Below are 105142 nucleotides of genomic sequence, written 5' to 3' on the forward strand. Positions count from 1 at the left end.
CGGACGGTCAGGGCCGGAAGAATGTCCCAGAAGGTGTGGAAAGGGCAATGAGGGGAAGGGAGCGACGCCCCCGGCTCCGGAGAGCCGTTGCAGGGGGGCTGGGGCGGGGGGAACGAGGGGCCGGCGGGCGCCAGCCGGGAGCAGCCCCTGGAGGCGGGCGCCGGCCGGGGACCTGGGGGAGCAGGTCCCCCCTCCGCGGGCGCCAGCTAAGCCGGGAGCTGCCTCCTCGGCACCTGCGCAGGCACCGCGCCGCCCTGCGCCGAGCTGCCATTGGCTCGCTAAAAATGCCTCTCTAATCTGCGCCCATCTGTGCACGCCTCCTCCTTCCTCCCCCCGCCTCCTCGGCTCTGACCTTCCTCCTTCCCGCAGCCCCGGCGCGGTCCGGAGAGACGCGGTGGCGGCGGCGGCGGCGGCGCAGCCTCCTCTTCCCCCGGGAAGTCGTCCGGGCTTGAGGCCGGCCCCAGACGCCCCGCTCTGCCCCGTGGCGCCGCCGATGGTGCCGGGCCCTCCTGCCCCCAGGTAGGGGGTCTGGCCCTGGGTGAGAGGGTGCGGAGGGAGGAGGCCAGTTAGGGATGCGGGTCTGCGGTGGGCGCAGAGGCTGATACCTCGGGGATTGGGCACTGGAGAGAGGTGGGCGCGCGCCGGGGCTGCCTTGCAGGCACCGGGGCTCGCGGGCATCACCCAGGCAATGCCAGGATGCCCCTGCGCCCGGCCCCTTGGGAAAGGCAGCTAGCAGCGGAGGCCTTTACCCTGGGGAAAACGCAGGAAATAGGTTCCTGGGGAAGCTGGGACCCAGGCCCGGGGGTTCCGAGTCTCTGGCCTGGGGCGGTGTGGTCCCAACAGGGCGGGTGGGCTTGTGCCAGCTTGGTGCGTAAGCTATTTATGGATCAGAGTGGGCTGGGAGAAACACAGCAGTTGATGCGCCCTATGCCATGTCTGGTTTACAATTAAAGACATTTTCTTCTGTCTGTCTACCCCTTCCCTCATAGCTGGGATGGAAGTGGGGAGGAGAGAAGGAGGTGATGCTAAGTAGCCTGCAAATAAGCAGAAGCCATGGTCTTTCTGACACTGCTCTCCTCCCTATCCCCCAGGCCACTTGCTGCCGGTTGGAACCCTCTTCCTCTTATTTTTTGCCTTAGGAGGGCAGGAAAAGATTAAAGAGTCATCAGGGTGTGAGGGGCACAGTGGCAAACCCCAGAGCTTGGCCAGACCCAGCTTCAAGCCCCGGCTGCCCCCTACCCCCACAGCCCAGCTCTGCACCCCACGTGCAGTGACACATGTGGCCGCTTTTCTCTGGGCACAACCATAAATAACCTACATTGCCCTGGCTCTGGCACAGCCGGGGTGCAAACAGAACCGTCAATGATTTTGGAAGTTCTATGCCTTCCAAAGGCCCACCTGACCTTCCCATCACATGCAAATCACTACTCACAAACCACCCCCTCCAGGAAGCTTCGTGATACCCCAGGTGAGATCCTTGCCTCCTGCCCTGCATTCTTCAACCTAGTCTGCCTTGTGGTTTAGTTATTTATGTCTTGTCTGTCGCCCTCTGGACCAGAGGTGCCTTCAGGGTAGGAATCTGTTCCATTCACTTCTGCCATTGACCCTGAACCTGACCAGAGCCTGGCACCAAGTAAACGTTTGTAGAATGAGTGAATGAATGAATGTGGACTATGGGAAATAGCTGGCAACCTGAAGCTGGGGAGTGAGCCTCCTCTGGGGCTTTCCTTCCATCCCCCAGGACTAAGAGCCACCAAAATCAGACAGTCCCATTTAGGCCCTTTCTGGTCCTGCGGCTGATGGATAGTGATGACATTTGGAGATAAACGTCACAGTCCCGATGGCTTCAGAGGGTCTTTTTGGGCCCCTGGTTTGAGTGCCCTGGTCTAATCTAGGCTTGGTAGAAGGCCTGGTGGAAGTCTGGCTTCCCTCAGGCCCCTGGGTTGGCATTTTCTTCCTGGGATGCTCAGCTCAGACCAGGGGTCTCTGTCTCTGTCTCTGTCTCAGCCTTTGGGAAAGTTCTGGTCAGCTTGGTCAGCTTCAGGGAGTTTGGGAAGTCCCAAGCCAGGCCATCTTCAGCTTCTGGGGTCCTCGTGGCGAGCTCAGAGAAAATCTCCTGATTCCATCATGTGGAGGAGGAAACCCAGGCCAGAAGAAGAGGCCAGGGGTTCTGAGGTCTATGACGGATATGGACATGTGCAGAGTTTCTGTCTGGCCCTTGTTGCTCCTTTGACAGCCAAGACATCTGCAAGATGTTCTTGTCCTGGCCTTACAGAGGGGGAGACTGAGGCCCAGAGAAGGTCAGCAGCAGAGCCAGGGATGGCACTCAGTTCCTGGCTCCAAGTCCAGTGCTCTCTCCACTGGGCTCCAGGGAGCTGGGGTGAGGGCCCAGACGCAGGTCAGAGAGTGATTGTTCTAGAACCCCAAGGCTCCCCCTCCCTGGCTGTCTTGGCTCCTAGTAATGGAGAGGGTAAGGAAGCATGGAGGGGTGCTTCAGGGGTAGGGAGAGGCGAGGGGGGGATGTGTTAGTGCCTGGAAGGGGTTGGCCCTGGGGGGGGGGGGGGTCTCGAGAAGAGGGTGCAGTAATAACAGTAGAAACTACCAGCACACAGCATTCGTCATGTGCCAGGTCCTATTCCAACTATTAACTCATTCAATCCTCACAAAAGCCCAATGCAGTAGGGACGCTGTTATCCCCATTTTACAAAAGGGGAGACTGAGGCACAGAGAAGTGATCTGTCCAAGGTCACACAGTCTGAAAGTGGAGGAGCTCGGATTTGAACTTTGGCTCCAGAGTCCATGCTCTTAACCTGTGTTCTCTACTGCAAGAGCAAGAGGGCTGTGAAGCTGGCTGCTGGGGGCTTGCTGTCTCCATGGAGATGCAGGTTTCAGGTCCTCAGTGGCTAAAGTTCAGGCGCTGTGGGTGGGAGGTGCAAGGTTAAGTGTGACTGAGGGTTGGCGGCTGCTGAGAATACTAACCAATCTCAAGCAGCAGGAGGGTCACCTTTGTAGGATGCACAGCTGACCCTGCTCTGCGTCCTTCAATGGCTCTCCATTGTCCTGAGGACAAAGGGCGATCTCCTAAAACTGGCACTGTTGCCCTCCCCAAGCCTGTTTCCTCTTTCTTTTCACCCTCCCTCTGCCCTCCAGCTGCTCTGAACTGCTCTCAGTTCCTCAAATAAGTCATGCTTCTCTCACCTGCAGGCCTGTGCACAGGCTGTTCCCCCCCCCCCCCCCTCCCCCCACTAGAACACTCTCCCTCCTCTTCCCTACACATTTCTTCTCACCCTGGGGTGGCTGAGACTTCTGTTCCTCCCGGAAGTTTCTCTACCTGGGCCTGCTGCTCAGCGCCCCCCTCCCCCATAGCACCCTCTGGGGCATTTGGTTGTTGCCCCGCCTTCTCCCACCCCAAAGGCCGTGAAGTCCAAGGGCAGGGTCTGTGTCCTGTTCCCAGTGTCCCCAGTGCCTGGCACCAGATAGCCCTAGCTCCCTTAGGGAATGAGTGAATGTGGCCCCTCATGTCACCAACCTCGGGACACATACAGCATTTTTCTTCCCCACAGGAGTTGAGGAAACCACTCATAAATTTGCATATAGCCCCACAGCAGGGATAAGCTGGTGGTAGAAAGCCTTCACTGGAGAGGTGAAAGGGCCTGTGGACCTGGTGGGACAGGGGAGAGCACTTGGGGTGGAGGAGTTCACCCATTTGGGGGAAGCCTCCCCCCGGGAAACAGGATGAGGGGGCAGGTTGGGGGGTGGTGGGGAAGGAGTGGGTGTGCCAGGTGGAGGAGGGGTGCTTGGTTTGGTTTTACATTTTTCTTAAATTAAAAAAAAAAAAGCTTTTATTTTCTTATTCCCAAAATAATATGTGTTTATTGTGGAAAATGTAGAATGTACTGGAAAGCCAAGCAAACTCCATTAGCCAGCATCAGACCCACCTGATGTAGGCACTTTGTGGTTGGTTTCCAGCCAGGGGGGCAGCAGACTGGGGCAGGGGTGGGGGGAGATGGGGACTGAGGACAGGCCGGGTAGAAAGTGAGGGGAATCAGTGTGTAGGTGGCGGGGGGGGGGGGGGGGGGGGTGGGTTGAGCCTTGCCCATAGACACCAGGGAAGGAAGCAGGCAGGATGGGGTGGAGGGAGAAGTGGAGCTCCGATGCAGGCGGCCACAGACAACCTCAGGGACCCACCATGAACTCTGGAGCTAGAGCAGCCCTTTCGAGCAGAACTTGACCATCAGGCAGCTAGACCTCAGCACCCATCAGGCTCTGGGTGGGGCCCTGGGCTTGCCCTTAGGCAGGTGGTTCTGCAGCAGCAGCAGCAGCAGCAGCAAAGAGGGGCTGCTAGCCAAGGGTCACGTGCTGGCATCACCGCCCCCCCCCCCTCCCCGGCAGCTGGGACCAGAGACAGAGTTTACCACCAGAAAGGATGGGGGGGGGAAGGAATCTACAAGGGGAGAAGACCAGCAGGAACCTGGCTCTGAGGGGGTGGGACTCCAACGCCAAGGAGGTTGGTGGGGCCATCTGGCTGGGGGGGGAGGGAGAGGTGGGGAGTATGCCTGTGGGCGTGGTGGAGGGGTGCCTCCCTAGACCTCTTGGGTGACAGGGCCAGTGGGCTGCCTGATGGCTGGGAGGGCAGAGGAGGCCTCAGGTACTCTTTAAAAGTCACTTGATATTGGGGCGCTTGGGTGGCTCAGTCAGTTTGCTGCAACTCTTGATTTCAGCTGAGGTCATGATCTCACAGTTCATGAGATCGAGCCCCCTGCCGGGCTCTGCGCTGACAGGGTCCTGCTTGGGATTCCCTCTCTCTCTGCCTCTCCCCTGCTGTCCCCAAGTAAATAAATAAACATTAAAAAAATAAAATAAATAAAGTTTAAAAATCACTTCATGTTAAAATGCTGGGGCAGGGGGTGCTGCAGTAGGCTTACTGGATAAAGTAAATCCAGGATGCCCAGTTACATTTGACCTTCAGAGAAACCACAAATTTGTTTAGTACAAGCGTGCCCTAAATATTGCGTGGAATGCACTTGCACTAGGAATTTTATTTGTTGTTTATCTGGAAGTCAAATTTAAGTAGGTGTCCTGCATTTTTAGTTGCTACATCTGACTACCCTACACAGGGAATGGAGAGGGGTAAAGAGAAAGAGAGGTGAAGTGTGGGGGGGGTCCTAATTTTCTCTTCTTTTGTACTGTGGAAGGGCTCAATCGCTACTTGTTTGAAGCTGACAGTTAAAAGGAAATTAAAGTATCCCTCTTTTCGAAATCAACGAGACGGTTTCGAATTTTGTGTCCGTAAACTGTTTACTGCCGAGAGAATAACTCCTCATTTGTGGAGTTTGGTTCTCTGGTGCCGCTCAGAAACACGGGCCGTGCTCTCATTTATTCAGGAGGCACAAAAGGAGATTCGATGGTCAAGGGTGGCGTCACTATAATAATGTTAATGCATTCGAGAAATCAAAGTCCTCATCATAATAAAGCTCTTAGGTGGCAGAGAGTGTGGGAAACCAGAAGTCTCACCTCAGCCGGGGAGAATAGGTGGGCCATAGTAATCAAAGCTTTGATCTGGCAGTTTCTCCCCCAGGTGCCCTCCTAGTGGGGTGCAAAGACAGCTGGGTGGAGACGGTCAGTGTGGCAGAGCCACATCAGGAGGGCCGGTGGTGTAGTTAGGACCTCTCCGGCCCGTGTGATTTTAGGCAGCTGTTCAGTTCCTCCATTTGGTCAGTGAGTCTCCACTGAGTGTCTCCTGTGTGCCAGCCACTGTTTTAGAGGCTTGGAGATGCGGACCAGAAAGAACAGATGGTCAGCAGGTATGGCAGGTTGAGGCAAGTGACTTTGTAGAATAGCATATTTAGTATGAGTCCGTTAAAAAAATATATACATGTGTACCTCTGTGTCCACACTGCACAGAAATGTCTGGAAGGCTGTGTACCCCGTCGTTATCGGAGCTTACCTCTGGGGGCAGGTATTAGGAGGCTCAGTGCCAAGCAAGATGGGGAATGTTTCCTTTTCGTTTCAGCCATGCCGTGCTGTTTGCCTTTTCTGACAGCAAATGTCATTACTCATAAAAACATAATTAAAATTATACTTGATGATATCTGGGGTTTTTCTTAGAAATCTTAAAAAATGAGCGTTTAAATTGCTTTCCCCTTAGTTTGACGGCGTTTGAGTCGGATGCTGCCACTTGGGTTTAAATTTTTGTTTGTGGCTGGTTTTGAACTGGGCCCCTCATGGGACCAGTTTCTCCTGGCCTCCTGGGACCCCTCTTTCTCCTTTCCTTCCTTGCCTTCCTGGGGTGGATGCAACCTGGTGGGATGGGCAAGGGGCTAAGGGAAGTCTGGGTGTCAGGAAGGCAGAAGCATTACAGAAGCCAAGTCTCCATGAAAGTGGTGTTGGGCACCCACCGTGTGCGTGGTACTGAGGTCTCCTGTGAGGGAGACGAAGGAGGGAGGCAGGCCCTGGACAGCAGTGCCAGGGGGCCCAAGGGGGCCTGAGGTCCACTGACATGTGCCAGGCACTATTTTCTTAATCGTATTTTTTAACTCATTTAGTTTCCTTACAAGGTTATACCCATTTTACAGATGTGGAAACTGAAGTTAAGTGACTTGCCTGAGGTCACACTGCGAGTAAGCGGCTGAGGCAGGATTCACACCCATGCGGTCTGGATCTAGAGGCTCTGCTCTTGACCTCTACGCCATGACACCTGTCATTAGGGAGTGAAGAAGAGGCATGCTCCCGAAGACCATGGAAGGTCTTCTGCGGGAGGTAGATCCGGAAGGAAAACGATGGTAGAGGTGGAAGGTGCCTTCCAGGCAAAGTGACAGCAGGGACAAAGGCGCATAGGCTGCAGAGGTGGGTTGTAGGGGGCTCTGGGGAGGAAATCAGTGTAGGAACCTGAGGGAGGAAGTGGGAAATGAGGCTGCTGGGGAATATGCCAAATATTTGAAGCCATTGGCCTCACTGGACTTTCTGGGACAGGTGGCCCAGAGCCCCTCAGCTCCCTTCTGTCCCACCCGGGCCCTCCCAGGGCCACCCACCCTGCCCTTGGCCTGCCTCAGTCCAACCTTGACCAACCACTGGAGAAGAGAGACAGCTGAGGGAGGGCAGGAGCATGGGCTGGGGGCAGGGGCGGGGGGGGGGGGTGGGCGACAGGGTGAGGTCCTGGCCCTTATACTAACTCATGCAGGGGCCTTGGGCCATTCAACACCTTGCCTTGGGACTCAGTTTCCTCTTCTGTTCTTTACATTTTGAACTTTTTATTATGGGAAAATATAAGCATTTACAAAAGTAGAGAGAATAGTATCCCGAACCACCATGTACCCGTTGCTCAGCTACGACTCCTATCAATTCATGGCCAGTCTTGTTTCATTTCTGCCCCCTATTCTCCTTTTCCCCTAGTAATTCAAACTGGGTGGGATCACTCCAAGGCATCAGTTCATTACAAATATACCAAGATGTATCTCTATGTGATAAAGACTTTTCTCAACATAAGCACAGTACCATTATTATACCTAAGAAGAAACTTTCCTTTCCTTTATATTGTCACATATCCATTGAGTATTCATGTTCCCAGTTATTGCAGACCTTTCTTTCTTTCTTCCTCCCTTCCTTTCTTTCTTTCTTTCCTCCTTTCTTTTTCTTTCTTTCTTTCTTTCCCTTTCTTTCTTTCTTTCTTTCTTTCTTTCTTTCTTCTTTCTCTTTCTTTCTTTATTTCTTTCTTTCTTCCTTTCTTTCTTTCTTTTTTCCCTTTCTTTCTTTCTTTCTTTCTTTCTTTCTTCTTTCTCTTTCTTTCTTTCTTTCTTTCTTTCCCTTCCTTCCTTCCTTTCTTTCTTTCTTTCTTTCTTTCCTTCTTCCTCTTTCTTTCTTTCTTTCTTTTCCTTCCTTCCTTTCTTTCTTTTCTTTCTTTCTTTCTTTCTTTCTTTCTTTCTTTCTTTCTTTCTTTCTTTCTTTTTCTTTTTATGGCTTATTTGACTCAAGATCCAAATAAGATTTACATATTGTTATTGGTTGATGTGTTAGTCTCTTTTTTTCCCTTTTAAAAAATGTTTATTTATTGTTTAGAGAGAGAGTCGGGGAGGGGCAGAGAGAGAACGAGAGAGAGAGAATCTCAAGCAGGTTCTGCACTGTGAGCACAGAGCCCAATGTAGGGCTCAAACTCATGAACCGTGAGATCATGACCTGAGCCGAAATCAAGAGTCAGATGCTTGGCTGGCTGGGCCATCCAGGCACCCCTGTCTCAGTCTCTTTTAGTCCATAGGTTCCCTCTCCATCTTTTCCTCCATCCTTGGCAATTTATCTGTAGGAGAAACCAGGTTATTTGTCCCCTGGAATTTCCCGCAGCCGGATTTTGTTGGTTGTATCTCCGTGGTGTGGATTAACATGTTCCTCTGTCCCCTCTGTAAATTGGGTAGTTGGATTTATCTGTCTTCTGACTCCCCTTCATGCTCTGTTCAGTAAGCCCTCCTGACTCTACCTTCATGACGCCCAGAGTCTGACCACTTCTCACCATGTTGTCCATTGCCGCCCTCCCTTCTGAACCACCACTGTGGCTTTCCCGGATTATTGCAGCAGCCTCTGCCTGGTCTCCCTTGCCTCTCTCCTTGCCCTAGCAGCCAAAGAGACCCTTTCAAAACCTCAGTCAGATCATGTCCCTCCTCTGCTCAAAACTTCAATGACTCCCTCTTATTTGGAATAAAACCCAAAGTCCTATAAAAAGTCCTATAACAGTCTACAAGGCCCTGCATGGCTTGCTGCTCAGTACTGCTGACCTCATCTCATGCCACTCACTCCTACCTCACTGGGCTCCCTGCCGGTTTTGGATGTATCAGATATCCTCCTGCCTCAGGGCCTTTGCACTGCTGTTCCCTGTGCCTGGCTGCAGAGGTCAGCATGGCTTCTGATGTTTCACATCTCTGCCCTCATCACCTCCTCAGAGAGGCCTTCCCAGAGCATCTAACCTAAAGTAGCTGCCATTGTTCTCCACCCTCTGCCCCCTGCTTTAGTTTCCTTCATAGCACTTACCCATCCCTGATGTTACAATGTTGTTGGTTTCCTGTCTGTCTCCCCTGCCTCCCTGGGAGCTCATGAGGGCAGGGCAGCATGACTGCCCGCAGAGCAGACCTCTTCTTCCCCTTACATGATTCTTGGTCAGCTCCTCTCTTTTCAGCATTTCCTGGAAAATAAAAGAATGCTTCAGAGTTTACAAAATACTTCCTGTCCTAGGTCAGATGCGGGAAGCATAGGGAAGCATAATCGGAGACAGGGATTCCTGGGCAAGTGATTTATTGCAGGCAGCTCACAGAAGGGCGGGAGGGAGCCTGCAGAGTGCTCGAGAGGGGTGCAGCAAGTGCCAGGGGTGGGGTCGTCCTGCCTTGAGGCAAGCAAGGAGCCAGGCCACTGTGTACCCCCTACCGGGCAGTCATTGGCTGGTCTCCGGGGGAGGGCATGACCTCTTGGGCATCTCGGGTGAGGAGGCGGCTCACCCAGAAGCCCCGGCAACTCCCCGAAGGGGGACAGCGGTCTAGGGCATCGTGCACACCTCCTCCGTTTTCATACCCATTTGCTGCTCCCAGTCCAGCCATCAGCTGTGAGGGAGGGATCTATTAGTGACCATTATTCCTGTTTGATAGATGAGGAAGTCGAGGTCCTGGGGTGGGATCGTGGAATGACTTGCCTGGGGTGGCACAGCCAAGAAGGGACAGACCTGGGATTGGAGCTCAGATTGTTCCAGGGGACCCTCTGACTGGCTGGTTAACGTCTTAGTGGCTGCTGGTTCCTAGTTGTCCTCTTACACTTTCGTTCAGCGAGCAGGTATCCAGTGCCGTGTGCCCTACTGAACCGGCTGCTGGCCATTCAGTGACAAGCGAACCCCCTCTCCTGTTGTCCGCACCCTGCTGACCCCCGAGGAGCCCTGAGCCCCAGCCTCTGCAATGACAACATGGACAACACGCGGTGCCCGTTGAGCACTTCCTGTGTGCTGGGCACTGTGCTAGGCTCTTCGTGTGCATTCACACACTACAGGGTCACAGCACCCATTTCAGATGGGCAAGCTGAGGCTGCAGAGGGGCCTCAGGCTTCGGGCCAGGGTCCCTAGTGAATGCGTGATAGAGCTGGGACTCCAACAGGGTCTGAACGCGACTCTCACTCCCACCTCCCCTCCCCCAGCTCCACCCACAGCGGGATATCTGGTGTCACCTCTATCAGGAGCTCCATCGGACACCAGGCTGTTCCCCTTGCCTGCTCCCCAAGTGTTGGGTGACCAGCTGCCATCTCACCTGCCCCACTTGGCCGGGCCCCAGACGGGCACTTCTGATGGGAGGTCTCCCTGACCCTACAGGGCCTAGGGTTCCTGCATCTGCCCTGCATTGCCTCCCAGCCCCTTTGTCACCGTCCCGACTGGCCGGGTGGGCCCTTGGGCCAGTCCCAGCTGGCCTGGGCATTGGGGGCCCCTCCCCCTCATACCAGCTGGCCTGGTAAGCTGCAAAGCTGGCTTGGCCTGGGTGCCCCTGGACAGGACTGGGGGTGGGGCGACAAATCACAGCAGGCTTCTTTACGCCTTACCACCGCCCCACACAGGGTCAAGGCGAGCCCAATAGGGAGAAACTGAGTCAATGCCTGAGGGATGTTAAGGGTGGAGAGCCCCCCACGCTGCCTTGGTGATGCGGGTCTGTGAGGCAGTAAGATGGGGCTGGGTGCCCCAACCTGCCTCAGCTCCAGATCCTTGAGACCCCTGCTCCCCCTAGGACCCTTTTTCTACCCCATCCCCAAGCCGCTCTGCAACATTGTTCAGCTGAGCTGGGCACTAGAGGCCAGGCTCTGTCCCAAGCCTCAGGCCTAGAGGCTCCCTCCCAGGGCTGCGCCAAGGAGGGGCCTGTGGCCCCCTTGGCAGAGCTCCAGGCATATTTGTGCAAATTCTGGACATGAAATAGCCTGCAAAGCACATGCAAATTAGCCTGTCACCCAGTTGGTGTAGCCAGTGGAGCCGTTTCTCTGCTCCCAGCATGGCCTGCATGGCTGGAGAGCTATGGTCTGCAGGCAGGTGAGGTGCCCCCCACAGCAGCTGGAGGGGTGCAGGGGAGGTGAGAGCCCCCAGAGCCGTGGCCACCCCACCTTTACTGCAAGTTAACGTCTGATTTCTGTCACATTTTCCTCCTCACCAGATGGTGATTTTCTAATTTGATCATTTTGTTTGCATAAGCTAGACTTCTGTAAAGAACTTTGCCTCTTCGTTTATTTCGTTCTTCTGAAATATAGTGTGTTTAGCAGGATAAAGGCTTGATTCTTTCCCTTTGTTGATCAGTTATAAAGTCAACGAGTTCGTGTTCTGGCAACCTCCAAAGGAGACCAGTGAGTATTTTTCCCATTTTAAAATATAAAAGTGTATAAAATAGGTTATACATTTTAACAGATCAATACAAAGCCGGGGCGCCTGGGTGGCTCAGTTGGTTGAGTGTTTGACTTCGGCTCAGGTCATGATCTCACGGTTCGTGGGTTCAAGCCCCGCGTCGGACTCTGTGCTGACAGCTCAGAACCTGGAGCCTGCTTCAGATTCTGTGTCTCCCTCTCTCTCTGCTCCTCCCCTACTCACACGCCGTCTCTCTCTCTCAAAAATAAATAAAGATTAAAAAAATTTTAATACAAAGCCAACATCCTTGTCACTACCATGTAGGTCAAAAAAAATTGCTATATTTCTAAGAGACCCCCCTCGCACCCTTGTCCCCCACTGGGCCCCTCTCCCAGAAGGACCACCGTTCTAAATAGTTAGTGTTACTAGCTGCTTGGTTTTTGTTTTTACCATGTAAGTATGCATCCAAAACCAAATAGTGATGTCTCTTTTTGAATTTTAATTAACGGAGGGGCATCTGGATGGCTTAGTTGGTTAAGTGTTCAACTCTTGATTTTCGCTCAGGTCATGGTCTCACGGTTCGTGAGTTCAAGCCCTGCATCGGGTTATCTGCTGTCAGCGGGAAGCGCACTTTGGATCTTCTGTCTCCCTCTCTCTCTGCCCCTCCCCCACTTGTAGTCTCTCTCAAAAATAAATAAACGTTAAAAAATTAAAAATAACAAAAGTGAATTTTAATTAACGGAACTATTATCCTTTCATGGCTGTTTTTTTTCAATTAGCATTTTCTTTTTACCATGCATCTAGAGTGTTCTTTGTAGTAGTAATTATTTCATTTTTCTTTGTTGTATAGTGTTCCAATATGTGAACAGACCGTGATTTAATTCTCCAGGCTAGTGTTTACACGCATCCGGGTTGTTTCCGATATGTGGCTATGGTGAAAAATGCCACTCGGAGCATTCTTCTTTTTTTTTTTTTTTTCTTTTTTTAATGTTTGTTCACTCTTGAAAAAGAGAGAGAGAGAGAGTGCAAGCAGGGAAGGGGCAGAAAGAGAGGAAGACACAGAAAGAGAGGAAGACACAGTCTCAGCATAATGCCTAAGTTGTCCCATCTTTGGCCTGTGGGATGCCTCTGGCATCCTTTTCACACAAAACACACTGTGTTTACAAGTGTCCTTGCTTTCTGCAATGAAGATGTTCTAGTCTCCGCAGAGCTGCAATCAGCCATTTCTTTGAAGAGCTGTGGGGTATAGATATATATTTTTTAAATTGAGATATAATTCTATATCTATACAATTTTATCCCTTTTAAAATGTATAATCCCGTGGCTTTTAGCACATTCACAAAGTTGTGCCACGTCACCACTATCTAATTCCAGAACATTTTCCATCACTCCAGAAAGGAACCCCATACCCTCGAGCCAATTCCCTCAGTTCCCCTCCCTCAAGCTCCTGGCAGCCACCAGTCTCCTCCCTGTCCCTATAAACTTAATTTTCTTGGATATCCAGTAAGTGGACTCCTTTGTTTTTTTTTTTTTTTTTATATTTTTATTTATGTTTTGAGAGAGCAGAGTATAAGCAGGGGAGGGGCAGAGAGAGAGGGACAGAGGATCCAAAGCAGGCTCTGTGCTGACAGGTTGACAGAGCCCCCAGAGCTCACGAACTGTGAGATCATGACCTGTGCCAAAGTCAGACGCTCAACCAACTGAGCCACCCAGGCGCCCCTGGTAAGTGGACCGCTACAAGACTTTTCTGATTGGCTGCTTTCATGTAGCGTAATGTGGTTCAGGGTCACCCGCGTCATAGTACAGAGCTGCTTCATTCCTTCTTATGACTGAGTAATATTCCATCGCGTGGATACACACGTTTTATTGATAAATTAACGGACTTTAATCCATCAATCCGTTGGTGCGTTAATGGACATTTGAGTTGTAATGGCTTTTGGTTGTAATGGACTTTTGGTTGTAATGAGTAATGCTTCTGTGAGCATTTACGTATAAGTTTTTGTGTGGACATATGCTTTCGTTTTTCTTGGATATGTACCCGGGGTCACACGATAAATCGACCTTTAAGTTTCTGAGGAAACTACCAGGCTGTTTCTCAGACTGTGCCGGTTTACGTTTCCACCAGCAGTGTGTGAAAGTTCCAGTTCCTCCTCATCCTCACCAGCGCTTTTTATCATCCGTCTTTTTGGTCATGGCCACCCTAGCGGGTGTGAAGTGGCATCTTATTGAGGTCTCGATGGGCATTTTCCTAATGATTATTGATATTGAGCATCTTTTCATGTGCTCATTGGCCTTTTGTATATCTTCTTTGGGGAGAGGTCTTCTCATATCCTTTCCCATTTTGCCATTGGGTACTTTGTTTTTTCATTGATGAGTTTTAGAGTTCTTGATATATTCTAGATACTAGACACATAGCAGATATATGATTTGCCAACATGTTTTTCCCATTTCTGTGAGTTGTCTTTTCTCTGCCGGTCCATTTAATGAGGAATGGCCATTAGAGTCTCAGTCTGGGTGTTAGAGGCTTTATGCTTTATGAATTCTAGAAACCCACCAAAGAACCCACCCATAGCCTCAGAAGCTTTGGGCAGTAGGGCCTTGGGCTATAAGGACCAGCCTTGCCCGATCCCTTCATTTCTCAGGGATACTGAGAGGCAGAGAGGGGAGGTGGCTGCCTGGGGGCCCCCAGCTGCTGTGCGGCTGTGGGGCACCAGAGTCAGGTCCCCAGTTTAGTTCCTATTACTGCTCTTGGAGTCCCTGCCCGGCCACATCCCCCAAACCTCCCAGCCTCAAGCATTCCCTTTACTTCAGTGCCCCCCAGCTCTGCTTTATTGCTCTCAGCCTCTCTTCCTTCCAGGAGAAGCTCCTCCTCCTGGGATGAGTTCCTGTGGCCCCAGGGGGTGGATGGTTGCATTGTACAATGCATTGGATGCATTGTCAATGGTCAAATTTGGGAAAAACCAGGTACACCCGAGGTAAAGAGTCTCCTTTACGCAGGACTCATCCGTGCCTTTAACCTACTATTTTTTTTTTTAATGTTTGTTTATTTTTGAAGGAGAGAGAGACAGAGTGTGGATGGGGGAAGGGCAGAGACAGAGGGAGACACAGAATCCGAAACAGGCTCCAGGCTCTGAGCTGTCAGCACAGAGCCTAACACAGGGCTGGAACCCACGAACCATGAAATCATGACCTGAGCCAAAGTCAGATGCTTAACTGGCTGAGCCACCCAGCCGCCCCAACCTATTGTTTATTTTGAATGACACTTGTCAAAACTTAGAAGTAACCAAGATGTCCTATAAGAGGTGAATGTGGAAATAAGCTGATATGCCCAGACAATGGAATACTAATCAGGACTGAAAAGAAGTGAGCTATCAAGCCCATGAAAGACATGGAGGAACCTGAAAGACATTAATAAGTGAGAGAAGCCAGTCAGAAAAGGCTACATACTTTAGGACTCCAATTATATGACATTCTGGAAAAGACAGAGCTCACAGAGACCATTAAAAGACCATGATTGGTTGCCAAGGCTTTGGGGAAAGGGAGGGAGGGTGAGAGGGGTGGATGGGTGAATGAATAGGTGACTTTCAGGGCAATGAAACGATTCTGTAGTGGTGGGCACACGTCATTATACGTTTGTCAACATCTCTAGAATGTACAATGCCAAGCGTGAATGCTCGTGTAATCTATGGACCATGCTTGGTATTGATGTGTCAGTGTTGGTCCATTGATTTAACAAATGTGGCACATTGATGGGATGTTGATGGCAGGGGAAACTGGAGGCAGGGGTAAGTGGGGTATGTGGGAATCCTCTGTATTTTCTACTCAGTTTTGCTGTGAACCTAAAACTGTTCTAAAAAGAAAGTCTGTTAATTAAGAAAGTAACATCGGGGAGTGATGAGTGTTACAAAGGAAAAATAACACGGAAGTAAGGGACCAGGGAGTGACAGGGCTGGGCTGGCTGTTTTAGATGGGTTGGAGGTCAGAGACATGAATTAGAGGCCTGCCAAGGCAGGGAACTGGGCCTGTGGACACACCAGGGGAAGAGCATCCCAGCACGGGGGAGTGGCACATTCAAAGGCCCTGGGGCAGGAAAGAGCCTGATGTGTGTGAGGGACACAGAAAAGACAAAGTGCCTGGAGGGGAGAAGGGGCCGGGGGAGTGGCCGGGGGTGAGGGTCAGCAAACAGGTTGGGGTCCTGCATGTTCCACCTGCAGGCGGGGCAAGCCCTGGGATCTTTCTCAGGGAGACGGCGAGTCACTGGAGGGCTTCAGCAGGGGTGTGACATGTCAAAGTTATATTTGTGATTTAAAAGGAGAAGCATCTGGCAAACAGATGGTAGGGAGCAGAGGTGGAAGGGGGACCTGTGAGGGGGCCACACGGTCCTGCAGGCAAGAGGTGATGGTGCTGACACACCGTCTGTGGCAGAGGGGGCTCTGAGTAGCTGGGTTCTACATATGTTTTGAAGGGAGAGGCAGTGGGATGTGGGGGTGAGAGGAGGAGAGGAATCTACATCGTTGGTTTGAGCATTTGGGCGAACAGTGGTGTCATTTTCTGGGATGGAGATGGCCAGGCTTGGAGCTGGTCCCAGAGCAATCAATAGTTCCATTGGGGTGGTGCCTGTGGCTCAGGCCGCTGAGTGTCTGACTCTTGATTTTGGCTCAGGTCATGGTCGTAGAGTCCTGGGATCAAGCCCTGCATTGGGCTCCACGCCGAGCATGGAGCCTGCTTGGGATTCTCTCTCTCTCTCTCTCTCTCTCTCTCTCTCTCTCTCTCTCTCTCTCTCTGTCTCTCTCTCTCTCTCTGTCTCTCCCCCTCTGCTGCCTTCCCTGCTTGTGCATGCTCTCTCTCTAAAAAAAATTAAAAAAAAAAAAAGAGTTTCATTGGGGACAGGTCAACCTGTTAGATATCCAAATAGGATGTTGAGGAGGTGGCTGGATATATGAGACTGGAGTTCAGTGCCAGAGTTGGGGCTAGAAATATAAGAGGGGGACATTTAAAGCCACGGGCCTGGAGGAGATCACTTGGAGAATGGGTGCACCCAAGGAAGAGAAGAGGCCGCAGGGCTGAGTCCTGGGTGTGAGGGCACATAGAAGTCGGAGAGCCAAGGAAAGATTGAAGTAGGAGTGTGATGTCAGAAGCAGGACGGCCACAGATGTGAGGGCTCATGGGGTGGCAGTCATGTGGCTGTGGGAGGGGGTTTGGGGGGGGGGGCTGGGGCTCTGGCACTGTGGGAGCCAGTGATGGCCAGTGAAGGCCAGAGCCTGACTGGAGGGTTGGGGAAGGAGTGGCAAAGGGGCGTCCAGACGGCCTTCCCAGGAGCGTCCTCCGTGACCCAAAGGAGCAGGCTCACAGGGCAGACATTGAGGATGGTGTGCAGCTCTGGGGGGAACTTTTTTTGTTTTATTGTTTTATTTTTTGTAATTTTTTTTGATGTTGTATTTCTTTTTGAGAGAGAGAGACAGAGCACAAGTGGGGGAGGGATAAAGAGAGAGGGAGACACAGAATCCGAAGCAGGTTCCAGGCTCTGAGCTGTCAGCACAGAGCCCGACGCGGGGCTCGAACCCATGAACCATTGAGATCATGACCTGAGCCGAAGTCGGACGCTCAACTGACTGAGCCACCCAGGTGCCTCCCCCCTTTTTTTTTAAATGAGAGAAACAGCACCTTGTTCCCCCCTTTATGGGAGAGATTCTGTATGGAGGGAAACCCTGAGCCCACGGTAGAGGGGGATCATTGCAGCTGGAGAGCCAGGAGGGCAGGGGCTGGGGCCCGGTGCGAGGGAGGCAGAGCCTGGGCTGGGTGGGGTGGGGGCCGAGCGAGTGCGGGGGTGCTGCCTGCAGACTGCTCGCTCCCATTACCTCCCGACGACAGCACAGGCATCAGCTGGGAGTGAGGAAGCGGTAGGTGTTATGAAACATTGGTCTCCGTGGCGGTTCTCACAGCCGCTGTGTGAAGTAGGTGCCACCATCCGCGCTTTTGCAGAAAATGAGAAATGAGAACGCGGGCCCAAGGGTGACTTGAGATTTGAGCGGGGCCTGGTGGACTCCAAGGGCCTTCCTCCAGGGGTGGACACCGGGATGTGAGTCTACACCCTGCTCTTCCAGCCTCGTGGCCTGTACGGCCCTTCACCTGCAGCGTGGACAGCAGGGCCCAGACGGGGGAGGTGACCGCCCCAAGGTCATACGGAGTGACACTGGGTGGGAATGCATTTGTCATCCGGCCTCCATATGTTCCCCCTGAACAGGGGGCCATGATGACTGTTTGGGTCCCTGGGACCTATATCTATCTGGACCCTGTATCTAACAGTCCTTGAAAGGCCTGGGTGTTCCTCCTTCTCTACGGCTGCTTAGCCGAATAAATGACTGCGTAAGTCCCTCTGGGGAGGGATTGGTAAAATTAGCACCACATACATTTGGTCTGGGGTTACCGGGCCCGTCCTCCTGGGGACCTGGTCTCTGCTTCCGTCACTTGGATCCGAAACTTTGCTCGGGTCTGGAAATTGGGCAGAGGATCACGACTTCTGTTGATCTTCAGGCCTTGGTTTCTTTTGATTGTATAGAAGGGGCAGCGTCCTTGTTGGCTGCCCGGGCGGCCTGGCCCTGGGGCCACCATGAGCCACTTCCAAAGCTCTCCGGGCCAGACTGTCCCCGCTGCCGCTCCGACCTTGCTGGCGGTTGTGGTGACCGCACCCGCCTCACTGTTGACGACCCCGCACTGCCCCCTGGCCTTTTATCTGGGGATCCTATCATCTCATCGCTGTCGGGGCGCCTAGTCCCGTAACAACAGCTGTAGTCGGGTCTCCAGAGGACACTCAGCCCTGAGCTTGTCAGGCTGCCGGGACCCCTCCCAGCACCGCTTTCCTTATGGCCTTGGCAAAGCGAGGGTCCGTCAGTCCTGCAGGAGGTAGACACCTGGTGGTTTTCTGGCCTGACTGGCGTGTCCACCGAACGTGCCCACTTGCCTCAGGCTTTGGCCCCCTCTTCCGCCCTCTGACACGGCTGCCCCGGCCTTTCTGATTCTCAACACCGTGGCCGTTGCCTTCTCCCCGTAACCCTTATATGTGGGATTCGCTCTCCCTTATCCAGCCCCGTGGCCCACCTCACCCCTTGATCCAGCCCTCAGATGGCACCCCGCGTGCTCTCCTGGCTTCCTCCCGGGCGTGGTGGCTCCATCCTGCAGCCGGGCTGAGGTGTGCCTTCTCCAGTCACCGGTCTGGTGGCCGGGGCGTTTGGGGGCAGATCTGAGGGGGGATCCGCAGCGTGGTCCTCAGCGTGAAGGCCCTGAGGGCTCACGTCCAAGTCCTGCTGTTTCCCAAGCCAGGCCTGACCTTGGTGCCACAGACTCATCGTGGGCTGAGAATTCAACCTTCTCTGACATTCTGCTCCCCTTATAATTAAGCTGTATCTCTATTCCTCAGCTAGTCCCTCCCCTCCAGCTGCGGGGGAGAATTTATATGCAGCTAAGGAGGCCCTCGGCTTTCACCCTGGGCCTTGAATTAGTGATTACTCGCTCTCAGCTCTTCACTGTCTTTCTCCAGGGCACGAGAGCCCCCAGGAACAGCCGCCCCGTTCCGTGGGCTTTATAATGAATTACTGCTCCCCCAGCCTCTCACACTCCAGAGGTATTGCCCCGGCAGCGTGCTCCCTTCCACTGCCAGCCCGGGAAACTGTGAGCAGCTTCATTGCTGCCAGCTCTCTGCCTGCCCAGCCCTGGTCCTCACTGCCAGCCACCGGTGGGGACCCAGCTCCCCACCCCCGCGTTCAGGGGCTGCTTCCTAGAACCACTGTTGGCACCCACTGGCCAGGTTGGGGTTCTGGGGAAACAGACTAAAATGATCTGTGGACGGTCACTGGGAAGTGTTCTCAGGAACACCCCCTGGTAAGAGGGACTGGGCAGAGAGGGAGAGGCTGAACTCAGGCCTCCCTTGATCCCCGGGGGGGGGGGGGGGCGGGGGCGGGGGGGAGGGCTCTGAGGCTGTGGTGGCATGTCACAGGTGTCCTGCATTCAGGCGAGGGATCCAGGCCTGGTGGCAACCAGTTCGTTATTGGCTGTGAGTGCCCGCCGGGAAGGGTCTGTAGGTGGAGGGCAGTTCTTGGGGAGGGACTGAGAGTTCAGCAATAAATACTCCCCGCAGCAGGGGAGGGGACCTTTGTCCTGAAGCAGGGCTCTGGGCAGGGTAGCACAATTTATTTAGTCTTTCCGCTGTTGATGGACATGGGGTGGTTTGGGGCTAATGTGAGTACCACCCCCATGGGTATTCACGCACGTGTCTTTGGTGGCCGCGTGCGCTCATCACTGTTGCCTGGGTACCCAAAAGCGGAAGCGTTGGTCTGAGGCACGCGATGTGGTGAACTGCGGAGGGCACTGGCAAACAGTTTCCCAAAGTGGCCATTTTCGACCCCCACCAGCTGCATTTGCCAGTTCTGGTTGCTCTGCGTCCTTGCCAACACTTGATATCGTCTGTCCTTTAATTTTAGCCATTGTGGTGGTCCAGACAGCACGGATTCTTTTTTCTTTTCTAAAGATTGTTTTTTTCATTTTTATTTACTTATTTATTTATTTATTTATTTATGTTATTTTTTAAATAGAGACTAATAGTTTTTTTTTTTCATGTTTATTTATTTTTGAGACAGAGCACAAGCAGGGGAGGGGGCAGAGAGAGGGAGACACAGAATCCGAAGTAGGCTCCAGGCTCTGAGCTGTCAGTACAGAGCCCGATGTGGGGCTCGAACTCATGAAACGCGAGATCATGACCTGAGGCGAAGTCGGACGCTCAACCGACTGAGCCACCCAGGTGCCCCTTTATTTATTTTTTTAATTTACATGCAAGTTAGTTAGCATATAGTGCAACAATGATTTCAGGAGTAGATTCCTTAGTGCCCCTTACCCATTTAGCCCATCCCCCCCTCCCACAACCCCTCTAATAACCCTGTTTGTTCTCCATATTTAAGAGTCTCTTATGTTTTTGTCCCCCTCCCTGTTTTTATATTATTTTTTCTTCCTTTCCCTTATGTTCACCTGTTTTGTACCTTAAATTCCTCATATCAGTGAAGTCATGATATTTGTCTTTCCCTGACTGACTAATTTCACTTAGCATAATACCCTCCAGTTCCATCCACGTAGTTGCAAATGGCAAGATTTCATTCTTTTTGATTGCCGAGTAATACTCCAATATGTATGTGTATATATATATATATATATATATATATATATACTTTTAAAAAAAAATTTTTTTTTTTTTTTTTTTTTTAAATTTTTTTTTTTAACGTTTATTTATTTTTGGGACAGAGAGAGACAGAGCATGAATGGGGGAGGGGCAGAGAGAGAGGGAGACACAGAATCGGAAGCAGGCTCCAGGCTCTGAGCCATCAGCCCAGAGCCTGACGCGGGGCTCGAACTCACGGACCGCGAGATCGTGACCTGAGCTGAAGTCGGACGCTTAACCGACGGAGCCACCCAGGCGCCCCAAAAAAAAAAATTTTTTTTAACGTTTATTTATTTTTGAGACAGAGAGAGACAGAGCATGAATGGGGGAGGGTCAGAGGGAGGGAGACACAGAATCTGAAACAGGCTCCAGGCTCTGAGCTGTCAGCACAGAGCCCGATGCGGGGCTCGAACTCACGGACCGCGAGATCATGACCTGAGCCGAAGTCGGCCGCTTAACCGACTGAGCCACGCAGGCGCCCCAAATATATATATACTTATATACACACCATATCTTCTTTATCCATTCATCCGTCGATGGACATTTGGGCTCTTTCCATACTTTGCCTATTGTTGAAAGTGCTGCTGTAAACATGGGGGTGCATGTGTCCCTTCCAAACAGCACACCTGTATCCCGTGGATAAATGCCTAGTGGTGAAATTGCTGGGTCATAGGGTAGTTCTATTTTTAGTTTTTTGAGGAACCTCCATACTGTTTTCCAGAGTGGCTGCATCAGTTTGCATTCCCATCTAAAGATTATTTTTAAATGTTTGTTTATTTTTGAGAGAGAGAGACAGAGCACAAGCAAGGGAGGGGCAGAGAGAGAGAGATACAGAATCTGAAGCAGGCTCCAGGCTCTGCCCTGTCAGCACTGAGCCCGTCGCGGGGCTCGAACTCACAAACGGTGAGATCATGACCTGAGCCGAAGTCAGACACGTAACTGACTGAGCCACCCAGGTGCCCCCGGACAGCACTGATTCTTATGTGCAGTCAGGGTGGGAGGCCGCTGCTCCCTGGCAGGTAGGTGGATGTGAGATTTGGGGAGCCTTGGACCACCCCCACCTGACTGTACCTGGTATCCATTCCCTTCTTCAAATCCTGGCAGATGCATTAAAACATTATCAGAAAATAAATGACATCCTCATGAGACTTTGGTTTGTCCAATTTCTTGTAGCCTGAGATCAGCTTTCACCATTTTGGGTGATGGAAAGGAAACAGGTAAGCCAGGCTTTTGTGGGGTCTCCTGAGGACACCAGGACGCAGCGACGGTGACTCACTCTGTTTAGCGTTTCACAGTTTCCAAAATGCCTTTTCATCTGAGCTCCTTTGGGACTCACCACAGCCCTCCAGTTAGTGGCAAAGTGAGCCATGACCTCAGTGATGGATCCCAAGTCAAGGACCCCAACTTAACTTCTGCATCTTATTGGCCTATGCCCACCCCCCTTCCTTTAGACAGCAGCTCAGAGCCAGCTCATTAGTGGAGTTTAACTCCTTCTGCCCAGTTCTGCATTCCCCCTGCTTGTTTTATGAGGTCCTCCTGCCTATTGCCCATTAATGTTCTCTTAGAAGCAGGTAATTCCCAAGGGTCTCCGGGGCTAAGTGCTAATTGGACCAGAGCTTCTCCAACCTTGATGTGCTCTGGAGTCTCCTGGGAACTTTGTTAAAAGATTCAGGGTCAGGAGGTCTGATGGGCCCAAGATTCTGCATTTCTCACAAACTCTCAGGTGATGCCAATGCTTCTGGCCCGTGGACCACACTTTGAGCTGTGAGAAGTTAGACCCCGCCCCAGCTGTGGGCTGTATAGAACGGTCTTTATGATGTGCCTGGCGTCCCCCATGGAGCTCAGGCAGACACTGGTTAGTTACTGCCTGGAATCTTGCCTGAGCGTCAGTTACTACAAGTTCAAGCCTCTCTCTGGTTTTCCCGTTGTGAGACACACTCATCAAGCCATTTGGCTCATTTCAAAGCCTGTTACTCTTGATATGTCTCTGGGGAACATCTCTGTCTCCTCCCTCTTCCTGCTGTCTTCTCTTTCCTCAACACTCCTAATTCCCATCCTCCTCTTGCCCCAAACAGGCAGAGTCTCAGCTAGACATTCGGCAGAAAGCTGGCTGAGTAAACTTATTTATACTAAAGTGTGAATGACTCACATCTCTTCCCTTAACTCTTCCAGGGGTTAGTTAGACGTGAAAGAGAAGGAGCTGTTGGTTGTTAGAAAAGTTGACGGTGAGGGAAAGAACAGAAGATACTCAGGAATTCTTTCCTGCACCCCCTAACATTTCCCAAGCTTGGGATTATTATTGAAATCATACGAGAGAACTTTAAAAAATAAAACAAGCCAGGAACACTTGGGTTTTACCGCAGATTAATAGACTCCAGAATCTCCAGAGTGGAAACCAGTAATGTGCATTTTCTTTGAAAGAGATCTCATTACCCATCCAGGTTTAGAAACGACTTCCCTAAATTATACCATGGGTGCAACTCGTGATTCCATTTCTCCTCTGTTTCTAGAGGAGAACTGCTCAGAGGGTCCTTCTGTCTCACCCAGGAAACTGTTGAGTGGGGGAAGAAAATGGGGGTCCAGATGGCATGTTCAGGGCTAGCTCCCGCCAGAACTCAGCTGCTTACGGGCCACTCGTCCTCAGTGAGGATGAGCCTCTGTCTCCTCATCTCTGCAATGGGGATGGAGCCAGCCATCTGCAGCCCACCCCTGTGATTGCAGCTGGGGAGTGGAGATGCGGCAGATTATGCCACGGGGACAAAAGGCAGCCTGGGAGAGGGGGAGGCAGGAGCCAGGGCATGTTGGGGGGCCCAGCACCTGCGCTGAAGCCTGGTCACAATGGCTCAGTGGGAATAATTGCTGTGGTAATTATGAAGATTGCACAGGCAAATGGAGTCCACGTTACGTTCTGCTCCTTTGCAAAGGTCATCTATAATTGCCTGACTTCCTCCCCAGGGCGGGTGGGTAGGTGGCTGCGTGGGGGGCCTGTTAGGGGGTCTCTGGGATGCAGGCCCAAGCTGAGGGGGAGGGGGCCTGGGAGCCTCCGGGGTGACCTCTGCCAGCCTGGGGTGGGAGGCAGGCGGGTGAGCTCCCAGTGCAGAGCTGTTCTGGCCCCACTTTCAGGAAGACGCCCTGGCTCCCTACTGCTCTGCCCCCTCCTCCAGGAAGACGCCCTGGCTCCCTAACTGCTCTGCCCCCTCCTCCAGGAAGATGCCCTGGCTCCCTAACTGCTCTGTCCCCACCTTCAGGAAGACGTCCTGGCTCCCTACTGCTCTGCCCCCTCTTCCAGGAAGATGCCCTGGCTCTCTAACTGCTCTGCCCCCTCCTCCAGGAAGATGCCCTGGCTCCCTAACTGCTCTCTCTGCCCCCTCCTCCAGGAAGACGCCCTGGCTCCTTACTGCACTCTTAGTTGAGCTGGCTGCAGTTTGGGGCACTCGGTGCTTACTGACTCACAGGGAGACTGAGGCCAACGTGGTGATCTGTCCTGTCCATCTGGAAGGCTCAGCCCCAGATGCCCCTCAGCCTGACGCGCTATGGGGCTTACGCACTGTCACCAACCTTCTCTGGCTGTCTTTCTCTACAAAGTGAAGGAGACACAATGGTTTTGGAAGGCCCTTTCCAGGTCTGGGTTGTAGGGATCCAGCATTTGCCCCCAGGTTCTGTGGAAGATTCGTGCACGGCTTTGGAGTCGGACAGAATAGAGTTTCAATCCTGGCTCCTTCCTGCTGTGTGCTGTTGGGCCGCTGACTTTACCTCTCTGTGCCCCAGTTTCCTCTTTGAAAAAATAGAGATAATAGTGTACATCTCTTAGGGTTGCTGTTGAGATCAAAGGAGATAGTATTGATGACATATCTAGTTGGCGTTATTGACCACTGCTGCTGTGTCAAGCATGGTTCCGGGGGCTTTGTCTGTCCCAAGTCACGTGATCCTCCCAGCTGCCCAGTGAGCCAAGTGCTGCTGCTATCCCCAGGTTAAAGATGAGGAAACGTAGCAATGGAAAGCACGGGCAGACGGGGCCCCCAGCAGATGTCAGCTGCTCGTACAATTACTTCTGTCCTTCTTGGGAAGCTTCTCCAGCAAGCCTTCCCCATTCGCTCCAGGTGTGCTCGCCTATATGCCTCTGCTGGAGCTCCCCCTCCTATGAACTCCTCTTCTTCCCTGGCCCTCCAGACTGTACCCCAGCCCTGCCCCCAGGCAGCCCTCCCCAGCAGCCAGACTTCTGGTTCTGTGGTGTGGACATCCTGGCCCACACTGCCTGGTGCCTTGTTACCATCTAGCTCTGTGGTCTCTCCTGAGTCTACCCACGTTTCCCTGGAGCTGACCCATGGCCGGTTCTCGCTTATCTCCTTAGATGCTCCTGGCATAGCGTGGAAGGTGCCGGAGAACCATGTGTTTGAAAAGTTCCAGGGCCAGAATCTCCCGCGGTCCCCTGAGGCCCGGCGTGAACCCCATTGAATACCTCCGTGGGCCACACCTGTGCTAGAAACTGGGCCGAGAGCGATACAAGATGGCCTGGGACTGAGATTTCAGGGCAGTAAGACAGCGGTTCTCAGCCCAGGATGTGTTTGGGAACCACCTGAGAGGCTTTGTTCTCACTGATGCTTGCCCCCCCACCCATGGAGAGTGGTGCATAGAGAGGGGTGCAGCCTGGCCTTGAGGAGTTTTTTAAGTGTCCTAGGTAAGAAAATTGGATATCCACATGCAAAAGAATGAAGTTCAACCCTTGCCTCATATCATATACAAAAACTCACTCAAACAGATCAATGACCTAAGTGTTAAGAGCTAAAACTCTTAGAAGCAAGCATGAGGCAGGGGGAGTCTTCATGTCAGCGAATTTGGCAATGATTTCTCGGAAATGTACCAAAAGCACAGGCAACAACAACAAAAAATTTAAGTAAATTGTACTTCATCAGAATTTAAGACTTTTGTGCATCAAAGGATACTATCAAGAAAGTGAAAAGAAAACATACAGAATGGGAGAAAATACTTGCAAATTATGTATCTGATATGGGATTAATATTCGAAATATATAAAGAGCTCCTACAACTAGGGGTGCCTGGGTGGCTCAGTCAGTTAAGTGTCCGACTCTTGATTTCAGCTCCGGTCATGATCTCATGGTTCATGAGATTGAGCCCAGAATTGGGTTCTATGCTGACAGTGTGGAGCCTGCTTGGGATTCTCAGTCTCCCTCTCTGCCCCTCCTCCACTTGTGCTCTCTCTCTTTCTCTGAAAATAAATATTGTTTTATAAGTTAAAAAAAGGGGCACCTGGGTGGCTTGGTCGGTTAAGCATCCGACTTCGGCTCAGGTCATGATCTCGCGGTCCGTGAGTTTGAGCCCCGTGTCGGGCTCTGTGCTGACCGCTCAGAGCCTGAAGCCTGTTTCAGATTCTGTGTCTCCCTCTCTCTCTGCCCCTCCCTTGTTCATGCTGTCTCTCTCTGTCTCAAAAATAAATAAACGTTAATAAATAAATAAATAAATAAAAGTTAAAAAAAAAAACCAACCACCTCCAACTCAAAACAAAGAACCAAGAACCTGGTCAAAAAATAAGCAAAGTGGGGGTGCTTGGGTGGCTCAGTTAAGCTTCAGACTCTGGATCTCAGCTCAGGTTTTGATGTCAGGGTTGTGAGTTCAAGCCCAGAGTTGGGCTCCACTGTGAGCGTGGAGCCTACGGAATAAAATTTAAAATAAAAATAAAAATAAAAATAAAAAAAACAAGCAAAGGGCTCGATATTTCTTCAAAGATGAAATGCAGGTGGCTAATAGGTACTTGAAAAGATGTTCAACCTCATTAATCATTAGGGAAATGCAAATGAAAACTACAATGAGATACCATTAGGATGGCTATTATTGAAAAAAAAACAAAAACAAAAACCCAGAAAGTAGCAAGTGAGGATGTAGAGAAATTGCAACCCTTCTGCATTGCTGATGGGAATGTAAAATGGTACAGCTGCTGTAGAAAACTGTTTGGCATTTCTTCAAAAAAGTTAAACATAGAATATGATAATTCTACTTCTAAGTATCTACCCAAAAGAAGTGAAAGCGGGAACTCGAACGGATACTGAAACACAACGTTCATAGCTGCGTTGCTCTCAATGGCCCAAAGGTGAAAACGACCCAATGTCCCGTGGTGGGTGACTGCATCAGGAAAATGTGGCATATGCATGACAGTTGAATATTATTCGGCTTTAAAAAAGGAAGGAAATTCTGACACATGCTTCAACATGGATGAGCCTTGAAAACATGCTGAGTGACAGAAACCAGACACAAAAGAACGCATACTGGGGCGCCTGGGTGGCTCAGTTGGTTAAGCGTCTGAGTTCGGTTCAGGTCATGATCTCACGGTTCGTGGGCTTGAGCCCCACATCGGGCTCTGTGCTGTCAGTGCCGAGCCCGCTTCAGATTCTCTGTCTTCCCCCTCTCTGTCCCTCCCCTGCTCTCTCTCTCTCTTTCTCTCTCCCAAACATAAACATAAAAAATATATATATTGTGTGACTACACTTAAAATGAGATTCCTAGATTAGGCAAATTCAGAGGTACCGAAAGTAGAATGCTAATTACCAGGGGCTGGTCGAAGAGGGGGCACGGAGAGTTTATGAATGGGGACGCAGTTTCAGTTTGGGATGATGAAAAAGTTCTAGAGGTAGATTGTATGTAGTGATGGTTGCCCAGCAATGCAAATATACTTAATTGCATACTTACAAATGGGTGCAATGGTAAACTTTATGTTATGTGTATTTCACCACGATTAAAAAAAAAAAAAAGTGTTCCAGGCAATTCTTCTGTGCATCTGGATTGAAAAACACTCTAACGGGGCCAGCAAATTGGCATGAAAGTGATAGTTACAGTTAAATCTTACAGATGCTTTGATCGACATGAGTGTGTATGTGGAAAGAATGGGGACGTCTGTGTAGAAAGGTCATGGGGTCAGGGAAGATTTGTTTCCCGTGAGGCAGGCTGCTGTAAGGATTAGGAGGTCAGTTCTAGGGCCGGACTAGTTGGTTTCAAATCCCCCCTAGCTCGGTGAGTTTTGTGGGGTAACTTGGGCAAGTTACTGCTGTGTATCTCAGTTTCCTCATCTGTAAAATGGGGATAATAATAATGCCTGCCTTAGAGGAAAGCTCTGAGTTTAAACAAGGGAATTCATGTAAAGCATTTAAGGCAATATCTGTCCAATAAATGTTAGCTAATGTCATGGTAATATGATTATACCATAATTTATCAATTTCCCGGACTATGGACATTTAGGTTTTCTTCCTTTTCTGATGTAACAATGGCCAAGGACATTTTTGTGTTTCTTTTCTTGAGCATATGTAAGTTTTTTTCAAGAGCCTATGCCACTAAGTGGAATATCTAAGTTGTAGGTACAGGCGTGGTCAACTTACGAGACATGGCCAGTGTTCCGTAGTGTTGGGAAGACTGTTAGGGTCTCTCTTGAAAGAATGATTTCACTGTGATTTAAATATGTGGATCCTGTCTTCAGGCGTGTTAGCCCTGTAGATGGTAACAGTTGGGATGCCAATAACAGAAAAACCAACTTGGGGCGCCTGGGCGGCTCAGCTGGTTAAGCGTCCGACTCTTGATTTGGGCTCAGGTCATGATCTTGCGGTTCATGGGTTTGAGCCCCACGTCGGGTTCTGCACGGACAGTGCAGAGCCTGCTTGGGATTCTCTCTCTGGCCCTCTCTCTTCCCCTCCTCCACCCACGCTTGCCCACTCTCTCTCTCAAAATAAAGAAGTAAACTTTAAAAAAGAAAGAAAAGAAAAACCAACTCAAAATGGCTTAAACAGTTGCTTCTGAAGAGTGTGCCGTGGGACCCGAGAGTCTCCATTTCTGACAGGCTCTCAGGTAATGCTGATGTTGATGGTTTGTAAACCACACTTGCAGTAGCAAGGGTTCGAAAACTTGACTACACATTGAAACACCTGGGGAAACTTTTAAAAAATACCGATTCTTGGATCATACATTTAGAGGTTCTGACTTAATTGATGTGGGGTGAATTTTAAAGCTTCCCACGTATTCTAATTGGCAGTAAAGTCTGGGAACTACTGGGGTGCCTGGGTGGCTCAGTTGGTTAGGCGTCTGACTTTGGTTTGGATCATGATCTCATGGTTTGTGAGTTCGAGCCCCGCATTGGGCTCTCTACTGTCAGCACGGAGCCCACTTCAGACCCTCTGTCTCTCTCTCTCTGCCCCTCCCCTGTGCAAGGGCTTGTGGGCACACTCTCGCGCTCTCTCTCAAAAATAAAATAAACATTGGGGCGCCTGGGTGGCGCAGTCGGTTGGGCGTCCCACTTCAGCCAGGTCACGATCTCGCGGTCCATGAGTTCAAGCCCCGCGTCAGGCTCTGGGCTGAAGGCTCAGAGCCTGGAGCCTGTTTCCGATTCTGTGTCTCCCTCTCTCTCTGCCCCTCCCCCGTTCATGCTCTGTCTCTCTCTGTCCCCAAAATAAATAAATGTTGAAAAAAAAAATTAAAAAAAAAAATAAAAAAAAAAATAAAATAAAATAAAATAAACATTAAAAGAAAAGTTCAGGAACTAGTTGCTTAAATTAAAAGAAAAACTTGCTATTTTGCTCACCAGGATCCCCTGAAGACAGCTCCAGCATTAGTTCTGTGACACAACCACCTCCAGGAACAAGCTTTCCATCCTTAGGGGGTAGGTTTGGCCCTCAAACTAGCTCCTCCCGGGAGCACAGAATGGCTGCCACAGCTCCAGACACCTCATGCAGATCCCACAATGTCCAAGAAGACAAGCGACTGTTTCTTCCCAAGTGCCTCTTATCATCGACAAAGAATACTTTCCTGGAAGCTCTTTCTCTCTGGGCTGATTGGCTGGGGGAACAGGAGTGCCACAAATGACTTAAACCAGTGGTTCTCAAAGTAGGGTCCCTGGACCGGGAGGATAAGCATCACCTGGACACTCGATGGAAATACAAGAGACCCAGCAATCTGTGTTTTATCATATCAAGTCCTTTAGGTGATCCTGATACATGTTCAAGTTTGAGAACCACTGGATTAGAGTTTGTGCGTTAGTCCTGTAGTTCTCATCCTGGGATGATTTTTGCGCCCCCCCCCCCCAGGAGGCATTTGACAATGTCTGCAGAGTTTTGGGTTATTATAACTAGGAGTGGGGGTGCTACTGGCATCTAGTGGGTAGAAGCCAGGGATGCTGTCGAACCTCATATAATGCACAGGACAGCCCTGCAGAGAATTACCAGCCCCAAATGTCAGTAATGCTGAAGTTGAGAAACCCTGCCTTAGCCCATTCAGCCTCTCTTTTGAGTCCTTTGTAATCCAGTGGGGACCCTTGTCAGCAAGGGCGAAGGAGGACTGGCTACCGGCTATCGGTTGGACAACCAACAGTGTCTGCTCCTAAAAATTACTTTCACAATAAATCAGACGGCCCACCACCTTTCCCACTGTCCCCTTGCAGAGCAGGCCTTTAGAAATAGCCCCATGGGGCTTGCAGCGTCAAGGAGGTTTCTATTTGTCAGGATGAGCGAAGGCCCCTGGCTCTCTCCTCTCTGAGGGTGGGGGGAGTCCTAGGGGATGGGTTACGCGTAGGGCTCACACTTGGTGGCTTACTCCAGATATTATTGGTCATGCAGTTTTACCAGGACCTTAATTATCCTTCTTTAAACAGTACGTGATTTTTTTTAATGTTTATTTTTTTGAAAGAGGGAGACAGAGTATGAGTGGGGGAGGGGCAGAGAGAGGGAGACCCAGAATCCGAAGCAGGCTCGGGATTTAAAATCTTTTAGAAAATGGTTGGATGCATCCCTGAGCGTGATTTTTGCACTGTTTTGGAGCCATTTTTTTTTTTAATTTTTTTTAACGTTTTATTTATTTTTGAGACAGAGAGAGACAGAGCATGAACGGGGGAGGGGCAGAGAGAGGGAGACACAGAATCTGAAACAGCCTCCAGGCTCTGAGCCGTCAGCCCAGAGCCTGACACGGGGCTCGAACTCACGGACCGCGAGATCGTGACCTGAGCTGAAGTCGGATGCTTAACCCACTGAGCCACCCAGGCGCCCCGGAGCCCTTTTTTAATTAACTAATTTTGTCCAAGAAGTGTGGCTCCATCATTTACATGAGCAGTGGAACGGCCAGAATTTGATGTGTGAAAGCTCTCCTTTGGGGCCCCATCAAATGTGTAATGTTGGACATGTCTGCATTTGTGTGTGTGTGTGTGTGTGTGTGTGTGTGTGTGTGTGTGTGTGTTTTAGATTTTACTTTCAAGTAATCTCTCCACCCAGTGTGGGGATTGAACTCACAACCCCGAGATCAAGAGTGTCCTGCTGCACCGACTGAGCCAGCCAGGCGCCCCTGCGTCTGTATCTTTGTTGACACCTTCCGACCCTGTCGGGCTTGGATTTTCTGCAATGATGGGAATGTTCTGTATCTGCACTGTCTCGTATGGCAGCCACGGGTGGCTGTGGAGCGCATGAAATAGGGCTAGTGCAACTGAGGAGTTGATTTTTTTTAATTTTTTTCAGGAATTGTATTTCCAGCTTTATTTAATGCTATTGAACTTAAATTTAATCAAATGGCACTAATGGCTTCTATAATGGACATCCTTAGACACCCTGCATTTTTCCCAGGGTGCTTGGCAGGGTGCTGGCTTGCGCTGGACCTCGAGAGGCGCTCAGCACCCAGACTGCTTAGAACGAGATGGGCTCTGGCTTAGAGGATGCCCTGTGCAGTCCATTTCAGCTGGAGGCCTCCGAGATTCCAGAGAGGAGCTCGGCTCTTTTGAATATTACCAAAACTGTACCCACAATGGGCATTTCCCAAACTGAGGCAGTCCAGTCCATCCGGGACCTCTGAGTGCTTTGCTTTTGGTGGGGATTTTATCAGTTCAGCGTAGAAATGTTGGTAATGCCATGCCGATCAGAAACTCAGGTAATTAATTGAGTAACAAGTGATTTGTTGTCTAGTTTAAAAAAACAAACAAAACTTCTGGGGCACCTGGGTGGCACAGTCAGTTGAGTTGAGTCCGTTGACTCTTGATTTCAGCTCGGGTCGTGACCCCAGGGTTATGGGATCGAGCCCTGCGCTGGGGTCCACGCTGACTGTGGAGCCTGCTTAAGATTCTCGCTATCCCTCTGCCTCTCCCCTGCGTGTGCTCTCTCTCAAAAATGAGATAAAATATTTCTTAGCTCATGCAGTTTGTTTGGTAGACAAAAATCTTTCCAAACGTGGAATTGGGTGAAGAAATATGTAAATGGCCCCCCAGTGGCACTTAGGTTAGAGATAGTTAATCTGGTCCACCCCCCTCACTTTGAGAAAGGCAAATCAACACCCAGAGAGGGAGTGACCTGTGTAGGGCCACCTGGCTGGAATGGGGCTGAGTCAGGACTAAAAGCCAGGGTCCCACGCTTTTTGGAGAAGCTGATGTCTGAACAGGGTTCTTGTGACCCAGTGTGTGTGTGTGTGTGTGTGTGTGTGTGTCTGCCCTGGGCTGTCTGCACCCCCGAGACAGTGAATGTGTCTGTGACATTCCCTTTGATCAGTGATTGGAAGACATGGAGGTTTAAAAACCTCTTTGATCTTGGAGTTCTAGAATAGGGGTAGGCATAGGATTGGACCAGTTCTTGCAAAGCAGTCACTGGAATGCCTGTGCCCCCATCACAGCGGGGAGCTACCTGGAAAGAAGGTCACGAAAAATGCAAATTTGGGGGCCCCACTGCTGACCTTGCTGTGGCGGTCTGGCACACTGGTGCTCCCTGCCGTCACCGTGAACCCCACCTCCTGCTGTGCACATCCTGGTGTAGCACTCTCCCCCGCCATTGACCATTGACTCTGCACTTGCTATGTGACCTGCTCTGGGCAATGAGACATTGGCCAGCATGAGGGAAGCAGAGGCTTGATAGATAAGATAACTTGAAAGACAAGTTACACGTTGGAATTTGTCCTTTTGGAATGTTTGCTCTTGGAGCCCTGAGCCCTGAGTCCATGTAAGTAGGTCTAAGGTACCCTGCCGGAGAGACCACAGCCTGGGGGGAAAGAGAGGGAGAGGGACCGGGAGTGGCAGGCCAGCTAGCCCAGCCGACTCAGCCGAGGGCCAGTCATGTGAATGGAGAAGCTGTCTCGGAACCCAGCCACCCCCCAGAATGGCCAAATATAATAAATCATAGTGGCTTTACGTCACTGAATTCTGGGGAGCTTTGTTGTGCAGCCACAGACAACTGAAACCCCCTGCTGGATCAGAATCTCTGTGGGCCATGGCCAGACTCTCCATTTTATCCAAAACTCCAGATGGTTCTTGGGCTTCCTAAAGCCCGAGAACCCCTGGAAGGGGAAAGGGCCTGATTCAAATCACCATGAGCTGTGTGACTTCATACAAATCCCTTCGCTCCTCTCCTTCTCCTTTTCCTTGTGGTGCCCCTTGTGGTACAGACTCCATAGATTCTTGGGGAGGAGGGGTGTTTCTTTAGCCATTTCTCTGAACACTTTTCAGCCCCACATCCTTTCTCCTCTCCTCTTGGGACTCGAACAATATGAATGTTGGCTCTTCTGTTGGGGACCCAGAGGGCCCTGAGGCTCTGTTCTTTTTTTTTTTTTTTTTTTTTTTATTTATTTTGGGAGGGGTTGGAGAGAGCAAGTGTGAGTGGAGCAGGTGCAGAGAGAGAGGGAGAGAGAGAATCCCACGTCGGCTCCATGCTTAATGTGGAGCCCAATGCAGGGCTTGAACCCACGAACTGTGAGATCATGACCTGAGCTGAAACCAAGAGTTGGATGCTTAACCAACTGAGCCACCCAGATGTCCTCATTTATTTTTTTATTTTTATTTTTTTTAAGTTTATGTATTTATTTTGAGAAAGAGAGAGAGCATGAGTGGGGTAGGGGCAGAGAGAGAAGGAGAAAGAATTCCAAGCAGGCTCTGCGCTGATGTGGGGCTTGAACCCACAAATTGTGAGATCATGACCTAAGCCGAAATCAAGAGTCTGATGCTCAACCGACTGAGCCACCCAGGTGCCCTGCCCATTTTTTAAAAAATACATCCTTTCTCTGTTATGCAGATTGGGTAATTTCTATTGTTTTATCTTCAAGTTCACAGATTCTTTCCTCTCTGTCTCCACTCTGCTGTTGAGTCCATCCAATGACCTTTTGGTCCTAAATTTTCAGTTTGACTCTTCTTTGTATGTTCTATTTCTTTGCCAAGGCTTTCTATTCCTCATTTGTTTCCAGGGTGTTCCTAATTGCTTGTTGACGCACTTTTGAGACTGCAGCTTTAATTTCCTTGTCAGATAATTCCAGTGTCTGTGCCATCTTGCTGTTGGCCTATGTTGGTTGCCTCTTCTCCCGCTGATTGAGATTTTTCTGGCTCTTGGTACGACAAATGATTTTTCTATTGTATTCTGGACTTTGGAGTATTGTTATGAGACACTGGCTCTTATTCAAATCTTCTGCCTTAGCAGGTCTCCTCTGGGACTGCTCCTGCGGATGCCAGGTCAGGGTAGAAGCTCAGCTTCCCTGGAGTGCCTGGCTAGCTCAGTCGGTTACGCGTCCGACTTTGGCCCAGGTCATGAGCTCACTGTTCGTGAGTTCGAGCCCTGCGTCAGGCTCTGTGCTGACAGCTCATCGGAGAAGGCTGCTTCCTCACTTCCGAGCAGGGATGGGAGTTCTGGCTTCCCACCAGACAGACCTCAACTGATACCTCCCTGCCTGGGAAGGCAAAGGTAGCTCATTACTTCTCCCCATGTTGTCTCTATTGACCTGTTACTTCTAGGGATGGTGACAGTCCTCCTGGGCCTCCTAGGTCCCCACCCAGTGTGGAGAGGGTGGGGTACCTTGATACCACTGGGTGGGGATGGAAGTTCCAGCTCCCCACCTGTTCTCTGTAACCACCTGGTGGAGGGGGAATGGGCCCCTGGTTACACCCAGGCACAGCTCCCCACTTGGTCTCTGCCCATGCAGAGGGGATGGGGCTGCAGTTTTTTTTCCATGGTGTTTGGCTAGAGCAGGGCATTTATTGTTTTAAAGGTTTTGATTTGCCAGACTGTACCTTTCCTAGTCCTTCCAATAGGGAGGAGAGGCTTTTCTTGGGGATGTTTTTGTCCACAGTCATTGGTATTTCTGGGTTGCTGATTTCTCCAGCTCCAAATCTGAGATATTTTGGGCAAAAAGAAAACCCAGAGAACTCACTGCTGTGTTGTTCCTTGAGCCCTGAGATCCCTAGTCAGTCCGCCTTCTTCTCTCCCTTTTTAGAGTCTTTGTAGGTTTGTTTTATATATAATGTCCAGGACATTAGCTGTTCTTTCCAAGAGGAACAGGGAGAAGTATATCTACTCCATCTTGCCCAGGAATCAGAAGTCAAGATTTACCTGTTTTCTTTCTTTCTTTCTCTTTCTTTCTTTCTTTCTTTCTTTCTTTCTTTCTTTCTTTCCTTTTCTTTCTCTCTTTCTTTCTTTCTTTCTTTCTTTCTTTCTTTCTTTCTTCTTTCTTTCAGAGAGAGCAAGCACGAGCACGGGAGGGGCAGGGAGAGAGAGGGGGTGGGAATATTGAGCAGGCTCCACACTCAGCATGGAGCCTGATCCAGGGCTTGATCTCATGACCGTGCAATCATGACCCGAGCCAAAATCAAGAGTCGGACACTTAACTGACTGAGCCACCCAGGTGCCCCAACATTTACCTGCTCTTGAACTTCATATAAACAGAATCCACTACCTAAATCTTTTTAAGGTTGGCTTCTCTTGCTCAACATGGTGTCTTGAGGTTATCCATGTGGTTGTGGATAGTCAGCTAGTTTTCATTGTTGTATAGGGTTTGGCTGTGTGAACAAGCCCCAGTGTGGAATTTGCTGCAGGGAATCCTGTATAGCCACGAAAAAGCAGACCTACCTCTCCTGTATGCAGTAAACCACACAGTTGGCTTACCAATCCTTCTGTAGATGGTATTCGCATTGCTTCCAGTTTGGAGCTATTATGAACAAAGGTGCTTTGAAGACAATTTGCTGTGATGAACAGATATTCTTGGACATATGTTTTAGCGACCACAGCACTCACTTCTGTTGGGAATAAATATTTCAAAAGCCTCTTAACTGGTCTGCTTCTTCAGCCCTTGCCTCCTTCTACTTTTCCATATACAAGTCACAGCGATCTTTTGAAAACATAAATTGGATCCCTTCTCCCCCTCGCTCAAAAATACCAATGGCTTCGGGGCGTCTGGCTGGCTCAGTTGGTGGAGCGTGTGTGTGACTCTTGACCTTGGGGTTGTGGGTTTGAGCCTCATGTTGGGTGTAGAGATTACTTAAAAATAAAATCTTAAAACCAATGGCTTCTCTTCATCTTTAGAATAAGATAGTAGAATCCTTCCCATGTCCTACAAGGCCCTGTAGGATCTAGCCCCTGCCTGCTTCTTCTTTGTTCCGACCTTATTTACTGCCTCTCTCTACCTGCCATTCCTCTGTCTACCCACCCGTTCATCCATCAAAACATCATTCAGTTTGGGGGTGCCTTCAGCGTGCCTAGGTGACTCCCGCTTTTGCCCTTGCTCTTCCCTCTGCCCAAAAGCACTGTTCCTGCAAATCATCACCTCCCCTTCCCCCTTTATTTAAGTGTCTGTTCAAATGCCATCTCTTCAAAGAGGGATTCTAAAATGTCCCCCCATTGATCCTCTGTCTTTACCCCACATTATTTTTCTTCTCTTAAAAAAAAATTTTTTTTTTACCATTTATTTATTTTTGAGAGAGACAGAGTGTGAGCAGGGGAGAGGCAGAGAGAGAGGGAGACACAGAATCTGAAGCAGGCTCCAGGCTCTGAGCTGTCAGCACCGAGCCCGACGCGGGGCTCGAACTCATGAACCGTGAGATCACGACCTGAGCCGAAGTCGGACGCTTGACCGACTGAGCCACCCAGGTGCCCCCACATTATTTTTCTTGACAGCACTGATCACCACTTGAACTGCTGTTGTTTCTTTGTTGCGTGTCTCCCGCTTTGGCGTGAAATGTCCAGGAGGTTAGGGATGTTGTCCGGTTACCTCCTGGGTCCCGCTCCCTAGAGCAGTGCTGGGCATAGTAGGTACTCGGGAACTATTTTGGGATTTGTTCAGACACGCCTCAGCTCAGATGGGAGAGCAAGTCCCTTAACTCGTCCTTCCCCCACTCTAGTCTCCTGGGATCTCGTGACAATGCAGATCCTGATTCAGGAGGTCTGGGGTGGGACCTGAGATTCTGCATTTTCCTCCCAGCTCCCAGGTGATGCCCAAGCTGCTGGTCCTGGGATTCAGGTGTCGAATAGCCAGGGCTTCATAGCTCTGAGCCTCCGTTTCCACATCTGTAAAATGGCTCATTGTGAAAAACAAGTGAAGCACTGTGCATGGTGCCTGGACTTAGGAGGTGCTCGGTACATATCTCCTGCTTTTCCTCTCGATGCCTTTCTGCGTCTGAGACTTGAAGTTGCCTCCGTTTGCTCTTTCCCCATCCCTACAGTTTAAGCCCCTACACAGACCCTCGGTGGAATTTTCTGAGCTGGCCAGCCCTGCCTGTCATGGGCAGGGGTTTGGGGAGGATTCTGGCATTTGGACAGTCGTGAGAACATTATGCAAATGAGATGCAAAGCAGCAGCTAATGAACCCTGATTGCATTGGCCCTGGCACTGGGGAACTGTAGGATAACTGTGCTGGGCTGGGAAGGGGGGGTAGTGAATGTTTTCTGGGTTGGACGAGGAGGTAGTGACAGAAGGGGTCAGCTTCTCCTGGGTTGCCCGAGGCCCCTATATTGACTGGTCTGCCTGTGGGACTGGAACCTGGTTAAGGTCCAGGAATAGGGCTGAGGACAGGCATGGTGTGTGTGTGTGTGTGTGTTGTGTGGTGCGGGCGTGTCCCTGAGCCCGCCTGAGACCTGCAGGTGGGAGACTACAGGGCTGCACACTGGTGGCTTGGGGGCCCTCTCAGTAGCAGAGGAGACTGGATCAGGCTGACAGTGGGAGTGGGTGCTCTGTAGGCTGGGCACAGAGGGGGCGACAGGGGTCAGCTCCTCCCATAGAGCCTGTATGAACATGGGAGGGCAGAACTCGGAGTCTGCCAGGCAGTAGGTGGGCTGGATCAGGCTCAGGAGGGGTGGAGGTGGGGGCCAGCTATCTTTGGAAACCTGGGATGGAGCTGGCTCTTTAGGAGAAAGATGATCCGGGGCTGGGGGACTGGCAGGTGGGCAGGGGGCTCTGCTTACAATGCCTGGGAACTTAATCCCTCCTCGCTCTCAGCTGAGGTCTCCCCACTGTCTCCAGGGAGCCCCAGATCTCAGGTGCCAGGCATCCCCACCCTCTGGCCTGGGCCTTGACTTGACCCTCTGCTGAGGACCTCCAGGCCTGTGGACAAGTGTCAGGCTTCTCGCTCAAGGATGGTCAGTCCCCTCTGACTTGGAAGTCCCCTCTGAGGTGATTTAGGGGAGGGGGGGCGGTCCCCTAAATGAGTCCCCCACTCATGCTTCTTGACTGGCCCTTCAAATGCATATAGTGACCCTGTCCTGCCTTTGATCTAAGGACGAGAAGCATACTTGGTTATGAAACTTCCAGAAAATGGGTCGCTGTTGCCATGTGTCCTAATCAGATCTTAATGGAACCAATGCCGAGCGTTGGAAAAAGCTTGGCAAAGCAGTGGGTTCGAATCCCAGCCCAGGGATTTACTGGCTCTGTTACTGGCTTGGGCAGACTGCTCAGCTTCTAAAGCCTCTGTTTCCTCATCAGTTCTGCGCCCTCACCTGCAGGGCTGCTGTGACAGCCAGAGGCGCTGCAGGAGAGCAGGAGTTAGCACATCCACGAGCTCCGTACCCTCGAGGGCAGGGACTCTGTTTTGCCCACGGCTGTGTCCCGGCACCTAGAACGATCCCTGGTACACGGTGGGTGCCTAGTAAGTATCTGCTGAATGAAGGAGATTCCCTATTTCATCTGTTCCCAGGATGATTTCCCCCTTCGCAGTTGACAGCTCTGATATCTGGATGTGCCATATAGCTCATAGCCTTGGTTTAGCTGGCGTCAGTCTCATCACTGAAGGGATCTTGCGTGGGATGAAATGTGGAAGAGGCTATTACTATTGTTGTTATTGTTAACAGTTTTTTGCTTGATTTTTGGTTGGCTTCTGGGTCTTTCTGATTGCATCTGCCTTCTCTGGGCTGCGTGGGGTCCCTGAGAAGCACCCTGGGGCACCGGGGCTGCACTGATCCTTGCCAGGGTCCTTCTGAGGTGGTGCTGGGCTGGAGACAGTGCATCCCATGGGGGCACGCTGTGCGTCCTGGGCCCCAGTCCCCACTTGATGTCCTCACCTCGCCTCCACCAGATGCCGTCCCTCCTGGGGGGCTGACAGGGTTCTCTGAGCCTGGAATCCCCTCTGAGGAGGAAGGGCCCATTTTACTGGATCTGTCATAATTCCCAAGTCCCAGGACCTGGCTGGGGGATGGGTGGGGATATCTGTGAGCCTCCTAGGCAGAGGGGCCTCTAGGTGGGATTTAGTGTGGATCAGGCAGGGGACTTTATGAGGGAGGGGGTCGCCGGAGGGTGGGTCCTATGTCTACCCCCACCCCAGGCCCCTCCTGCAGCAGGGCTGAGACAAGGTGGGCAGATTAGTGTCTGATCTCTAGAGGGCAAGTGCAGAGCAGAAAGGTCCTCTCCTAGAAGTTGATTCTGGTTCAGTCTCCTGGTTGGGACACATGCTTGTGTCACCAATCCCCTCCCATGGGGCTAGGGGCTCGTGTATGCATCTGTTGCTTTTGTGTAGAAAGCGTTTATGTGTTGCATGTTCCGGATCCATGTAGATGTGCATACATGTGTCCTAAAGATGTGTAAATGCTGGCATTACTCTTACCGTGTCTGTGCCCTCTGCACATACAGGTAGATGCACAGACTTGTGGAGATGCATGTAGGCAAATACATGTAATGGGAGTTTGTATTTATAAGTGTGTTGTTGGGGTGCTCATTTGCGTAGACACACATCGGAGCATGCGTGTAGCGCAAGCCTCGCTGTTTGCTCTGAGGGGTGGGTGATAGCTGTGGCCCGTGGGAGTTGGAATCACAAGGCCTCACTGCCAATAACCAGCCCAGGAGCCTTAGATGCTCAGACAGGTTGTTTTACTACCGTGGGCCTCAGTTTCCCATCTGTAAAATGGGTATGGATTCTCAGAGGATGAGACTGTAGACAAGCATCTCATACTCGGCCTGACCCAGAAAAGGCTCAGAATAAAATTGCGAGGGATGACTGGGTGAGAATAAATGATCAAGTAAACAAATGTTTACAGAGCAGCAGGCAGTGAAGTTTAAGGACCTGAGACAAGGGCAAAGGCAGGTGCCGCTTGCAGTGTCTCGAAGGGATGTTGGGAGGGAGGGTCTTGGGGAGAAAGAGAGGAGAGGGGCTGGAACAGGGTCCCCCACACAGTCAAGGGTGGCCTGGAGAGCCCCTGTGCTCACTGGCATCTCCAAGGTGAAGTGTGTGCTCCCCGCCCGGGTTGATGTCCTCTCGAAGAAGCAAGCGTGGAAGGCGGGCGTCCCCTGGTGTCTGGGAGGGAGGGAGGCTGTGCGGCATTGCCTGGTTGCCATAGAAACGAGCAGAAGGAGGTGGGTGGCTGGAGAAGGAGGCGGGTCGGGAGGAGGGAGGGGAGGAGGCAGCGATGGGGGGCGGGGAGCTGGCTTCTGCAGTTCTGGCTCTGCTGCCTTCCTGAGCCCGCGGTGGAGGGAACCCGAGAGGACAGAGCCCCCAGCCCGGGCACCAGGCCCCCTCCCTGCCCGCCACCACGGAGAAGGAGGAGGACAGCCAGCCCCTCCGGCCCTGGCCTGGCCCAGCGGGGGCAGTGAGCTCCTACCTGCCCCTGGCTTGGTGCCCAGACAGGCCCAGGTAGGCATCCCCGATGGGGACAGCTGGAAGAGGCTGCATGGAGAGTGCCCCCCCACCCCACCCCCAGCTGCCCCTGCCTTCCTACCAGCCGCACCTGGCAGGAGGCATACAGGCAGAGCCAGTGGACCTGGGTGGGAGCAGCCTGGATCCTGGGAGGCCCTCTTCAGAATCAGGATCCTCCTCAACAGGAGGACCGTCCCCACTGCCGCCTTCCTTCTCTGCCCCTCTGTCCCTCTCTCCACCACCGCCACAGGTCCAGACTGTAGAAATGTTCCCCTCTCTGGGGGAAGTGGGCTGAGGGGGGCTGGAGCTTCCGGGGACCCACAGTGCTCCCCCCTCCCCAGGCTGAGGCTAGAGAGATAAGAATGCCCTCTGGCCCCACTCAGGGCACTGCTAGGCCCTGGCCATTTGGGAACAGCGTACCCACATCCCACCCTCCACACCAGCTGCCTCTGTGCCGGCCCCAGATGATCTCAGGCGTTGGGCTCAGAGCCCCCTGCTCAGACAAGAGGCATGTTTCTCCTTCTCCCCCAAGCTCGGGCCTTTTCCTTCCTTGTTCTCCCTGCAGACCTAGCTCCCTAGATCTCCCAAGGGACCCTTGTGCCATCCTCAGCAAGCCCAGGGTCTCCATGTTGGGGGATCGGGTGGGGGTGCCTGTGGCTCTCCCTCCCCCCCACTCTGTCCCTCTGCTGCATTGCTCCTGGGGACAGACTCAGCTGCTGCTGGGGAGCTCGGGCACTGCGGAGGAACCTCTGCCCGGTGCTCAGGAGGGGGCGGGGCTGGGGCCCAGGGAGGACCTGGGCCGCACTCTAACATCTGGGCACTGAAAGGACAGGGCAGGGCCTGCGCCAGTGCAGTGGGTGAGTGGCACCCGGTCCAGGTTTGCCCTGGGATAGAGCTGAAGGGCCTCGGATGCCATGGGGAAGAGATCCTAGCCTGAGAAGGGCAGGGGACTCGTGTGTGTGACCCTGGGTCCGCCTCCTTCCCCAGCACACCCTGAGAGCTTGGCCGGGTCCTTTGCTGGGACCACATTATGGGGCTCCCCATTTCCCTGGGCCCCTGGGAGTCAGAGTAGCTCGTGCAGGGGCCGAGAAAGGATCCTTGGGCCTGTGACGGGGTGGGGAATACTCACCAAGAAGCTGACATGGCTCATTCATTTCTGCAAACATTAGTTGCACCTGCTGAATGCTAGGCACAGGGGGCTTCTGCTTTGGGGTGAAGGGCCTGGGTGTGAGAAGGCCAGACAAGGTGGGGAATGTACATCTCCCCTGGAGCCAGCAGCCAAGTAACCCGGATATACTGTCTCAGTCTGCTCCCAGGTGCTCTGAACCCCACCACCCCTTCTGCTCATCTCTCTCCTTTGGGGGGAGCTAGAGACCCTCCCTCCCCACCAGGGCCTGGGACAGGCATCTGTCCTGCCTTACCTTCTACAGCTGGGCCGGCCTCCATCCCAGCCAGAACAGGGGGACTGGTGAGGCCTGGAAGGAGCTGTCCCTTCCCCCAGGCCATCGACACCTGGCCCTGCCCTCTGGGAGGCCACGGATGCAGAAGGCTCAGGACAGGACCGACCCTCTCAGAGGAGCCGAGTGTGGGATGACCGGTCTCAAGGAGAGAGAGGTACCCAGAACAGCGAGGGCAGGGGCCTGCTCATCAGCAGCCTTAGCTCCTGCCTCCTCACCTGTGGGGTTTCCGTTTGGGCTCCCCAGGAAGCTGACCCTGAGATAAGGATACCATGAGAGAGGCTCATTTGAGAGGTGGTCTTTGGAAAGACTGCGAATGTGTAGGCGAGACAGGGAGCCAGTTCTCACTGTGGATAACTAGGGCTCAATCCCACTGGGGACCTCTGGAGCCACTGGAGGACCCACCCTAGGCTTAGCCCACGGGGAGGGTGGAGGGCTGGGGCGTGTATACACCATCTCCCCTCCCCCACACCACCCCACCATCGCTTGAGGGCTGCTCCTGCCCCCTCATACTCTGCCTAACTTTTCTCTTAACTGTTGTCACCACCTAGCGAGCAAGGAGACACCTCCCTGTGGAGCCTGCTGCGTGACACCAGCACTGGAACAGTCCTAGAGGCTCCCTGGAGATGGACAGGCCGAATGAGATGCTTCCTCCTCTTTGCCTGGAGCGGGGCAGGGGGTGTGGTGCACGGTGGCGACTGCCTTTAGGGATGAGTTTCTGGAGGAGAGAGAGGGGGTCTGGGGCTGGAGGAAGAAGGAGAGGGTAGAGAGGGTAAAGGCCAAAGGTTGGAGTCGAGGGAGGAGGGGAAGAGAGGCCAGCCACCGTGGCCTGTTGGATTTAACCATTTTCTGGCTAGGACGAGCCTACCTGGTCCCTCTGCCCTGGGTCTCTCTGGGGCCCTCCAGCCTCAATTGAGACCCAAGCTCTGTCTCCTCTGGTTTCCTGCTTTGTGCTTCCAGCCTCTTCTTTCCTCCCTACCACCTTACCATAGAGGAGATGGAAGTTGGGGGGGGGGGGGGGGCAGGATTTTACACCCAAAGAGAAAGCAAGAGGAAGCCAGGCCTGGGGTCTCCTTTTCACAGGTCACCTGGAGACCTGGGGGTCCCAGGTGAGTCACAGAAGGGTCTTGGAAGGATGTCTTAGCTCAGGTTGCCATAACAAAATACCATAGACTGGTTGGGGGGTGGCGGGGGGGGGGGGGCGGAGCTTAAACAATGGGTATCTATTTCTCATAGTTCCAGAGGCCAGAAGTCCAAGGTCAAGGTACTGGCCTATTGGGTTCCTGGTGAGCCTTTCTTCCTGGTTTGCAGCTGGCTGCCTTCTCGCAGTGTCCCCCCATGGACTCTCCTCAGTGCGGGCATGTAGGGAGAAAGCGGATCTCTCTTTTCTTCTTATAAGGACACCAATCTTATTAGATCGGGATCCCACTGTTATGACATTATTTAACCTTAATCACCTCCTCAAAACCCTATCTCTAAACACAGTCACGTTGGGGAGGAGGGTAAAATATTAACATTTGGATTTGGTGGGGACACAAGTCAGTCTTCAGGAAAGGTCTACGGGGGTGTTAGCCCACAGAGAGGAGAAGGGGGTGCGAAGTCATCCAGGGAGCTGAGGGTCTCCTGCTTTGGAAGAAGCATAGGCAGTAATACCTGTGACAATAATGCTTCTTGCACAATAACCCCATGGGGTAGCTGGTATCATCACCTTCATTTTGCCGATGGGGAAACTGAGGCACAGAGCGTGTAAGCAAGTTACCGAGGTCGCACAGCCAGCAAGTGGCAAAGCCGGGTTTTGAACTCGGTTGTTCTGTCTGGCCCCACAGGCAGCGCTCTCAACCACCGTGCTAATATAGCAGGATTTCCTCTACGCAAGCAAGGTGCGCTTCCTGGCAGGGTGTGACCAAGAACTGCACCAGGGTGTGGGGTGAGATAAGTGAGGGCTGGGGTATTCAGGGAAGGCTTCTTGGAGGGGGTGGGGCTGAGTTGGCCCCTGGGGGAAGCAGGGTTATTTTGGTTTGGGGAGTGATGAGCGATAGGACAGCTGCACCCCAGGGCAGGAGGGAAGGTGTGAGCCAAGCGGCAGAAACTGGAGTGAGGAAGGGGGTATGCATCACAGGGAGGAGGAGGAGAAGGACAGCACGATACAGCTGACCCTGAGCCCTCCTGCTGCAGCTGAAGCCCCAGGAGAGTCTGGCAAGAGTCCCGGCGTGGCCCCAGGTCAGGCACGGTGAGCCCGTCTATCTCAGGCTAATGTGAGGAACGGGGCTTCGGCCGGGAATGTTCGCTCGCTCGTGGGGCCTGAGACCCACCCTGGGTGAGGGGGAGGCGGCTCTGGCTTCCCATGGCCCCGCCCAGGTTTGAGCTGAGCCGCTCCCTTGGGAGAATGTCTTAGGCCGGGGGGCCAGGGTGACACCCACGGAGTGCTGCTCTGCCCCGGGACAGCTGGTGGTGGGGGCGGGGAGGGCAGGGGAAGGACTCATCCCCGGGTCTGGATCTGACTCTGTCCTCCCTGCTGTGAGACCTTGGACAGGTCATTTCACCTCTCCGAGTCTCAGAGAAGGCAGGGGAGTCACTGCCCATCTCCGTGGGCTGTGGTGAGGATGGGGGCTGGGGGGATACAGTGCACGAAGAGGCTGGCACATAGCAGGTACTCAATAATGGTGTCATTATTGATATACAGGGAGAGTGAAGAGAGGGATAATGGAACAGCCTCTTCTTTTTAAAAAAATTTTTTTTAATGTTTATTTATTTTTGAGAGACAGAGTATGAGTGGGGGAGGGGCAGAGAGTGAGAGAAAGACACAGAATCTGAAGAAGCTCCAGGCTCTGAGCTGTCAGCACAGAGCCTGATGCGGGGTTCGAACTCACAAGCCCTGAGATCATGACCTGAGCCGAAGTCGGATGCTTGACTAACTGACTGAGCGCCCCTGGAACAGCCTCTTCTGTCTGTGGACTGTGGCTCCCTGAGGAGGGAGTGCACCACCCTGAGGGCAGAATCGTCATAGGGGATCAGGGAGGAAGAGACTCTGGAATTGGACCCTGAGGGTTGGCCTAGAGGACAGGAAGGGGATACCAGGAGAAGCACAGGGCCTGGAACAGAGGACAGGTGGGATCTGGGAGCCCTCCTGTTGTGAGAGTCTGGCTTTTGGTTGTGTCACCATCATTATCAACATATACTGAGCACCTACTGTATGCAGGGGACTATGTTTGGCTCTGAGGTACAGAATTCAGTGTTTCTGCCATTTAAGGAATGAATAGAATGTGCTTTCATTCATTTGACAGAAACATACTGTGCACTTAACTATGGTCAGGCACTGCTCTGGATGCTGGAAATACAGCAGAGAACCAGACAGGCAAAAACCACTGATCTTAGCAAGCTGATGTTACAGTGAGAGAAGAAGACACAAATATGATGAATGCTGTAATGTTGGGAGCCTGGCATATGGTAACATGTGCTGTGGAGAAAGAACAATAAAGAGAGGAAAGAGAGGAGAATGCTGGAGGGTGGGAAAGAGTGTCAAGTTAGATAAGGGAAGGTCATGACATTTGAGCAGACCTGGAAATCTGTGTGTGTGTGTGTGGGGGGGTGGCATTCCTAGCAAGTGCAAAGGCCCTGGGGTTAGAACAGCAAGGAGGTTGATGGAGCAGGAGGAGTTGCAGGGCCTCCTGGGAAGGAATTAGACTTTTACTTGGAGGAAATGGGGAGTCACAAGAGGATTCTGAGAAGGGCAGTATTGGGATCTGACCTAGGTATTAGCAGCGTCCCCCCGGCTGCTCTAGCAGGGAACAGACTGGAGTGGGAGCGGAGGTGAGGGACACAAAGTCAGAGGCAGGAAGGCCAGTGAAGAGGCCACTGGGGACAGTGATGAGGGTGGGACCAGGGTGGCTGAGAGCAGAGGATCTGCTGATGGGTTGGCTGGTGGTCGGAAGTGAAAAGGGCTAGGGTGACTTCAAGGCCTGTGACTGTTAGTAACTCGCAATGTAGGAATCCACATGCCGCCTTTGGCCACAGCAGGCCTGCCCTCTCTGGGCTTATGCTCTTAATTCCTCTGTCCCTTATTCAAGCCAGGGGCAGACAGAACATGACCGAGGCCCCCACCCTCCAGGGTCTTTTAAAGGCAGCTGGGGCCTGAGGAGGGACCCCTTTCTCCCTGGGGCTCCTCTCTCCCTAGAGGAAAGGTCAAGGCCAACATGAAAACTTCACACTTCCATAACGGTCTATATGTTTCAATAAGCGCTTACTACCCTTTTATCACTTGAGTGTCACATGAGACTCGAGTATTGTTTTCCCATCATGCGAGTTAGAAAAACAGACCTCGTGACAGGACTTGACTGAGATCCCCCTGGTAAGTGGTAGGGCTGGAGCAGAGGCCGTGCCCCCTGTTCAGCATGCTGAGGGCTACACCATCTTTGTGGGCGAGAAAGACCCGGCCCCTTCCCTGGCTCTACAACAGCAGCCTCCCTCCCTCCCCGTGGGACTACCGCCCCCTATCCAGCAATGGTGACAAATCAGTAATGAGAGTCGACAAGCTCTTTCAGCTCCGTCCCAGCCTCTGGGCTCTCTCTGAAACGTGGGGGCCATAGTAGCACCTGCCGTCTAGGGTTGCTGGCAGGATTTGACGAGTTAAGACACATGAATGGTCCTTGGCACCAAGTATGTGCTCCATAAATGCCAGTTATTATTATCAATGATAAAGGGCTTGCAGGGCCACGATAGCTTTACAGCCACTGGGGAGAAAAGTCAGATGGGCATCGTGCCCATTTGGTGGGTACTTCTAAGAGCGTATCGCGCTTGCCCACGGGCACAACAGATGCCGGCCACACCGGCTTCCTGACTCGAGGAGATGCACCGTTTTCAGTGATGGCAGCTACTGATATTATCCTCATTTCCCAGCAGGCCCAACAAAGTCACGTGAATTGCCTAGGGTCACACAGCAGTTTGGTGACAGAGCAGGGACCCCAAGGCTAGAGCTATTTCTGTTATATGTGCCACCTCAGCTGGGACCCCGGAGACCCGTGACTTGCCTGCACTGAGGGAGGGACCCCAGCAAGTCCTCCCCGCTCCCCCCAGGGTCTGGACAAAGTGGAGATTGGTCTCCACCATTGTGTATTCCCGTCTAGCCTGACACACCGGGTCTTAGCTGTACTGTCCCCTTGCTCTGTATTTCCAGCGCCCTCTGGGTCCTGGCTTTCAGATCCCTCAGCTCTCCTCCTCGACAGGGGCCGGAAGGTTTTTTTTTTAAAAAAAGTGCAATTTATGCACACGAGGCAAAATTTAAAAGGCATAAAGGACCGACTGAAAAATCTCCTTCCCATCATGTCCCCCAGCCACCCAGTTCCGCGAAGGCAGCCACCACTACCAGCTTTCCAGAAGTGTTCCTTGCATATGTATTTCCTCCTATACAAATGGAAGCATCTGCAGGCTCACTGTTCTGCACCCTTCTTGGTTTGTTGCAGTGCCACAGCTTGGGAAGGGTTCCCTGGCACGCCTGCACCATCATTTACTTACGCAGTCCCCTGGACGAGCATCTGGGATGTGTCCAGCCTTTGGCTTTTACAAGTAGGGCTGCAGCACATGAAATTAGGCGTCATCAGTTTGCCCCGCTGGCTGGAAGGTGACTTCCTGGGAGCAGCATTGCGGGGTGAGGGAGGTGTGCCTCTGGAGTGGGGAGAGGAGACGCCGTCACACCCCCCCCATCTCCTAGTCAAGGCTAATCAAGTCACCTCCCCACTTCCTGGGGTGGACTCTCATGCAGACATGCCTGCACCCTCACCCCCTGCTCCCACCGCCACCCTGCCGATGGCTGTGCTTTATCTGGATCCCGAAGAGCATAGTTCTGTATGACTTTACGGGTTCTAGGTGGGGCTCTGGCCCCAGGGATACTTACCTAACCTGGCTGAGAGTCCTTCATTAAATATCCCTGCCTTTTGCTTTCCCATGTCTACATGCAGTGCTCTTCGTGAAGGGAGTACTGCTTTGTAACTGAACAGTGCCCAATTCAGAAGGAAAAAAAATTCAGACACGTTTCTTTGTCCCTTGATGAATTCTAAGCACCTTTCCTCCTACCCGCCCCCACCATGCACAAATTTGTGGGGAAGTTTGAGGTTTTGCTAAGGGGAAAGGAACAAAATCTCCTTAGTGCTTAGGGGGAGCAAGGAGGAGGCAGCACTGGGGAACAGGGCCCTGGACAGATAGGGAGACTGAGGCCAGAGAGGGGAGGGACATCCTTGACCAAGGATCCTCGCGTGTTGGTCCCATCTGCCCCGGGCCTGAAGGTCAGCTGCTATAAGGGCTGGGCATCCCCTGAGCCCCCAGGTTGGACTGGATTTTCCAGAGGCCGGCCCTCCCCAGGATCCTCATTGGGCAGGGTCCCTGAGACTGCAGTGCAGAGACAGGGAGGCATCCCCCGGGCATCCCCTGTCTGAGGCTGACAGGCCTCACTGCCCCTTTGAAGACCAGGTGCCTGGCCCTCTGGGCTCTGTCTCCTGACTACTGAGCTGTTCTTGCGTGGGGTGGCAGTGAGGCCTGGATGGGGGATGGGAATCGGGCAGCGTCCCCAGCCCTGGGGCAGCACACGGCCTAGATTGGACAGCCGTGATGCCTGCCGACAGATCCAGGCCACACGTAGCCGCTCCGATACTCACACAGATCACAGTGGTCTGACCTGTAGGGCGGGAAGCCACATGTCTGGGACTCGTAAGGAGACATGTAAGTGGCTAATGGAGGCTTTTGAAGCTGGGCATCAGGGCAGCCAAAAGAGCGATTTACAGGGCCCCAGCCTGGACCAGAGATGGGAGGAAGCTGTGTTGCCAGCTTCCCAGGGCACTTAGGCCCGGGCTCCGGGTAAGGGATTTAGGGAGGTTCTAGGGGCTGAGACCAGGGACTCTGCTGGGTGGGAGAGCTTGGGGGTTGCTATTTGGCCTGGTGCAAGGGTTTGGGTGGATCAGGGTGGGGGCAATGCCAACGTGGGCAGATCAAGAAGCCAGCTGGGGTTCATTGAGCCTCAAGTGGGCCCTACAGGGTGCCAGGCCCTGGGGAGGGGGTGCAGACATATCTGAAGACTAGCCTCATTGCTGGCTTTGAGGAGCCATGTGTGTCTATGAGGCAAGCTGCAGGTTTATATAAAGCAAATATGTAATTGGGGGGCTCTAACTTTTAGCACCGACTCCAGGAACACGAAAACAGTTGTGCGTGCCTTGGTTCTGGTGGTGGGGGCAGGCTTTTGAGAAGAGGTGCCACACTGGAGCTGGAGGATGGATTTGGGGGAGAGGGAGGGCGAGGATATGGAGTGGAGGGCTCGTGGAGGAGAGGCGGGGGGGGTGTGCGCACGAGGAGTGCCACAAGGTGACTCTTGGGGTTACCCTAGGGACGGTGAGCCAGTCCCCGGGCAGGAAGTCCCCATCCCAGTGCAAGGCTCAAGCCTGTGGAGCCCTCATCCTCACAGCAAGTTGGGGGCCCAGGCCTAGAATGGGGCCCGTGGGGCGCTTCGCCCCTCTGCAGGGATCTCTCTCCTGCCCTCCCAGCGCATGAACAGCCCAGCCTGCTGACCACCGCTGCACTCCCACCTGTCCCCCTCCCCTCGGCTGCACCATGTCCGGCTCCTACGACGAGGCCTCGCTAGCTCCGGAGGAGACCACTGACAGCTTCTGGGAGGTGAGGCTTTGATGCTCCCCAGGTCCTGGGGACCAGACAGCCTGGCCTTGTGGCGGCCCAGGCTCCCACCCACCCACAACCTCAGGGCTTGCTCCCCAGCCCCTCGGGTCCCTCCAAAGCCCTTGGTGTTCAGTGGGCCGGCTGTAGCCATGAAGTGGGGTAAGGCTACTGCCCACCAAGCCCAGAGCCCCTCTGCCCCACACCTGCACCCGGAGAGATCCTATAGCGTTTCATGATGTGGAACAGGCCCCCTCCTGACCGTCTGCTCTGGGGGCCTCGCTCAGAGGCCTGACGCTTCACGAAGGCAGGTACAGAGCTCTACAGCTTACACAGGCTTTTACAGCTGCCCCCTGCCCTTACCCTGTGGCATGCGTTCCCGAAGCCCCCCAGCAACAAAGACGTGGAGGCAAGACTAGAGCCAGCGTTTCAGGAGCCTCCCAAACTATTTGAGACCAAGAAATAAAATGTTTCGATTGGCTTCCAAAACCCAAAGTGAGAACTGCCAAACCTAAATTAATAAGTGTTTAATGAGATGTCTACAAAACATAATATTATGTCAAGAAGCTGCAGCTCAACTCAACACTTACACGACTCTATAAATATGATACATTGAGCTCACAAGAACAAGATGAATAATTCATTCTAGTCTGGGTCCAAATGATCAAAATCCCGCACTTTGTGGCAGCGAGGAAATTATATTTAGAGTGGGGTGAGGGAGTGAGTGTCGGGTATGATGCAGGGTGTTGGGGTCCCCGAAAATGAGAGGGTGGGGAGCCCCCAGTGCGTTCCCGCGGGGCGGCCAGGCGGCGAAGGTGGGAAGGTGGCCGTGGCGGGCGCCCCCTGCAGGACGCGGTGTCCTGGGCGGGCGGGGCGGGGAGGCGGGGAGCCCGCGGGAGTCGTGCTCGCTCCTTGGCCGCCAGGTGGGGAACTACAAGCGGACGGTGAAGCGCATCGATGACGGACACCGCCTGTGCAACGACCTGATGAACTGCGTGCAGGAGCGCGCCAAGATCGAGAAGGCGTACGCGCAGCAGCTCACCGACTGGGCCAAGCGCTGGCGCCAGCTCATCGAGAAAGGTGCCCCCATGCCCACCCCGTGCGCCTCGCCCAGGCCCTAACGGGCTCCCCACAGGCCCGGGTTCTGGGAGCGCCCAGCCACCCGGATGCACTTGCACCCCCCGGGCCACGGGCCCTTTGGAGGCACCGTCCCCACACTGCACTCTGACCCTCCCAAACCAAGCCAAGTCTTCCCTGTCCCTGTTCAACACGACTTTGTACAATTTTAGGTTGGATTAAACAGAACAAAACAAAACAACCTTTTTATTTCAAAATAATTTTAACTTAGGGAAAAGTTGCAAGAATAGTAGAGAGAACTCTAGTCTTCAACCAGATTCGCCAGTTAAAATTTTACTACATTTGTTTTCCCAGTTCCTCTTTCCGTTGTGCATATGTGTTCTGAATCATGTAAGTGGGACGCATGCCACTTTACTCTAAATCCTTCACGTATCTCCCAAGAGTAAGAACATTTGCTTACATAACCATAGTTCAACTATCAAATTCGGGACATTTAATATCACCCATATGCAAATTTGTTTGTGCTGGTCTGGGAGCCAATCCAGAATCACATTACCGCATTTAGTTGTCCTGGCTCTCAATTCCTTCAATCTAGAACAATTTCAGCTTGGGGTTTACATGTATTTGTTAACATTTTTTTTTCTCTTCCATGAGTCTCTAAACCCCATGAGGGCAGGGGCTGAGCCCACACTGCCCAGCACAGTGCCTGGCACAGAGCTGATCCCCAATACACAGAGGAACAAATGACTGGCATGACTGGTCCCGGTGGCCTCTTGGCATCTGTCACCAGCTGGTTCTTCAGTTGTAACAGTCAACATTCCTGAAGCACCTACTGTGTGCCTGGTGCTGTGCTGGGCTTGTGAGAACTCACGGGGTGCAGGCTGCCCCCATGGGACTCACGGGCTGACAGGAGAAGATAGGGAGTAGGCACAGAGGTAGGTGCTATAAGAAGAATTCTGTGAGGGCTGCAGGCCGAAGTCTGTGAGAATAGAGCAGTCAGAGAAGGCTTCCCAGAGGAGGTAGTTGGGCCCTGAAGGACAGGAAAAACTATAAAGAGGGCAGAGGAGGGCATTTCTGCACCCATGGCGTGTATGGGGAAAGCGTCAGAGAAAAGAGGCAAGAAGGAGGCCCCTGGGCAGGGGGCGATGAGGGCCTCGTGACCCCATGACCATTTCCTCAGGCCCACAGTATGGCAGCCTGGAGCGGGCCTGGGGTGCCATCATGACGGAGGCGGACAAGGTGAGCGAACTGCACCAGGAAGTGAAGAACAACCTGCTGAACGAGGACCTGGAGAAGGTCAAGAACTGGCAGAAGGATGCCTATCACAAGCAGATCATGGGCGGCTTCAAGGAGACCAAGGAGGCTGAGGACGGCTTCCGCAAGGCCCAGAAGCCCTGGGCCAAGAAGATGAAGGAGGTGCCCAGTGGGTGGCTGCTGCAGAAGGGTCAAGGGTGGGCAGCTGAGCTCAGAGGGACGATCTGATCAGAGGGAGAGACTCTACAGATGGGGCGGGCAGTGCACCGCCCGCTGGGAGCCCCACAGCCTCGTAGGAAGAAATATCCACAGGTGGGGCGGGCACCTCAGTGCCCAAAGGGAGGGCGTCCGTAGGGGCAGCAGGCAGTGCCAGGTGGGGATACATCCACGCATGGGTGGGCACTGCTCCCATACCTGGAGCTAGGGCCCGCACCCCTCCTGCCTCTTAGGAACGTGTGTCCACTGCTCCCGGCAGGTGGGAGGGCTTGATGAGCGACCACATTGGTTCCTGCTTACAAGCAGGAGCTGTACCTCCCCTCCCCCGTCCCCACAGCTGGAGGCAGCAAAGAAGGCTTACCATCTGGCCTGCAAAGAGGAAAAGCTGGCCATGACCCGGGAGATGAATAGCAAGACGGAGCAGTCGGTCACGCCCGAGCAGCAGAAGAAGCTGCAGGACAAAGTGGACAAGTGCAAGCAGGATGTACAGAAGGTGCCGGCGGGCTGGGGTCCGAGGGGTGGAGTCGGGGGTGGCCGGGAGCTGCAGGCCTGGCTCTCACCCTTCCTTTGCCCTGGGGTCTGTAGATGCAGGAGAAGTATGAGAAGGTGCTGGACGACGTGGGCAAGACCACACCCCAGTACATGGAGAGCATGGAGCAGGTGTTTGAACAGTGCCAGCAGTTTGAGGAAAAGCGGCTGGTCTTCCTCAAGGAGGTGCTGCTGGACATCAAACGTCACCTCAACCTTGCCGAGAATAGCAGGTAGCTGGGCGTGGCAGCGCGGTGGGCACAGGCACCCACCGCAGAGGGGAGAAATGGTGTGCCGGGCATCCTGGGCCCCATGTTATTGGAACAGGAAGGGTGGGCAGAGCCGCAGGGGCCAAGGAGGAAGAGGTGCCAAATACAGTGGCCGCCTGGGTGCAAGCCAACACAGATTAGGCACTAGAGAAATGCGCTTGGATGGATGGATTTGTGGCTAAGGTGACGATAGGGGAGGGTGCCTGCTGGAGCTGACCACAAGGAGATTGCTCCCAGCTGATTTCCTAGCTGGGGGGCATGCCAGCACCCTGGTCCCCTGAATGGGCTCCCTCTGGCCCTCGCCGAGGATGAGAAGGGGCCACGGTGCACCTTGGCCCCCAACTCCTGATCTCCCCTGTGCACAGCTATGTCCACGTGTACCGGGAGCTGGAGCAGGCTATTCGGGGGGCTGACGCCCAGGATGACCTCAGATGGTTCCGCAGCACCAGCGGCCCCGGCATGCCCATGAACTGGCCCCAGTTTGAGGTGAGGAGGTGTGGGGATGGGGAAGGGAAGACAGAGAAGGCTGGAAGGGACCTCAGGGGGCAGCCCCCCTGCCTCACTGCTCCCCTGGTGCCCACCAGGAGTGGAACCCAGACCTCCCTCACACCGCCACCAAGAAAGAAAAGCAGCCCAAGAAGGCAGAGGGGGTGACGCTGACCAATGCCACTGGAGTGGTGGAGTCCACATCCCAGGCTGGGGACCGTGGCAGGTGAGTGCCTCCTGGGGAGCTTCCTGGGGGCCAGAGGGGCCCACAAACTGGGGCACATGAGTTTTACCTCAGAAGACCAGGAATGATCTAAATCACGGCAACCCCGTGGTCCTCTCAAAGGTAGTGGTGGGTCATCCTTTGAGAGCACCTACTGTGTGCCAGGCACTGTTGTAAGCATGTGCCATATATTAACCCACTGAAGCCTCCCAACACTCTGAGAAGTGTTTAGAGTCCCATTTTGCCGATGGAGAAACTGAAATCCAGAGAGATTAAGTGACTTGCCCAAGGTCACATAGCTAGTTAGTAAGCCTCAGAGCCAGGATATGATGTCCAAGAGGTCAAGCTCATTAACCACTAGTGCCCCTCTAAGATGATGGGTCAGATGTTCTCAGGGGTCCCTTTCAGCACCCCCTCACTCAAGGTCTGAGTAATAATGCTAATAGTCCTGCCTCACATTTGTCCAAAGAGCTGTCAGTGAGGGTCACTGGCCCGGGAGCCCCTCTTACCAGGCCCATCCTTGTTCCAGTCTTCGTGAAATTTGGGGCCAGGGCTCAGATTGGAGGAGGGGGCAGTTCATGCTGGGTCCCCTCGCTGTGTTTCAGCGTTAGCAGCTACGACAGGGGCCAGCCTTATGCAACCGAATGGTCGGACGACGAGAGCGGGAACCCATTTGGGGGCAATGAGGCCAATGGGGGCTCCAACCCCTTCGAGGACGACGCCAAGGGAGTGCGTGTGCGGGCACTCTATGACTACGACGGCCAGGAGCAGGATGAGCTCAGCTTCAAGGCTGGTATGGTGGGCTGGGCTGGGCTGGGGGGGTGGGGCGTGAAGGCAGGAGACGCCCGGATTTGCTGGGAACGCGGCTGGGGGCGGGGCCTTGTGCGTGGGCGGGGCCAAACCTGGAGGGTGGTCCTGGCCCCTGGGCTAAGACTCGAATTAGGGTGCAAGGGCAGGGCCTGAGAGCGGCAACCGGGTGCCAGGGGTGGAGTCGGGACTTGAGAATAGGGTGGGGGCGGGGCCTGAGGGCTGGGGCTGCCTGGAGAAGGGACAGGATTAGAAAAAGGGAGCCAGAGGCGGGGCCTGGGCTTGGGAGGCTGGACTGAGACCCAGATTAGCTGTTTGGGTGGGGGCAGCAGCAGGTTAGGTGTTGGGGTGTGAGAGTGTGGCTGGGGCTGATCTTCAGAGTGAGCTTGGGGCAGTCATGGGAGGGCATTGGGGTGGGCCTAGAATAATAGTATTGGAGGGCTTACCTAAACTCTCTCTAAGCGTCCCCATCCCCCCCCACCCCACCCCCGTCAATGAGCTCCTCTGTGTCCCCTTCCTAGGAGATGAGCTCACCAAGCTGGGCGAGGAGGACGAGCAGGGATGGTGCCGCGGGCGGCTGGACAGTGGGCAGCTGGGCCTCTATCCCGCCAACTACGTGGAGGCCATCTAGCTGCCCTGCTCCCCTTCACACCTCCCCTCACTCCTCACCCGCCACCTCCCCTCCCTTCTCTCTCTTGTCCCTCTTCCCTCGCCATAGAGTTCCAGACATATTTTCCGATCAAGCTTTTATTTTTTTAAAAGTCAAAACAGAACAAAACAAAAAATACAGAGACAGAAGCATTTGCAGGGCTGCCTGGAGGCCAGGGCGGTGGTGGGACTTGGGGTGATGGCCCCAGGGTAGGCGAGGGTCCTAGTACTTAGCCCAACAGAGACGTTCCAACATTGCTCTTCAGATCCCACCAAAGAGTCTCCTGAGCCCTGAGGGATGTCTCCCGGACCCTTCTCTCCTGCCTCACTTCCCCAGACTACACCCCTCACCCCCACCCCCACCCGCACCCCAGGCTGCCAGCACCCTTCCCCCTCCTCTTCTCTGGGCTCGGTTTTCTGACCTCTTCCTTCTGCCTCACGATGCTCCCCTCTCTCCACCACCCTACTCTCAAAGGCCTCCCCTCCAGACCCCAGAGAAGGGGGGCCTCCCAGTCTTTAGTCTTCCACTTTGCCCCGGGGAGTGCCCTTCTTCTCCTGGCCTCGCCCCTAATGACTGGTGGGGCTGGAGGAGGAACCGTCATTCTCTTCTCCCCTAGATGCTTCCCGGGATCCCTGGACTCCCCCAGACATGACCAGGGGTGAGCTGGAGTTGATGACAGTGTCACTGGGGTGAGGCTCAGCTGAGGGACCAAGACCCTGCTGGGGTCCTTCTTTCCAGCTGTTGGCCTTTTGGGCTCAGGCTCTTCCTCAGGGCCATACCTCTTGGTCACCTGGGGAGACCCTGCCTCCATCTCATGAGTCTTCAGGCAGGGGGAGGGGCCTCAAAGCCCGGGGCAAAGCCGGCAACTGTAGCAGCCTCCTCCCATTTCCTAGGGGCGGGGGGGGGGGGGGGGGGGCACCTTGCCCACCCACCTTCCTCCCTCCATGTCCATCTGAAGCCCTAGTTGCACTAGGCTCGGCCAGCCTGCAGGAGACTAAGCCTTGTGGCCTCCCATCCTGCCCTTCCCCTCTCTCGCCTGTCTGGGAAGACACTGGGGGAGGGGGGGCGGTGTCTGAGGGAGCTTCCAGCCTGGCACCATCAGGGACACTGCAGCCAATGGGAAAGACAGGGGTTTGGCAGGAGGGAGGGGCCCGGGCCCTCAGGGGCAGGACAGTCACCCTTTCTTCCTTGTCTCCTCCTCCTCAATCAGCCCCTGCCCTTGGAGCGGCATCCCCCCTGCTGGCAGCCCTTCCTTATGTCTAAGCCTGGGTAGCAGTTAAAGGACATTTGGGGGTGGGGGGAGGCAAAAGGCTTGCCCAGAGTCGGAGAGTTTCCTGTGTTTGGTGAAGGAAAGCTGTGTTGGGTTACTAAATACTAGTACCAGGTACCAGCCTCTCCCATATGTGGGGGCCCCTGGGAGGCTCGGAGAAATAGACCAGGGCAGGACAAAACCTCGAGGTGGGAGGACATGGCTGGAAGAAGGATCTCTTGGGAGCCTCAAGGGTGAGGCCTTGGGACTTCCGGTAGCGCCGGCAGAGCCCTGCTTCTGGGCCTCAGCGCTGCAGACACCCACCCCCTTCCATAGCACCTGCCCCCCGCCCCCCGCCGTCCTCCCTCCCGGCCTCCAGGTAAAGACAGTGGGATACCCAGCCCCTCTGGCACCCCTCAGTCCTCTTTTGCTCCCTGCTTCTTCCCCTGACAGTCTACTATTAGGTCATGGACCCCATCCTCCAGGCCCTGACCCTTGTTCACAGTGCAGAGATCCTGGGAGACTCTGGCAGGGGCCTGAACTGGGCCAGGGGAGTTGGGGGGGGGGGATGATGGCACCCCCAGGGACAGGCAGACTCCCCACCCCCAGCACCCCATTTCCTGTCACTGTCTGCTCTCTGGGCATCCGCTGCAGCCTGAGATGTGCCCTAGGCTCCCTCGGAGCCTGAAGCAAGATTTTGGAAGCCCTCCACCCTCCCAGTTCCAGAACAAAACCCTCTTGGGTCTCTCCTCCAGGTGGGGGAGTTGGGGTTGAGGCCTCTGCCCCTCACCACCCTTGGAAGGCAGGAAACTGGCACATCTGCGCCTTGGGGCCTGGGCTCCCCCTCTCTGTGCCAGTGGCTTTCTAGCACCTGGGGAGGGTCTGTGGTCCTGCCTGGACCCCAGACGTGTCCCCTTCAGCACTCCAGCTGCCCACCCCCGGGGCAGGGACTTGAAATCCCATCCTTTCTGAGCAACCACCTCCACGGCCCAGTTTGGGACCAGTCTCCCTCGGTCCCCAGGCTCCTCAGGACCCCGGAGACAGAGGGTCTCCTACCTGGCGGTCCCCCCCTCCTCCCCCGAGCTCTAGGGGCCTGGCCCCGCCTGTCAGTGCTGGTGTCAGGGCACTCACCACCGAGAGTGGGGGCCGCGCCCCTCGCCGCGCCCACCACCTCCTGTAGCCCCCTACCCACACCCTCAATGCTGCACGGGCCCGCCCTGTGGGGCTCGGCGACTAATGTGTTTTGTCCCCAGTTAACCACCGTTCTGCAGCCCGGCTCTGCAAGGGACCAGGGCTGCCCTGCCGCCCGCCATCTGCTGCCCTAGGCTTCCTGACTCCATTAGTCCGACACTTGTGAAACTCCGAGAAGTGCTGTGGTCTCAGCAATGCACCTGTTTTGTACATGATTGTGTAATTTAAAGGTATATAAATACAAATATATATATATCAGTTGTGATTGTACGACTGTGGATAAAATCCAGAACTGTGTCAACCTGGCTGGATGTGGTCCTCTTGAGTCTTGTGTGTCTCTCGAGCTGAGAGTTCTCTGTGGCAGGGACGTCTGTCAGGGGGGATGGTGCCCAGCATGCTGCGTGCTGTCCTGGCTGACCACCAGTGGGCTGGCGGCTGGTCTCTTAACCTTCCGGGGCCCCAGGCCCTGCTGCACAGGGAGGGTGACAGATGGTGTGACCCTACTGTTCTGGGTGCCTGGTGATGAGCACTGACCAAGAGCATTGGGATACTTGGGGTCCCAAACTCAAGTTCAAGGTTTGACCTCTAAATAGGTTTGGATTTTTTTTTACGTTTTTTATTTTGGGAGAGCACGCATGAATAGGGGAGGGAGACAGACGGGGAGAGAATTCCAAGCAGACTCTGTGCTATCAGAGTCATGGGGCCCAGTGCCACGAACCATGAGATTGTGACCTGAGCAGAAATCAAGAGCCGGATGCTTAACTGACTGAGCCACCCAGGTGCCCCCAGGTTTTAAATTTTTATTTATTATTTTTGAGAGACAGAGAGAGACAGAGCATGAGCAGGGGAGGGGCAGAAAGAGAGGGAGACACAGACTCTGAAGCAGGCTCCAGGCTCCGAGCTGTCAGTATGGAGCCCGACGCGGGGCTTGAACTCACGAACTGTGAGATCATGACCTGAGCCGAAGTCAGACAACCGGCTGAGCCACCCAGGCGCCCCGTTTTTTAAAATCAAAATTGTAAAAGTGACTGCCGAGGCCTGGGGTTCCTGGTTGTTCACAGTCCCAGGCTCTCTGCGGTGTGATACCAGGTCATGCCATGTTTTTCTGTGTCCTGCCTGTCCTCTGACAGCATTTCTGTGTGGGACCCCTGGGAGGGCTCCTCCTGGAGGATCGCTCGAGGGAGTGGGCAGGACCGAGGCTCTGGACCCTTGGCTGTGCCCTGCCGGGCCCACACCCTGCCCAAGCCCTGCTCCAGCCTCCCCACCCCCAGCTAGGTCCCCTCTGGGCCAGGGCTGGAGTTCTGCAGCCAGTTCGCCACATCCTCACCCGCACCCCGGCCTTGGCTTCACCCAGTCAGGTCGGATGTCTCTCTGAGGCCCCTCTGGGCCCGGCAGCCTGGCAGGGCCCTGACACAAACCCATTATTCAAGGCAAATATACTGCAGTCCCCCCGCCTCCCCTGTCCCTGCTGCTGTCCCCTTGGCCTCTGGACAGGGAGAAAAGGTCAAGGTGGCGGGTGATCTATTCTCCACCTTGTGTCCTTTCTCCCCCAGATCCACCTCCAGTGACAAGCCCCTGGTTTTAGCCAAACAGAAGAGCCTTCAAGTAAAGACAAGAGGTTGCCTTTTGTGCAGGTTCTTCCATGCAGCTGTGGGGAGCACTGCAGGCAGAGTCCCGGGAGCAGGGTCAGGGAATAGCAGGCTGGAGGGAGTTCTGCCGGGCAGGTGTGCAGAGGAGGAAGAAGAGGACTCTGAAGTTTGCTGTTAGCACACAAAGTGTCACCGGATGGGTGTGTGTCTGCCAAGGGGATGTGTGCACTGTGGCAGACCCACACAGCGGGGACCTGCCTCAGCCCCCCACAGCTCTCCTTTCTGGAGTAGTTCCTGCGCCCCACTCCTAGCCCCTAATTCCCCTTCCTTTCCTGCCTCCCAGCCCCAGCCCAAGACCCCAAGCCGCTCCAGGTTCGGGTCGAGCTGGGAACCTGCGAGCAGGTGGCTCCAGGGACTCGGCTGGGGGCAGGTCAAGAAGGCTGGAGAAAAAACCAGTTCAGCAGAGCTGAGCTGACTTCTGGCCAGGGTCCCAGGCAGCCCCCTCCCTGGGAGGAGGCAGACGGCCAAGGCACAAGCCTGGGGCAGGGCCCCCTCCTCCTGCCAGTCCAGTCCCAACTGACAGATGCCAAGGTGGTGTTTGCTCACTGGCAGAAGTAAACTTTCTTCTGGAGACAATAAAATTGCTGAGGGCAGAAGGCAGCAGAATAGGGCAGCATTTAACCCCCAGTGGCCTGGGCAGCACTGACAGGCTCCCAGTCCTGTCTCCTGGAAGCCTGTCATCAGAACCTATGGGTTATGGTGGCCAAAGGTGCCAACCAGCCACAAAGCAGGAGACACGGAGGGGCAGAGAGCGCACTGTCCTTGTGGGTCCAGCTCCTGGTTCTGCCGCTGGCTGGCTGTGTGGCTCCGAGTAAGTTGCTTAACTGCTCTGAGCCTTAGTTTCATGGTCCACAGAATAGGGGAGTCACGCCTACCTCACAGTTTTGTTGGGAGGGTTCATGACAAAAAAGCAGTAGAAATACCTAGCACACAGTCGGCCCCCAGGTCACTGTTGAGCAAATGTGAGGAAGCTGAGACAGTTGATGCCCCCAGGAGAGTGGGTGGTAGTTCCCCCTCTCCCCCACCCAGCACACATACAGACCTCCTGAGCCCTACCTATCCCCATCCCGTGGGGTGTTCGGCAGAGGGCATGGCAGAGGTCCGGGACCCTCCAAGAGAGACACCACAAACAAGTCAACCTCTCTTCTACCCGTTTGCTGTCGAGCCAGGGTCTCATAGTGGGGGCTGAAGTGCCCACTCTCTCCTCACCCCTGCTGCCCCATCCCAGAGCCATTCTGGTTGGCCAAGCAGAGACCAGGGCTCAGGGGCCCCTCGCAAGAGGGTTAGCACCCTGGCCACTTAAGGCAGAAAGCCCCCGATCTACAGCACAGCAAGAGGCCGTGGAGGACGCCACCGTCTCCCCCCGCCTAAGTAGGTAGACCCTCTTCAGCCCCAGCCCTGCTCCTTCCTATGGGCCCCCATGTGGGTGGGAGGAGATGAGGGTGTTTCTAGCCCCTCCCAGGCCTTGAAGGCTCACTGCCTCTCTCCCACGGCCTCTACCAATTAATTACCCTTTTCCGTTTAGACTCCGCTCAATGCCACCTCCCCCAGGAAGCCCCCTGTGACCACCCCAAGGCCACTGTGACCACAACCACTTTGAGCAGTGGTGGCCTTGGGGCTGTGCCACTCACTTGCTGCACAGACACTGGGGCCACGGTAGTTCTCTAGTATCTTTATTATCCGTTCCCAGGAGCACCCCAGGCTTCCCGACTCGGGGGCACAGACGTCTCCTAGCATCACGCCAAGCATGGTGCAGGATGGGGCAGCAGGGAGCACTGGACTGCTAGTGGCCTTGGCTAAGTCACTGTCATTCTGTCGGCTCTGCTCTGGAAATTCTGGGGTCAGAAGGCTGGGGTGGAGGGATGGCCTTCCCCAGGGAGCCATGAACACTGAGGACAGCCCTGTCTCCTTCCATCTTCCAGGGAACTGGGCATGTGAGCAGTCAGGCCCGAGGAGGAAGCACTCCCACCCAGGGGTCCCCCGGGCCCCGGAGAGCTCATTTACGCCCCTGGAAGCAGAGGGCCGTCCCCTCCAGGACCTTAGACTCCGACGCCAGGAGATTGCAGTCTCCCTCAGCTCAGGGTCCGGCAGAGGCAGGGGTGGGCAGGAGGGAGGTCTGGCGAGGGCGAGTTTCAGGCCTAAGGCCTGGCCTGCAGCCCTCAGATGGGGTGCACGAACTGGTAGACGAGGCGTTGGGAGATGTCTGGCTTCCGGATGATGCCCTTCTTGTAATACTGGCGGATAGAACGGCTCAGCTTGTCGTAGTTCATGGCCGGCCGGTTCTTGCGGATGCCCCACAGCCGGGCCACCTGAGCGGAGTCCTCAATTTTGAAGATGCCTGGGGGAGCAGGTGGGCCCAGAGAGAGCCAGCGGTGCAAGGCGGGGGTGTGCCAGGAGGGAGAAAGACCAAAACCAGCAGGTCAGTGTCGGCGGTGGGGGGTGAGGGCCAGGCTGGGGGCGTGGGGGGGCATGCTATCTACTCCCAAGGTGGCAGCGAGGGTTAAAGAAATTTGTGCCCCAGTAAGTGATAAATGATATTATGGGGTCACAAACCTGCTGAGTGCAGGGTGAGCCTGCGTACTTTAGCGGGTTATGTGGGGCCCCGAGGGCCTGGCACCTGCCAGCCTCTGCTCCTACTGTGGGGTTTGCACACCCTGCGCAGAAGCCCTGTGGGGCTCTGAGCTGTGCCTACGGCTCATTTGTCAAGGTCATCCCCACTTCCGCCCCTGCCCCCACCACTTTGACCAGCAGCTCCCAAGCCTGAAAGACCTCTTTGCCATCCTCAGACACCGAAGCCAACACGGCCCTTTCTGGTAGGATTAATTCAGAGCAGGTGGGGAAAAGAGTGGATTTGGAGACAGGCTGCCTCAGGTTTGAAGCCTGTCTCTGCCATATTCTACCTCGAGAAGCTGTTTGAGGCCCCTTTATCGTGTGGGTGGAGGGGGTTGTAATGACTACCGTTTGTTGAGTGGCGACAGAAAGTGCTTACAGTGGAGTCTGACAGGAGTGCCCCTTGGGAGGAACTATGACATTGTTAACAATCCCAGTTCTCATTCTAAACCCTCCTGGCAAAACCCAAGCCAGCACACCCCTTCCAGGGAGCCTTCCCAGACCACTTTGCCCTCCTTGATCTCCTCTCCCTAGAAGTCTATCATGGAACCGTCTTCCTGAGGACCGGGCTCGCGTTAAGTCTCAAATAGACACGAGGGTTACCGTGCCTTGTGCAGGAACTTCTCTCCACCCCCTCTAGCCCCTATTTGTCCTTCACACTCAGCCCAAGTCACCACTCCCGGGAAGTCCTCCTGAACAAGGCACAGCTGCCCCCACCGCCCTGTCGCAGCCCCGGCATGCTCTGTACCCCAGCTCATTTCACTGCTGGTTCTCCTATAACCTGCAGGTCCCTCAAGGACGGGGTGCAGCTGAATCCTCCCTGCACCAAAGGGACACTTATTCTCCGTAAATGTTGGCTGGGCTGGTGTGGAACCAGAGGATGTACTCAGTGAAGGTTTGTTGGAGGAATAAATCCTGTCCATTTTACAGATAAGAAGACTGAGGTCCCAATACCCATAGCTACTAATGACAGGATAGGGCCTAGAACCCAGGTTTCTTGGCTCTGAGTCTTTTCACACACACACACACACACACACACACACACACACACACACACACCATCTAGTCCTGCACTGTCCAGTGAGGTAGCCACTAGCCGTATGTGGCCCTTGAATACTTGAAATGTGGCTAGTCCGAATTGAGATGTACTATAAGTATAAAATACTCACCAGTGTTTGAAGACTTAGTAAAAATGTCTCATTAGTAATTTTTATATTGATTATGTGTTGAAATTTTAATAATCTGTAATATTAGATTAAATAAAAGCTTATTAAAATTAAATTCACCTGTTAAGGGGCACCTGAGTGACTCAGTTGGTTAAGCATCCGACTCTTGATTTGGGCTCAGGTCACGATCTCACGGTTTCATGAGTTCGAGCCCCATGTGGGTTCTGTGCTGACAGCATGGAGCCTGCTTGAGATTCTCTCTCTCTCTCTCTCTCTCTCTCTCTCTCTGCCCCTCCCCTACTTGCACTCTCTCTGTCTCTCTCACAATAAATAAACTTTAAAAGAAAAGTTCACCTGTTACCTTTTTTTTTTTTAATGTGGCCTCTTGGAAATCTAATACTGCCTATGAGGCCCACGTGGTATTTCTCACCGGGCACATTAGTCTCCCTGAGTCAGCTATGATGTTGTTTTTTTTAAATTTTTTTTTAATGTTTATTTATTTTTGAGACAGAGAGAGACAGAGCATGAACGGGGGAGGGTCAGAGAGAGAGGGAGAAACAGAATCAGAAGCAGGCTCCAGGCTCTGAGCTGTCGGCACAGAGCCCGACGCGGGGCTCGGACTCGCAGACGATGAGATCACGACCTGAGCCGCAGTCGGACGCTTAACCGACTGAGCCGCCCAGGCCCCCCAACGATGGGGGGAAGCTATGATGTTTTGAAGGGGAAGACTGTGTCCAGTTCTTGGCAGAGTATTAAGTCCCTAGCATGTCCCCAGCCCCGTGTGGAGCTGGGGGTCCTGTATAGGACAGAGCTTGGTCAGGAGACACAAGCTGCACGCAGATCCTGACGCTCCAGTGACGGCAGCGTGTCTGGCATTCGGGGCAAAAGCGGGGGGCGGCTCCCCCCCCCCAGCCCCCAACCCCCAGCCATCCCTGTGCCTGGCACCTGGCAGGAGGCCGGCAGGCTCCCGCCAGCGTCAGTGAGGCCCGATCCCCTCGCGGCTCGCGTGGGGAGCCCGGCTCACCCTTCTCCTTGTTGAGCCACCGGATGAAGCGGCCGTAGCTGTGGGGCTTGAGCAGCAGCTCCTTGAGGAACTGCCACAGGTGGATGGGCTGCCCGGAGCAGGAGGAGTCCACCTCGCTGTCGGTCCAGCTGTCCTCGCTGGTGGAAGCTGGGCAGCCAGGGAGGGGGGCGGTGAGTGGGGCGCCACCCCTCGACCCTGCACCCCAGAGCCCTGGCCCCTCCCTGCTGGCCCTGGCTCACCGCAGTAGTGGATCGCCCCAGGAGAAGTCCTCTCTTTCATCCAGGCCGCTGCGGGGCAAGGAGAGAAGGTTGAGACCCAGGGCAGACCCAGAGGGCAGAAGAGGGTGTTTGGGTGGGACTGAGGCCAAGCGGCGTGGATGGAGGCAGCCAGCTTCTGCCCCCATCACCACCTGGCTCTCTAGCCAGGCACTTGCCAGCTCCTGGGCGGGGGCAGGACACCGGTCTCTACTGGTCATACATATGAGTGGGTCCCATGCCTTTATTGATCCCAGACCCCTAAGGGCAGGGGCCTCGACTCGTGGGGCAAGCACTGCCTCCCCCAAAGCATGCAGCTCCGTGCAGGGCACGCAGTGGGATGCGAGGTGATTTAAACACTAAGGGGTTGGCACGCAGCCATTAGAAAGAGGGCAGCTGTAGAGATGCTGTTGGGGAGCCAGGTCCAAGATAAACCAAGAGTGGAACAGTGTGATACTCTGGCACGATCCATGTTACAAAAGGGTGAAAACCACACGTGCATGTTTGCTCGTCGTGTGCGGAGACTCCCTCCAGCACGTACCCAAGAAACCAGTAACGGTGGTTGCCTCTAGGCAGGGGGACTGGAAGGCAGGGGGTCAGGAGCGAGGGGGGAAATTCCTTTTCACGGTACTATTTCCATTATGGTCTTTTGAGAACTCACGCACACTGATTACCTCATTACTCCTTTAATGGAAAACACAGAACAGACAAACACAATTTCAAAAGGACAAAGGAGGACTTCGTGGTCCCCACGGTCCCCCGCGCTCTCACAGTCCGACTCCTACCTTTTAACTTCCCACACGCTCTGGCCCTAAGTGCTGTGGGTTTGCCCAGGGCTGGGAGTGGGTCAGGGCTGGTGAGTCGGCCCAGGATGTGGGGAGGCAGCAGCAAGTGGGGCTGAGATTTAGAACAGAGTCCGGACTGGGACCGACCAGCTCCTTCCCCAGCAGAGAGCGGCCCTGGCGGGAGTCCCAGCCTAGCGCCCCCCTCCGGGTCCCTGGCTCGGAGCTCGGGAGGCGCCTCTCTCACCCATGCCTCGTCCCACCTGATTTCCAGATGTCCAGGTGGGCGTGCAGCACGTCCCCACCCAGAGGTGAGCGCTGGCGGAACTGCTCCTCCGACATGGCGCACAGCTCCTTGCCCCCCAGCTCCTGGAAGGCCTTGCCCACGGGGGGCAGCCGGTACTGGTGCTCTGTCCACAGGAGCCACTTCTGCACGTTGCCAGGGCTCCAGTCCACGGGGTCTGGACAAGAGACACTCCCTGAGTTCCACGGGCTACTTGAGGCCACCGCCCCGAATGTGGCCGGCTCTGCTCTGGTGGGGCGCCCGTGGGAACTGGAAGCTTGTGGCCCGGATTGTGTGCTCCTGGGGTGAGAACAGGCCAGGCCAGAGAGGGCCTTGAGGGGCCCTGTGGAGGGGGCACCCAAGAAGAGAGGGGAGTGAGGCAGAGGAGCCGGGGTCCTAAAAACAAACTTGGCTCAGGGCAGGGTAGCCTGGGGCCTCTGCACCCCCCACCTCACCCAGACCTCGGGTCCCCCCCCCCCGACCCCTCCGGTCCCTTCAGAAGGCCTTTCAGGAAGCCCCCTCCCCGGAGGGGGCGGTGACATTAAACCAGAGACACCTGAGCTTCTCTCTCAGCTGCCTCTTGCCTTTCCCAAACCCTTCAAGGAACCAGGGAAAAAACCCAACCAGGAATTAGTCCTGCAACCCGAATCCTAATCTCCACCGTATTTTACAGATGAGGAAACTGAGGCACAGAGAGTTGTAGCCTCTTGTCCAACAGCTAACAAAGGGCCGGGTACGTACTAGCTGCTCAGTGCACGAGCACTGAACGAATAAATGGCAGGGCACCGGGCGGTCATGATGCGGCTCTCCAGGCCGCAGAGGCTAGGAAGAGAGTCACTGGCTAGGTTCCCCGGGGAGCTGCTCTGGGGTGAGGCTGGCGGGGCCTGTGGGTGGAGGCTGGGCTGGTGGCACAGTCACAATGGGGCCTCCAAGTGAACACTGTGGCCTAAGCTGGTGCCCTAGCTGGATGACCTGCAGGCTGGGCTGCCCCCACTTCATAAACCCATTTGCCTTCCCAGGGTCAAAGCAATTTGTTTCTGTCTCCATTGTTCAGAGGGTAGGCCCCTCCCCAGCCCGGTGTGGGAGAGGAAGCAGAACGGGGAAACCTCCAGGGGCAGGACGGGCATGGGGCACCTGCAGGGATGGTTGGGGGCGGGGGCCGGGCCTGAGGGACGCCTGAAGACTTTTTGTGTGACAGCAGCACGAGAGTGGGATGCTCAAATGCCGGGATCCGGGGACCCAGGAGATGGGTCAGGCCTGCCCAAAGCTGGAGAGACGATGTGGGAACAGGAGGCTGGAGACCCCGCAGCCCCTCAACTCACAGCATCGGCCCCACAACCGCACCTTCCAGGCACACACGTGTGCCTGGACTTCTAATGCCCCCTCCTCATCAGAGCCCTCATCACCACTGGACCAGTGACACACATTTATCTAGTTATCTACGATCCGTTTCCCTCACTGTAATGTCCGCTCAGTGGATAAAGGGGCTTTTGTGTTGTGTTCCCCACTCTATTCCCCAGTGCTGGAACACAGCCTGCCATATTCAGAAGTTACTGTTTATTGAACATCTATTATGAGCGAGGCGCCATCCTAGAAACTGGGGATATAGCAGGGAACCAGACAAATGAAAATCCCTGCCCTTGGGGTGTGTACATTCCAGTGGGGGAGACAGAGAGCAAATAAAATGGATAGATAAAATATGCAGGGCATCAGACCGTCCATGCGATGAGAGAAATAAAGCAGGTAGGAGGAGTAAGAGTTGGCGGTGTGGACAGTAACATCAACAGTGGGGGCAGGGAAAGCCTCATCAAGACAGTGCCATTTGAGTCAAGATCTGAAGGAGGCACGGGGTGAGCCAAGGAACTCTTTGGGGGAAGAGCGTTTTGGATTGAGAGATGCAAAGGTCCTGAGGCGTGAGGGTCGTGGGCACAGCAAAAAACAGGTGTGGCTGGAGCAGAGTAGATGAGGCGAGCGTGGAGACGCCTCTGGGGGGGTGGGTAGAGGGTCAGATGGTGTAGAGCTTGATTGCATTGCCTCCAGCAGTTGGGGCAGAGAGGGTAGGAACCTTCCCAGGCTCACAGCTGCTGTGTGCCGTGGGCTGACTGTATGTGCAGAATCCCCAGCATGCCTGGTGTTGCCGAGGCCGGGCCAGGGGTGGCCAGAGTGCACCTTGCGCGGCCCCCCACACCCCCAGCGACCTCAGCCCTGCTTGTGGCCCGCCTTACGGAGGGGGACGTGCGGAAAGTCTCACCTGCAGTGATGTTGAGCAGCTTACAGGCTGTCTCAATGTCCTTAAGCACCTCGCCCACCACCATGGACTGCACCTGCTCCAGCGAGTGCTCCTCCAGGGTCAGACTCCCCGGTGCCAAGTCCAGGCTGCCCCCGGGGGCTTGGCTGTCGATGACAGGGCACTGCTCGGGTTCCTCAGGTGGCTCCTCCCGAGAGCTGGCCCCGGGGCCCTTGGTGGCCCAGTTGCCATCCTCAGGGTACAGCATGTCAAAGTAGGAGAGGTAGAAGGCAGACAGGCCCTGGTCAGGCGTGGCAGGCGGGCTGGGGCTCCAGTCCCGTCTCTCGGGCCCCACCGCCCCCGCGGCCGCCTTTTCCACGCCCGTGCGCAACACAGCGTCGGGGGGCAGCAGGAGGCGGCCGGGGGCCACGCTGCTCAGGCCCGGGCTGGCGCTGCCCATGCCGCCGTTGCTTGGGCTGGTGGCTGTGTCTGCAGAAATAAGAGAGGAAGGCCAATCAGGGTCTGGCTGCTTCCCCATCCCCGTGGGGGCCACTAAGCTGGTTATGGGGATGAGGGGCCCACTGGGCCAGGGAGAGAGTTGGGGCTTCCGGGTCATTGGGCAGTTAGGACAGGGCTGGGCAGATAGGCTCCTGGCTGGGAAAGAAAGTGAGGTGTAAACAGCTCCCTCACTCCCCAAGAAAGCCAGGTTGGCTGAAAGCAGCAAATCTTTACCCACGCGGTGTGCTTACAACACCCTTCTGAGGTCCTCGACCTCATTCAAGCCTCACAACGGAAGGCATGAGTAGCCCCATTTGGTAGATGAGCACACTGAGGCCTGGACAAGTAAACTTTAGTGTCCGGGCTCTGGCCCCAGGCCAGCCCATGCCCAGATCCCCCGTCCACCGTCCTGTGGAGGAAGTTCCTTTTGAGAGCTAACCCAAATCTGTCTTTCTGGAGCAAAGCTTGTTTTCTTTTATTCTTCTCCTAAAGACGGTGGGGAAGGGAGAAGGTCACCATCACCTTCACCTGGCGGTTGAAGGAGCGAGGAGCAGGTGAGGGGAGTGGCGGGGTAGAAGCCACTCACAAGTCAGGGAGGCGGGCCCTCTTCCCCCCCACCACCATTTGGGGGAGGTGAACAAATTGACACTGCTGAGGCAGTCACTGAGTGGCGCCACACTGGCTCAGGACTGGGTTCCTCGTACCCAGTCTTCCACCTCTTCCTCCCCAAAGGTACTGCCCCCTGCCCCTCCCAGCTCCCAGCGCCCTCTCCTTTCCCCTCGCCCTGGAGGAGTGTGCCCTGAGGAGGCCGTGCCCACCTGCAGGGGAAGGGTGTGGGGAGGGGGAGAGAGGGGAGGAGGAGCATGCTCTGGGGAACGACGGAGGCCCCCAGAAACTCAGACACCCACTCTTCCTGCCGCCCCAAGGCCCCCCAGGGGGCTACCACTTGGCCTCAAAACAGGAGCTGGAGGCCTCTTTCCACAGCGGTCATGCAGGCCCTGCTTTGCCGAGGGCCCTTTTGCTCTGCAGCCCCTATTGGAGTAGGAGGATCGGGTGAGGCGGGGGCCTCAGGAGATGTACAGGTACCAAAACCCCAGGGTTTCTGGGCTATTTCTGTGATTTGTGGGCCCGGGACTCCAGCACGACTCAGGACAGAGGTGGAAGATTATCAACAAGTACACGCTCCTAATGAAAGTCAGCAGGAAGGAAAGGAGCAGACGAACCCGTTAAGGGCAAGTTCAGGTGGGCCCACGTGTTCCTCACGACGTGGTGCCTGGGCCAGCAGCATCGGCGCCACCTGGGAACGTGGCAAAAAATGCAGATTCTCAGGCCGACCGCAGAGCGACCGAGTCAGAAGCCCCGGGAAAGCCCGGCAGTGTGTTTCAGCTTTTGGGTGATTTTTTTTTATTATTTTTTTTAAAGTTTATTTATTTTTGAGACAGAGACAGAGCATGAACGGGGGAGGGTCAGAGAGAGGGAGACACAGAATCTGAAACAGGTTCCAGGCTCCGAGCGGTCAGCACAGAGACCGACGCGGGGCTCGAACCCACGGACCGCAAGATCGTGACCTGAGCCGAAGTCGGCCACCCAACCGACTGAGCCACCCAGGTGCCCCACTTTTGGGTGATTCTGACACAAGCTCACGTTTGAGAATTGCCGCTTGAAAGGCGTCGGGCCAGTGAGAGGAAGAGGCATTAATCAAAGGACCGGTAGACTCTACTGGTGACATGTACTGTGCCACACCGGGACAGTGGGGGGCTCCCCTGCCCATCGTGGCTCCTCGCATGGGACTGACCTGGCTGCCCGGTTAGCCTCGATGTGCAGCGGCATTTACCCCTCCCTGGAGGGGGCGCAGGGAAAGAACCCAGCTGGGAAGATCCTTCTGGCTTCTCTAGGCCTGCAGCTAGCCCATTCCACACCTTCACATATCTCAGAAAACAGCGTTCTCTCTGGAAAGCAGAGTTTGGTGAATGGGGCCCGAGTGGAATTCCAGCTCCGTCTCGTCCCCTCCCTTGTGCAGTGCCCAACTGTCCCAACTTTAACATGGCAGCTGTGCCACTTCCTGTGGCGGAGAGAATGCCAGCAAGAGAGAAGGGTGTTCCCTTTGATTTCGACTCTCCCTTTCAAGAGCTCCTTTAAGTGACAAGGAAGGAAAGGTCAGGGTGGGGTGGGGCTGCGGGGGGCAGAGGGCAGGCCTGGAATCATTTCAAGGCCTTCTGTGCAAACACACATGTGTGCTGTGGGCCCAACATTATTTACCCAGGCCGTGCCAACAGCCCCTTCTGCTCCCGGGTCCCCACCCTGGCCTATACCCACGCCCTACCCCCTAGGAGGCCCCACCCCTGGAGAGCCCCTCTCAGCCCCCCACCTCGTCGCCCCTTCCTGCCTCCCGCCCCATCCACGTCCCCAGGGCTCCCGTGCCTGCCACGTTAGGACAGTCTCTGCCAGCACCCTGGGCCATGTGCCAGGGAGACAGAAAGCTTTTCCGAGAAGCAGAAGAACTTGCTTCCCTCGTGGCGCTCCTGCTTGCGTGGCTGCAGCCACAGGTGGGGTGGGAGGCAGCTGCTGTTTTGGGGCACAGTGGCATGAGGGGTCAGTGAGGATGAACGGGTGGGGCAGGTGGCAGCATTTGCTGGGCCGGGATGTGATGACACATCCCTGACTCACTGAGCGAGCACCCGTTGCATCTGTCCTTCCTCAGAGAGCGGCAACCAGACCTTATACTCATTCCCATTTTGTGGATGGGCAAGTGAAGGCGCAGAGATAAGTGACTTGGATCCAGGTCTTCTGACTCCTGGTCCGGGCGAGTTCCCGCCTCCGCCCCACCCTGCATTTCAGCTCCCCCTCACCTTGCTCCTAAATGCCAGGGAACCTGCTCTCAACCAAGGCTCGGTCCCAGCTCCCAACACCTCCCTGGTGAAAAATAATAATTGTGTGGTGGGAGGAAAGATCTGACTGTCCACAGGTGGGGAGGTGGTGGGGAGTGCTCTGACCCCCGCAGCCCAGATCCGGGGGGACCTTGGTTTACTGGTCAGGGAGCCGGGGATTTTAGTGTCCAGCCTGCAACTCTGGCGTCTGGCTCTGGGGCCAGACTCTGGCTGGAAGAGAGAACTGCTCAGTGAGCACTTCCCCAGGCCCAGAGCATTCACGCCTGTCACTCCTTTACTACCCACAGCCCCAGGGGACGTGGGCTGAGGAGCCCTATTTTATAGATGTGGACAGGGGGGCACAGAGGTCTTAATACAGCTTGCCAGAAGTCCCCAGCTGGACACGCAAAGGCTGTGCTCGTTGTGCCACATTCCCTCTGAGGCTGGCCAGTCCGTTTTCCCAGGGTCCTGCCCACCTCCTGATTGGGCAACTTGATCCTCCAAAGTCCATTCCCACCTCCTGACTGCTCACTCCACGCCACTGTCAAGCTCATCTCCCTTCGATGCTCCTTCATCAGGCACCCCTGTGCTCAAGAACCTCCCATGGCTCCCCATTGCCACCCTCATGCAATCCCAATGGCTGGTGCCCATGTCTCAGCTCACCTCCTACCCAGCCCAGATTATCAGAGTTGGAAGGGACTATATGTTATATGAAAGTTTTGTAGATCACACATGGGGAAGGGATTCATTCGCTGGTCAGTGGCAGGGTCTGGACCAAAACCAGGGATCGATCGACATTTATCCGGGCTCTAATGACAATGGCATTTCTCCCCTGGCCCCAGTGCTGTGGGCACAACATGGCTATTTTGTGTTGCCATCCCCCTGCCCAACAGCCCCTTCCCTCTCATCACAGTTCAGCCCAAAGCCCCCTCCTCTCCCAGGAAGCCCTCCTCAACAGCTGACTTCCCAGCTCTTCCCACCTGTGCCGTGCAGTTCAACCATGATTATATCCACAGGTGATTGTTCGCCCATGAAGACACATGTGCACTGGGGAAAATGAGGCTCACAGAGTGGCAGGGACGTGCCCACAGTCATGGCAGAGCGAGGACCAAACCTGGGGCCCGCTGACCCTCAGGCTCCTGCTCCATAGGCACAGGGTCCTGGGATAAGCCCCATGTTTGCCAAGCCCGGGTCCCTGTGAAGGCTGGCCCAGCCCTCCCACTGGCCTATGTAGGCTGGGTCCGAGATGCTGCCCGTCTCCTGAGCGATGCCTCCAGCTCCCAAACCTCGAGTTGATCTTTTCTGGATTAAACCACATGTCTGGATTAAGGCTCAGCATGTCCTGGCTCCCTCCTGCTCCAGAGGCTCTGGCTCAGACTCCAAACAAAGAAAATTTGGTAACAGCTGGTGGAGGCCAAGGCCCAGATCTAGGGCCAGACCAGTGGGACCGCGGGGCTGCGGCCAGAGGGATTAGCCACCTCAGGGGCCCTTCTCTCAGCACCTCCCACTCCCTCAGGAAGGCAGATCAAGGAGAGAGGACAGAGGGACCCAGAGTTGGAGATTTATAGCAGCCGTTTCATGCCACTGCCCGGCCTCCCGGGTTCTCACTGCCACCCCGACCTGGCACCGGCAGAAGATCGCCTGATATCTCCAGAGGCCACAGCCTCAGGGAAATGGAGTTACCAGGGAGGTCTTTAGGCAGGCTCTGGGCACTTATGGGCTTGGAGCCTGTCTCCCACATCCTGCTCAGTCCAGGCTCCCAGATCGCACCCCCGGGGGGATTGCAGGTGGGATAAATGTTCTCGGGCCCCTACCTCCATCGTGAGACCCAGCCTCAGGCTGCCCAGAGCCCAGGACCCTGGCTGCAGACCCCAGCACCAAGACAAGAGCACCAGGGGAGAGTGGGGGGGAGGGCGGGGGTGACAGAACCTGCCACTGAGCTCTGTGTTGGCCTTTCTCCACCAGCTGGGGCAGACCTTCTGGGGCTTCCTCACTGTGGCCCACCGTCCTGGCTGTCAGCCTCTCTCTCCCTCCAAGCAAGGGCCTCCTTCAATCTGTCAGGGTCAGGGGACTGTGGGGGTGTGACTAGGGCCTGGCCAGGGGCCATGCAGAGTGGGTAGGGGCCACACGGGCCTGCCCCCCAGTTAGCTGGTCAGCACCTTGGAGAGAAGCTTGGCCTCCCCAGGATGCAGGGAGACTGAGGCCAGTGCCCAACCCTGCCCGCCTCTGGACCCAGCCTCTCCCCGCTACTTTCTCATTCTTCCACCCCTCCTCCTGCCCCCTTACTTCTCCTCAGTCGCTCCCGCCCTCCATGGAACCTCAGCTCCCTTTGCCCTTTAAAACTGTTCTTCAAACGAGCTGGACCCAATAAAAGGACCCAGCCTCCTCCTTACTGACCACCCTTCCCTGTCCAGAGTGCCACCTCTCTCCACCGGACAGATTTGCCTTCTTACCCAGGAAGGTGTCCCAGGCTGGCTACCTCCAGGCAGCTCTGGCCTTCCTCAAGCACCCCACTGTGGTCATCCCAAGGCACCTGCTGCCCCTGGCGACCCCAAGGACAGAGAGTAGGGAGGTGGGTCCCTCAGGGGTGACTGGGGGAGGACTTGTCTATCTTGGGCTCAGCATGAGAACAGGGGAGGTAGGTTTCTTCTAGGTCTCCTGGCTTTCTCCCACCTCGTCAGATCCCAGACCCGGGCAGGCCCCTGGCCTAACTTTTCAGGAGCCCTGTTCTCTGGGAGGTTCAGCTTGAGCCTGGAGGTGTGTGTGGAGACTGGTGGAGGTTGGGGTGCAGCGAGGCTATAGGAATCAGAAGCTGGGTAGGGAGTTGGGACACAGGGCCAGGTGGCAGGAGCAAATAGGTTCAAGGGAACATCAAGGAGTCTGGTCTAGTCTGCTTTCCCCGCAGTTGCCTGGGGCAGCCAGGAGCCCAAATGTTTGCTCCCGCTGCACGGGTACCACTGGCGTCCACGCATTCAGCCTTCCTGACACTGTTTGTGACACTGTCCGGGACAAGGTGAAGGCCAGCTAAATAAACTGCTTCCTTGGGTTCGCGCAGCCAACCCAGGGGGCAGCCACTATTACTCCCACCTGACAGACACGGGTGCCGTGACCGCGACCAGGGAAGTGTCTGTGGTGACTGAGCAGGGACCAGAACTCAAGACGGAGCACTTCCCTCTTTTCACACAGTGCTGTGACTCAGCACCTCCCAGCCTCTAGGGTCCCCCTGCTGCCCACCCCTTTCACCTTTGCTTAGGCCTCCCGCTGACCCAGCCCCTGCAAATGCCCCACAGCGGAGCTCTGGGTGGCGCGGACGCCTGCAGCCTGGAGGTGCAGAAACCCACCTCAGCCTCAAGCTCTCCCCTGTATTTGAGTTTGCTCCAAAGGCAGGGGGTGGGGAGGCGTGGCCTGGGAAGAATTGGAGCCCTCAACCCCTGGAGATGTGAGACCCTGTCCTGCTCTGTTCGCGCTGTATGTGGGGCCCTGGGCAGCCCCTGGTCCCCTCCGGGCCCCAGTGTCCTTTTCTGTGTTTTCTAGCACAGACGCTGTCTGGATTCTATGATCCCATGGCCCCCATCTTGCCCCTGAGCCTGACTTGGAAGCAGGATGGTGGAGAAACAGCCGGACTCTAGGGGCTCCCCCGGCAAGTAGAAACGTGATTCAGGGTGGACATTTGGGCAGAATAAGGGGTGTGGCTGTGTCTCCTCCCTGCCTCCCTCCCCTGGAGTTGGTTGGTGTCCAGAGCCTCTGAAAAACCCAGCCCAGCCTTCTGCCCAAGCAGGGGCTCTGCCAGGCTGCCTCTGGCCTCCATATGGCGCATCAGACGGACTCCCAACCCCAGCAGCGTCCCCTCTCCACTTCATGCAGGCAGCCAAGACCCCAGCCGGGACAAATCCAGGGCTTAGAGCCAGTGATGCTGGGGTGGTCAGGCCACAGCCCCGATTTCCAGCCATATCAAGTTCAAGTCTTGCCTGACTTTCAGAAACTGCGGCTCACGTCTTCATTCAGCCCTTGTTGAGACAGGCCTGGTCTCAGTACCCCACCGAGCTCCTTTGCTCTCCCTTGGCCATGCATATTTCACCTTCGCTCAAGCAGCGCCAACTGGGCTGCCCCGCCTCCCTCTGGCACAGTCTCCCCAGGACCCCACAGATCGCCACTCTTCCCCGCGCTCCTCCAGCACCTCGGCCCCATACCACCCCTCCCAGCACCTGCTCCAGGATGCAGGCTTCAATGTTTCATGGGCATCTTGTTCCCCGAGCTACTGGCCCCGCTGGGCAGCCGGGTCCCTGAGGGTGTGAGAACACGTGGCTTCCCCCGGCTCCTGCCTGTGGCACCTTGGCCCGTCCTCTTGGCCTCTGCCTCCTCATCGGTGACACAGGGACTCAAAGACACCTGCATCTCTGGGGTTTGGCCAGGCTTTGCGATCTCCCAGAGGCGGGTGCGCACATTTGTTACCCCCTCCCCCACCCCCGGCTCTAGCTTCACGTGTCTCCGCGGCCTCCCCCAGGCCAGGCACAGCACTCCATAAACCAGGGTTGGTGAATCTATAAAGTCTTGACAGGGCTGAGAGAGAAAATGCGCCCTGAGCCCCAATCATAGGGCTGGGGAGCACACCCTGGGGTTTCAGGACAAAGCGAAGGCACTCCAACATTGCACAAAATGACAGAAGTCCAGAATGAACTGTCCTGAGAGGCTAAGAACAGAAATTGCTTCAAAAGAGGTTTAGAGGGGCGCCTGGGTGGCTCTGTCGGTTAAGCATCCGACTTCAGCTCAGGTCATGATCTCACGGTCCGTGAGTTCGAGCCCCACGTCGGGCTCTGGGCTGATGGCTCAGAGCCTGGAGCCTGCTTCGGATTCTGTGTCTCCTCTCTCTGCCCCTCCCCCGTTCATGCTCTGTCTCTCTCTATCTCAAAAATAAATAAACGTTAAAAAAAAATTTTTTTAAATAAAAAAAAAGAGGTTCAGATGGGCAGGGATGGGTTCCTAGGGAGTTACTGGGGCCCACATCCCCATCTGTGAAATGTTAGCGGAGACACATCGCCCTTCTGTCCTAGAGCCCTGTGGAGGGGGTTGTGGGAGTCAGAGGTGGGAAGAACTTGCTGCCCAAGAGCAGAGACACTTAGGTCCCCACCAATGTCACTAGTCCTGGGTGCTGAGACCCTGGCTGGGCAGCCACCCCCAGGCCCCTCTCCTGAATCCCAGAGCTGGAGGGAAAAGGGAGGGCTTCGCAACTCTGGTGGTGCCAGAGAGGCCTCATTGTCCCTTTCTAAGGTCCTGAATGGGGGCCTGTCTACCTGGTCCCCAGCAGAGTCACACAGGTCCCTGGCAGGGGAGGAGCGGTCAGTCCGTCAGTCAGTCCGGAGGGATGAGGAGGCTCACTTTCCCTGGGTCTGGAGGCCCCGCCCCAGCTGCTGAAAGGTAGGAGAGGAGAATCTGGCAGGGGGCACCAGCTGAGCCAGGAGCATGCAAACGAGGCAGGGGAAGGAGCCCAGCATTAAATGTCAGGAAGAGCCCAGGGCAACTCGCCTTGTGCAAAGTTTGCTTTGGGAAGAGTTGTTCTACCTGACAGGCTGCTCCCTTGGCTAGGGGAGCAGGGCGGGGTGAAGAATGGGATGGGGGCGGGGAGGGGGCAAGGGGAGGGTCCCAGACCAGGATGGAGCCTCACCTCCCTGCTCTCTAGCTCTGGGACTGGGATAAGTGACTTGGCTTCCTCAGAGATTCAGTGATCCTGTCTGTTAAATGGGCTGTCAAGAGCATGCCTTAAGGCTTATGAAGATTGAGGGAAGGTGGATGGAAATTTCTTGCGAATTGAAATGGGTGGAACATTCAGGAAGGTGGCACCGGGGAGCAGGTGAGGGGACGGGGCTGGAGAAGAGGGGAGGGAAAGGTGATGGGGTGAGGAATGAGGGGAACAGAGGAAGAAGCAGGTGGTGATGGTGGGTGGAGGCTGGGGAAGAGTTGAGGTTGGTGGCGAGGGAGGCCTGAGCCTTACCTGAGGTCATCCTGCTCTCTAGTCCAGCCCGGGGCAGCTGCTGGCCTCACTCACCCCTCCCTGGCCTCTAGGAGGAGCCAGAGCTAGAGCCACCCACCTCTGCTGACCCGAGCCTGGGGCACAAGCCTGGGAAAGCACACATCTTAGAAAGCTGGCAAATCCAGCCAGGCTGCCTCCACCAACTCCTATACAGCCTGCAAAATCCAGCTCCAGATTGTCCCTTCCACGAAGCCTCCTTTAACAGAGGAGGCCACCTTGTCTAACCTTCTCATTACACAGACAAGGAGCTACAAGGGCAGGGAGGAAAAGTGACTTGCCCGAGGTCACACAGGGGGCCTGAACCCACCCTTTCCTGCCCTCCACCCAAAGTGTCTTTGTCCCCAGGTCAGTCTGAACTGACTTCCCCAGGTTACACTCAAGCCGCACCAAGCTGTTTAAGCACAAAATGGGGCCCTAATTGTTTCAAGGGTATGAACTTTGTATCTGCAATGACCTCAGTGGTAGAAAGTGGGTTCTCCTCTTTTTTCTACTTATTTCTGATCAACGGAACACCTGCTGAGTGCCCGCCCTCTTCCCTCAGGCTTGGTGGACAGAGAAGCTCCATGCAATTCAGAGGGTCCTTGGGAAAATCAAATGGCGTCGCATTTTACCGTGGGTGTTTTATAATTGCTAACTCACAAGAAACGAGTCCAGTAGAGACAGAGTTTTCGGCTCTAGGTGTCCTCATAGCGCCTTTTTCATTTCTCAAAGGGGAGGGTGGCTCCCCACCCTCAGAGAGCATCTCCTCCGCACCTCAACCTCCCCAAGAGCCCTGAGGATGCTCCCTCTCCCCAAATTTTTGTGAGTTTGGGGGGCGGGGTGAAACTTCAAGCTGGGAGTCTTTGGCTCTAGCCCCACCCCCAGCTGGGCTGGGTCGTGTCGGTGGGGGGTGGGGGGGGGCCCTGTGTGCTGGGGAGTCTCCTGCCCATCCCAACCGCCACCTCGCCACCTCGGGCCTGGGGAAGCCCGATGCCTGTTTGTTTTGTTACTCAGCCGAGCAGCTGGTGCTGGGGAGATGCGGCCTTTTACTGGGGGTTGCCGTGAAGCAGGAAATGAGGCCGAGTCCTAGACTTGACTAAGGAGAAGGAGAAAGGCCGTTACTGTCATATAGGGAACGGGCCACTGGAGGCCTGTGGCCTGGGTATGGGCTGCTGGGTGGGTGAGGGGATCCGGGGCCGGCTCCATGGGACTGCCCACTCCCAACATGCACACAGACACACATACGCACACACGCACACACGTGCACACCTGGTCCAGCCTCCAGGGGAGTCCCCAGACATCCAGACCCTCTGGCTTTCTACCTTGTCCTCTCCACCATCACTTCCCTCTCTCCCCACAGCAGACATCTGGCAAATCTTAGACATGAGCGTCCCCAAGGACGTCCCTTTTTTCTCCTAGCGTGCCCAGACCGGGGCCCGCAGGCCCAGAACGCCCAGACCCGCGTTCTGCCTCCCTGGGTACTCGAGCCCTGTTAGTTCGCTCCGCAGCTCCCCAGCCCATCTGGGTTCTGGCCCACCACCGCCCAAACCCCGGGCTCTGGGCCTGTCCCTCCTGCTCCGACCCAGAGCCCGGCCCTGAGCCTCCAGGCTTCGGCCAGCCCCTGCCCACCATGGTCTGTCCCCAGGCGGACCCTTCTCTTGGCAGAGCAGCTGTGGCTGGCAGCGGCAGAAAGGTCGTCTGTGTTTCGCCAGCCAAGCAGAACTGGCCGTGTCTCGGGGACCGAGGCTCTGCACCTGCAAGGCTGCCTCCCTTCAGGCTGTACGGGCTGGGCTCCAGGTGGAGCCCAGACGGGGGCCATCCTGGGCCTCACCAGGCCAAGGGCTCACCCGGGCTCTGGGGTCAGCCCGGGGCAGGGGCGCAGATGGGCAGCATAAGGAGGATCAGGGGATTCTGAGGGTGAAGGACCCAGATCACAGGCCAGCAATGCCTGGGAGATCAGTTCTGGACCCGGGGAACCATGCCTCCAACTCCTGCCCTCTGTCACCCGCTCCGCACAGCTGGGAGGGGGAAGCCCCCATGGCAAAGCACTCTGCCTTCCCACCAGACTTACCCGTTGTCTGCCTGGTGCCCAGGGAGCCGTCCACCGTGGAGCCAACCTTGGGGGCCAGGAGAAGGTGTGGGCAGCGCGGGCCACCGCTGGGTCTCAGCCAGGCATCTGGGGGGGCAGTGGGACCAGGGGCCAGAAGGGCTGGGGGCAGAGGTGATACTCGTGTGGGCCGCTGGGGGCCTGGCCACCCTCGAGGGGTGGCCCTCTGAGATCTCAGGGCTGTGTGCCCTGTAAGGGAGCCCTTCGCTCCCAGCCCGGGGCCACCTGCCCGCACGGTGGCAAGACCTAGCCTGAGGGGCTTACATGGAGGCCGTGGTGGGCTGAGGTTCCAGATCTGCAGGGCAGTGTGGACACGGGCAGAGTGCAGGAATGTGCTGGGAGGAAGGCAAGCAGCCGTGAGATGAAGAGTTGGCCAGGCCTGATTTCCCATTATAAGTAATCCTTCCTTATTTACCTGAACAAATATGCTCCCTGCTTACCTCAGACCACAGGCGGACTCCTGGTTAACCCTTGCAGGCCTCCCTCTCCTTGATGGGGGATCCATATTCTGGTAGCTAGAAAACCTGCTCATTCATTCATTCGTTCATTCACTTATGCATTCACTTACTCACTCATGTTCATTAGTTGATGCGTAGCCACTGAGCTTATAGTATGTGTAAGATACAAGGAATACATCTAGAGCAATGTGGGACAGGACACTAAGAGGGAGCAGCCAAGATTGGGGAACAGACAAGCAAGCTCAGTGGAAATTCAGAGCCACCCATGCCCCCAGTGGAGGGCCGTGGAAGCACCCAGCAAGGCAAGTCAGAGAGGGCTTCCTGGAGGAGGTGCTGTCTGGCTCTCCAGGCCGGGGATGGAAGGAACTTCAGAGAACCCCGTGGAAAAGGACCTGAGGCTTGTGGGCCCTCTCACCATATGTGGGACCCATGCTCTCTGTGCCCCACGGGGCCTGTGCAGGCCCATCATGCAGTGGTGTTCAAGGATGATCGGGAGCTCACTTTCCCAGCCCAGAGTGGGGGCCAGCCAGCAGCAGCTTGTTCTCTGACAGCCCCTGTAGGATGGAGACGATGAGGTGCCCATGCCTGGCTCTTCCCCCTGCATGAGTCCCAGGAGGACTGCAAGGTTGAGCTCAAAGGTCTCGCCCCATTATGCCAGATGGCTTGAAGTATGTCGCCGGAGGGCAGGGGGCTGGCGCTTCCTTTCTCTGGATCACCTTAGAAGGACACCAAGCACAGCTACCCCCATTCTGTCAGATGAGGGCATTTTAGACAACGTTCATCGTTGTTTTCTAATCTCAAGAGGACCTGTGTGACTGCCCACAGTGAGAGTATTCTAGGGCTTCTAGGAAACCCCAGGGCCTGAACGCACCTTAATCGATGCCCAAATTCTCCAACATAACGTGGTTGGACTTTTCACCCCGGAGAGCCCTGCACCTGGCTGTTATCACCACTGGTGCCTTGGTAAGGATGAGTTTCTACAGTGATTCGCCAGCAAAGTGGAAATCGGATGGGATGGAGGTCGGGGGAGAGAATACGAAGTCCTAAAATGGCCACAGTCGACCATCCCAGCCCCCAGGGGTCGATACGTCCCCGCAGGTCCTCCTCTAGAAAGCCTTTCCGTAACCCACTCCCCTGCCTGGCAGGCAGCCTTCCCCTCCAGTCTCACAGAACCCATGCTTATGTCAGCGCTCTGACACACCCAGAACAGCGGCCGCTGCTCAGTGAGCACCTGCTATGTGACAGGCACTGTTCCACACTCGCAAGATAAGCTATTCCCCATATTATAAGCACTATAACAGGGTAGGTACAAGGAGCACCCAACAAATGCTTATTCGGTGGATGGGGTGTCAGAGATAGTCACTCCCCCCCCACCCCCGCCCCCATGTCTGCTCTCCCTATTTCCTTAGTAAACAAGCCTCTAATTTTTGGCTGGGAGCTTGGCTACCTGACTCTGTGACCAAGTGGAAGTGTTATGTGTCAATTTCTAAGAATATTTCTTTCTTTTTTTGAAAAATGGCAATTTCTTATTTTTGAAGGTTTATTTATTTTGAGAGAGTGCGTGAGCAGGGGAGGGGCAGAGGGAGGGGGAGAGAGAGAATCCCAAGTAGGCTCTGTGTTGTCAGCACACAGCCTGATGCAGGGCATGATCCCACCAACTGTGAGATGACAATCTGGGCTAAAGTCAAGAGTCAGATGTTTAACTGACTGAGCCACCCAGGCGGCCCTAATGATATTTCTTAAAGGTAAACTGGCATGTACCATTTGCCCCCTTCTTCTTTATCCTTCCTTCATCCTGCTTCCTGGAATGCAACTGTGACGGCTGGAATTCTGATTGCCATCTTGGACCATGAGGACAAGATGCTGGATCAGTGAGCTGGAAGGAGCCCAGGTCTCCGAGGACTGCACAAAACCTCCATACTGGCTCTGGACTGCCTGTCTCAGGAATTTGATGAGAGAAACAGACCTTCTGCTTTTGCTAAGTGTTGTCTTTAATGCTCAAAGTCTGATCCTAGCTGAGGCAGACCAGAAGATAGACAGGCAGATGGAGACAGAGCACTCTTGCAGCCAGAGTTTTTTATGTACACAAAAAACCTTGGCCTTGGGAATGTTGCCCTTTGAATGCTGGGAATCGCCTTGTCCTTGGTGCTGGGGAGCACTCCATAGATCTCTCCAGGGATGGGTGGGCATGAATGGACGGACCGGGCTAAGCCGTGCTGAGTGTGGACAGTGGTTCTATCTGCCCAAGCCTAGAGTGGGTGCTTCTGGAAGCTGGGAAGCTCCAAGAGGGAGCAAGGAGAGGACTTGCCATCCACTCAGCTGGGGCTCACATGGGCTAAGGTGCTGAGAGCTGTTTGGAGTGACATCAGTGGTGGGCTCAAGGCAGGTGTGGTACCCACCCAGGACACTCTGTTGCGTTCCAGGGGAAGGGAGGGCCGATTAGAAACTGTCCTTAACCCATGAAGGGACTCTGGGCGACACACCCCACCTCAACACCTCGATCCACCCAGTGTAATGTTACGGCATCAGCTCAGGGTTTGGCCCAAATACACAACCCAGTTCTGTCACCTTCCAGTTCCATGACTTCGGCCGAGTGTCTGAAGCCTGCTGAAAGTCCCCTCTCTCCATCCCCAGGGAACTCTCAGAGCTGCTGGGAGGAGGGAGGCAATGTTGGTGAAAGTGTTCTCGGAGCCCAGACACCCTGTCCCGATGCCTTGCTGGCCACCAACCACGTGCCACCTGTTTGACACGTGCCCTCTGACTCCCCACCGCAACCTCTCCAGGTAGATATTACTATGCCCATTTTTCAGGTGAAGAAATTGAGGCTGGAATGTTTAAAATGGTCTTGCCCAAGGTCATGGCTGGGAAGCAGATTCAAACTCAAATCTGGAGTTTCCTTGATTCCCCTGTGCCTGATAGGACCCTGTTACTACCCTTGTCCCCTCAGAGGAGGGTCAAGTCCCAGGTCTCCAGCATGGGTCACTGGGTCCGCTAGACCTCCTGCCCACAGTCCCCTCCCCACCCCCGCCCAGGTTGGTCTCCTCAACCCTCCCCTGGCCAGCTCCCATCAGGTGAAATGTGCCCCCTCTTTCTCTCCCTCCATCCACACACTACCCATCTGTTGTGGGCATCCTCCAGACCTGGGGCCGGGCACATCACCTGCGTTGGCCTGATGTCACTTCACCCTGGGACTCTTCCCTGGCCCACTGAGGTAGCATGTTCTCTCTCGCCTGGGGTTTCTGAGCCCCAGCCCCAGGGAGAATGGGCTGCACCAGCCCAGGAGAAGAGCCCAGTAACGTCCTTTGTCTATTGTTCAAACGGATTTGAGTTGACTCTCTTCTACTTGGGATTACCCCCCCATCCTTCAAGCTGCATCTCAAGAGCTGTGTCCTCCAGAAAGCTTTTTCGTGTCCCCTCCGGCCCTTACAGACCGCCCCCCCCCCCATTTCCCAGTTCTTCGTGCTCTAATGTCTCCCAGTGGTCCTTTTCTCCCCAAGATGCAAATTCGTCTAGGGCAGGGGACCCTGGGGCTGGGGCAGCACGGGAGCCAGCACACAGGTTATGAGTTCTGGTGCCGGTGGCCTGACCCCCTCCCCAGGGTGCTCCTGCCCGCCGCTCACCCATCCAAGAGTGAGAGCGCCAGATGGGGATGGGGCCCATGTACTAGTGGAGTGACAGTGAGGCAGCTCAGGCCCCCTCTGGGCCTCCTTCAGCTCCTCTGTGGAGTGGACAAAATGCTTGCCCTGCTGACCTTGGGGGTAGGGCGCTCCGATGAGTGAACGTCAACTGACAACGGCAGTTGGAGGTACTTTGGAAAGGGCAGGCGGTCTTGGTGTGTCAGTGGGTCAGATCGCGGCCTCCCTAGCTTTCTTTCTGTCCCCCGTTGCTCTGTTTCTCCATGCTCCACCTGGGTCCTCCTAGGAGCTACAGCCTCAGGGTGATGGAAGGGACAGGGCTGGGCTTCGTGCCAGCCACAGAGAGATGGGGCTGCCCTGCCCAGTGGACACAGGGCCCTGCTCTCTGTCCCAGGCTCCAGCTCTGAGAAGGTGGGAATAGCTCGGGGGACACCCCGGCTGAGGTGTGAGGAGCCAGGGGCTGGTCACCCAGATGGGACCATAGGGGCAGGATGGGCGGGAAGCCTGGTCTGTGGGACCCCAGACACCATGCAGCCTTCATGGCACAGGAGACCCCAAGACCAGAGAGTCTCGGAGAGTGGGAACAGGCCCAAGGGCACACAACAGGGCTGGGATACGGATCCAGCCCCCAACGGGTGTTCCTGTGGGGCATGTGCTATCTCCTCTAATCTTTTTTTTTTTTATTTTAGACAAAGGATTTATAAATCAGTTTAGGAACTTTTTTTTTTTTTTTTAATGTTTACTTATTTTTGAGAGAGAGAGAGAGAGAGAGAGAAGGAGCAGGGGAGGGGCAGAGAGAGAGGGAGACACAGAATCGGAAGCAGGCTCCAGGCTCCGAGCCATCAGCCCAGAGCCTGACGCGGGGCTCGAACTCACGGACCACGAGATCGTGACCTGAACTGAAGTTGGACGCTTAACCGACTGAGCCACCCAGGCACCCAGGTGCCCCAATGTTTACTTATTTTTGAGAGAGAGAAAGAGAGAGAGAAGGAGCAGGGAAAGGGCAGAGAGAGAGAGAGAGAGAAAGAGAGAGAATCCCAAGCAGGCTCCACACTGTGAGTGCAGAGCCCGATGTGGGACTCGAACTCACGAATCATGACATCATGACCTGAGCTGAAATCAGGAGTCAGACGCTTCACCAGCTGAGCCACCCAGGCGTCCCGTCCTCTAATTGTCATGAGTCCAGCACCTGTGGGGTTCACAGATGAAGAACAGAACCTTCTTAAACTTCCCCAAAGTCGAGGCTAGGAAGTGGCTGAGGCAGGATTCAGGCGGGGTCTGTTGGTGTCTTTCCAGGACACGATGCTGCAGCCAAATGGTGGACAAGGAGACCAGGACTAGCCTACGGGTGGCGCTGTGTCTTCAGGGGCCACACACATGCCAGCTGGCATTTCTACCGACTGGAGCACCTAGGGTGCCACTTGGGTCCAGGGGTGGCCCTTGGGCGCCCCTGAGCCATGACATGTTGCTCTGTTCAGACCAGCATGCATTTCTCAAGCACCTACTCTATGCCAGGCCTGGGGGCAGGATGGCCAGAAATAGTCACCACAGCCACTTGGTGTGTGTCTGCCTTCAGATGACCCCCAGCACCCCTCCCTCCACAGTCTAGCCATCTGTGGGATTACAGCTTTCACAAACCCCTATTAAACTCAGTCAGCTACAGCGCGTTACCCTCTCCGTTAGAGGAGCCGAAGGCCTTCCCAGCTTGGGACTTGTTCCCCAGACCCTGGCCTTCCTCACTAACGCCATCTCCTGCTTGTTTTCAGACTGACCCCTCAGAAGGAGACCCCAAGCCCCTAAGCGGGGAGCTGAGTAGATAGGCAAGTCTTCTCTGTGTCAAATGCCTAGTTGTATACCACCCCCTTCCCTGCGGCTTCACCCCCCGCCCATCATCGATTTACACCTAGGACGCCATCTGAGGAGGCCTCACCCCCGCCCAGGGCCCTAGCATGGCCCTCAGGGTCCCCAGGCCTTCCCTGTGAACTAAGCCAGAATGAGCTCTTGCCAGAGGTGGCCTCCAAGCCTGAGGAACAAGCTTGCAAGCCTGTCTGGGGGCAGACAGGACACACACACACACACACACACACACATCCTCTCTACTGGTTCCAGGCACCTGTGATGGCAGAGCAGGGTGGTATCCCAAGGCACACCCTCAATCTCGGCCTGGTCTCTGCCACACTGATCCATTTATTCCACAAATATGTGGCCTACTGCGGGCCCACAGTGGGCTAGGCATGGTTCACTGGGCTACAGCAGTGGGTTTCCCTGGGTTCACACTCCAGAGGGGAAAGACAGAGCCAACAGTAAAAGTAATAAATGAGTAAATGATAATGTGTGCCAGGAGGTGACGAGTGCCATGAAAAATAGGACCAAGGATGTCAGGAGCGCCGGGTGGGTCGAGGGAAGCAGCATGAAATTCAGTGATCAGGGCAGATCCCCTTGAGAAGGCGGGATTCGAGCAAAAACATGAAGGAGATGAAGGCATGAGTGCCGTGGTTATCTGTAGGCATTCCAGGCACCAAAGCTTGAGCAAAGGCCCTGAGGTGGGCTTGTGCCCTGTGGGCTTGTGGAACAGGGAGAGGGCAGTGTGGCTGCGGTGGAAAGAGAAGGCAGCGGAGGGAGAGGAGGCCAGGAAAGCAGTGTGGATGGAGCCAGACTTCAGCACCTCGAAGCCCCGGCCCCTTCTCATCTCCTGGGTCCTCTCTGCCAAGCGCCTCACTTACTGGGACTCACTTACTGTGAGCCAGGTGCCATGTCAATTGCTTTACAGCATTAATTTATTTCATCGCCTTAACAGCCCTTTGAGGTAGCACCCCTATCATTAGCATGCCCATTTTAACCTGAGTGAGGAAACTGAGGCACAGAGAGGGAAGCAGCCTACGTGGTGAGGCCTGGGGCCTGGCTCTGAAGCAAAGCCTGGCTCTTGGCCCCTGCGGGGGGGCCCCCCTTGCTGCTCGGGTGCCTTGCGTCAGTCGTCAGCCGGTCCCTCCGGCCAGAGTGCCAGGTGCACCCCCGGCCCGCCACCGCGGGGGGTGGGGATGGAGGGGCCGCGTCACCGCCCACACCTGGAGCGCCTTTCCCCCCATTAGCGCAGAGCCAGCGGGGCCTTACAAAACCGCAGGCCCAGATAAGAGCACAATCGGAAACTGTTCTGCTCTCGGGCCGGCTGTGGGGCTGGGCCGCCGGCCGTGAGGTGCAGGGGGAGGCCGCTGGCAGCACCCCGGCCCTGCTATCAGCAGCCCTGCCCACCCCCTTCCCCATTAGCCCCTTTGAAATTTACCCACCTTATCGGGGCACGAGCTTGCCCAGGGCCGGCTGTTATGCCTTTGTGTCCGGCTGCGGAAGGCCGCCTTCCTCCCGGCCTGGCCTCTGCCCGGAGACCGTGCGGGGGGACACGGGCTGGAAGGAGGACCCGGTCCTCAGACACCGAGGGGCCCTCCTAGTGCACACACAAGATTGCCGGAGGTGCTGCACAGCCCTCCCGGACGCACGCCCCCTGCACCGAGCCTGCAGGACCCAGCGCCTTCGTCCCTTCCTGCAGACGAATCAGCCTCAGCCGGTGGTTCCTACTCGATGCCTGGGGGGCATGTACGGCCTCCTCCTCCTTCTCCTTCTTCTCCTCCGGTCCCTGACCGGTTTCCTCGGCAACCCATGCCTCCAGTCACACCCTCAGCAAATGTTTATTGAGCACCTACTACAGCCAGGCACTGGGGCGCAGCCGTGCAGACTGACCAATGTCACTCTCCTACGGGGCTGACGTTGGCGTGCTGAGGACAGATGATAAATAAACACAAATAAGTAGGACATAGAGTGTGTTAGAGGTGATAACTGCTGCTATGGGGCAAAAATAAGCAAAAACACAGGGCGTGTTGGGCAGTTTTAGGTGTGTGTGTGTGAGGAGACTGACAGGTCTAGGGAAGGCCCGCCTGAAAGGGCAATGTTTGAATCAAGATCCAAAGGATTCTCCTTTGCTCCCTGTCTATGGGGTTAGAATCACAAACACAGACGGCAGAGCCAGGAGGAGAATAGAGATCAGCCAGTCCTACAGACTCCTTTTTTACTGTGGTTCAGAGAGGGCAGTGAAGTGCCCAAGGTCACACAGCACAACAGCAGCAGAGCCCAATAGGAGTTAGAGCCCAGTCAGGACACTTCCCACCATTCCAGCTGCCCCTCACCAGGGGCACCACCAGGGCCCTGGGCAGGACAGTATGGCCATTGCTGGGCAGCTCTGGGGAGTGGGCTAAGCCTGGAGGGCAGATGCTTGTGGCCATTTGACTCTGCCTTTTGCAGCCAAGGGACCTTCCAGGTCTTCTCTGAGGGTGAGAGTCTTGCCCCCCTGCCCAGAATCATGGTCCTCCTGCTCCCTCACCCACCCACGTATTCTGTCCTTCTCTGGATGTAATGTCTACCAGTTGCCGGACCTTAAGTGTCCTCTAGGAGAGGCTCCTTTCTGCCCTCTACCCTCTCACTCCCAACACACACTTGCTCTCCAGCAAAGGGGCGAGTGGCCTGGAAGGGGGGAGGGAGCAGTGGCTGCCTCTGCGGGCACGTAGCACGTGGGGTCACGGGGCCGGGATGGGCAGACTTGTGCCCATGGGCTTTGAGGAGACAGGTGACAGAATGGAGGCTGCAGGCGGCTCAGGCTAGCAGGCTGTTGGGTGGGCCTTCTCCTTGGGTCGTGGGGTTGTGGGGCATCACAGACCCTCAGGGTGCCGTTTCCATTGAGCCGAAGAAGCCAGGCTGCTGGGAAAGAGCGCCGAGTCTCAAGACCAAGTTCAAATTCCAGCTCTGCTGCATTCTCGCTGCGTGACCTTGGGCAAAGCACTTGCCCTCTCGGCCTGCATCTCCGCTCAGTAAAAGGGGAACAAGGGTTCCTTCTTCAAAGGGGTGTCATAGAGAGCAAAGAAAAGGAGCCAAGGAGAGGCCAGTGGGCTCTCCCTTGTGGGGACTTCTGGGTCACTCAACGAGACCATGGCCAGAGTTTAGGGAACACTCTGCATGTGCCAAGTAATTCAGAAGCTTTTCTTAAGGACCCATGTTAGTCGGACTTACCACGATCCTGGGTTTATGACACCCACTCACTGTGCATGCATGGTCCTCTCTTAATTTTTAATAATATATTGAACATGGTGAACGCACTGCCCATCCAGGATCAAGGTTATCACCAGCAATGCTACATGTATTAACTTACTCATTTCTCACATTGGTCCTATAGTTTAGCTCTGAATTGTCCCTGTTTTACAGATGAGGAAACTGAGGCACAATTGAGGGTTTAGGGCACCCTCTCCACTGGGTGATGCTGGAGATGCACTGGGTATGTTCTTCAGGTTGACTTCCCCTTCTGGGCTCCGGGAAGACCTGCCCCTACAAGGTTGGGTAGCTCGGTTGAGGGGATTCCAGCCACCAGTCAGCTCTGCCCCCCTGCAGGGCGCCCTCTTCCACCTGGGGGAGCTGTGAGGAGCAGCCTGCCTAGTCCAGGGCTCCGTGCCTTATGGGCCTCCTCTGGCCCTGTTGGGGCCCCAGTGCTCCCCTTAGCCGAGCTCAATGACCCAAGAGCTTGTCGCTCCTACGCTTTCTCCTATCCTCTTTCTTGGTGGAGCCCAAGAACAGATGAAAGAAATTAAGCACGTGAACGAAGAGGGAAAGGGGTATTAAAAAGAAACAGGGAGCATTTCTGAGAGGAGGGAGTGGGAGGGGTGGAGGTGGGCAAGGCGGGACTCAGCCCCTCTGCCGGCTGCCTCACTCAGGGAGCCCCTGGGCCCCTTTGCTTGTGTGGATCTGACCTTCAGATCCTACTGCCTGAGTCCGCTCCCTCTCCCGTGGTGACTTCCCAGATACAGTGACAGCCACGGTGTTCCCAGAAACCTCCTAAAAATAGTACGGCTGAGGTTGCTCCAGGGGCCTGGGCGGTGGGCGGGACAGCCCAGCTGGGCAGCGGCACCACCAGCCAGGAAGGGCTTGGTGGCCCTCGCCTGCTGCCAGGAATGGCCAGCCCCTGACTTAGGGTTGGGGAGTGTTTGGCAGAGCTGAGGCTAGGCTAAGATTGGGAAGTTCTGGGGCCTGAGCTTTTTTACAAGTGTCTAGATGCAATGTCAGGGGCAGGAACTTTCTGCCTCACACGTGTGGGTCTTGACCTATATGGGGAAGTGGTCACTCTTGAGAACCTACTAAAAGCTGTGGACTCCCCACCTCTGAACTCTCTCTCCCTTCTTCCCGCCTCTCTCTCTCTCTCTCTCTCACACACACACACACACACACACACACACACCCCAATTCCAAGGGCTCACAGACCCCCTGAAACCTCTCCATGAACTCCGGATTAAGAGTCCTCACCCTAGATCAAGGGTAATTGCTGGCAGGACGGCCTGATTCACCTCCAGCTCATGGCAAAACATCTGGCTCGTGGTAAGTGCCTGATATGTGCTTACTTCCACAAATCCGCAGACATCAACTTGTTGGATGAAGGAAAGGGGAGCTGCAGGAACACACGCTGGATCAGAGTCAGGGGAAGGGAAGGGAAGGGAAGGGAAGGGAGGCTGCGGTGAGGGCTGTCACTCCTCCACTTACCATCCTCCCATGGCTCTCCACGGCCCTCGGAGGAATTGGCAGAGCCAATTCCTGGGGCCATTTTGTGGGGCCTGGGAGGCTCGGTTGGACCTGCCCCAGTTGTCCGATTTGCAACCACACGTGCAGGTCCTGCTCTAGGAGCTGCCGGAAGCCCTCCCTAAACATTTGCTCTTTCTTACATTTGCTGAGCATCAGCTGCGCGTCACACTGTTCTAGACGCTGGGGACACAGCGGCGAACAAAACAGAGGTCTTGCCCTTGTGGGGCTGACAGTGGCTCTTGCTTCCCAACTTGCTATATGCACTCGTACTTGGTCTTCAGAATCCGTGAGCATCATCTCCTCTGAGAAGCATTCCCCGATCCTGCCATTCTTGGGACCCTGAGATGACAATATCCCACCTTAGCAAATTGTCCTTGGTCTGTCTCCTGCACTGGACTAGGGTTCCATAGAGACAGGGCTTTGTCCTATATGCACTTGGACTCCAGTGCAGTGCCTGGAAAACAGCTGTGCATGGAGTAAAGGGATGGATGGTTGGATGGATGGATGGATGGATGGATGGATGGATGGAATGAATTTATTAGGGCTGGGGCTATCAACCAGGAAGTAGAGGGGAATGAGGGCTTGGCTGAAGTAGACCTGGGAATGTCCCTGGGGAGGCCAGAGGGTGTCGGGAGGGTGCAGGGCTGGGTTCCCTCCTCTTGGTTCCCATGTGAGACCTAATTGGTCTGGACAACAATGGCCACAGGCGTGTGGGAAGGAAGGTCAGGGAAGGGGTGACAGAGAATAGGATCTGTTTCCTCGTCTGGGGTTTCCAGCTACTCTCACCCCACCCTTGTCTGGGGTTTCTAGCTGCTCTCACCCTTCCCCTGCAGTGACTTAAGCTCTGCCAAGCAGGGAGGGCTGTAGGAGAGCTGGGCAATACAAGACCACCTGTGTGGGGCTTCTGAGGGCGGGGGACATTGAGCTCTTACCTCCTTGGGTTGTAACCTCTGTGTCACCAGCTCCAGGAGGGGCTGAGACATTGTCTACCCTGTGCTCAGAACTCAAGACAGCCTCAGAGAGAATACGAGGGCTGCCCACGGTCACACGGTAGGTCAGGGCTTGACTCATTCTTGACTCATTGGCCTCTGCTGTCTTCATTCTCAGGCGGGTCCTACCCAGCTCTGCCAAGCCAAGGAGGGGCTTCTTCTTTGAGGATCCCCTCTCCTCACCGAGGGGCAAGCCAGGCCTGCCTCTGAGGTCCCCAACCCAGCAGGAGATGAGCGGGGGCTGGGCCCATCCCTGGGATACCAGTGAGCAGAAACAGGACAGAGGGTTGGAGGAAAGGAATCTATCCCTCTCCTTCCCACCATCGCAACGCTGTGACTGCCTCCCCGCTTCCTTCACCACTAAGGCCACCTCTCTCCTTTGGCTCCCATCCTGGAGGAGGGGAAAGGAGACAGGGAGAGAGAACAGAAGCCAGGGAGGGGTCTTGTCCTCAGGCGTGCAAGGACGGTAAGAAGGGAGAGGGCATGGGGTGCCTGGGTGGCTCAGTCTGTTAAGTGTCTGACTTCAGCTCAGGTCGTGGTCTCATGGTCAGTGAGTTTGGGCCCCACGTCGGGCTCTGTGCTGACAGTTCAGACCCTGCAGCCTGCTTCATATTCTGTGTCTCCTTCTCTCTGTGCCCCTTCTCCACTCATGCTTTATCTTTCTCTGTCTCTGAAAAATGAATAGACCTTAAAAAATTAAAAAAAAAAAAAAAAAGAAGAAGGGAGAGGGCATTATGTGAACATAGCACGCCTCCACTCCCCAGAACTATGATCTCAGAGCTAGAAGGAGCCTCCAGCTGAACTAGTCTAATGATTCATTTTACAGGGATGCAGCAGAGGCCCAGAGAGGAGAGGGACTTGCTCAACATCACACAGCACTCTAACTGCTCAGCTTATAGAGTGTTTGCTCTGGTACCAGACATTCTTCCATGCCCTTTACACATATTTAAAAGAATTTTTTTAAACGTTTATTTTTGAGGGAGAGAGAGCAACAGAGTGTGAGCAGGGGAGGAGCAAAGAGAGAGGGGGACACAGAATCAGAAGCAGGCTCCAGGCTCTGAGCTGTCAGCACAGAGCCTGACGCAGGGCTCGAACTCACGAGCTGTGAGATCATGACCTGAAATGAACTCGGATGCTCAACCGACTGAGCCACCCAGGCGCCCCATGCCCTTTACACATATTAACTCCTGAATCCTTCCAACACCCTTATGAGACAGGTGCACTATCATATCCCCACTTTACAGATGGAGAAACTGAGGTAGAGAGAGGTTAAGAAGGTTGCCTGGAATCAACAGCTTGAGTGGCAGAGCAGATCTTTGAGCCCAGGCAGCCCGGCTCTAGTGCCTCATGCATAATCCCATGCTTTGCTGTCTCTTGCTACAGATACTAAGTAGGAGTCTCCAGTCTCTCCTTGGCGTCTGCCTGCCGTGTGGCTTCAACTCAGTCTCATGGTCTCTGTGCATTTATACTGATAAATATAATAATAACATTGCTATTTGCACTTCCTGAATGCTTTCAATGATCTAGGCACTGTGAACAAATGCCTTTTCTACAAAATGCCATCCATTCTCACAATAATCCTATGGGGTAGGTATCATAGCCTCCATTTGCAGATGAGGAAACGAAGCCCAGAGGAGTTAACTCACTTGCCAGGACACACAGCAGGTAAGAAACAGTAGGGTGCAAACGCAGCCAAGCACAAGCTGATCACCACTCGGTCCTGCCTGTACAGGGGCCGGGCTGGACCAGGGGTCACCGTCAGTCCCAGGAAGGTCGTTCTGACCAGACCCTCCCTCCACCTTTGGACACCTCTCACCGCGTGCGCCCTTCACTGGACCCAGCGGCCCGGTGGCTTGCGATCTGCCCTACCCCTTGCTGATGACCCTTGCCCCCTTCTGCCGCCTGACGCCACTCCTGCGTCACGTCGGGGAAGCCAGCATCCCCGCGCCCAGTCTGGGACGTGGTTGGCAGCAGCTGCAGGAAGCAGGGATCAACGGGCATCTCAGGTGTCACTCAGAAGCCGTCACCCTGCTGTCCTTGCTCACGCAGTCTGTCACTCCTTCTGCATTCAGCCCCAGCTGCGTGCCGGGCCTGGAGCCTCGCCCCCGGGGAGCTGAGAGCAGCCCTGTGTGAACAGGAAGGACTCCAGGAGCAGGAAGGGGCACCTGGGAGGCTGGCCTGGCATTGTGGAGGGGGCGGCAGGGGCTAGGACTTAGAGAGGGTGCAAGGAAGGGGAGGGAACACATGCTCTACTCCCCGAGGGGGTGCTGTGCTCGGAGCTCCTCACGTGTGAGTGGAGTAGGGGGGGACAGATGACTTACGTGCCCTTCCCCGTGGTCTCAGTGCGGCCCTCGCTAACTCAGAGAACGCGTAGTCAGTGCTGTAAAGGGGGCCCTGGGTCACCGCTGGGTCCTCCTAACAACCCTGTGTGGGCTTCTCTTCTGAATCCCATTTCAGAGGTGAACAAGCTGAGGCAGGGTAGGGACGAGGTGAGCTGCCCGTAGCTGAGCAGTAGCGTAGCTGATTAGAGCCAGGGCCTGCCTAACCATGAATCTCAGAGCCTGAGGCAGGGGTGGGTGGGAAGTCTGGGGGCTGGAGGGAGGCTGAGGCTGGAGACTCTCTTCACAGCCCCAAGGTGGGTGGGCCAAGGGCTGGGACCCAGCCCTCAGACCCAGTCCTCAGACCCAGCTGTGCCTCTGACTTGCTGTGCAACCTCCACAAGTTCCTTTCTCTCTCTGGTCTTCTGAAAGCCAAGAGGCTGGATTAGACAGTCTGTCACAAGACTCCCCATCTTCCCCTCACTGAATTTATTCTCCATCGCCATCCCCAACGCTGTCACATTGATTGGGCAGGCTCTTTACATATGTTGTTTCATTTCATCTCCACACACCCTTGGGAGGAAACCTGCATCTCCAGCTTACAGATGAAGAAACTGAGACCCAGAGAAATTAAGTGGGTAAGAATGAGGAGCCTAAATCCCCATGCCCCTGCCTCTCCTCCCAGCTTAGGTGGTCACCTGGCCTAGTGGAGACTGGGACTGGCTTGTCCTCCAGCCACAGACCTGGGGGAGGCAGGTTTCAGGACGGGGGTGCCTCTCACTCCGCCTGAGGCTGCTCAGGCCTCAGCCAGGATGGCGGGGGCTGCTCCAGCACCATCGCCCCATGGGTCAGCCTTTCCACATTCGAGGGCTGGCTGCGTGCCTCATGGGGAGTTGCAATTACTGTCCCTCTGCATTGCTGCATCTGGGAGCTTCCCTGGGGGCCTCCATGGAGGGTGAGTGCTGCCCTCGGGGAGGCCCCATTCTCACTAACTGGACAAGACTAACAACAAGACCATGCACAGACCCTCGAAATTCTCAGCACGTTAACACAGTTTAACAGTTTAAGCCACACATCGGCCCTAGGAGGTGGGCACCATTATCAACTCCCTTTTGCAGAGGAGGGAACCGAGGCAGAGGAGAGGTGACATTACCTCCCAGGGAGCAGAGCTGGCAGACGCAGAGTGAGGACTTAAACCTGGCAGTTTGGCCCGAAAACCACTATGCCCGACTCCCTCCCAACACGCGAAACAAAGGAAAGCGATAGTGGGCACACAATCTGTAATGACCAATTTAACTGTACAGGACAGACTCTCCGTGCCCGAGAGAAGCTGAGGCGGGAGGCAGATCAAAGTTTCCGAGAAGGAAGCCCGAGTCCTGGTGATCGAGGTGTTGGAAAGGGGTGGGTCCGGGTGGAGGCACAGGTCTTCTGGCAAGGGTGTTTGATCCTTTCGAGATACTGGGTCTCCGTCTCATAGGTGCCAGGCCCTTTACCCAGTCCACCTCCCTATCCCCACACCCACCTCAACACTTCCATTGCACAGATGGGAAAACTGAGGCCTGAGCTCTTTCCAGCAGGGCCCTCTGAGTCACAGAGGATGGGGGGTATCAGCTAAAGGGATGAGTTTCTGGGGATCCAGGAGGAGGGGCTGTGGGCCCTGAACCTCAGGGCTCCAGGCTTCCTTTCCCAGCCCACGTGGGGAAGGATCACCCCTCCTCCTCTCCCCTTCTCCCTGCCCTCTGCCACATCAGTAGGCCACAGGAGGGGCTAGGCAGCTGGGAGGCCAGCATCTTTCAGATTCCACAGCCAGCCCAGGAAGGGGGCCATTTCACAGAGGGACACATTTAGAGCTCATCAACTTTTGGCCTTGCCCAAGGTCACAACAGCTGATGGGAAGTGTGTCAATTTGCCTGTCTTGACAAAGGGGAGGAAGGGCAGAGAACAGAGAGGAGAGGAGAGAGGAAGGGAAAGAGGAGGGGCAGTCTCAGGTGTCCTGAGCCCAGTTTTCACAGGTCCCTGCCCTGGCCTCAGTCTCCCCAGTTGGCTTCCCTCCCCCTTCCCATAAAGGACAGACCATAGCCTCAGCCCCAGGCATAAGGCATCCTGGGAGGGAACGTGCTGATGACGGTTCCAGTGGGGTGTGGGTCCTGGGAGGGGCCAGGGAGGGACTGTTTGTTCCTCGGGTGGCCCAGGTTTGGGGACTGCTTTATGGTGCCATCTGGAAGATGTGGCCTGGGCGGGCCTAGCTGGCACAGGGCCATGGCGGGGAAGGGGGCATTGGGCACAGTGGGGAGCTGCCCCCCAGCTGTTGCCTGGCCCGGAGAGGAGGGTGGAGTCCCCTGGTGAGCATGAACCCAGCGTAGTCTGACAAAGATTCTGTGAAGCGGGAACTAGTCCCATTTCATGCGTGGGGACACTGAGGCCCAGCAGATCAGTGAACTGACCAAGGTGACACCTGGCCAGGTATGAATGACATCTGAGCTCATGTCCTACATTCATACCCGCCTCCCAGCACTGCCACACAGGCGTTGGGCACCAATGGCAAGCCTGGAACCAGAGGACCTGGTCCAGATGCTCTGAAACCTTGGGCAAGGGTCTCTACCTCCTTAGGGATCAGTTTCCTGTACTGTAAAATGGGGAGAATATATGCCTTCTGGGTCGATCAATGGGAGAAACAGCCGAGATGGTATTTGGGAACACTGTCAGAAGGATGAAAGGACAGTGGTCCCAGGGATGGATGTGGGGGTGCTTTTTAATCGTGGAGCTTTATAGCTGACAGACCCACAGCGCTCACACTGCTGCCACGGGGTGAAGTCCTCACCTGGCATCTGAGACCCTTGACTGCAGGATTCAGATGTGCCCTCTCGTCAGCCATTGCTGCTTTCCCTCTGGGGGAATCTGAGCAACTTTATCCCTTGTCTCTGAGCCTGTCTTCTCCTGTGTGAGATGGTGGGCAGACGACATTGTCTACAGAGGGTCCATGGGAGGCCCCAGGAAGCCCCTGCATGAGAAAAAGCATCATGTATACACATAAGGTATTATTACTCGGTAACATTGACACTGTAAGCTGTATCACTCCCTAGCTCCTAGGGGAAGAGTTTTGATCTTCCTAAGGCCTCAGAGACATTAGGGTGAGAGACAAGGTCTCTGGCAGCAGGACCTGCAGAAAGAGACGATTTGGGGCACCAGCCCATTCTTACTCCTTGCCTAGCACCCCGAGGCAGCTTTCTCCACGGAGACATGTGCTCAGGGCTTAGGGTCCCTGCCCTTGGTGGTGAAAGTGACTTCTCTCATATGGCTGGTTTGGGCGTAGGGCTGGCTCCCTTCCAGGTCCAGTGAGAGGCCAGGAGGGTCTGCCTGGAGATGTAGGATCTGAGGGGAGGGAGGCCCTGTCTCCTTCATCACGTGTCCACCATTCAACCACACACATGGGACCCAACCCACCAGAGAGGACCGCCTAGGGGATCCACTCAGACCAGTCTTGGACCCTCAGCATTTGCTGGGCAGCTCCTCTGAACAGCTTCGGTATTGATGCAGGAGCCCCTCCCCACACCTCCTTGTGAGTTTTCTTTCTGTCGCTTCTCCGGGCTTGGGCCAGCCCCTGGGCTGAGGACCCTCACACTTGACATCTGCCCTGGGGCCTTCCCTCTGGAGCTGTGTTCTATCACCTGCCTCTCAAGGGTCTACAGCCTTTGGGTTCTGGGCCACTTTCCTGGGGGCTACACACATGTATCACACACACTTATTCACACAAATTTTTTTTTTTTTAAGTTTACTTATTTATTTTGAGAGAGAGCGAGCGTGCGGGCGGGGAAGTGGCAGAAAGAGGGAGACACAGAATCCCAAGCAGGCTCCACTCTATCAGCAAAAGCCTGACGTGGTGCTTAAACTCATGAAGCGCAAGATCATGACCTGAGCCGAGATCAAGGGTCAGACACTCAACTGCCTGAGCTACCCAGGTGCCCCTATTCATGTACATTTATTGAGTGCCAACTGTGTGCCTGGTGTTCCTTGACCACCTGGTTAATCACTGTCTACCTACCACCTTTCTCTGGTTTATCTTCTTGGTACATAGAGGAGGCTGAAAAGACCTTCTTTAGGTCTTGGTCTGTGTGATGCTGTCTCTCCCCATCAGGATGTCAGCTCCTTGGAGGCAGGGATCGGATCGGGCTTGTCCACTGCTGTCTCCAGTTCTGGTCCTTGCTGAGCAGGGGAGTGGGGAGGCCCCGCACTGCCCCTCTGAGGGACATCATAGGTTGGTGTTCTGTGTTCTTACAAGTAACTCCACCACCCCCCCCCCTTTCACTTGAGCAACCCTGGGGGGTTTCTGTTACTGGAAACCCCAACAGGTTCAGAAAGTGTGCTGTGGTCTCCTTACCAGAGAACAGAAGGGTGGGGGTGAGGACAGAGGGCCCCACAGGTGGAGGGATCACCATGGCACAGATGGAAGAGTGCAGGGCATGCATACAGAAGAGAGTGCTAGTTGCCTCCCCAATATCCATTCTCTCCTTTCTTACTAACAGAACCCCAATTTCCCTGGGTAAAGTAACGCCAGCATTCTTTGCAGACAGAAGGAATAGTTAACCAAGTTCTAACTGATGGGATATACATGAAGTTGTTATGGAGGGATTCCAGGACAGTTCCTTAGAAAGAGAACTGATTCAGTCTTTCCTCCTTTCTGCCTGGAACTGGGATGTGATGGCTGGAGCTGGGGTGGCTACATTGTGACCATGAAGAGGCCTTGAGGATGAAAGCCAGCCCTGTAATTGCCTTCAGACTTCACATATGAGAGAAAATAACTCCCTATCTTGCTTAAGCCACTGTCTTTCAGGACTATGTTACTTGCAGCTTAATGTAATTCCTAAATGAATCAGGAGGGTCTGTCAATATCTTCTTCTTTGCCATCCCCTTTGTCTAGATGGTCTTGGGTGACCACTTCCCTTAAGGAGGCCTTTGAGAAGCAAAGGGGACGAAGCCAATTCATTGGGTGTGGAGCCAATACCAGGAGGCGATCAGGGGGTACCCAGGAGAGAGTACCTGTAGAGATGGGCCATGCCTGGGAGTGTCCAGGGAGAATAGAGTCTGAAGGGACCCTGAACTCAGTTCTCATCCACTGTTCCCCCCACCAATAAATCTGCAGATAAACATATGATATCCAAGGCACATAGAAATCTCCAGTAACACCACCCATTCTCCCAAATACACAGAGCCAATATTAGAAAATGCTCTCATATCCAGGAACTATGCCAGGGTCTCCCTTATGGCAGTCCTGCCCACTACATCCAGAGGGGTCAGGACCATGGACTGAGGCTGTGGCCAGCCCAGGAGTGAGGGCGGCTAGGCCAGAGGCACTGCTGTGGGATTCTGCTAGGCCCGGTGACCAGACCTGGGGGTGACCACAGATGCTCCTCTGCTGGTTAGGGCAGGCCCTTGAGGGCAGCGTGCTCAGGTGGACACGGCAGCTCATTGTCTAAGCCTCGAATCATGTGGGTGAAGAGACAGAGCCCAGAGATGAGGATTGCTTCCGTCAAAGTCACACAGGCCTAACAGTGGGGCAAGGTGAAATGCCAGAATCTCCATTTCACAGAAGCCACAACTGGCTCAAAAATACAACCTTTTCCCCTTTCTTGGCTGTTCGCCCTTTCTGGAATGCTCTTTTCCCGGACATCACAGTGATCACTCCCTCAGCCGCTTCACACCTGGTCTTCACACATCACCTTCTCGGTGGGGGCCTCCCTGACCTCCTGTTTAAAGTTGTACTTCGCCTTTCCTTTCCTAACCTCTCTGTTTCTCCAAATCCCTTCTCATCATCCAATACACCACATATTTCACTATTTTGGCTCCATGATGCAGGGTAATTTTTTGTCTGCTTCACTTTTCATCAACACCTAGGACAGGGCTGAGCCCAAGGTAGGTAAGCGCTACATATTTCTTTCTTTCTTTCTTTCTTTCTTTCTTTCTTTCTTTCTTTCTTTCTTTCTTTCTTTCTTTTTAATGTTTTTATTTATTTCTGAGACAGAGCATGAGCGGGGGAGGGTCAGAGAGAGGGAGACACAGAATCTGAAACAGGCTCCAGGCTCCGAGCTGTCAGCACAGAGCCCGACGCAGGGCTCGAACTCACAAACCATGAGATCGTGACCTGAACTGAAGTCGGTCGCTCAACCAACTGAGCCACCCAGGCGCCCAGTGCTCCATATTTATTTCTTAACAGAATGAATAAAAGAAGGATGCCAAGCCTCACCCATAGCACTTCCACACATGGAGAGCACGACGAAAACACTCGAGCGGCTGCCTCTTCCCAGTGGATGCAGTCGGCCCCAGGGCGGGAGCTGTAGCCCCTGAGCGCACCGGAGCTAGCTGATCCTCCGGAGCCAAGACGTGCCCTTTTAACGGCAGATTGAAAACAAAGCTTAAATTGTGTCTGCCGCTTTCTTCATGGAAAAAAAAAACAGGCCTTTCCACCTCTTTTGTAGTCATGGCCCTCTATGAACGTGAGGGTGCGCACGTGCACATTGCTGGGTATTTGTGCAGTGTCGTAGTCTGGAGTCACAGAGCTTCATCTAGGCCACACCTTTGTGTGTGACTGTGGGCCTGAGCCTCAGTTTTCTCACCTCTTAAATGGGAATAATAATGGTGCTTACCGTAGCCGAATATTGGTTCTTCTTGTGTGGGCTGTTGACTGGGAGGGCACACATGGGAGCCTGCTGGGGCACTGGACATGTTCTAGACCTTGACGTGGGTGATGGTGACGCAGGGTGTTGCTAGGAAAGAGTTCATCAAGCTGAACCCGTACGTTTTGTGTTCCTTTATGTACGTAAAGTATGCAACAATAACAGCATTTGCAGTGAGGCTGAAACAGAAAAATTTCAACTACACTTGAGTTACAGCAAAAACTAGTAAAAAAAAAAAAACAACTCCAAACACCCCAGCTATTATTAAGTATGAATGTATGCATAGGGTGTGAACTTTTTGCGGGCACGTGGTGGTGTGAGACTACATGATCCTAAGGGTGTGGCGGTGTCCCTGGGTATGAACTAAGGTAATGAGCACGCACCTGTGTCAGTAGGTGGGTGCACATGTGCGGTGTGAACACGCTTGTGAACGTGCCCGTGCACGTGCAGGTGTGGAGGGGCTCTGTTCCTCGGACCCCAAATACTGAGCCAGGGGGACTGGGACGCGGCTCGCACCACACATAAGGTGGGGGCTGGCTGGCCCAGGGCCTGCTCCCCGTTCCCACCCCACACACGGGGAGGCGGGAGACCGAAGGCCTGGCCAAGGGCTCCCAGGCCCCCTTCTCTTCCCGTAGCTGTAACTTCGCAAAGATGCAAATTCCTCTTCACTCCATGCAAAAGAGTCCTGAGAGCCAAGGCTGCCTCCCCTGGAGCCCAACCACCACGACTGGGCCTCACCAGACACTTGGCTGCACGGCTTGGGGATCGGGGCCAGCTGGAGTCGGTTCTTGTTTCCCAGCCACTGATTCTTTCTCTCCCCTGGGGACTGTGGCTCTCCCTGCTGGCTCAGGTGTCCTGGAGACAGCCTGGACTGGGAGTGACCCACACTGGCTGTGGGACTCCAGGGAAGGCAGTGCCTTCTCTGGTTTCTAAGGCTCTTCCTGGTTTCGTGTTTGGGGATGCTCTGGAAGGGTCACTGTCCCCAACCCCAGGCTGCTGGGGAGATGCCTGGCTCTCCCAGACCCTCCCGGAGGGCATATTTACTATGGGTCCCCTCACAGGACTTAGCTGAGCCAGTGGCCACTGGTGCTCACTTCTCCCATCTCGTACGTCCTGTCTCCCCACAGGGACGTGTGTCTTCATCAGCCCTGGATGACCCACATCGGGGTGGCGGGGGGCCTGGGAGAGGCACGATACATACACAACTGCCCTTCTGACCTATCTCGGTAACAACTGCCCCCAACCCCGAGCCTTCACCCCCATGGCTTCCGGTTCAAGTGTGCTCAACTAACCGGAAGCCAGGATGTGTGGGAGGAGAGAAGTGAAGGAAGCAGCACAGAAGCAAGGGCTGGAGATGTTCAGAGGATTTCTGCGCTCTTTGACCCCAGCACCTGCCATGAGGATGGGGTGCAATGCCCTTGTGGTGCCCACTTGTGGCCTGGACTCCATCCCTGGCCCTGGTTCTGATATGGGCCCTTGAGGGCACCTGGAAGCAAACGTATCACCTCCACTGCTCCACCCTCGGAAGTGGTAAACCACAGTGGCCAAACCAGTTCCCAGGCATAGGTTTCAGGCTGTCAGGCTGTCATTCTCAACCTCAGGCGCACCTGTGATGCCCCCTCCCTCCAGGAATCCTGCTGTCTGGGGTCTGAGCTGGGCTGGGCAGTGTCTGCCTCCAGAAATCAGGCCACACAAAGCCACCTCTCCTACACATTTCTCCACTCAGCACACGTGTGTTAGGAGCCTACTGCCCGCACGACTGACACGGCCTCTGCCCTGAGAGCCTCTTCTTAGAGGGAATTAGGATCTCCTAGACTTCTTTCTAGAATGGTCCTTTCCTGCAAGCCAACTCCAAACCCAGACCAAGAAATACCCACAAGGATTTGCTCGAAATAAAGGCTGTGGTGCAGGGGGAGACTCCTGAACAGGCTATGGATTTTTTTTTGGACTCTGCCTCCCATATGCCCAGTGTCCCAGTCCCAGACCCTCAGGAGCCTGGGCCTCCCACATCTAGCAGGTCACAAAAATGGAACAACAGCTCACCTCATATTGGACACTTACCATGTGCCAGGTATACGGTGCTAAACTTTTATGATGGGTTTTAATTCTCATGAGACCTCTGGAACTGTCCTGAGGTTCTGGGCGCATAACCTGACCAGTCACACCATGGAAAAGCAGCAGGGCCTAGATTCAAACTCAAGCTCCCCTACCTGGAGTGGAGAGCAGGGGCAACACGCCCTGGAGGAGTGGGTATCTGGAAAATATACTTGGCAGGCGGAGCCAGGCCAGGGCAGTGTCCCTCCTTTCTGGACAGGGCCTGGGCCACATGGCGCCCTCTGCCGGCCTCAGGCCCACCCAGCAGCAGCTCGGGGTGGCCATGCTCCCGGCACCCCCAAGGGATGGCTCTTGCTCTCCACACATCCCCCTGAGAAGGCGTTCCTCATAGCTCAGCTGCAAACCCTCCCAGGCCCTTGCTGCCCCACTGCCCTCTAACTGTATTGGGGGGGAGGGAGGGGGAGGGCTCTCAGCTGCTTAGAGGCCCCATGCAGTGACAGCCCAGCCTTTCAGACCTCTTGGCAGTCTTGGTTGTTTGACCAGGGCTGGGGGCCCCCCGCTCAGACACAGCCTTCTTCTCTCAGACTTCCCTCTCCCACAGCCCAGCAGGAAGAATTCCTAGAACTTGGCTCCAGGGCCCTAGGCTGTCTTTGGGAGGACATGACCACAGGAACTAAGTTACAACCTACCAGGGCCCTGGCTTCACTTCTCCATGCCCCTGCCACCTGGCTCCTGGGTGGAGCCACCCCTGGCCTGGACAGCATCTAGCCCTCGTGCACTGTATATCCATCTGCAGGAATGAGCTGCAGAGAGGGCTGGGACAGAAGAGTCTAGGGACAGGGACAGGAGAGGGATTGCCAGGAGAGGTCAACTGCAGTCATCAAAGCTCTGAGTCCAAGGAAGAGTCTTCTTGGTCAGAGATCATCACAAGGGAGCTGGAGCAAGGAGCAGGCTTTGAGAGAGCACGGCTGGCAGATGAGGTCACACCTGGGGGCACTGCTTCCATGGAGATCTCCTTTGGTCCTGTGGATTTAAATTCCGCCCTCTGGTTGACGACTCCCACGCTGTCTCCTGCTCCCACCTCCCCGGGGGACCGGAGACTTGCATGTCCGGGGCTGCCCAGCACCTCCCACAGATGCCAACAGGCATGTCACACTGAACAGGTCTGGACCGGACTCCCGATCCTACCCACGAGGATCATGCAGTCCTATCTGTCTTAGGGAGCAGCACTCCAGCCACTAGAGAGGTCCCAGCTGTTCAGGCCTCCCATCTCCCGCATCGTCCCTCTCCTCACACGGGGCGTCTTACCCATCGGCAAATACCGGTGGCTCAACTTTCTTCCTTTTTTAATGTTTATTCATTTTTGCGAGAGAGCATGAGCTGGGGAGGGGCAGAGAGAGAGGAAGACAGAGGATCCGAAGCGGGCTCCACACTGACAGCAGCAAGCCTGGTATGGGGCTTGAACTCACGAACCATGAGATCATGACCTGAGCTGAACTTGTGCACTCAACCGACTCAACCGAGCCACCCAGCTGCCCCATTGGCTCAACTTTCAAAGTGTTCCGAGGACCTAGTCACTTCTTACCACCCCACTGACAGCACCCAGTCAACACTGGGGCTCCCGGCTTCTGCCCTTGTAACCTACAGTGTAGTCTCGACACAGCAGCCAGAGAAATCTTTTAAAGGATGTCAGATGTGTCCCTCTCTGTGCTCACAACCCTTCAATGGCTCCTGTCTGTCTCGCCCAGAGTGAAAGCCAGAGCCGTTTCAATCACCTGAAGGCCCCACATGACTTGACTGCTTCCCCCCCACTCCCCGCCCCTGCTCTGACTTCATTTCTTACTATTCTTGTTCATCCTGCAACAGCCCACATTCCCACCCCAGGGCCTTTGCATCTGCTGTTCTGCCTACACCACATATCCATAAGGTGTACTTCATGCACGTCAGCGAAGGCTCCTCTGGCCGTCCCGTACACAGTAGCAATCCCCTCCCTCACCAGCGCTCCCTATCCTTTGCTTTCTCTCCACAGCACCTGCCATCTCTTGACATACTACATCTTTGTTACTTGTCTGACACCCTGACTAGGATGTCAGCTCTATGAGCACAGGGATTTTTGTCTCTTTCGGTCACTGCTCTATCTCCAGCACCTAGAACAGTGCTTGGCACATAAGTAATGCTCAATAAAAGAGTGAGTCCATGAACTGAGAAGGGGCAAGGGCAGCAGAACTCTCCCGAACAGTAACTGGGATGGCCATTCTACCTCTTCCCCTCCAGACACAGACAGAAATAGGAGCACAGGATGGTCCTCGTACAGGTGCGGACCTCCTTTGTGGGTCTCGGTGCACCAGCCCCTCTCCCACCTTCCCGCAGGTGGCTTCCTCCATCCCCTTCCCATCTCTGCAGGTTCAGCTGAAGTGCCGCTTCCTCCTGGGCGGCCCTGGACTAAGCTCCACGGTACCTGCACTTCCATTGTCACGAGCCGTGACATCAAGGAGTTACCTGTTCACACACCGAGCACCACACCGGCCTGCCCTCGACTGTCTCGTGGTTGTGAGGACTGAATGAGGGTAATTCACGGAAACAGTTTAACAGGGGCTGGTCAACAGCAGTCAACTGATATAAGCATAGTGGCAGCGGACACTCAGACATCTGCTGCTTGTGACAGAAAAGCAATATGCTGGAAGTAACGCTTAAGGCAGAAATCACAGCCTAGGATAAACCCTGGGAAACTACTCACATTTTGAATATTACTGTTCTAGCTACTGAGTATTACTGTTCGACTCCCTCAAATTCTAGTGGGCCTGGCCAACACAGCCCTGGCTAGATCTGGCTCGGTCCCACAGACCCAGCAGATGGGGGGGGCTTGCACCCCTTCAGGCCATCCTCCACTGTTCCCATGCAAAGTGCAGTCCCAGGACCAAAAGCATCTGCTTGCCTGGGAGCCTGTTAGACACGCAGAACCTTGCCTTCTTCCCCAAGATTTACTAAATCAGAAATTGTATTCTAACACATACAAGTTTGAGAAGCACTGCCCCAGATCACAGCATTGCAGACTTAGTTGGGCTAAAAAGGATATTAACTGCCCCCGACCCTGCCAAAACCCAGGAGCTCCATCTCAGCCCTGGTTTTTAAACACGTCCATGTGCATTTTTTAGAGGAGGCAACTGAGACCCGTCGGTCATGCTAGCTTGTCAGAAACCATTCTCTGGACACCTTGACTCCCAAACTCAAACACACTCTCCCGTCTCAAGGCAGCCTCGCCTGCTCCCTGCTCCACTCCCATGAGTGCCCTGGGTGCCTGTTCTTCTTGGCCACCAGCCAGGGCTGGACACCAGGTGGTGTCAGGGAAAGTGGCCGGGTCACAGCAAGCAGGTGAGCAGGTGAGGGAGAGGCCTTCTAGAGAACAGGGTGGGAGGCACCCAGGTACAACCTGAGCTGGGGCAGGGAAGTGGCTTCAGGATCTGTTTGCTCTGCCAGGAGGGCTGGGCCTCAGCCACTGCACTGCCTC

The 105142-nt window shown here is 54.9% G+C and overlaps 2 protein-coding genes across 5 annotated transcripts; one reads left to right on the forward strand and one right to left on the reverse strand.

The window, feature by feature from the left end:
* The first annotated feature begins 377 nt into the window (after nt 1-377).
* On the forward strand, nt 378-55851 carry PACSIN1 (protein kinase C and casein kinase substrate in neurons 1). 4 transcript variants are annotated; one of them, XM_042938497.1, is made up of 10 exons: nt 378-519; nt 49353-49482; nt 50403-50559; nt 51737-51972; nt 52364-52519; nt 52612-52787; nt 53189-53309; nt 53408-53535; nt 54138-54325; nt 54861-55851. In XM_042938497.1, exons 2-10 carry the CDS (start codon nt 49420-49422, stop codon nt 54968-54970), a joined length of 1335 nt encoding a protein of 444 aa, XP_042794431.1. In that variant the 5' UTR covers nt 378-519; nt 49353-49419; the 3' UTR covers nt 54971-55851. The 4 variants fall into 4 exon arrangements, with proteins under 4 accessions (XP_042794431.1, XP_042794432.1, XP_042794434.1 ...); XM_042938498.1 differs by lacking the exon at nt 378-519 and adding an exon at nt 1448-1468 and having other exon boundaries at nt 49296-49482; XM_042938500.1 differs by lacking the exon at nt 378-519 and adding an exon at nt 40285-40366.
* Nucleotides 55852-60745: 4894 nt separating this feature from the next.
* SPDEF (SAM pointed domain containing ETS transcription factor) lies at nt 60746-79228 on the reverse strand. The gene is made up of 6 exons (XM_042937271.1): nt 78867-79228; nt 67448-67912; nt 65177-65374; nt 64117-64164; nt 63878-64024; nt 60746-61415 (listed from the first exon to the last, which is right to left on the reverse strand). Exons 2-6 carry the CDS (start codon nt 67881-67883, stop codon nt 61237-61239), a joined length of 1008 nt encoding a protein of 335 aa, XP_042793205.1. The 5' UTR covers nt 67884-67912; nt 78867-79228; the 3' UTR covers nt 60746-61236.
* Between the last annotated feature and the right edge of the window lie 25914 nt (nt 79229-105142).

The sequence above is a fragment of the Panthera leo genome, chromosome B2 (assembly GCF_018350215.1).
Source record: "Panthera leo isolate Ple1 chromosome B2, P.leo_Ple1_pat1.1, whole genome shotgun sequence".
NCBI lineage: Eukaryota > Metazoa > Chordata > Mammalia > Carnivora > Felidae > Panthera > Panthera leo.

What these genes read in the sequence shown, in the direction of transcription:
- PACSIN1 (XM_042938497.1), top strand. Translation starts at nt 49,420, where the DNA reads ATGTCCGGCTCCTACGACGAGGCCTCGCTAGCTCCGGAGGAGACCACT. An exon ending in GCGCCAGCTCATCGAGAAAG is followed by an intron (nt 50,560 to 51,736) that starts GTGCCCCCATGC and finishes CCATTTCCTCAG; the next exon opens with GCCCACAGTATGGCAGCCTG. An exon ending in GCAAGCAGGATGTACAGAAG is followed by an intron (nt 52,520 to 52,611) that starts GTGCCGGCGGGC and finishes TGGGGTCTGTAG; the next exon opens with ATGCAGGAGAAGTATGAGAA.
- SPDEF (XM_042937271.1), bottom strand. Translation starts at nt 67,883, where the DNA reads ATGGGCAGCGCCAGCCCGGGCCTGAGCAGCGTGGCCCCCGGCCGCCTC. An exon ending in GCTGCTCAACATCACTGCAG is followed by an intron (nt 65,375 to 67,447) that starts GTGAGACTTTCC and finishes TCTCTTGTCCAG; the next exon opens with ACCCCGTGGACTGGAGCCCT. An exon ending in CCTGGACATCTGGAAATCAG is followed by an intron (nt 64,165 to 65,176) that starts GTGGGACGAGGC and finishes CTTGCCCCGCAG; the next exon opens with CGGCCTGGATGAAAGAGAGG.